Here is a 144,179-nt window from a genome sequence, read left to right on the forward strand (position 1 = left end):
GAACTGCAAAAAAACAAGACGCGGAACAATTGTTATGGGTAAGTATTCATTGATATGTTCCCGCGTGACTCGATCAACAAATACGTATCACACGGATCAAGATTTTGAGGGGCTTATCGTCAGACGGCAACAGATAAGATATATGGCGAACGGAAAAAACACTATGTACACACCTAGCGTTATCTAAAACAAAACGGAATCTTTGAAATGGTAGGGAGAAAAAAGAACCAGTCGGCCTTCAGAATCATTAAAGTGACGACGACATTTACTTTTCTGGCCATAAAAGTTAAAAAAAAATCGTCAATGGTCGGATCCTGATTCTCCACAAGAGGACCTGCTAATGGTAAGCCCTTGTCTAAACTCTTTCATCAGTTCACTTGACTTTGCCTATCTGGTAACACATCCTCCTGCCCGTTGATGGTTGCCTAAGCCACACAGAAATTTTATTTCCTATTTTAATGGCAATCGGATATTCCTTTATCAGGACTTAATCCATGAGCAGCAAATATTATATTCATATTATTCATAGCTCATATTATTTCATATATAAGTTTACCAGAAGTAACAATTTTAATAACGTAGATTCCACCTCAACTAATACGTAACGATGTATATGAAATTATTCTATTGATAATATTTTACGAAATTTAAAGATATTTCGGTGGCCTTGCGTTATCGTGAATGCAACGAATCTGGGGCGCTAAAATGACGCAATTCATAGCCATTATACATATATATTTTTTGGATTATAGTTCATGACACTATGTAATTTTGCATTCGACAGAGCGAATTCCGAATGGCCGAGTTTGGATCTGCACGACAATATGGAAATGGGGCGGTTGAAGAAAGGCCGCCGTACGCGGGTGAGTTTCAGTTGAAGTGATGGCATATTGTATGCAGCTATGTATGTATATGGATAGCGCCGGCTAAAGTAGTTAGAACGCAGGGGCAGATCCAGGATTTTTTCTGGGGAGGACACAAGGGTCTGACAGGCAAACGATCTTCTCATACTTGAGATGAAAAACAAGATACAAAAATTACCGAAAGAAATATTTTATTTGTTTTACCTTGGAAGTTATCTATATGAAATCAAATGATTGAGACTCCGTAATAAACAAAATAAAACGAACGTAATGATAACAGTATAAAAATTTTTGTCTATCTTTTAATCGTCTGGGGGGGGGTAATCAGTAAATGAACGAGACTGAATAGAAAAAGTACGAAAAGTCAGTATTGAACTAATTCGAAGCCAATAAGTGAATCGTCCCAAGGGCGTACCTAGGATCATAACTAGGGGGGGCAAGCCATGACAGAGATAATGACGGTAAAAACGTCGAAACTAGTTGACAGCTAATAAAAAAAAGTTTGTGGAATAGTACTGGGTTTTGTTTCACCATGAATAATTTTATTTTAGTTACATATCTTATACTAATACATATCATTTTTCGTGGGTTTAAAGAAAATTTGTTGAGTACTTTCGTTTCAATGCAGTACTGATTTTGCTTAAAGACTTTAACGATTTTTGCTTCTAGGGGTGGCAAGCCAAGTTGTGACATTTTAGCATGGAAAAAGTGAATGAAACCTAGATTTTAAGAAAATTATAACACCGCTTTAGTAGTGTATGAGATTATTTCCTTGAAAAAATAGTTTTATTTTAACAAAATCAACTGATTTGGGCGTTACTTGGTGGAACGATGAAATTTTCATGGGGAAACAAAACCCAGTACTATTCCACAAACTTTTTATTATTAGCTGTCAACTAGTTTCGACGTTTATACCGCCATTATCAAGACTAACAGACGTTTATATTATACGTTAATACCGTCATTATCAAGACTAACGGCCGTTAGTCTTGATAATGACGGTAAAAACGTCGAAACTAGTTGACAGCTAATAAAAAAAAGTTTGTGGAATAGTACTGGGTTTTGTTTCACCATGAATAATTTTATTTTAGTTACATATCTTATACTAATACATATCATTTTTCGTGGGTTTAAAGAAAATTTGTTGAGTACTTTCGTTTCAATGCAGTACTGATTTTGCTTAAAGACTTTAACGATTTTTGCTTCTAGGGGGCGGGCAGCTGCCCCTCGCTGGGTACGCCCATGAATTTGGTCTCTTCTTAAAAATGGTAGAACGCTTCGGTAAAAGTGACAAGAATTTGATGAAACTTTGGTCACATATTCTTCGAGAGGCGCACTATTGATAATCCAAAGAAAAACAGATTATCATGTGCAGTTTTTGAAATATATGACGGTAACATTAGGATAATTTAGCATGGGCTCTTATGGAGAAATACGGTTTTTTCGAGCGAGCGAAGCTGTCTGTAACAAGAATTTGCTGGGACGGCACTCATTAGAAGCAAAATTTGAGAGACAAATGTAAATATGTACGGAAAAGTATAAGTCAATGATAAAATAAGATAGATATTTGCGAAAAACTGCCTGAAACTGGCAATAGGTGGCTGGGAATCTCTGATAACCGCTATCGGGCGCCAAAAGAAGGCAAACCATGTCAAAAATTACAGCTAAAGATGGCAGGAAGCTAACCGAGCGACCTGAGGTTCAGAGTGGATGGGCGGAATTTGTGGACGATCCTTTTGACAGCAGGAACAGGCCGGAAAGATTGCATTTATGGGAGGAAAGTGCAGTGGAGGAGGATAATTTTGGGCCGGTAATCTTAGATGCGGACATCGATAGAGCCCTAATTGATATGAAGGATATATAATAACAGTTTATAATAGAAAGCGTAACACAATACGGCAATATGAGTATAGATATATATTCTCCCTTTGTCATCGAAGAAAAAGAATTAAAAACTAAAATAATAAAAAGAATTTTAGTTTTGATTTTTCAAACCCATTTCCATTGGAGGCTATAGATTTTCGAACTTTTCGGGTAACCCCTTCCCCTACCCACGGTACTAACGGTAAGATGTCCCCGTCCAGGCCAAACATTTATGGCCATCCTAGCCAACAAAGAAAGGTAAAATTAATCTCATGAGAAAACCTAGCATCGCCGGAGTCGAAGGATATTAAAGTCAGTGGCCCGAGCCCCCTCAAAAATTCGTTATGGGTGTGAGGAAAAAATGTGCCAGGCTTTTAGATTTTCCCCGGAGTGTCCAGATATCGAGATTCGAGTTATCAGGGTTCTAATGTTGATCATATGACTCTTCTAAAATGCTTTAAAAACTTAAAACTCACTACTTAGAAAATTTCCCGGGGCAAGATCCCCGGTTTGGGACCCCCCAATATTTTTTGTAAGTCGGCTTCCCTGATTAAAGTCAAGAGGAAAGGGAATGAGGAACGTGTGAATTTTGCATTAAATCACAACATGGTAAACATAGACCGAAAATTCGAGACTTTTCACCTCTATACTGATTATATAAGACCGATCCCAGAAATGGGAAGACCAAAGAATGATGCATAAAATTCTTGACTACGAGATGAAATTTACGGACATGCGTATTCCGTTGTTGAAAATGGGGTGGTTAGTAACTGGTTACCCCGGGACTGAAATCGCAGTTCATTAAAAAAATTTGGAAGATGGATGGGAAAGATAAGTTACCGGTAAAAATCTTCCTCATTCAGCCGTTGTGCCATAACTTTAAAACGAAAAGAACACTACGTTGCCGCCCAATTTTCATGAATCGGTCACGTGATTAGAATTCCGGTACATTGACTTAATCAGGATTGTATCGCTCATTGAGGTGAACCGCAGACAAGAGTGTGGACAACAAAGAACGCCCCGAGATCGACGGAAGGAGAGAATGGCGCGATCCGCTCGGCAGGAGCACGTCGTGACGTCATCAACTTATCTGCGACAGGGTTGAGGACATCGATTTCTCGCCGCGAATAGCTAGAGAAGTTGGCGGCGGATTAAAAAAAAATCGAAAAATACAGGCGTATTTATTTTTAAACCTATGCCACAATAAAAAAAATGAAACCTGGCGAGCGAAATGATTGAAGAACAATTCCCGGATGTTTACGCTTTCGAGGTAGGGTGGACATTCAATTTGTTTTTCACTACCCAATACCCATTTGTATTCTTGTATTCGTTACTGATTAGGTAGCGGATAAAAATTTTTGAGGAGGTAAGAGAGGGGACTGGAAATAAGGCTTAAGTCATTTGCGCTTTGGGCAAACTTTCCTTCATGCCTCACCATAGCCACTCCACTGAGGTCCTCTATCAGCAAACAAATCCACAACTAATTTTAAACTTTGTCACAACTTTAACTTTAAACACTAGCACTCACCAATCATTGCAAATTGTCTATGCTTCAAGGAATTCCCTCCCCCCCAAAATTCAATGTCCTTGATAGCCTCCATTTTCATTATTCACCAAATTACCTCAATGGCTAAAGGTTATTCATTTAAAGTAAAAACCATTTATAATGCACCCAACTAAACTGCAGTTTCAGATATGTGGTGGGTCTCGTCATGTCCCCAAAAGTCATAATATTATGATAGCTACTTTTTGGGGCCTTTTTAGCAAAATTGGTCCCATCAACTGCCACGCCAAAAGAAAATTTCAGATTATTTCAGTCACTCCTGTAGAAATAGATGGCAGATGTAACCTCAAATAACTAAATAACATTTTCAAATAGACGAATGGCAATGGTCAATTTTATCCTCATTTGAAAAAGGCCAAATTGGCGCCCATACGATACAACTCCACGTGACGTCCCAGGGACCTAGTTTCTATACGAGTAGATAGGAGTTTTACGTTGTCTGAGATTACCAATGCATGCATGAGGCACAGAGCTGAGGGAAACATCTCTTAATAATCACACATTAAAAATACCTAAGTTCGGAAAGTTTCCTTCGTTTGATAGGGAAATAATAATCCTTATTTAAGCCAAGCGCTACCAGCTAGCAGGGTACTCAGCTACCTGCTAGCAGCCTGAGTCGTATCAGCACTCATGCCTCGCCCCAAGGTCACCTCACACGCCGACATCTGGAACCAGAAATATGTCCCACGGACTTTTCCCATCATTCCTACTTAGCCGTCGCGTTTTTGCGCGCTTGAAATATTTCACTTTTTGTTTAATCACGAAAAATAGATATCGTCATTCGAAAATCTAAGAGCGTGAAATGCGTACTCCAGAAGTAATAATCTTCCGATTTAGGCAATAAAAAAATAATAGAAAACCACCCTATTGTATTATGTAAACAAATTTGAGGTAAAATTTATCATGAGATGTATTTTCTTTGTTTCTCAAAGGTTTCTCATTGCACAGGTATAAACTCCACCCTACGAGACCAGCATTGTAAAAGGATTTTACTGTATCTACTAGCTTTCCTCTTATTTTACAAATTAATTTTAATGAAATGAAATTGTTACAAAACTTTAAACTAAGCAAAATTTAGCATGTAAATTCAAAGAATTGTTTGGCGGGGGAAGTGTTCCAAATTGTAAAATTGCTTCATCTATTTCAGAGATATCATCAGGCACATGTGCAGTTATTAATACTCAGCCAACCTACAATCCACAAGGTACATAGCATAATCTTTCATCATTTACTTTTTAAGGATATTTTTTGCATTTACAATGTAAAATATCATGCAGATTTGACTTTCAGGACACCCAAGGAGTAGACCCATAATACCGGTAGCAATAGGTAAGATTATCCATTAAATAATACTGTAATCAACTCATAAAAAATATTCATATAAGCTTTAGGAAAATATCAGGAATTAAGGTTTTGGTACGAATGCAGTAAACGAAAAATTCTCATATCTTCGGTATTAAAACTAATTTCGTACTTAGGACTTTTTATTATCATATTAGAAAGTTTCATTCTGATCAACACTTTTTCTCTTAAGCAACTAAAGTAGAGAGATGTTATAAAAATATCAAAATAAAAACCAGCTGTTGAAAAACTAACCATAGCAATGATCAGATTTCTATCTTAAATGATTTAAAAAATTCGATCCTCATTACAACAATGACATTAAGAGATGCCTCAACTGATAAGCACCAGTATTTAATTGAAATAATTTTTTCTATAACATAGAAAATTCCCAAAAAATATCTCCCTTTCTAACACTGCTAATCAGCTGAAATGATAATTGAAAATTCAATTTTACAGTTGGAAACCAACAGCCACAAAATCAGCCAGAATTTCAACGAGCTGGGATTGATGTGCTTGGAATTGCTGATGAAATTTATGTGCAGCAGACTGTAGAACTTCTTGACTGTAAGTTTTACCTTATTTCAATATACATAATCATAAATATGGTAAACAGGGAAGTTAAAAATGTCAAAAATTGGTAATATGCCTTTAAAGTCCTGCTTTTTGAGGACCTCCAAAAATATTTTGATTTTTGGCTTCTGTTAGGAATTTGATTTTGACTAATGGCCTCATGTATTTACAAAGCATACATATGTATCAGCAGAGGTGGATCCAGACAGGGGCTAAGGGGAGCAATTGGCTTCCCATGGGGTATCCAATTTGCACTAGATAAGATGGTAATTTTGTACAGACCCTCACTACTGCTAGGAGGTTACTCCCCCTTGTCCCTATCCTGGATCCGCCCCTGTGTATCAAAAAAGGAGCTTCGCTTGATAGCATGATGTCGAGCACAGTGCAATCCTCCAGCGATAGCACACATCAAAAATTCAAATTGTTTGATAACAGTCATGGCCTCTGCATCCTCTAAAGCATTTCCCTTTCCTTGTCCACTATGTTAAGTATCTCCTCTTTTGTTAATCTCCCCAACCATCTAAACTTCTCCAATCTCCTCCACGCCCACACATTTCTCGCTGCTGAGCTTTAAGCCATGAGTGAGTCCCCCAAGTTGCGGATTGTGGGTCAACCTCTAGATATAGAGGTTAAGCCAGTGGCATAGCCACAAGGGTTACAAAGCCTTTAAAAGGGATGCCAAAAATCATGCCTGGACTCCTCTTTGCCCTGGGGTGTCATCCATGCCTCCTCGAAGAGCACCGAAGTCCCCGGTAAACCCCCCATTTCAAAATCCTGGCTACACTATTGAGGTTAGCTATGATATATGTGAGTAAACTTGTTGAATAATTAGTCATGGACAAAAAGCGATGGCATTCTGTGGTGGTATGGGTGTATCTCTGGCCATCTAAATGATATATTAAACCTGTGAAAATGCCTTGACTTGGCAATGGGAGGCCACCAACTACCTATTATGCCTAACATCACCTGGGGGAGAAGGTAGCAGCTCTTCTTCATATGAGTGACGGTGGAGACTACTCAACTTATGTTCACCCCTTTCAGAGCACTAACATAGTTGGCCTCAAGGCACTTGCTGTCTAGGAGGCATTGGCATAACCACGGGGGGGTTACAACCCCCCCTTGAGCCTTTAAAAGAAGCACCAATAACGCCTCTTAGCCCTGGGGTGTTTTCCATACACCCTGAAATCTCCAGTAAAACCCCTCCCCCATTTCAAAATCCTGGATACGCCACTGCTAGGAGGCAATGATGCAAGTTGTAATGTATATAGGTGGGCATAATTAAAGACAATACAGATGGATGAACAAGCAATAGATGCAAGGGAAGGGGCAGTTTGTCTTTAGAGTAAATGAATTTTGTTAATTGAATGCAGATCATGTCTTGTGATTTGACACCAACTTATCCTTCCATGTACCCTTTAAACCCAACTGACAAATTAATCAATGGATATTTATGTACTGAACTAACATGAAACATTTTTCTCAACCAAAGAGCAAGCCAGCCTCAGTGGTGGCGGGGTAAAGTCCTTGTCTTCCGAACCTGAGGTCGTGGGTTCGAGTCCCGCCTGGGTAGGTTGCACCAATCCAGGGCATGGGTTTTCATGTACAATTAAATGTTATGAAAACCCTGATGCAATGGCCAAATAGTGCTGTTTTTGGTGGTGTGGCAATAAATAAAAAAATAAAAATAAAAAGCCATGAAAGCAAATTATATTACGGAATAGATTTTTGAAATCTAAACTTTTCCTCTCAATGATATCATCATTTGAAAAAAAAATTCTACATTTGTTTCCAGTGGTGGCAGCTGTTGAATCAGAGAACCGATATTTGATTAAAGTCCCAAGAGGAGATACCATTTTTGAAGTTGCTGAAAAATCATCTGGATGCCAAAGGGCTGTAATTGGAGCAGCTCGTTCCTTTGTACTAATGATATTTGACAGAAGTCGAAATGAAGTTCTGAGAATATACAGAATGGCTGCATGCACATGCTGTTTCATGTACTGCTGCTGTCTTCAGGTAGTTAAGTACTCGGACGTTGTGCCTCGAAATTTAAAAAAATGAAATATCAAATGAAAGAAATGTTAGCTAGAGGGTTTTGCCATCTGAACTTTCAGGCTAACTGTTTTAACTTATGGGAATGATTCTAGATTTTCAATGATTGTGCATTGAGTCATTTAATCCCTACGCCTAAAGGTCTGACTCATTCAGTGATTCAACCTTAAGGTTGGTTTGGCAAGGTAAGGGTAGAGCTCTTCCAGAATTAAGCCACAGGCATGTTAACACATCAGGGTAGGGGACCGAATTCCTTTCCCTACGGCACCTCTCACTATAAGGATTTTGTTTGGGGTGCCTGAAGACTTCAATGAGGATTTGATCCCAGGATTCCTCAGTCAGTAGCCAGAAGCTCAACCAACTGGTCTACCATGCTCCCCTATGCTCTACCTAATACACAACAGAATATTGGCTAACTTAAACTTCATATCATTGCAGTTATCCTTTAACTAAGAGAAAAATTCAACAGTAAATACTAATTAACGTCCCTTATTTTGTATGTATACATGTGTATGTTACCAATCATTGTGTGTCTTTCAAACAGATGCAAACCTTATACATCAGCACCACTCTGTATATTTCAGAATGTTGAGGTCTACTCTCCACATTCCAATCTTTTGGGATCTATTAGACAAGAATGGAGTATGTTAATCCCAACTTTTAGCGTCAGAAATGCAGCTGGTGACCGTATCTACAGGATTGAAGGCCCAAGTACATTTATGTTTTGTGTCAACATGGAAGATAACTTTAAGGTAATGAACTAAAATTATTTTTTCCTGACACAGAGTTAATTAAATTTATCTTTGGAAAAATAAGAGCAAAGGTTTGCACAAAAAAATGCAGTATGAAAAATTCAATCATGAATAAATTGCAAGATTTTCCAATGCATGTATGTAGCAGACTTGCATGGTAGCTGCAGTATCAGAAGCAGTAATTTTCTCAGGGTCAAGACAGTGCTTAATATTTTCTTCATCCCTAAATAAAAAACTGACAGATAACAAAGTTAAGCATGTCCAAACAAACTGCAGGGAATAAGGTTATTTTTCAAAGGGTAACTATTTTGATTTGAAACCAATGATTTTTAAAGAATGGACCATTGAATATTTTGAATTTGACGTGCACTCATGGTATCATGATGCACATACCATATGGTGATTTCATATAAGCAGCAGTTGAGTAGGATGGAACATAGATTAGTTAGTTGCCATGAGAATAAATGTTTATACGTAAGTTATATGTGAAACTACAATGAGTTCGCATATTTACTTGAGCCTACCAGATCCTGAAGAACCATGCCAATTGATATAGTGACATGAATCAGATTATTACAGACAGGGCCAGCTCAAGGCATAATTCTTACCGAGGCAAACTGCTGTTGTGTCGTCTCCTCACTGAGGGGTCCGGGCTGTTTGGGCATTTGATTGAACCCCTAGCATGGCGTACCCAATGAGGGGCAGGAGGGGGCAGCTACCCCCCCTAGAAGCAAAAATTGCAATAGTCTATAAGCAAAATCAGTACTGAATTGAAATGAAAGTATTCAACAAATTTTCTTTAAACCCACAAAAAATGATATGTATTAGTATAAGATATGTAACTAAAATAAAACTATTTTTTCAAATATCACAACTTGGCTTGCCCCCCCCTAGTTATGATCCTGGGTTAGCCCTTGCCTCCGAGCCACATTGTCCTGGGTTCCATGGTCGATATCACAGACAAAGTAATAACATATATACCCCTATCATTTTAAATTCTTTCACTCGTTGGGCAAAAAATCCACAGGGAAAAAATCATTTGCATTGACCAGGATTCGAATCCGTATCCGCCGAGTTCCAGTCGATTGCTTTAGCCAGTTAAGCTACCGAGATGTCATTCCTCCCTATGGATATTTGTGGACTCTACCGGACGAAGTGGTATGGACTGCTGAGCACATGATGCCGCAAGCAGTCCGAATCGTGCGCACAGCACCACAGCCAGAGAGCGAGGTCTGAACATAGAACACATCGAGTTGTTCGCTCTTGATTAGTTTTAAGCATACCAGGACTAGCCAAGGTGATAACTATACCGTAGTCACCTACAATGTATAAAAAAAACATCACTCACTCAGTACTTCATCTCAAATTTTTGCTTTGGTTGCTCAGCCCATCCCAGTCAATGCCACAGGTATGCACATTCATGGGTGGGGGCCAGTTACTCTCCTGGGTCACATATCGCTCCAAGGATTTTTGCTGGGTCGACCGGAGGATACTCCTGGAATTTGAAAACAGAACCCTTTTATAAAATATTTCGTGCATTTTTACATATCTGCCATTAAGCCAGAAAATGCCAAATTTGAGTGCGTGTCCGCAAAGAAAATATTCCAATGCCCACGCAGCATTGCGGAAAGATCAGCAGAAGGCCGCTCCCGACCCCTCCCCCCTCGCTTCACCCCCTCCCACACCCTGAATACTGCTTCATCCTGTGTGTACTGCTAGGAGGGCACTCATCTTTGATAATATAAATCGGCAGATGGTAGAAGGTAAAAAAAAGAATGCGTAGTGAAGCAACTTGTCCCTTTTTTGGCACCTCGTCGGCATTAAACAAATCGATGTTACCAACTTTTAGAGAAGTGATGAAATATTTCTGTATTGTTCGCAATATTTTTAGATCCGAGAATGCTAGGAAGTAGCCTACGGTCAATGAAGAGGCCAGTCAAGTGGCTAGAAGGGTATGCGAACTTTGGAGATGCACTTCTCTTTCGATAATTCGGTTCTTCAACTAACACCACATGTTCCTCTCTAAACTTGGATTGATAAGTCCCCTTACCTTTTTTCACCAGTATAAGAGTATAACACATTAGTACATATATTCCATCAAAATGGAGCCCTTTGATGTCACTCTTCGATTCCTCTCTTTTTGTTTTCACAGCAATTGTACACGGTACATCAAGAATTTACAAAGTTAAATAAGGTGGAAACAACTTTTGCGAAATAAATAAGGTTTATCTATGAAATCATCTTGGACATTATACAGATAGTATGGAGAGCAGACTAGGCATGTGTGATTATGAATTCCTTACTGTGAGACCATTCAGCTAACACTCAAACATTTTTTCCTAGATCATGTCCTGTGATGGTACACGCATAGTTGGTTCTATATCTAACATATGGAATGATGTGCAAGCCCAACACAATTTACATGTGGTATTTCCACGAGATGAGGGCACTCAAATGAAAGCTGTGCTACTGGGAGCAGCATTTTTATTGGTGAGTTTTCATTGCGAAATAAATCACATAGTAATGTGTATTGTATTTTGCACTCCGTGTGGTTCCACCAACTGAAGCCTGAACACTTGATGTATATTTGTAAGTTTTCAATTTCTTCCTCTACAAAGCCGAAATAAACCCAAGAGATAATTAATAACAAGGAACACATAATGTGATTAAATTGTGGGGACAAATTTCAACTAACTTGAAAAAATGTTCAAAAGGCTTAAACGAATGATAGGGCTTCAGTCACCAATAGCTCCAGTCCCACCTATAATCTTAATTTCAATTTTATAATTTCCAAAGAGAAAGCAATACTTCATACTTTCACGGGTAATCACAAATTAATTTTTCCATGGATGGGTCAAATTCAGGTACCCAGGGTTACAAATTTTATAATTCAAATCCAGGTATTTTACAAGAATCTAGTGAATCTTTGAATTCTTGATCCATATCTTTTTTACTCCGTTAAATATAATATAATTTTTAAAACGTATAGTTACCCAAAATTGTAATCTCATTAACATAGCACAAGTGTCCATGCTGCCAGACTTGCTGCAGAAACTGTAGACATCATTAAAGCTCAATGTTATTCTTCTTTCTTTGGCAAATATCACATATTTTTCAAATTTACTAATGAATATCCAGATGTGCCATAGACTTCCTCAGACAAGGCACATAAATAGGAGGGGAGGCTCTGGGAGCTTCAGCCACCCCTCTGAAATTTTTTGCAACATCGAAGTGAGACCCACTGAGGAGACCACTCACTCAAGGGCATCTATCTACTGACACTACATTTTTTGATGAAGTTACACTTCATAATATCTGCCCATAATGAAAGATGAATTTAACTTGCAGCATTATGCAAACAAAAGATACTGCTGACATATTGAAAGGTATGGTTTTCTGGTATGAGGAAATTTCACAGCTAAATACGCAACCCGCATACCTACCTTGAACCCCCTTAAACAAATTTCTGGCTACGGGTTTGCCTCAGACAATAAATGGTTTTGTAACTAAACTAACTTTTAAAACTATTGATAGAGATACACCATATTCTAGTACAGAGGAGGGATTGAGCCCTTTGCAAACAGGAGGATCAAGCTGGAACACTTGCACAACATGCTACTCTCTTTATGACGGATAAAGAGACTGGGAAAGATAGATTGCTAGACTATCATTGAATATGAAGCAGAAGGTTACCAAACTTACTTTGAAAATACATAAACATGTTTTAGGCGTAGAGAATAGAACTAGACCCACAAAAGAGAGGTCTTCCTGGTCAGTTTGTCAATTGAAATTTAGTCACCTGAATTTTTTCAATCATTATTAAGGAATGACAGTAATAATACAAGTAATGAAATCATAGAGAACAGTGATTTCAAATTACACTAGGTCACAGCCTGAAATATGAGGACGAAAGTAAGCTTAATTCGTGCTGTTCTACAAAAATTTATTTTACAACCTGGGATTTAATTTACAATCTGCAAGGCAAGAATTGAAAAGGGTGGTAATTAGGATGCATGTGGTAATTTATTCATTCATTAGGATTATTAGCAGACATACTTTTTATCACAGGAACCTTTGCAAAAATAAATCATCCACAATAAATAAATCTGATTCCTGTTTTTTATATAATGCTCCTGTAATCACTTCCATCAAACCAATCTTTCATAATAACACAAAAATATCTAATCTTACAAATGGGCAACATTTCCATTTGGGGCCTACTGCATTATTACTGATCATGATTCCTTGAAACAGAGAATATCATATGGTTACATCATATGCATTTTCTTTTCCAGCAATATATGTTTTTCGAAAGATCTAAGAGAGCATCCAGAATAAGGCTGAATAGATTTACACAATGAGTAACTTCAGAAATCGTTTGAAGTTCCTCATTTTGAGTTCCAGCTCACCTATTCCATGTATACGTACCATTTTCTTATGCACAAATGTTGTGTGAATGTATTAGGAAAAACTCATATATATTTTGGAAAATATGTAATTTATTATGAAAACACAATATCTGTCAACACTAATGTAAATAAAAAATCATTTAAAAATGTAATTAACAATCATGTAAATAAAAAACATTTTTTTTAATTGGCTCACAACATACTTCATTCCTAGCACTAAGATCTAGACAGAGATCTGCAGAGGAGATTTTCTGAGTACATGGTAATGTATTTGCATGCATGCCCGTTGAAAAAAGTTGAGGCAGAGGCAAAATTTACTTAAATACGATGAATTAACTAAAAATAGGAGACTTACTTAAGAATGTAACAGTTCCAGATACCATGAATAAATGTAATCTAGCAAATAAGTAGTATCTTTTCATTATTCAATGCCTGCAGTCATTTATTAGTTACAGTATTGACAGTCTCACAGTATGAATTTAATAACTAATCCTTCTTACATGCATGACCAGTGATAATGAGTAAAAATTAACAATGGTGAAAATCATTAGCAGTGATGTATGCAAAACCTATTTGAGTAGACATCATTATCATCAAAAGTCAATAATCTAAAGATTAGTTTGACCAGAATTCATACCAACACATTTAATCCACATTGGCAAAAAATATTTAAAACTTGTAATAAAAATTTCAATAAGGAATACTGTTTTAACAAATATAAAAATAAAATGATGACGTATTTGACATGCTGTATGTTCCCTGAGAGGTGCCGGAATGCCGCTGAAACAAAGCACTATCATTATGAGGGCATGTTTGTCTTTCAGGCCACTCTAGGACCACCTTGTAGTCTTGCGTCACCATATAAAATAAAGGGATGCCCACAATCACTACTGCTTCTCTCTGGTAACAGCCATGAATTGTATGGTCAGCCTACTACAGTCCCAGACAGAAAAACTGTATGCCAAACCTGACCGAGAGCCAAAAATGTTTTAAGTCCTGACTCGACACCAAATTGACAATGCCATTGAGCCATGCCCCTGCTGAGGAGAATAACAAACACTATGAGCTGGCACGAATCCCTTTCCATCACAGCCGGCCAATAAGGGTATTGAAACCCGTTGAGGAAGAAATTTAGATACACAATTTTTATGATGAGGTGCTCTCAGCCTTGCCATTTCTGTCGCTTTTACTACTTCAATATCTATCACCTACGTGCATAGGCACTAAGTTAATTCATGAAACAAATGAATAGCACAGAAATATGCTCGATGTGTATATTGTTAACCAAAGCGATTCTTTAACAGTAAAGCCCAACACATGCAAACACCCCTAATTAACATATGTGTATCGATATACAATTAGTAGCAAAGGCAATTTAGCACTCATTGAAACAGAAGAAATTTCTATTGGAGCGGCCCTCTGACAGTGGTGGATACATATGGGGGTGCTCAGGAGGTGCACACCCCCCCTTACAAGGCTGTCCTCATTGCCGAACCACAATTGTAACTTTTTTACATCATAAGATAGCATTGCCTTGCATCAGTTTATTTTAAATATTTAATCAGTTCAAAATAAAACTATCTTAAACTTTGCATGTAACATGAATATTTTCATTACGATAAAAGTTAAGGTAGCTCAAAAATATGGGACACGGCATTGCAGAGAGTCGCCTCATCTGAAAGTTGCCTGAATTTCATGCGAATGGCAGCCAGCAAAAAGTCGTTTTGTCTGAAAGTGGACTAAATGTAGCATTGTCTGTATTTCACACTGCAGACAGTGCATCGCCGTGCCGTGGACAGCGGCAGGCAAAAAGTCAGCTCGTTTGAAAGTGGCTACATAAATGCTACAATGTTGGCGAGAGGGACAAACTCATGAATCCTTAAATTTACGTGTTACTGAGCAATTATCAAAAGAAAAATAAATGGATGCCATCCAATCAGAAAGCAATACATATATGCAATTTTCATTTTTTTCCACTTTTTGGCCTTGAATACGCTGCAGACCATTTCGGCTTCGGGCCCCAAATTCAAATCCTCACTATCCTTCCGAGCCGGTTCCAAAGTACCGACTTTATGCGATCGGTTCTCGATATCGGTTCCACAGGCCAAGAACCGGCAGTACCGACAAGCGGGTCCCGGAACTGACCCATCTCTAGTATCCATCATACCTTAACTGTGGTGCTCTTGTCTGATGTCTGCAAGTGGAAGGCAGAGTAAAAATTGGGGTTGGGACCATGGACCAAAAAGGCTTGGGAACCTGCCGAGATCCACAAATTATGGAATCTAATCTCCATTACAAAAAAGTATACCACTTCTGCCTGGAACATAACCTCATAAGATCACCCACAAGATTTGAAAGGAAGGACGTAGGAATAATAAACACTACACCAGAACTTAAAACTTAAAAATATTTTTATTCATCTTTTTATTATTCATTCAAAAATGAATGTAGAAATGCAGGGGCATAAAATTAAAAATATGGATGACAGAGAAAATCTGTGACATATAAGTGCAATCACTAAAATCTCTATTGAAATATTGTTAAGAACAACAAAATGGATAATCCTCCAAATACCTAATTGCCACTTAAAAATTTAACATATAATTTTAAACCAGGAAAATGGAGAAGCAAAACTTAACACCACTCACAAATTATGACAATAAATCACAAAAATTAAGCCTTCAAAAATTACAAACTATTTCAAGCTATTAATATGGTCATCAATGAAGGTTGTATTCAACAGGCATGTAAATAATGAATTTTTAGTTTTTCCTCTTGTATAATGTTAAAATATGCCTATTCCAATCTTTTCAAAGATCAGAAAAAAATCCCGGAAAGGGATTGTATACCTGAGTCATCATAGTGCATTTTCCTCAAAAGAGAGAAAGATAAGTCTTTTGCATGATATAAATACCAATTTCCTCATTAGATCATTAAAATATAACTGAAGCCTTGAGTCATGATCTTGAGGAAATATGAAACATATGGTGAAAATAGCCTCACCAAACACTCTTTGGTTCATAGGAAGCCATTTCTTTCACGAAGTGGTATTACAGAATGCTTCTCTTGAAAGTAGTTTGAGCAATGTGCGTTATTGTGGTGTAAAAAATTCCTGGCAATAGTGCTGCCCAACAAAAATATGGGCGTCTTTCTTTAAGTACATTTCTCTATCAATTAACAAGTGCAGAAGTGCCACATCCATAGAAACATAATTTAAAATGGCAGAGAGAGAGCATGAAAAAGATCTTAGAGATAACAGAATAAAAGATTTCCAAAACACATAATAAAATACTGATGTTTCATTCTTACAACAAAACATATGGCGACGTTTACTTTTTCCCTTCGTACTTGTGCTTTTTACCCCCATGCCTTGCCACAAATGCAGCCACATCAAACTTGCGCTTGCATCCATCGTACGTCATACATCTTATTTTGCCAAATATGGGACGCTCTGCCCACCCCTGGTCATGGATTCCACACACAGACCACATACAACCTACAAAATTACGAAAAATGAAACTATTTCAAGCTTTATTCACCAAAAGTTTTTCACATGAATTATTGATATTTGCTCATTTATATAAATGCATGAATTTACGTATCAACCCAAGTTTTGGTAAACATGACAATGATGTGAAATAAGATTAAATAATTGAAGTTTAAGACAAAAAATATAAATTTTTTTTACGTAGTCTGAAAAAATTAATTTAAAAAAATCTTCAACTCTTTCAATTCAGCAAGATCAAAACTCAGTAATAAAATCACACACCCTCCCAAATCATGCTCAAAATCCACACAATAACAAAGTAATCATGAAGCTCATAAGGTATCATTCACATTGGTCAGATTCCACTCACCAAAGTAATTCTAAGGAGGGATGAGTTTCCCATGCATTCTGTTACAAGCAAAAGAAAGGAAGCCCTTCATAGCCTTGGATGAAATTGCAATACATACACCCTTAAACTGAGAAGCATGCCATTCCCACAGTTTGCTGAAGAGTTTTGAAAAGAGGCATGAGTTAGAAATATAAAGTAAAAAATGATTTTTTCTGGAAAAGAACTTAAGACACTTTGAAAAGAAGGAAACACTTTACTTTGGCAATAGATAACTACAAATAGGGTAGTTTCCTTCATCAAAGAAAACGAAAAGCATTGATTGCGATTCGTTACCCACCATTAGTGTATTCATAATACACAAATTATTTGGTTTTTGAAATACCGGTTTAGACGAATGGCAAGGGTCAAATTTTATCCTCATTTGAAAAAGGCCAGATTGGGGCCCATGCGATTCCACTCCACGTGACGTCACAGGGACCTAGTTTCTACACGAGAGGATAGGAGTTATACATCGTCTGAGGTTACCAATGCATGCATGAGGCACAGAGCTCAGGGAAACATGTCTAAATAATCACCTATTAAAACTGGCTAAGGTCGGAAAGTTTTCTTCGTTTGATAAGGTATTAATAACCCTTTTTTAAGCCAAGTGCTACCAGCCAGCAAGGTACTCAGCTACCCGCTAGCATCCTGCGCCCTATCAGCGCTCAGAGCCTCGATCAAGGTCACCTCACGAGGCGGGAGGGGGAACCAGAAATGCGTCGCACGGACTCTTTCCCATCATTCCTACTTACGCGCTAAGCGCACGTTTTCTCGCGCTTGAAATTTTTCACTTTTCATTTAATTGCGAAAAATAGATATCGTCATTTAAAAATCTAAAAGCGTGAAATACGTACTCCAGGAGTAACAATCTTTCGATTTAGGCAATAAAAAAATAATAGGAAACCACCCTATTGTAGGACTAGTCTTCTAAATTGCCTTCTGCTTTCATGCCCTAATACACTTTCATTAAAATTAGCATTAACCCTCAAGGAATAATTATTGTAAGCAGAAGTTACTTCAGCCTAATTTTCAATATTTCATGTTTCCCTCCCTGTTAGTTTGTACAAGTGACCTCACAACTGCAAACACACTCACAGGCTCATAAGCAGGAAAATAAGCACTACAGTGCATCCTACTACAACCAAACCTGTTTACAGCTAACTTCATTGGACAAGGCAAATATTTTGGTACATATATGGAGGTGTCTAAAGCAGGGGCGCGGCTTGGAATTATGGCTGGGGGGGGGGGGGGTTTAGGTGCAACTAATACCGGGGTGTGTGGGGGTATGGACTACCCACCAGGATAAGCGGTAGGTGCGAAATTAATATATTGCGGAATTTTAACCCTTAAACAGCGGAGTTTTTTTTCGGAGTTTTATTTTGTTTTTCCATTAAAAACTGATTGATTACCTCCTAAGGATTCAGATAAACACTTAGTTTTAAAATTCTGTTGATTCGTTCTTGCTAGAGGGGGCGTGCCCATATGGGCACGCTAGCCGTTCCGGCCACCGGTCTGCATTCTGCAGAAGAATCGCTCGAACCATCATAATTCTTATTTTTACTGCGTGATACGCCATATATTTTCGCATTTACCTATAGTACTTCTTTTATTTGGCAATTTGAAGTAATTTCAAGTCATTATACTATATTTTTTTCGGTTTAAACATTTTTTTGGCTGTCCAAAGATCTTAACAGTATATAACACAGATTTGAAAACAGTTATTGAATAAAAAAACATGTTATCGATGAGTTTATTAACAAAATTAGTCCTTTATTACTGGTAGAGTTTTTGAATAGGGGTTTATTAATATTATTAGGGTTTTTTTTTAATAGGGGTTTATAATGGGGGTTATAGGGGAATATTGGGTTTTCAATTGCCGAGTATTATAGTTAGAATTTCATTGAAGGCAAAGACCTGGGCACTTAGCATAGTCTGAGCGCGCGCGGGAAGAATATTCTTCATAAGAACATCGGCGTCTGTGAAACGGGACAAATTGGTTATCCCTGCCATCATACCTTATATCATCAGACTTTCTATGATTAGTTGCACTTGATAGGGAATATTAAAAATAACCACCAGGTCTGGGAAAGGTACATTTTCGTTACAAAAACACTTGTGCAATCTCTCGCCTAAGGTTTACTGCGGTATATTTGAACCAGAATTTTCCATATTGATCCAGGCATTAACAATGACAGCATCAAGGAAATAGCTTCATGTGGACCATCACCATTTTTTCCTCTGATAGCATTCCTGTACCTGTTGATATTTTGATCCGTGAGATCAGTTCCGCCTATCTAAATATTGTATCTAGAGACCACTGCTGGCTGCCTAACTTGTACCATTTTTGAGGTAACACGCGGGAATCTCGTGACCTTTGTGAGTGAGTGTACACATTGGCAAGGTGACTTGACAGTCACTACCGAAAAATCATTCTATCTAACAACAACAATATTCTCTTTTTTCTCCCGTGCGAAAGCATGGGAGGAGCGGGGCCGCTTAGCTAGCTGTTTTTTCGACCTTTGAGTATCCTTTTTCTCACAACTGTTCCAGTAGCCTCACATCCTTGAGATTTTAACTGACTTATAAGAGGAAAGCCAGTAAACCTATTGTCAAAATAAATGGAAAGGATTTATCGCTTGCTCTAGTAAATTGTCCAACATGATAAGCAAATACGAAGAGCATTTACCTACGAATTTATGGTAGTTATTTTTTTCTTCAGCACTCAGTCCCTGCTATATGCTGAAGTCCACCAAGTAATCTTGAGGAGCATTCAAGCACCATATTTTAAAGCCGAAACTTATAGTTTCACCCCGTATGAACTGTTTGCAGCCATGATTGCCAAAATATTTTATCATGGATTCATCATGTTTTAGCTTTCTCATCCTTAACCCTTCCACCATGCACTTTATTGTTGGGTATGTATACCAGTGGTAGAAAATAGCCCTATCATTCTTCATACTGGATAGTTTAGCAAAGTATAACGCAAGCACCATGAATGAAAGTTTTGACTAGCATAAAATGTATTTTTGTACTAAAAATTAATGGAAATATTACAAAAAAATACAGCAAAAAATATTGAAGTCGTTAAAATCGAGTGATATAAGAAAAAAATGAAAGATTGACAACAACTTAGCGTTTTACATCGAAATTATTTGATAACAGACCCAATAATGACGTTTGTAGCGAAGGACACCAGCCAAAAAAGACACCCCCGGCTACCGGCTAGCGTGCCCATATGGGATCACCCAAAAATAAATTCGAATTCCTTGTTTCATACGAAAGATATCACAATGCTGGCAAAAGAAACCGAAGTTGACATCATTCATTATGAGGATAAGATTAAATACTTAGCCGAGTATAAAAAATAAAAAGGAAAAAAATCGCATTTACTGAAGACACTTCGCCATTTTTCCTCTTTTGCCACCTCGAACAGAGTGAGTAAGAAAACCCATCACGCCACAGTCAACTGCTGGTACAAATGCTGGCCGTAAGCACACGAACCGAATAAAGTGATACATTGTAATCATTTTTGGAGAAAACAGCATGCTCTATAATGTTTGGGTCAGAATTTATACGAAATTATTTAGACCACTGCAGCTGTGCCCATATGGGCACGCTAGCCGTTCAAGGGTTAAGATAAATTGTTCAAAATGGTGAGTTTTATGGCTTTCTGAGGAATATTTTATTAATCCTTAGATTATTCAATTAGTAATGTCAATCCAATTAAGTAAAATGGATTAAACTTAAAAATTTCTCTGAGCTCTGAGGGGGGGGTTTTATCCTCCAAAGCCACTGGTCTAAAGTATAGATGTCCACAAACTATTATAGAAAAAAACCTCATTTTTGGATGAATAATAAATATTTTTCAATTAACTCGGCAGACTTTTCCCTCCAGACATCAAAGCCCTATCAGCATTCTGATTATTCAAGGTTAAAGTAAAGAACTTCACAAAAATGAGAGCACTAAGTTCCATTATTGCAGAATTATTGGAAAAATGATGTAAATGCTGTTATATATTGTATTTCACCTAATTCTATAACAACTCAGGTAAAGTGTACTCATGCATCTTGTATCACATAATGTTAAAACTCGACTATTTATATGTTACTTAGTAACCTCACTGTTCTAAAATTTGTTATTAATGTTCCTACAATCACCCCCTTATTATATACCGTATTTGCACGAATCTAAGACGAGGTTTTTTTCCCTCCTAACTCATGCAGAAAAGAGGGTTCGTCTTACAATCGGATGCAAAATTCTCGACGTCAATCGGGTTGCACAATTCTCGACGTCAATCGGGTTGCATAATTTACGTCGGCAAAATCATGGTCACCTGAGTTTGCCACCTGATAGCTATACAACGAAAAATTACCGTCAAAATAGCTGAACAGTAATTTAGCATAATTAATATTGCGTTCAAGAAAAAAAAACATTTTTCATTTTTGGGCAGCAGGCAAAGATTCGGTGTGTGCTCATCAGTCGCCGCGGCGCGCCGGGTTCACTTATGCCTTATTCGCGAGATTGCCTGCTTTACCTTTGGTTCGGCTCCATTCAAGTTATAGCTCGATCAACTCACAAAATGATCGCGTGATTGGTTACAATTTACCTAAATTGTAACGTTAAAGCCTCAATGTCGCGGAATAAACTGCTACAAAGTCGTTGCATTTTTCTCAGAGCATCGGTAAGAAGGCAACATGATTTGCCTCTGATTAGAGAGATCGATTCAGTTGTGATTAACCGTGCCTTTCAGAGTATTACGATGGCAGAGAATATTCATTGCAATGCCGCTTTCAAAAGAAAATTTATACCTTGGAATCCCGATCCATCGTTCCCGCATTGATCATTTCCCGTTGCGTACGCCGAACGCGATAGCATCAGTTCCGAACTTCACCTCGTACGAGTGGTTCCCTACTTTCCAGGGTGGATTGAATTCAAACTACGGAGTGTTTTCCGTGTGGGTATAATAAAGTCAGGTTTCATTTTCACCAGTTTAATTTTATTCGTCTTCGGACCATGGCCCCTGCGAAGAAATATTCCTGTAAGAAATATTACGCGCTAAAATCTAATCATAATTACGCGCCAAAAAGCCTGCGTTTCCTGGGACGTATGCAACCTAGCCAAACATTCCCGCATTCATCGCTTATTCGTATCGTTATTAGGAAAAATATTTTTCCCAAGCGCAGTTCCAAAAAAGGGGGGGTCGTCTTAGAATCGTGTTCGTCTTAGATTCGTGCAAATACGGTATGTGGCAGGTAACAAAAGATCATGATCAGGCTGGGGTGCTATTACACTAAAAATACTGTAATAACCTTTCACAGCTTGTAATCGAGTAGGAATGAGCTAAATTTGGAAATATGACCATAATAAGAGATTGTGACAAATAACTGATAAGGACACTTACTTTTCCATCCTCTTCCTTGGGATAAACTAATCTCCATCCAGTCCCTCAAGAAAACACTTTTTCGGATATTTTCATCAGTTTTTCTCCAAAACCTAACTTTTCGCTTATCGTAAAAGTGTTATGCATACTAAATTAATTTTTAATTTCACACCCCAGAGCAGAGATCACATCATCATACATCAAGTTATAATGAGCACAGCTAACATTTGTTTTCATACTAGTATTCACCAGAGATATGGACATAAAACATTAACTAATTTAAAATAATTAATTCTTTATGCTCTCATGGTTACTGGGTTTCCACAATGTGAATTCATGCCTGATGATGACAGTTTTGCTGGAAATCCCACCTATATCTTCATGTCAGAAGTACTTCTCACTTGATGATACAGGTAGGTTTGCCAGCAAAATTGTTGTCTTCAAACTCTAATAAACATGGTGGAAATCCAGAAACCAATAAAGGATCTACTACTCATTGTGGAAGCCTTTGGATACATTTACTCTTTAAGTAAAACCCCCATTCTGAGTCCACATTAAAAAATTACATCTGTAACTATTTTCTGCACAAGGTGCAAAAATGGTCACATTCACCCATTCATTATAATTGCCGAGCTTGAAAATAAAGAAACTCACATTTTTCCATTTTCTGTTATGCCGCCTACTTCTTGAGCTATTAGCGACACAAAATCAATGGCCTGAAACTTTTGCAGATAAGCTGATATCAAGAGCTCATGCTGAGAGGGTCACTGCTGTCACTGAGAGCAACACCTGTCCTCCTCACATTGACCTCTTGTGGTTCGTTGCGGTTAACACAAGTGGGAGCCTTCCTCAGTAACTAATTATAATCCTTTCCTCAAAAAAAGTTCTCCCAGAATGATAACAGGAACCAGAACTCACCTACTCATGTAAAAAGGGTGGAAATTTTGCATTTTCTTAATTTAAACTTAAGAGAAAATGGCTGATTTTTTCATTGAAACTTATCTTTCCCATCCATTAACCGAATTATTTTCATGATCCCAATTTTGAGTTACCTAAAAACCCCTTTGGTTTGTGGCTGACTGGGTAATGTGGGTGTTGAATGCGGGTGGGACACTGCAGTTGATACTGTTCATGTAAATCCACAATGTTTTTGGAGAAACGAAAGACTGATATGAAAAATATGCACCTACAGCTAGAATGAAAACGAAAGAAATTCTGGGCCTAATTAAAAATATGGGATTTTCAAAACTCAATACACTAAGGATTTTAAGACCCCATCTCTAACATGCAAATGCATTCACCATTATGTACAAGCATGCATGCAAATACAAGGAAAATTAAAGAAAAAAAATAATTTCAAAGAACCTTTTAAATACAGTGGAACTTGGTTAGTACGTTCCTCCTTAGTACGTTTTCCTCCTTAGTACGACGATTTCTCTCGGTCCCGGTACCATTGGAACAAAATACAGGTAAAAGTATTTGGTTAGTACGTTTGAAAAAATTGCGCTTTCCTGGTTAGTACGCTCAATTGCTAGCCGTGACGCAACCCGCAATTCGTTCTCCAGTATCTTCTTAAGGGTCGTAAAGCTCCGAATTCATGATTTAATTTATTATTACTAGCCATTAAAATTCTTGCATTCATTCCACATATCTTTCTTCGACCATGATTTATCCAAATGCATTTCTCAACTGTTATGACGCGATGAATAATAAAATATGGCCATTCATCAGGCATGTCTGACTATGCAAAACAGCAGCCAATGAGAAGCCGCAATTTTCCCCACCCCGAGCTCCTCACCTTCTATTGCCTCTGCAGTGCCCACTGCGCACAAATTTCACGAGTGGACAATTGTTGCTATTGCACGAGTTATCATGATGAAGAAATGAGTCTTATCCAATTCCCACTTTATCTAAAGCAGTACTGCACGACGTCAATGCTACGTGGTACGTGCGTATTTGACTACTGCTGCGGGAGCAGACGATGCTCTGGATCTCCACGCGAAGCTTAGCTTAAAAATACTTGATCTCGGCACGAAAGCAGACGACATTAAACAAATTTTAAAAGTAAATTTCGACTGTATAATATAAAATCTTCTTGTAATTACCTCGTAATCTAATAATCTTGCGTGTTATTATTCGATATATCGATCGCTATAACAATCGATATGGCTTTATTCCAGAAGCGCGAATGTGTACGGCTGTTGCCGTAATTTAAGGTTAATATAATTTTGTCCAATTTTTATGATGTTTAAAAACAACCCGTTGACATACTCAGGGTTGTTTTTATATTCTCCGAGTATGCTGTGACAAAAAAGAAATGACTTAGCTATACTCGTCCTCTTTCTATAAATAAATATGGGATAAATCACGGGAGAAAGACGCCGTTTTCATGTAATTGTCTTCGGGAAATCTATGAAACATTGTGATTTTTTATTCACATGGTATTGTTTTTCAATGTAGCGCCCATTTTCTTTATTTTAAAGGTGAAAAGAGTTCAGGAAGGCGATCCTACGAGAACTACCGATAGTAATTGTAATTGTGACGACTTTTCCACAGATTGCAATTACCCCGACTGCTATTTTTTACTTTCCTCGTTAGCACGTTTTCCTGGTTAGTACGTTCATTTTTTGTGGTCCCTTCAGAAACGTACTAAACAGGTTCCACTGTATATAGAGGCAGTAATAAGAAACATAGTTGGAAATATAACAAGTGAAATGTAAACTCAAGAAAGCATGACAATTACCTAAGGTAATGTTAATCTATGACTTTTTGTTTGAAAAATTATAGATTTACTTCGGCACTTAAATGATCAACTCAAAACTATGACAATTTAGAAATGCACTGGCTACCTTTAACCCTGCCTCTTGGATGAAATGCAATGAATATCAGTCCGAGATAACTCAAGAACCTAATTGGATAAGCATGCAAAAATTTTAAGAAGCAAATTAATTATTACATACCCACATAACCATTAGGATCACGCCCATCAAGACTATACCGATCATTAAGGTATATTGCATCAGCCAGGGCTACTTCTGGGCTTTCAGTCCACTCCAATATTTTTTTGGCCCAGTACATGCGAAGGAAGCCATGCATCTTCCCTTCCTTCACAAGTTGTATCTGAGCTGAATTCCACAAGTCATCATGAGTTTTGGCTTCATCTAGTTGGGCACGAGTATATACGTAGGCCCTTTTATCTTTCCTGCAGGCAATAAAGATAGACAAAAATTTCATTTCAATGTAAAAATTATTGGCACAAATCACAGCCTCACTACAAACACCTGCTCTTATATAAGCTCCATTATTAATAAATACTAAATATGTACATAGTGCAGTTTTCAATTGTCCACTAAAAAAATCACGACTACGACTGGTGGGACCCAAATATTTTGATTTTTTTCTCATTGCAGGCTTTTAAACGTCATGTGAAGTACATAAAGTATTGAATGATTTTGACTTTTGATCACTTTTCTTAATTACAATTTATGGCACGCCCACGACTTTCAGATACATTCCACTCCTGAGAATGTGTATGAAAGCCACAATGAATAAAATTTGGGCAATTGAGTAACATGTTAAATTTTTGGTTATATATCCAAGAAGAAATACATACAGTCCAACAATAGTCCCCAACCATAGAACAATCTTTAGAAACTGAGAGCATTTTAAGGCAGAAAGGCAGGATTTTCAGAATATCAGAATTTTCCTCCAAATCAATACTGGTCCCCCCACCTAAGTGCAAAATTCATCCCATCCCATCACGTAAAGCGCAAAAAACACCCCATCATGAGCCCACAGCATCTCCCCATCCACCTATGTGAAATCTTTGCTCAATCTGTGACAATGCACCCACAAAGTACATCCATATACCAATGCCATTTTCCAAGTCCTGTAGAATTAATTACAACGAGCTTCTCTGCTCATGTTATAGCAGCAAATGTAATCAACTGATTTTGGAGTGACTTGGTGAAACGATGAGATATTCATGGTGAAGCAAAAAGCCAGTACTGTTCCACAAACTTTTATTTGCTGTAGATTAGTTTTGATGGCTATAGCTTAATTATCAAGACAAGCACGGACATGTTTGCCTTGATAATGATGCTATGGCCGTTGAAACTAGTCGACAGAAAATTAAAGTTTGTGGAACAGTAATAGGTTTTTGCTTCACCATGAACAACAAATGTATTTGAGCACCTTTCACTTATCTATTCAACTACTGACGATGTCATCTCCAAAGAATCATAGAGAAATTAGTCATGCAAGCAAGGAAGGTTACCACATCAATGCAGAAAGGATTCAGACAAACATTAGCCAAGGTAAAGATGAACAAACACAATATGAGAAGGTTAGCTCTGACTGTATTCTTTTACAATTATACAGTTCAAGTCTTGCATAAAACTTTAGTATCAGCTGAGGGAATACAGTATCAGGGGCCAAATTAACAATAAGATGAAGAAAAAATCATGAAATGATGACAATTGTTACTAGCAGTATACACATAAAGACTGAGGAAGGAGAAAAAGTACAGTTTCATATTTAATTCTATACCTCAAATCTTCTTCTGTCCCTGATAAAATCTATGAGTAATTAACTTCAGCAAAGCCATTTGTCTCGATAGCATGGCATGAGTGTTAAGCCATTACAACAAATTTTGAGACCAACAAGCTTTTCTTTTTTCTCTACTTAGTTTGAGTATCTTGACTAGCAATGAATATTGTACACTGTAAATTACTCTGAAGAGCTGAGAATATTTGTCCCTTTTATGATGTCTTAATGAGGTTGTCATAATGATTGAGATTGCTACGATATGTCATTGAAGTAATGGTGACTGACTTGAAGTCAAGTTATTGTGTTCAAATTTATTGGAACTTAAAAAAGGAAAAATTTGCAAACAATATCTTTAAACATAAAATTAGGTCAAGGTCATACTTGTGATCCTCCAACGTTTTCTTTGCCCAATCATTTGTCCCTTTTATGCTGTCATAATGAGGATTGTAGAAACAGAAGTTATCAGAGAGTTCCCTGCGAATCACTGCCTCCTCAACAAATGCATCAACACTGTCTGCATACTTTGAACGGTTTTTCTTCACTTCCAAGATACACCTTTGAACAGAGATGTGACCTACGAAGAAATAAAATTTAAGGAATAAAGAGATGATGAAGAAAGGAATAAATTATGAGGGAGAGAGGAATAAGAGCACAAAATTTCATAAAATTTACTGATACAAACATATTAGCAGCAATGGCCTCAATGAATCACAGATGAATCACTGAGCCATTCTAAAACTCTGATTTCACATTTAACCTATTTTTTTCCAACATCAATATACTGATAGAAACCCAAGGTGAGATTTTAAATACAGTAAAACCTCTATGTAGTGAACCTCTTTACATCATAAACGTCCATACTTCATACCACCCCTGCGGTCCTGTATGATTTACATGTAAATTTATAGGCAAACCTCTTTGTAGTGAACCTCTTCATATCATAAATCCTCCATACTTCATACCAAGGATACACCCCCGAGACGGCCTAACTCCCTCCGAAAATTGCACCGAGACAACAAGAGACCATTAATGCAGCCGCGATTACGAGCACGGAATGACATTTTCAGCAATAAATGTTTCATTCTTTTTTTTCTTATATACCTTATTATGCAGTAATTTTCACGTTAATCATTTGTTGTGGCCATTTTGTTCCATATGAGAGCATACCTAATAGTAAATAAGAAAAAAGGCATCCAACTATCCCAATCATTTAAGTGACTGTTGAATTGAGAGAGATCACATCATTTTCTCTCGAATCATGGTAAAAATCTTGCGATAGCGCTCGCTTTCTGTATTTATCAAATAATAAATATACGTTCACTGATGCATGCATGTGTTTAAACACATAAATATAATGGTTTAAAAGACAGTAGTGCCTTCCATTTCCAGAGGATATGAAAAAATGGTGCCTATCACTAAAACCTCTCTTTTAGTGAACCTCCATACATCAAATTGCCCAAATTTTGGTCCCCTCCATTTCGATGTAAAGAGGTTCTACTGTATTCAGATTTAATATTTGGATCAGAATAATGAAAATCAAATTTAATTTACACTTATTCACTTGAATCTTAATAAAGAAATGCTTTTATCTCAATAGCCATCTGTAAGCTGGGGGCCAAATTCCTTCTTGGCCACCAAATCAGGTCTCTCACTGATATCCTCATCACTACTACCAAATGCCAGAGTAGATCAATTAGTAACCAACTAAATTTTCTTTATGCCTTATTTACTGTTCTTGGACTCGGCACCAACTCAAAATATGGATCAAAGTTTAAACTAAAGCTGGTTTTTTTTTGTATCAGGAGTACTACACAAAAATTAATTCTTAATAGGCAATTGACATCCACATACTAACCCTCAAGCCACGTCAATAAGCGCGTGGCAGGGGATGTTGGGGCACCAGCTGTTGAAAAATAAAAAGGAGCTATAACAAAGTTCCACTTATATTTACTGAAGTCTTTTATAGGTTAGGGAAGAAACAAATTCCCATACCTATCTGCTCGGCAAAATATATCTCTTAACCCTCTTAGTGCTATCCTTCTTCTGGGGCACTGGTGAGAAATGCGGAGGGAATTTTCATATAATGAAGCGACTAGGAAAAAAAATACAAAGCTATTTTATTACATATCCATAAGCGGTTTTATTATTATTAAGGTTAAACTGGTTAATATAGACAAAATGTTTTTCGTTTACTGAAATAAAATATGTATATCAATGTAATAAGTTTTAGCAAATTAAATATGTACTACATAAGAGCCGATATATTGGCCCACCGCACTAAAAGGGTTAATTAATTGTTTCTGTTGGATCTGGAAGCACAGTGGGGTTTTAATAAGATGCTCTCTGTGTCTCTCTGAAAGATACCAATTCTCAATTGCTACAGCAGCCTAAGCCTGGTGTGCAGCCTCTGAGTCTCTAGTGGCTCCCAGCCTAATTCCTTTAACATCTGCATAATGCTTTCAGTACGCCTAGAGCAGAATTTGACAAATTGCACATCTTTCCTTTGTATTTTATTAAGTCTAAGTTTTCATAGTGTTGCCGGACAAGAGCGAAGTACCACCTCTCTTTTATTTATTCATCCAAAAATATTCCCTTAACATACTTGACGAATCCTAGCTCCTTCAGGGCTCTACCACAAATACTTCTAAAATGTGTTCCCCACATCACTACAACCTTGAGTTTTAAGATAAGCAAAGGCAACTTAACACAGGAAGAAAAACGTACAACAAGAAATTGACTCATACATGTACGATACACGATTCAAAACAATTAGAAAATGAGAACAAAACACATAAATTACTCACACACTTTGAGATTAATTAGCTCTTAAAATTCACAAAGGCAAACAGCATGAATGAAGCTTAAAAGAAGGTTTAAGAATGCATTTCAATGACCTATAACGATAGTTTTCTGGGCTATTAGGTCACTTTTGGTGTCAAGGGGAATATCATTTTAAAAATTGAATGACCATTAGTATCTGACTGAGAAATTAATTTTTCGACTCGATGCATTGTCCTTACCAAAGTGGAACCATGGAGAGAGATTACTCAGGGCATTAACAGTGGGATCATTCCTTTTACTGCCAAAGACTTTCAGTCTTTTGGAAATGAATGACTGAAGCATTTCAAGACCCGCACGAGTGCCTGGTTTGGCCCACTTGACTTCGTCCACACTCCTGTCGACCTCCAGAGACTTCTCTGCTTCATCCCAGTCCACTGGCTGGTCACCAGAAATCATGAAATCAGAAAATGTATTTACGTCATAAACTCACAGGCAGGTATACAGGGTCCACCAGTGAAAACAGATGATTGTAGGTGGTCTTGGGACAGAGTTGGGAAGTAGTGGGGGGAGGGGGGAAGTAGTGGGGAGAAATGATACTGATGCGTTACCAATAGGGTAGTTTCCTATTTTTTTTTATAGACTAAATCAAAAGATTATTACTCCTGGAGTACATAATTCACGTTTATAGATTTTTAAATGACGATATCTATTTTTTGCGATTTAATAAAAATAGAAAATTTTCAAGCATGGGAAAAACGCGATGGCTAAGTAAGGATGCTGGAAAAGACCGTGTGATGTCATTCTGGTTCCCCCTGCCGCTATGTGAGGCCACTTTGGTGCGAGGCACAGGTGCAAGGCTATAAGCACTGCCACGATGCAGGCTGCAAGCAGATAGCGCTTGGCTTAAATAAGGATTATTAATGTCCTATCAAACAAAGGAAACTTTCCAACCTTAGGCAATTTTAAAAGGTGATTATTAAGAGATGTTTGTTTCCCTGAGATCTGTGCCTCATGCATGCATTGCAAATCTCAGACGATGCATAACTCCCGACTACTCATATTGCGTCTGGGTCCCTGTGACGTCACATGGAGTGGCATTGCATGGCCGCCAATCTGGCCTTTTTCAAATGAGGTTAAAATTGACCATTTACATTCATCTAAACTGGGATTTCTAAAACCAAATATGTAGTTTGTACATTATAAATACACTGATGGTGGGTAACGAATCTAAATCAATGCCTTTCGCTTTCTCTGATGAAGGAAACTACCCTATTGCACAGTCTGCCTTTAAGTTGCGATGAATCGTTGTGCTGGCGAGCATTGCGGCTTAACGTGCAAACCATTTTATCAGAATGGTGGAAACTTTGTGCAAACGAGACAAGTTTTCCGTCATTTTAAAATTCTGCATGACCAGTCTGTTCAGAAGGTTTTCCAAACCGATCCACACAGAACCATCCAAGTTCTCAAATAAAGAGTTGCAGACAAGATAGCGGCAATACCCATCCACATACTACAAGAGGTTATGCAAAATTTCCAGGCCAGGCAGCAAGAATGCCTTATCTGCGATGGTGAACATTTAATGGACTTATTGCTAAGAAAATAATTTTTCTCGTTTTTTTATTCAAATGGCTGTTTATGTAAATTCAGTTAACTATAAAGAAAAAATTAAAACAGCTTTTTTTCAACAACCAATTACTTTATTTAATAATCCTGTTTCATTGGCGGACCCTGCACATATATGGAGGCCATTCATTTGTATACATACTCAGTGATTTAACCCACAGGTTGTTTTGGATAGGTGAGTCTAGAGTCGAGTTCATCCAAGACTTAGCTGGACTGAATGAGTGGAATTCACAAGCGTGTCTGAGTGGATGAAATTTCCAAAGCCTCTAGCTTAGGCTGGGGGAGATCTACCTTCACCAATCCCAACAAACCTTAGGGTTAAAGCAATGAGAGAGAAAAATTGCAAGAATGAATATGGATAGTGATGGATCAGTTGAATAGAGGAAGTTTGGCACAGCATGATCATTCATTGATAAGCAAAAATTTTAGCACGACTAAATAGTATGAAATTTTCACACTTCCATTTCTGTCCAGTTAATACTAAAACTTGGATCTAAACTAAACATCACCAATCATCCTATTATAACTAAGCTTAACGGCATAGTTCATTTATAATTATTTACTGTGAATGAATTCTTACCTCTGCTTTTACTTTAACAGGAACTGGATGTTTTATCACGGGTGGAAACTGAGTTAAATAATCAGGCAGCTGTTTCGTGATCTTCCCTCTAATAGTTCTTGCAGCATATTCCAGTTTATTAGAAGCTTCCCAGACAGGCACAATATTATGAGCATCAACCTACAGAATTCAAAGAAAAGAATATGAACACCTACTGATCGTAAAGAAAAATTGCACATGCAGTTTTACCGTAAGTAGAACAGGTGATATTTAGAGTATTAAAAAAGGTAACCATATCATTTGATTAATTAATAAAAAAATGTACACAAGAGTGGACAAATGAATAGCTTACCTGACAAAGAGGCACGTCTGATGGAAGACACTTTTTGACTGCTTCAACCCATGACTTAGGAACTCTAAGTGGACTGAAATCACACACGACAGCTCCAATTGAATGCTTCTTTACAAAATTAGGCAACACAGACGCAGCCTCTCCCAGGAGAAGATGAAACTGAATATCCAGAGCTTTCAATTCTGTTTCCACTTCACGCAACCCTAGAAGAAAAATAAAGGTGCAAAAATACATCCATGATTCCAAGCATTCATGACCTTTGCATGAATTCATTCTTCAAGGGGCGAAAATATGCATGTTTTTATCGCTCATGCAATACAAGAAAAAATCTCAGTTTGATGATAAAAACAACAAGGATTAGAGAAAAAATTGAAATACATTCTCAGTGGAAAACAGATTCTTAAAAAAGTCATATTCCTCAAGATGAGAGGTAATATCAAGTCGGAAAATAAGAATTTTCTCTTAAAAATACCCTTCTGCTGTCCATTGGACTTAGAAGTGACAATGTTCAGAAACAGTCTCACTGATGGGAATATTTGTCCTACGAGGAACAAACTGTAAAAGCCGACAAATTATTGCCTTGCTTAACTCAAGAATTTTAGATGATTTAAATGTAATGGAGGAATCCAGTGTGACAATGGAAGGCTTTTAGATACTAGATTTATTTAGTAAAAGCATTACAGCTTAAGTTTAGCCACATGAAATGCAAAAGTAACACTTTTTTTTTAATCTTCAAGAACTAAGAATATGAGGCTTAATGTAAAGGTACATACATGGCTATTAACTTGAGCACAGAGAAAACTTTAATGTTTAACATGATAAGGAATTCTGGAGTCTCCTTCTCCATGCACATAAACCATTCTGGTAGATTACCTGCTCTGTAAAATAATTAGTCAACTACAGGGGAGGGAGGTCTGTAGAGATGTGAATCACTTTGTAGGGCAAGGGTGCCCAGTCAATCAAAGCTGAACAATTCATACATAATTCCCAGTTTTCCAGGGAAATTATACAAAATTCCACGGGAGTTGATTCCAGGATAATCATACATGATTACTACGATAGACGAGAATTTAAAAAAATCCAAAATTACTTGAATACTTTTCCAGCACTGGCTTCTTCAATTCACTGTTAGGACTACTCCCTTTCAATCTATCTAAAAATCCTTTTCTTTTCCTTCCCCTCCCTCGTTTACCCAACATTCTACCCTCTAACACCATTTTCAACATCCCCTCCCCGCTAAGTACTCCCCCCACCCATAACTTCTGTCTCCTCCGTATCTCATCTAAAAACCTCTCCTCTCCTCGCCAACCACATCCAGCACTTCGTCGTTCCTTTTCCATTCCATCAATTTCACCTTCTCCATTCTTCTTCATACCCAAATCTTGAATGCCTCCAATCTTCTCTCATCTTCTTTCCTCAATGTCCACGTTTCCGCACTGTGGAGAGCTACACTCCAGATCAAACCCTTCACTAACCTTTTCTTTAAACTCTTACATAATGATCCTCTCAGAAGCAAAATTTAAAAAAATTATTTAATGCAATCCACCGCACTGCTTTAACCTCATCAGTAGATGTTGACGTCACCTGTCAATCTATTCTTCGTGTTTTAGAATTTTACTTGAGTCATGAGTGCTAGACATTTTGATTCTGTTGTCTTGTCTGACATTCCACTTTTCGATGCAGCTGTAAAAATTCCACTAAGATATTTACTGTAATTAAAATTACGACTAACACATTTTAGGTCAGAAAATTGGTGTTTAATTGACAAAATTTTATGTGAAATAATTTTGAAATAAAACAATTTGAAATTCCCAGTTGGAGCAAAAATTCATGCATAATTCCTGGGACTAAAAATTCATCAACAATACCTGATTTTTCTGATCGCTAGACACCCTCAGGGCTATAGTATTGCAGTATGCACTTGAAGGAGGTTACTGCAGGATAAATTTACTTCATAGCATTACACAGATATAGAGGTTAAATATTACCTGTTCTACTTCAGGTAATACTGAATTTGCAATTTTTGTTGACCTTTTTTACCGGAGGAAAACGGCAAAAAATGCAATAACTCTAAAATGTTTAGGAAAGGTTTTTCAGCATCACCTAATAATATCTGAGTACGCCCTAAGTATTCTTGAAGCCTTTCCTCACCACTCATACCTGCATGACCACTCAAAATCATAAAAATTAATGAAAGTGCCTATAAAGGTCTCGAGCAACATTTTAGAATGCTGCGTCACTGGTCAGAAAGAAAACCCCTGCGATTGCCAGGAGAAATTTCCTTTTCAGAGACCCTAGTTCAAATACTATGTGATTTTACTATCATGAAACCTCTAAAAATCCTGCTGAAAACCTCTTAAGGTTTTCATTGAGGTTAACAAAATCTCTTCACTTTCTAAATAAAAAATTTCAGAAACCTCTTGACATCTAAGCACTTTCGAAGGGTAGCAGTGAGACGACCAAATAAGGCTATAGATAATTACTTACCTCCAAGGAGAAACTTGTAGTGACGAATAGTGGCCTCAAGGAATTTTGGAACAAGGCAGAAGCAGACATGGAGACCAACTTTATTTTTCAATGCCAGCTTTTGGGCAAATAGCATTGCCCAATTATCTAGAAGAAAAAATTTCAAGGATTTTAGCGAAAAAAAACTTTTGGGCATACTTCTTAAAACCGTTTGCTAATTATTAACCCTAAATTACTAACCTTGGACCCTCATGTCTCTTGACATCCAATAAACGATTCCTTGAGAATTGTCCGGCACATCACCAACTTTTGTCAGTACTTTCACGCGTTTCTTATTAAATTTAAAGTCAGTTATTGAAGACGCTACCTGTGGTAAATAATAATTTAGTTTGCAGCAAATCATTGAGTAACATTCAAGTTTTATGTGTCGTTTACCACTGAAAACTATGTAAAAATAAGAACACAATACCTGCGCCCGATCCTTTTCCAACTTCTTCCAAATATTTTCTTCCGGCTCATAGGTGCTAGAACTAGATCCGCCGCTTAAAAAATGTTCTATCTTGGACTTCTTGGCCGGTGGTGGTTTCGCCATGATTTAATTCTATATAAATATATTATAAAATTAACTTAATAAAAATATGATTAGACATGTGAATCCATATTCATTTAAATGAAAAACAAATCATCATTTTAATTCCCGAAATGCAATACGAAATATATCATACATGCACATCAACAAGATTCGTCGAAATGTTCAATGAAACTGAAGCGCATTGACTCAACAGAAAATGGTGTTGCATCATAAAGAGTTACGGCTAAAACCACCACTTTTCCAATTCCAAACATGAGCTCTTAGAACGAGGTCAGGCCAATTATGTCCCACATATTCCCAATCGGATTTTGAATGATAAGTTCGTCCAACACGATAAATTACAAATGTACGAGGTAATTACCTGAATGCTCTCTATGCCGGTTATGTAACCACTATTATCACCGCTCTGACTCCAAGTAATAGTTAAATCTCAAAAATATTTTTGAGAACCAACGAAGTGTTTACAAACACTTCCCTGGCGGCACCGGCGGGAATATAAATCGATCTATCACAATAATCTACGATTTCATTGAATCGAAACATTCGAAGCCGATCGACTTCGTTTCGGATTCGCGATGTCACGTGATCGTGCCTCAATATGAAATTTTGGGCGGGTTAACGTGAATTAGTTTTACTCGTTATTCCTTCAGGCATTTGTTAAAACTTGTAGCTATGTGTAGGTATGAAATACTTTTCTCTATTCAGTTTGCACCTTCCTGAAAACGTTACTTACGATTCCTATGCATAAATAGCAATGCTCCCAACAAACCCAGCAGCCAGCCAGCACCTGGAAATGCAGTTCTCAGAGTATTGGATTATTTGATCGTTAATTCTGGTGAGTCGGTGTCATTTGGCTGAATTCTTATTTTATTCTATAGTTTATGATTTTTTAGAGGAATTGCCCAAAGTATCATCTTATTATCTTCAAATAAAAGAGTATTACAACAATATTTTAATGTAACCTTCAAGTGATTATTGAAATATTTTCTTGCGTATTTCATTAAGAGTGTGGAATTTTGAACTGTTTACGTCTTTTACGTCTAATTTACCTTGATAAGATATCTAAAGGTTATGAAGGATGTGCATAAGGAATGCTTGTTCATGGCACTAAAATCATTTGCAATGTTGCTAATGGATTTTTAAGGAGCTTGTTGGTAACTGACAACTTTTCCTGCTGTTATGTAGGCTACATGCCATATGCATGGCTGCCATTATCTTTAGGAATTCCACAACCATCACGCATGACTATGTGGATATACCTTATAAGGTTAAGTTTGTAATACATGTATGCGTATTACACCAATATGTCGCACTGGACATAGGAGGGTTCAATGAGGAAGAAGCGGTTGGTGTTATTTTTAATTGATTTAGTAAAACTGTAAGTTGCCAGGCGCTCTCGTCCTCGTCATCCGCGGGAGTATAAGGAAAGTCACACAGAAGAAGGGAGAAGTCACATGTCGGAGAAAGCACACTTTATTCTTCCTTTGTTTTAATACACACAACGACTGCCCCGCGAGCTGTCGTCTCCCTCCGTTAAGCGTTTTCTGTTCTTCTTTTGTATGCGTAGTTGGTGGTGAGGGAATCTTGGGAGCCGAAAGGAAAGGAGTTATCGCTGAGTTTGGATGGGAAAGGAAATGAGGTAAGGAAGACGACAGCCGCCTCTTACAAAACAATCAAGAGTACGGGAAATATTACACAAGATTCTGGCACACTTACAATGTCAGCCGTGAGGGCTGGGTCGGTCAGGATGGCCGTCGGTCTACGCTGGGTAGCGGTGATACAGGCGAGCTAATGAATGAAGGAGGAGACACTGACTAGAGCACTGGTCTGCTGTCAGTCTGCGCTGGGTTGCGGTGACTCGGGTGAGCCGATCCTGAGGGGATACTTGGTCTTACCAGTCGGTCGTCGGTCTGCACTGAGTAATGGACACAGGCGAATCGATCTGGTTGAATCTAAGGCCCTGATTGAGTGGTACTAATCAAGGGATTCGTGGAGTTTTTATACCCTGATAGTAGGTGCCGATCACCCCAGCAGACAGTAGGTCGGCTGTGCCAATGCAACAGAGTATGTCCCTCGCAATATATCTTAAGCTGCCCTCAGGTGGCATGGCAGCAATTTCCTCGTGACGATAGGTTTAGATAAATGATTGGGGAGCATCCATGCTAATGGTGTAAGGTGTTATCAGTGAGGTGTATTTCTGTTGAATCTTTTGTCATTTTCTTTTTATTTATTGTCAAGATAATATCGGTAGAAAGAACCTGTAAAAACCCTAGATTTATGCAACCTGTAGCACAACAATACTGCAGTATAATGGCGATATAGCCCCTTATGCAGTGGGGTAGCCAGGAATTACGTTCAGGGGTCCAAAACCAGGGAAGGAAATTTTTGAAAAACAGGGTACTAACGTAAGTAGTGAGTTTTGAACTAATTTTGACAATTTTCATTATTGAAAAAAGAAAATCATTTCTCAAAGAAATATTTTGCAAATTCATGATTTTTCAATATTTTGTTTTATTTTATGAAGGAAAGTAATTGTGTTTTTATATTTTGGGGGGGAGGGGTGGGGGGGTCCGGACCTCCTCAGACCTCCCCCTTGCTATGCCTTTGCCCTTACGCACTCTTTCTTGAGTCTAGTATCGGAATAGAAGGGTCTCCATAAATGCGAATGATGTTATATTTCAGGATTGTCGATTTTTGAGTAGCATAAATGTTTTGATAGTACTTTCTCACCAAAATTATGGTCGACTGAGGAAAAAACCCCATGTATCTCTGAAAATTTCATTTTGAATCGCATTTCAATAGGAGAGCTGATTTTATTTTCCTTCGCTACAAAGAATCTTCATCTTGTCTCATTCGAGGTAGCGAACCTGATAAATGCATTTTATTGTATTTTGACGAAGATACCTCTTCATGCATTATAAGCAGGGTTGATATAAATAATGATTTTTTTCAAAAAAATCATTTTTGTTAATTTTTTTGATTTAAATCGGATTTTATTGATTTAAATGAGATTTTTATGATTCTCCATTCATCAAAAAATCAGTTATTTGCAAAACTAACTATTTGGGCAGCATATTGGAGAATGATCGTTTGCAGAAAAAATAAGAGGCAACATACTCTAAACTTAATACAACATTTAGTCAATCAGGGGAGAGAACTATGGAAATGCCAATGGTATCAAATTAAAAATTACACCAGCATAATATAAAATTGCCATTGGAAGTATCCAATGTGCTATATTATGCGGTTCTAAAGCATACAAAGTTTATAAAAATTCTGTAATTGCAACTTTGTATGGTACCTACGCTTAGAAGTCATCAGAAAACAATTTTTTTTCAATGGATACACTAGTATTCTAGCCAAAGCCAAAAGTATTCCTACAGTATAATTTCTATTTAAGAGCCACCATTGTGCTGATGACTGTCGATTCATTGTATTAATTAAGAAATAAAAATCAAAATTAGGTATACATACACTTACAGCTTCCTTTTCTTGACTCTTTAAAAATCAAACATATAGATCACATTATGATTTAAATCACCTGATTTTTAAAATAAAAATCAAGTGATTTAAATAGTGATTTAAATCAAAGTGATTTAAATCAATCAACTCTGATTATAAGGAAAATAAAATATGGATTCACTTGTACAAAATATTATATTTGTTGCAACTTAGGGAATTACAATGCTTTGCCCTTAATGCTCACATAAAAACACAGTTAACAGGTAAAGGTACACTCTGACTAAAATTTAAAATCACAAAGCACATTACAGACAGTCAAGCATAAAATTAAAGAGAACTAAAAAACTATGGTAAACAATAAAATTTATCACTTTTGAAGAGGGCCCAAATTAAGCACATATAGTGTGTGAAATTTTTCACTGGCAACCCATGTTCCCATTTATCCCCGAATCACTTGAAAAGCGGTTAATCTCATGGGAAAAAATCATACACTGAATTAATTTCAAGAGGTTAATTTTCATCTCTGAGCATGAAACATTACTACATATTTACTTAAAAATATACTGCTAATTCCTCCCCTAACCGTCTTTCAAATATTCCATAATCACAAATACATTAGCCATTGATTAACGATTCCAATGATAAACTCCCTCTATCTAGACCAGTGAATAATTCACAATTACCCACCACATAAGTTTTTGACAATAACCTGGAATTGGTGCCAACCAACAATTATTTCTCATGCTTGTTATATTAATCATTAAGTAAGTATTGAATTATAAATCCCATGAAAATATTTTTACGAACTTTTGAAATGGCATCTTCCTCTAAAAGAAATCGTTGGTTGTTAGACATGTGTGCTGTTTCTTACAAATTTTTCCAGGATCATTCATTAATATTAACTTTTGTAGCCAATTAGATATGGCTGGGATATTATCTGTAAAGGTAATGATGGATTTTTTTACAAGAACGTACCTATGTGTTAAACTTAAACTGGAAAAATTCCCTGAGCCTTAATTGTTGGTGGCACCTTTTATTAAAATTATTGACAAAACCTTAATTAAAGAAATATAAACCGAAATGTCTAACAAATATTCACATTAACATATTTGTCAAATTTTTAATTTTTCCCATGCAATTATTTGATTATAAGTATGTAAAATGCAACTGATCTCCTCAGCCCAAGCAGAAACTATGACTGTGGACTAGATTTTGGCATTTTCACCCATTGGAACCCAAAAAAGGCTACTAAAGGCTCGTGGAGAAAGTGACCAAAACAGTAATATCCGTTTTTCTATCAGTTGTCTGAAAAAGTAGATACATAATTCTCTGAAGCCATACTCATATTTCTCACATCAGCATATTCACATGTCTAAGAGAAGGGGCAATTAAACTTGAGATGACAATGGAATTATATGTATCGTAGTCAATTTTAACAGCAAATTAAAAAAGAATTATTCTAACACGAGTCACATTTTACTTACAAAATTCATTCATGTTTTACACTAAAGTTGTTTTCTAAAGAACTACCTTGCTCAATAATCTTAGAAATTGCCATTAGCTATAGTTATAAAAACATTTGAATAGAGAGTTGAATTTTTGTACAAAATACTTTTTAAGCAGAGTGTCTTTGTCTGATCAGGATATAAAACCTTAACAAGTAGGGCCCAGGAGTGAGCTCCATGCAGATGAAAAAATTTATTTTTCATGTATATTTAAGTTTCTCCAAAGCAATTAGCTAATTTCCATCCCATAATTTTAGCACCATTACCACGTGGTATGGCAAATATACGCTGGAGTTTACACAAGATTTTAGTCAAAGCCCTCTCTAAGCGTAGTATGGTATTTTTATATCCTCTAAGTACACAAACTTCTAGCATTGAAAATACCGTGTAATGGCTAAACACGCAAAGCCGTATCTGAAGACTTTTAATATCATATTTTTTATTTTCTCCTACCAATGTTCCCTTGAGAAATGAAAGAAATAAATCTAATCCTTCTTAACAAATCTAATAATTGTCCGAAAATTAGAAGAGAGAGGCTTCTATACATGAATAAGGATCTCTAAACTTATCTCACTAAAAATAAGCATGGTATGAATTACAATTTAAGTACCATAATTCCCTGCTTTCCTCTAAAAAATTAACATCCAAATCTAACACACCTAAAATGACATAACATCTTTCAACAATAAAAGCTTGTTCATGTACAACTGTCTTAAGTACCTACATTCATGTGACACATTTATGAAAACAAAATTGTTCAGAGATTCATAAATGGATTAATATTTGTAATTCCCAGTCATTTTTGTTCGATGCAACTCATTTGTCTTCACTTGGCACAAATCTATTTTGAAACCACCATGATCAATGTAAGCAGAAACCAATCATTTGGCATTCACACAAGCAAGCATAAAGAAAATTTTTAAATCTTTGTGGTTCATTTAAAATATCTGTCATGTAATCCATAATTATGAAAACAATGCCAAAAAATTGGAGAGTGCTCATTCCAAATGTTTTCATTTTCTCAAATGAAAGTTGCATTCAATTTCGCGAAAGAAAAATAAACTTTGAATAGATTTTAATGTTATAGGAGTCACATATATTAAATGGTTTGAGAGAATTCTAAAGGATCTGACAATTTTCTTCAAGACAAAAAGCTCTTTCTCAGCCAATACCAAAGAAGTTAAACTACTAGCGCCAATGTGAAACTTCATTTCAGGATAAACTGCCTTTATTGTCATCACACTTTTACTTTCGTTGCCCACTTATTTGAATTTAACTTAACTGAAAGAAACATATGGGTTATGATTTCACTCACTCAAATAGGGTACATATGTTGGCCCCATCATTTAGAAGATTGACTTTGGAGGGGTAATATTTTTCCTCTGCACTATCAGGATCTCATATTAATCAGAAATAGCAAACAGTATCGATAGGAAAATAAAACTATTGTAAATGCCTTTAAATTTTGGTTTTGATCTGAACATTTTTTCCATACACAAATGTTCAAGGCTATAAAATACTATCTACAACTTTTTAAACCACACTTATGTACTTGTTTATACTTCAAAATAATATAAAAAAATTGCTTTGGAGTTAAAGATTTGCATTAAATTTAACCTATACATACATGCATTCATACAAAAAGAGTGTTACCAAATTATGTGTGATACCAAAGAGAGAAAAACAGTATTTTTTAGTATCAGTAGCAAAATGTGTGCTGAACTTTGAAAATTTCAATCATTCAAATGATGAATTTGTTGGTTAAATTTTGTATCAACTACATATTAATTTGTTTCCTCCCTCTTATCAATTTTCTCTATATGAGGTCAGAGCAACATTCGATGAAAGATCAACATATTTGACTGAAGATTAACTGTGAAAGATACTCATTGGTAATTTGGCGTAGGTATATATACATACACCCATTCCGGACATACTACAAAATTCGGGAATTAAGTCTGTTGATAGTGAAAGTCATTGTGACTGTGCTTTGGATACTGAATAAGTTATTTTGATTGGCTCTAAGGGTTTAAGTGCAGTCATTATAAATTGTAAATTAACGTAACCTAACTGCTTAAATGAGCAACATTTTTTTTGACTCTTGAGATGTGAAGACTAGAATATCAAACAGTATTGCCTCAATATGTATTCGGCATGCACTGTTTGGCTGCTTTTGTTGGCTTCTTGTTAATGGTGGCGTACACATAGCTTTTTAATGTAAAGTTAGCATATGCAATTTGTATTACTTTGCACATCCCTCTGGATTGAGTTTACTTACATATATATTTGTGGAAGAAATCACATGATTAACTTGAGAAGGGCTTATTGTTAAGTTTCATGAATGGGATTTAGGATGGAAGAATATTTGTAAAGTTTCTTACACTTTTGCATTGAGAAGATGTTTCCTAACAGTGAACCTTAAGAGAAGAAAAGTATATTCATTAGCAGAGAACAAATTGGCTGATTTTTTTTATGAAAGATTAGGTATCTAAATACATAACTTATTATCTGGAGTTGTCGATTCTCCTCCAGAATTCAAAAACTCGACTCCCTTGAGAATGTGAGAAACTATTAGAGAGGCTTCTTGTAATTGGGCATGAATACTAACCATGGTAAAGCCATTCCCTTCTCCTTTGTTCAAGAACTACATGAGTATGACCTTTGATTTCACAATTATAATACAATAATATTCCTACGTCTAACAATTACCTTATATAATACTTCAATAAATCACAACATAATGAATGCACTGCTGATTTTTTCCAATTCAACAGTTTTTGCATAATATATGTATGAGGCATCCAATTCAAGCATTTCTCACTCTACTTCAGTAGACGCCCTCGCATCTTTGGTTACAACTACAAACCAGGCTTCTTTCCTAGAATCCATATCTGCAACTTTTTTAAAAAATCAAGCTGCTGGAATGCTGACTTCTGTACACACATTATGCATGTCAAGTCTTGGATTATGCCACCAAAAGCAAAACATAGCTTAATTAGTTTAAATCTTCTTCCTGAATTGCTCACCAAGGTTTTCAGTGAAAACCTGGAAGTGTTAACCTTTCGAGAAAGCTTTGCAGTCTTTAGAAGGGAAAACATCTCTGGCACTTTTCACAGATTCACTTTAGTTTTTGAATTCACACAGCTGAATTTTTGACAAAAGTTGTCCTTGAAGTGGCATTCTTGAAGTCAAAATCTACGGCTGTATCCCTCTTCACACTGAAAGGCAAAAGAATTTTGAAATGATATCAGTCAAATGTTTCTATATGCTATCAAATTATTAATTTAGTGGTACTAAAAAGAATAGAGAAGTGGTGAAATATTAGGCTTGTTGGACTGAATGAATAAATCTGTTGGGAAGCCTCTTCTGACACTAGGAATTATCTTTGTGAAATGGAAGTATGCGAAAGTACCTGTTGCTGAGCAGGTAAATGTGTTAGCTGTTATGTGTTTCAGGCCTCAATATATAAGTTCATGGTTTTACGGAGTTACACCCAAAGCAAAGATATTTCAGAGGTGCTCCTATGATCGTTTTACATAAATGTAAATGATATTGTTTGTTTTACTTTTCATCACACCTTTGATTAAGAATTACCCAATACACTCTCCATATTGCATATGTTTACCCCTCTCATACTTATTTCTCAATAAAAAAATTTCTGCTTTAATTAAAAAGCTTGTATTACAAAGAACTTATTAGCTTCCCTACCATCTTATGAATTCATGCGATAATTTTGGTTCTTTTAAAAAGAATTAATTCCATTATGATGTCAACCTATGCAACACCAATGCATAAATGCAAAATAATTCAAAAGCTGAGATAAATAAAGGAGTAACCTAGGAAATATAGAAGTTGAAACAACATACAGCCAAGTGCTAAGATAGAGATTGAATACAGAATTGTTTTAAAGACTTTTGAAACAGGTCCATTCTTATTGATTACCTCAGTAAAAACCACTATGAATTGAAGATGAATTTTAAAATTACTTTTATAAACAACTAGCAAGTTACTTCATGGACAAAAATTACACTAAGGCAAAATAAATTTGAGTACTGTAAGAGGTGGCCGACATGTTCCTTCTGTCACACCATTACTCCTTATCCAACACACTAAGCAAACCTAAACCTCCCCACACACACAGTACTTCCTGCAGGCCACCTTAAGTGCTCGCATGCCCAAAAGTACTTTGGCATGCATGTATAAGTAAGCAGAAAAGTACTTTGGATGCGAGCACACGAGGTCATGCAAGCCAATGGGGAGAAAGATTTCTCGCAGACTGTAAGGGAGAGAAGGGGTACGATGCCATGAAAGGGATCAGTGAATGTCCAACCTATTGACAATCAACATGTATTGTGTTTGATACGAATATAGTGATATGTAAAGCAATTGGTGCTATGATATAACGTTCCCTTCCCTTCTATGAGAAGCCCACCACCCACTACGAGGTCTTACAGTATCCTAATTTAAGCCCTAAAAGCCCTTAGTGAAGGTAAAACAATTTTTAACGAAAAGAAAATTGTATCATGTTTTAGTGTATTTTTGGGTTACTCCATGAAGGCTCACTGCTGACTGGTCTAAGGTTATTCCCCAAAAATTTCCATGAGGGTTTTCCAATTCATAGTAGCCGCTAGAACTAGACACAGCAAAAATTTGAAAGTCTGTCCAGCATGAGCAAAAATATTCAACTTAATACACAGTGGTCTGAATGATTATTTTGCCGAAAGGGATGTAAATTCTTCATGTACAGGAAAAATCAAATTTCAGGCCTGTCATGGCCTATGGAACTGTGGAAGTCCACTGTCTTCGGTCAAAAGGTTCATTCATAAGGTATTATCATCCTGAAAGTATGCAGCACGTATAATACATACGCAATGTATGGATGCATGCATTCAGGGAGTCCAGAGTGTTTTCGAAAGACAGGAGTCAAAGATTTGGTCTAACCTTACATAGTAAAAGATTTTAAGTTTGATCAAATTCAAGGATTAGAGATAAAAATTCACCCATGGTTCACCCATTATGCAAAATAGTGAATTGGATTTGAGATTCAGATCAACTTGATTGTAACGATTCATGATGTAGGACTCATTGAACACAAGAAAGATGCAGATGCAGGGGCAGATCCAGGATTTCTTCCTGTGGGGGGGGGAGGGTGAAGGCTCAAGCAAAGCAAGGCCGTATCCAGGATTTTTTTCTGGGGAGGGCACAAGGATACCTCATAATACAAAACGAGCGCAATGATAATGGGACCATATTAAAAATCTTGCATATTTTTTAAGGGTCTGGGGGGGCAAGTGCCCCCCCCCCCCAGATCCGCCTATCTGCAGATGTAATGACTCTGAGGAGGAAGAGAGGAATACATGGAATTGGGGTTTCAGAAAAAAAAAGATGAAGTAAATGATGTAGGTTAAGATGTAGAGATTCACAAACTGTAGATTAGAACAATCTCCTGCTGTAAAGGCTGTTTTACACGGTACACGGAATTGCGCAGGTTAGAGCTACATTCATTTCTAAAATGGCGTGGAATTGCGTGAATGCATGAACGAAATTAGAACAGGGGCTATTTTGCCGTCTCGCATCCACGCATTCTCGCATGTGTTCTAGCAATTCACCGCTTCACAGGACGCAATTTTTATTGCGCCTTCGCACGTATGTCAGATTGCGCAATTCCGTGTACAGTGTAAAACGGCCTTAACAAATCTCCTGTTTTTTTAAATATGTACGTATTTGCAAATATAATTGCATGATGTAATAGTATGGAACACAACTTACTTTTCTGTTGGAATGAGGGGCGCTTCTGTCCTTTGCATCTCTTCATCATGAACACTATATTTGTTGCTGTTGATGGTCTTCAGCGGCTCCTGCTCTCTACTACTTGAAAATGTAAAAATAATAAATATTACTCCACATAAATCCCAAAAAGATAGATCAAAAGGACATGATCTACAAAGCATGTAAAATATTGACCACTACTTTTAACAAAAAAGTGCTAAATTATTTTTTTGGGCATTACTGTGGCTTTACACACCCTACTAATGAGATTTATTCAACAAGAGACATCTGGTAAAGCTGAGGGTTCAACAGGACTTTTTAAAAAATTACTTCAGAATATTTACTTTTATGATGCAAATGCATTACACCAACATGATATTTCCAATTCAATGAAAATTGAAAGATATGATTGACATGCATCTTAACAGAATGGCTTTATTGCAGAAAGCTGGATATCATACAGAAACAAGAAATGACTACACAGGTGCATACCAAGAGTTAAAATATTTTAAGTGATCACATTGAACTTCTATTGACACAACCATGCATTTACATGTGGCCTATGGTCGTTTATTGATTATATTTCATTCATGCCTCAGGAAAAGGCATGTATATATTATGTTTTAACTGTGTAGGGCACTGGTGTTAGCAGTTGACTGCATGAATGTGTCCATGATTTGTCAACTCTTTCATTTCACCCTGAAGTCATTACAGAATCTTGTAACAAAACTTCTTATTAACAAATACACTGAAACTCCATCACACTAACTACAAAATATTCTGCACTTCAAATAGAAGTCTTGACTACAAGAAATGGGATTGGGAACTTAATTTAGAAAAGATAGTTGAATGATATGAAAAAGCTGCTGGGAAAAATTAAGAAATAGACAGCACCAAAGGTAGCTCGAGAAAGAATACTGTTGAAGATTCTCTCCATCTATTTTCTAACTTGAACTCTCCTGCTTATAATCGGAAAGGAAATCAGACTTATGAGTTAGACTAAAAAATATCTTCATGTCCTTGCCGTGAGCTAGTAATTAAATCTTCTTTTCCTCTTCTGCCTTTCTCAGGTAAAACTGCTTACATTGACAAAGAATCAGCATTTAAATATTCTTCTGGACCACTACTAAGGTGAAACAATCTAAAAGTCTCCTGGACATAATATTTAAGAGAAAGTATCAGATACAAGAGGAATGAAAGGTTTTGATTGGGTCAGGTAGGATAGTTGATTAGACAGAGTGTCAGGTGACCAGTAAAACTGGGAATTATGCATGCGTGAATAATTAGTCCCTAGAATAACACATGAATTATTCATGAAGTTTTGCTCAAATCTGGAATTTCATTTCTATTATTTGAAATTCAAAATATTTTTTATTCGAAATTCATTTTGCATAATTTTTTTTTACTTGTTCAACGTTGATTTTGTGGCCTAAAATGTGTTTATTGTAATTTTAAGTGCTGTAGCTTAGTACGAGGGTTGTACCAAAAGTAAGGTTCCCAATGAGCTACAATGTTGAGGGAAGGTGCTAGGCTAAATCCCACAACAGTGCCGTGCGCAGTGGTTCCCCTACTCTTGAGTCCGCCTGTCCGCAATTCACTATGTCGCTCATTATTGGCTTCGCAACCATCAACAATGGAAGGGTTGATCCCCGTTCCCGCAAAGTGTTAGGTTCTAGTAGTGATCCCATTTTTCCACGCAAGGAAGTTACTGCCATTGGAGATTCATCGGCAACTAACTGAAGTTTATGGTGAAAAGTGCATATCCGTTCAGCACGCCTGCAAATGGTGACATTTTTAGGTAGGTCTTTTGCTGAGGGTCGCACGGAAGTTCACAATGAAGAATGGAGTGGAAACTTCCCGTTGCACAATTGAAAGAACTTTAACAGAAATGTTGGGTTATCGCAATATGTGAAGTTGCTGGGTCCCCCGGATGCTGACTGATGGACACAAGGAGCAACGACTTGACTGTGCTTGCAAATTTCTTCAACAATGTGAGGGGGGAGGCAACAAGCAGTTGTTAGATTCTATCGTCACGGGAGATGAAACATGAGTGTTCCATTACACCCCCGAAACAAAACACTAAGGTGTCATATGCTTCAAGAGCGATGATGAAGTCCGAGCAGAGCAGCTTCCTCAACGGGTTGGCAGGAGACTTCTTCAACTCAGGGATACAAAAGCTTTAAGAAAATTTTAAGCTTTTCAGTAATGTGAAAATTATTAACATTAACGAAGTTTTCTATTTTAAAAAAATATGGGAACCTTACTTTTGGTACAACCCTCGTAGAACTTTTACAGCTGCATTGAAACGTGAAATGTAAGACAAGAAAACATAATCAAAATGTCTAGCACGCTTGACTCTAGTAAGGTTAATTAACATGAAGGAATAGAATGCCAGGGAATGTGAAAATCTACTAACGAGGTCAAAGCAGCTTATTGACTTGCATTGAATAAATATAAATGAAGTCTTATAAATACTGAATTCAAGGAACATCAACCAAAAATGTATAGAAAATAAAAGAATTTATTGACATTCCTTAAAAAAATACCTTCAAAGACCAGAACCTAAACCTACCCTGAGCATGGATAGACCACTGTCTTGCCTCTTTGTGCTGGGGCACAGCTAGGAATTAAGGCTAGGAGGGGTTATAGGTGCAACTAACATTGTGGTGTCTGATGGTATGGATGGCTGGGTAAGTGGGTGGTGCAAGGTCCCTCCCCAGAAAAATGATAGGATAAATAATGAGTTTTACGATTTTCTAAGGGATATTTTATAAATCCTTACACTATTCTGTAAGTAATATCAATGCAATTAAGTAAAATGGATTTAACTTAAAATTTCTCTGAGCTCCAGGGGGGAGGGGGGGTTATCCCCCTAACCCCCTCACTGCACCACTGTCTCTGTGATTCCTGTGAACTACAAAAGAGGCACCATGAGCCATTTTTTAATATGAAAAGCAGGAAAATCAGTATGGATATCCAAGTGCTGGAACAAGTAAATAGTGGAAATATGTTCAATGAGAATGGGATTGAAGTTTGTTCCATGAAAGAAAAAATTATAATCAGGGTCCAGAGATCAAGAGTTAGCAAGGGTGCTGTTGTCAGTGGCAGGATTCAAAATAAATGCAGGCAGCAGTCCTAGCATAAAGAAAATTTCCAATAGTTATGAAGGAAAAGAATAAATGGTGATGAGGGTTGAAAGAATGGACAAAGTAAAAGACCAAAAACTCATGTATCAAAAGATATTTATCTGAAATTCTTTTCTATCTCATCTGGCCAAATATGATGGTTTAGGGAAGATGATAGCTGTTCATCAAAGAAATACAAGTACTTTACTCTCTATGAGTCTTTAATTTTGCCCTAAGATAATATGGTTGGCCAATAGTTTCTTGCTGAGCTGAATATATTCATTGATGTTGTGTTTTTTTTTAGGAAAGAGTACACTTTGACTGTTCTCAGTTGACATTACATACTTGAATTACTCAAATGATTTTCTCTGTATGCACTGGTGTTATTCCATCAAATACAATAACGGCCAATAACATTTCTATACTAATTTGAATACAAAATTTTCCACTTATGAGAAGAAAAGTTGGGTCAGCAAACAATCCTTCTGTCTTAAAAGACCAACAAATCACAGATCAACTCCACTACTTCATGGAGTTAGCTAAATGTGTATATGCATTTTATATGATCAGCAAACATGACTGTATCTGTGAGATGTTTATGTGGAATCATAAAAGTTTTCATTCAGTTGGATATTTAGATCGCACACAGCCAGAATCACAATTCCATTAATATCATGCATAATATGGGGTATTTACAGTGATACAATCAAAAGCTTTGGTGAAGAAGCAATCACACAGTCGAACTGCATGCATAAAACACTCAAGCTGGGGATTAGATAGTAGTAAAATTAATAGTCATTATCACTAGTATCCATTGAATGCAAGGAATTTCTCAAGATTAGTTTTTTTACTCAGGGCAGGGATACAGATCCTTCCTTTATCAAGTCTTTGCTTGTGCATAGATGCTAGAGAATTCCCACAGAGTATGCTGCACCAATTTTTCATGAAGTGAAAATGTCACTTCTGAATGAAAATTCTTTTCCCTTGTCACATTAGATTATGGAGTGGATACTAGCATATCAAACTAAAATTACCTAACTTTCCAGGCAATTATCACAGTTTTCCATATTTTTTATAGAATATATTTCATAGAACATTCAACTTTAAAGATGATAGTACATGATACTTTCCCATAAAAGATTAACTCTTAAACAATTTAAGTAGTATTATAGAATGAAATTTTCTGTCACGAAATAATGAGTACATAATGAGAAAACATGTGCTTCAGTCATGTGTTATTTAACACTTCTAAGCCCAAGCCGGAGTATACCTCAAGATGTATAAATATTTCCTGCCAGGAACCCAAGCCAAAGTAGGGCTCGGGCAGTCGCATTTGATTCCGTGGAAAAATATTCTGTACATTTTTCTCGGACTTGAACTATCATCTTCTTTAGCCATCTGATCTTCTTTTATGGAAGGTGCTGCCATTTAACAGCTCCAAAATGCACTAGATTTTATGAAACAACTATCAAAAACACTAGGTTTCACACACAACCCACATTTGAAAATACCACGGGCTTCAAAGTGTTTAAAAATTTTGCCTTTGTACAATGTATTCATTTACAAAAGTAGCATTAGGGTCCACAGAATATGAATACCTAATTCAGCCTTTATGGTTTTAGTTAAAAACTTTTTTTCTCCTGACTGAAGTATCACTTTTGTGTAACTAATGTGATTTGACTTGAATTAAATCATTCATATGTAATAACTCGACTAGTACTTTGTTGATTCACTTAAGTTTCCTTTCAATCAACATTCTTATTGATAACCAACATTACATCTGTTTTTTGTCAATGTTACATTAATTTTGGCATTGAGCAATGATTTTCCAATGCTACAATAGGTATCACCATGAGAGCCAGTAAAAAGTAGACACATGTGTATTATCAAATGTAATTTACCGAAAGTAATACAGCAAGGAAAGACTATTTCTTGGCTATCAGTTGAATTGCAATTATTAAAAGATCATAATTCAAGGAAAAAAACTGTAGACTAACCAGTAGCATACCCTCATGGAGTAACCCATAAGTGCACGTAATAAGTGAAAATTTCTCATGGGAAAAAATCATTTGCTATAACCAGGATTTGAACCGTAATCTCCTAAATTCACCCTGTGTTCTACCATTTAAACTAAAAGACATAGGTGCTCTTCCTATGCAGACTTACAAAACTCCCCGTAGGATGAGGTTTTGGAAGTTCATGTGATAGAACACATGGTGCGCATTAGTGAGATGTGAGTTCGAATCCATCTCAGGACAATTTTTCCACCATGGAATTTTTGCACATTGTAGAACTTATTATTATTAGAAAACATTTATTAAAAGGGTCTATACTTCACTTCTCAGACTAATCTCCTTAATTCTTCCTCCTCCTGCCTTCATCACTCACTCACGCAAAATGTCTGACTTCAATAAAAGAGGCAATTATTAAAAAATGCATACATATTTCATGAGCTTAAAATGCCATGAAAGTTATGATCAAGCTGTTCAAGGTTGGCAAATGTATCTATGCAGTCTCACTCCTCTATCAACCAAGTTTGAGCATTGAATAATCTCTCCTACACACTCTCTTTGTTCATGATGACTCAACTTTCTTCAATACTTTCAGAGGAGGTCGAAAGGTTTGGCAATTGCCATTTAATACAAAAATGAATGGAGATATTAAATGAGTGAATAATTAAACTTTTCTTCCTCAACAATAAGATGCATACCTTTTCTGCCCAATATATTGGCTCATTTTTTTACTAAAAATACGGGCTTTACCAGCATCAAATTGGTGTAACTCACTTTACAGGAATTCTTTAGCTTCTTGATTAATTATTTTTCAGAAGGTGTAATTGAAATTTCCATACAATGATAGCAATCCCTAGTCAATCTGTTAGGAAAATCATGGTGAGCATGTGATTATGGCTTACAAAGATTAATACAATGCCACACAATGGGAATCACCAGACAAATTAGAGAAAAGACTTATTAATTATCTAGAATAACTTAAAGACACTGAATGTTTTATAGCTAAACAGTCACTCACATACCTATAAGATTTCACTATATTTACTTGGGGCTATAATCCTTTAATGGGCATGACATGAAACAGGAAAAAATAAAATGTAAGAATTAATTTTACAGTAGCTGGACCATTTATCCAAGGGCCATTACACATTTTGATTAGTTTTTTGTTAAAACATTTATATTTACTGGAGCAACTAAAGGGATATTCTTACCATTCATTTTTTATGTCTTGTTCTTTGGGTTCTTTCTTATTTTTCAGGCAGATCATGGCGAGCAAACCTGCAAAAACACAAACAATGAGATGGATAGATTTAAATAATACAAGTCATGCGCATATTTCTCTGACTTTTGCTGTCTCAACTCACCAGCTCTGTTCACCACACAGCAAGACATATCAATAATTATAAGAACAATCACAAGAGCTGCCACAACAATTCCAATAATTATTCCACTGCTCAAAGCTGTACTTTCTTCTTTCATGTAAGGATCTGAAGCTGAAAACAGAAACAAATGGAATCAAGTAAATACACACATAAAACATATCTGATTTCAACTACAGCTGTTTGGTGCACATAGCTAAAACTAAGACAACAATTGGTAGTACAAAAAGAGCATAAATTCTTGAGATGGAATTAAATCAATAACATTAAAAGCTTAAACCAAATATATAAAAATTCTGATGTTGATGTGCATTAAAATGATATTAACAATGACAGCGTCATAGTCAAAACACACAAATCAGAATGAACAAAAATGCTCTCGTAAAATAATAAAAGACTAATAATATATCTAGAATATTTGTGTTCCAATGAAAACAAATCCTGTGACACAAATTTAAAATAAATAACTGATCCAGGCAGACACTAGAGACACATACCATCCTCCATGCACTTTTGAAGTGAAAAGTTTGAAATCACATCTAGAGCGGTATAAAAATATACTTATATTTTTTAAAACTTCAGCGAACATAATTTATATCATCTGCCTAATGCCTACATAATATCTTTAACAAAAGTTCACTGTAATGGATAGTTCAAAAAAATGAGCAGATTTTATAGTGAACTGCAATCTAATAAAGGGTTGCATTATCTTGCATTCAAAGCATATTTTCATCCAAATCAGTATGACTCACCTCCGTATATGTCAGCCAAGCATTTTAAGAGACATTAACTGAATTCTTTTTAAGAGCCAGAGGATAATTAGGACCATCTTAAAGCATTAGCTATCCCAATCACTTATTAATTACACAGTTTAATAGCTCACATATCACAAGACACTGAGCCAATCAGGTATTGGCAGTATTTTATAAAATAGTATTTGCCTTTTGTAGCATCAATTTCAAATTATGATGGCTATATTTAAGTTTATAATCTAATGCCATATAATTATGCTGAATAATCACTACTCCAAAAAAGACTTTTATGTCTCTCATAATTTTCAATATTATCATATTAATTCCTAGATTAAGCGTAAGATAGACCCATGGTATTGAAATATGATAATGCTATAATAATAATGGAATGGAATACAAATATGAGCATGATAAAATAAAGAAATAATTCATTTCATTAGATGATGGATCAAGGATTCGACTTAAACTTCATTTTTGGCCAGGTAGGTAGAACAGAATTCAGTAACAGTTGAGGACAAGAATATGCCTCCCCTAAGCTGATAATTTTTTCAATGAAAAATTACCTAAGATAAAAAAATAATAAGTACATTATCGCATGAATTAAGCCTACTTTGGTTTGGCACCAGGTTAGGATTTTTATAGCCAATGTTTAGAAAAATATTGACCATAAAATTCCAAATCTCGCATCATATACGAGAAGATTTAAATCATGTCATTCACTAGGAAAGCCTAAAATTTTTTATCACATGGATATCACGTGAAAATGTATTTATTAAAAAACAACAAATTCTACACAGGAGTGATCTGGCAACACTGGGTTCCACACTTTCCGTCATCTGAAAGTGAATTTGGGTACCCTTGTTTTATCATTGGCCAATTAAACCAAAGTGCCAAAGTTGACATAGGCTCCAAATAGGTACTCCCAATGCAGCTTTTGGCCAGGGCCTAACCGCTAAGGGGGAACTAACACTCACCAGCCAACATGGCCGAACCATCAAGTACTTTGGTAACTATATATTCTAATTACATCACATGATTAAATTTAATTATATGCTGTTTCCCTTGCACGAAAAATTTAAAAAACAATGGAGACTACCTAACACAAAAATGATGGAGTGAGCATTATCTGCTATTGCAATGTTCATTTTGATTGCTTGCCGGATATCAGTTTTTTTTCTTTTCCAGTTGTATATTTTTCAAATTATTTTTGCATAATTGCCTATTATCGAATTGTTTATGAGCTGATTACAATTCCCTAAGTAGCTCTGACGAATTTCTTTGTGGTGTTTACGTTGGAAGAAAAAATTTGAAATACATAGATAACAGTTCTTGTTTTCTCTCTTAAATAACGTAATATTAACAGTGTGAGGCTTGAAATTGTAGCAGTTATTCATAAAAACTTGAAGCACTTGAAGCACCTACTTGTTTTGAATCACTGTGTTATAATTAGGCACAACACTTGCTTGGAAATGGATTCAAATTAGTAGGGAGATGACCACTCATTGAATTAACTCATGAATGAAAGAGATTGCAGCAAAATCTGTTTTTAAAAACCTTGCACTATTACATTCCATTTTCAGGTGTACATCTGCATGCTTAATATTTAATTCAACGTTTCGTTCCTCCTGCTGGGAATGTCGGCAGGAGACTGAAGATGTAAACATTTTTCTCTCGTACCATTGGAAAACTGGTCCATTGTCGTCAAGGGTTTAAAAAAAGTAAATAAAAATAAAATAAAATGAAAACGATTTCTTTAAAACGTCAACTATAAAAACGGAGGAACATCCTAGTCTTTTTCATTCATGATTCAGTGCAAATCTCACCAGAAATAAACTTACAGCTATTCCGTGATTCACGTTCAGAAACAGGATATACAAACAAGAAATATGGCGAAACTATTGGAAGGGTTGTGAAAAATTTTGAGTCATAAAAAGGTTTACGTCTTTCAAAACATTTGTAATCCACAAGCTTCAGGTCGATAAAGGGATATTTTCATCCAAATAGTAAATTTTTGGGGCTCATAAAAGTGAAAATAAAAAAGGATGGATTGGATATATTCAAGAACTATCCAGGGTACAGTATATTTCACACCATCCTCTTCCCCTTTTCCATTCCCTCACACTGTTCCCTTAATACCTCGTTATCCTTTTCACATAAGTTGTCCATTCATTCCTGCAACGCTGTGATGGGTTTTTCAGTGGCACATAAATGTAAATATTTCAAAGACAGAAAGATTACTGATTATATAGACCCATAATTTTTTACGAGATTACTAAATCTAATGACTAAAGATAAAAGCATTTAGGTATAACTATAATTATGTGTGAATACATGAGGTGCATTCATTTGGCATTATAGAGGCTATAGATGGTGCATTGTAAATAAACCTAAGGATATACTCTACATCTGTAACAATTGAAGTATTCTTTTTACGAGCTTAACTTACAGGGGGTGACATATTTTACTCAGTGGCCACATCTAATTGTAAATAGCTATGTGGTAAACAATTTATTCTAGAAGATGGCTGATAGGTCAGGCCATCTAGGAACACAATGCAATTTTAATCCGTTTTTATTGATACTAAGCTAATGAATATGGTGCAGATTAACTGAGAACTAAATGCAACAAACAACTAGCAAATTAATGAAAAAGTCAAGCAAAAAAAAATGGGTAGTGAAAGCTACAGCAAAATTATCACTATCAATACTTAAGTAACAAGAACAGTTAGCTACAAGTACAACTAACATAAAGTAGGTAATTATGAAGTATATTTACCTACATCAATGACTCCACTTCAGTTAACAAATAGTTTGGCTGCATTCAAAATCTCAAATTGTTAAGAAGAAAGAACAACCTGCATTACGGAATCACACAAACACAGAAGCACTCTCGTAAACAAGAAATATGGTAAGCAACTTTCATTCAGGTCACTTACACAACACATACTCTCCCACAATCACAAACTACTGACACACAAGGTTGAATATTAAGTCTATGACCCAAAATTAATTATTAGCATTTTTCACACATGAAGCATATTCAGTAAGACTCAAAGTTAATGACAAATATAGTAGAAATCACAAATACAAAAGCAATCTGAAAATGTATGTCTTCAATGTTACAAAAGAATGTGCTGACTGGATCTTTTTGAGTGAGTCCAAAAAAAAAAACAGGTCATGAAAACAGGTTCACAAAAATATATGAGTGGTAAGGTGAAATAAATAACTACACCAAAACTTCTTTAATATCTGTATTTCTTAAAATCGATCTGTACATTTTGCTGGACTCAGCCATATATATTCAGGTCTTCTTTATACATTGTTAACACGATGACCTTTAAAAAGGTCACAACAAACACTAAAGATATCTTCTTCATTGCGGAGCAAAGTTTGGGACGCCAGCATAACAGAAAACGTTATGACATAATTGCACAATGTTTTTTTTTTCTGGAAAAGTTACTCAAGCATAGAACACAAATTTCACTGTTTTTTCTTTAATTTTGTAGCTTGCTTGATGTTTTCACATGAATCGAAACATGTCAAGTTTATGGATTCCCACTACAAGACAAAACTACAGTTCACAAACTTTGACTACTAAAATCTACATAATAGAGCTACAACAATGGACTACCCAAGACTTCAGTTTAGCAATTCTGTCATGCTGGTGTCACAGGGAAGGCCAACAAATGGAAGCTCAACTCTACTGAGTCTCTACTGACTGAGGCTAAGAAAAGTAACAGAAATTGCAGTTTTTCACAGAGGACAACAGCAAAAACAAATGGCAGAATTTAATTTCCATTTCTTGAAGAAAATTGTATAAAATTTTTAACTTCTTACCAATAAAAACGGATTTAAAAAATTTGTATTGATCAAGTAAAATATTTTACACTTATGTCCTACAGGACCAATTGTAATTTTGATAGCTCCTAGCAGAACAGAATTGCACTAAATTATGTAGGAATTTGAGGTGCAACCACTGCAAAATAAATTATTAGCATTTTTGTTTAAGCTTGCATGCTGACGAGCACTACAATGACATACATGTAATTAACATGCCAATGACACCTCTTTAAAGAAAGGGCAGAAATAATTACAAATATACACCACATTCAGTTCATCAAAAGTATTTTTTAAAAAGATATAATATCAGCTGTAACAGCAACTATATCGTAAAAGCAAGATTTAATTCATTTGAGAATAAATGAGGAGTAATATTCTCTCGCTTGATGCAATGGCATTTGTAGTCTCAGAGTAAAGTAATTTTTTGGGCCCTTAAAAAATAACAAGTTTTCTTTCTGAAATTTTCTGGATGGAAAATTATATTTGTATTCCTCTTCACAAGGAAATGAAAAGAATGTTCCCTTGCTGTATTAAAATTAAAATTTAACACTTAAAATTATGATTTGTAACGAGAAAACCACCAATGCCATTGTTAGTCGTAAATTTGGAATGAAATGCTCAACAAATTAAATGCTCAGTTTAATTCCATTCCATGTTTTTTTTTTTAAACTAGGACAAGTCATTTTATTAGTTTTTTTTTTATCTTCAGGAAGATGTACCATAAATTTTACGTAACCTGTTGCAACCCATATCCACAAAATTCTTTAGAACATCTATGTAAAGTTCTACATATCCATTCACCCAAACATCCATTCAGACCACCCATCCACTTTTTTCACTGACTAGATGGTCATCTTATGTGTCTTCATCTTTATGACTGTTAGATACAGCACTTGACAAGTACAACAGAGTTTTTTTTTAATATCCTGAGAGTAGGGAATACCTTAATCCATTACAACAATTAACCCAAAACCATGACATATGCACTCTCTCATCAATTGAACACTACATAATTATTTGGTTTTGGCCTTTAACAGTAGTTTTTACAAGAAGAATCTCACTCTGCCCGGCAGTGATTTCTTACTATGTATCCTCATTCATTACCCTATATTGCGGAGTAAAAGTCAATTTGGGCAAGTAACCAAACTTAAATTTTTCTTCTAAAACTGATAATTTTGCACCACATACATTTCAGTTTACTGATTCTTTGCATGAATAATTTAGATTCAAATCTAGGATCTCATCATTACCATTCAATCACATTTTTCTCATTATCTTTAATAATTGTAAAAAGATGAAAATGCATGTATCTTAAGGCCGTGGACACAGTTTGGATGACTCATCTTTCACGTCAAAATGACTGATGATTTATTTGAAATATATCTAAAAGAAACATTTTGTCACCACAGTTAAAACATCGAATTACGATTAAAATCAAAACATCACCTTAAACCATAAGGGTTTCGCTCACCAACCACACACTTAGTACTGCTTTTTAAGACACATTTTTTTATTAAAGGTAAACCAGCTACCCTTTCTATTTTTTTTGTCATAACTTTTAGCTGAAAGATCAACTTATATGCCGCAATATACAGTACTCAAATTTCTACCTCACATGAGCTGAAATGTTTTAGAAGTAAATTTCAAATTTTTATCAACTTGATGGAATAACAGGGTTAGTAACCAATGTAGTTTTCTCTCTTAACCCCTAAGATTAAAAAAAAAAACATTAAAACATGTTCCACAATAATTATTATGATAAAAAAAAATTATATCCAGAAAAAGGCATACATGTTTTCTTTAAAAAGAGACTCCTGATAGTGAAAATGCATGGGAGAAGAAATTTAATCGAGCCATCTAGCTACTCCTGGCACAGAACAATACAGCTTCTTTTTTTTCTTCTACACTGTGAAATATAGCACGTGGGGACAAACCCCAAATTGTCATGCTCCAATCCTATGGAAGCACCATTTCCCAATCGTGCACCCCCTTCTCCCGACACTTTTCAACACACTCGCTCTCTCTCCCTCTCTCCACTTCAATGACCATTGGAAAAGTACAAACCCTTCACAGTTTTTAAAATGTGCATCCGCTCCCCCATTCCGTTTAACACACATTAATTTTTCAAGCCCGTCGCCATCAGATAGGCAAAACACCATTTTGGTCCCACAGATCCCTAACTCAGGCATACAACACCCTAGGGCGTGGGGGGTCAGCCTCGTTAAATAACTTCTTTTGGCACAAATTTACCAAAAAAAGACTCCACAATATTTAAAAATCAGCTTTTTTTTATTGTTTAAGTTTGACAGGAAAAAGGGGAATATCTTTTGTTTGGATCTTTTTCGAGTGGAATGGAAGAGGACTTGTGAGCTATGTTGGAAGGACAACAACTATTTTTAATTGCCACTGATGCTGCCTGAATATAACGTGACTAAAATTATGCTAAGGAGGGAGATTATACCAGCTGTGGCTGCAGAGGAGGAGGATGCCACTTGATCACCATAAAAAATACCTGTGTTGGAGGTGGGATCTAGAAAAGGAAAAGAGGAGAAGGAATAAAATTAGACAAATGGAAAATAAAACTGGAATGAACAAATGTTATTTCCAAGAATCTCTAAATTGTATTTTTGATAGGTCCACAGAGGATACAACTTGATTTGGCCAAAACTTTCTGCTTAAAGGATGACTGAGTTACCAAACCCCACTCTTGCTTGACAGCTCAACCCTATAAATAAGTTAATTGACAACTAAACCCCTTCAAAAATAAACTACTCATCCACCCTCACAATAAACTTACTTTTCGAGGCTACAACTTGGAGCCTGTTCCACTCTTCCTCCCTTTCTATATATTTTTAATTGATTTCTGCTCTAGTATTTACAGTTTGTACTTAATTAATACAGTGGCGTAATTAGGACTATTTTTTTGGAGGGGATGGGGCAACCTGGGTGTGTGACCCACCTCTCAGGCAACGGGAGAAGTTTTGGAAAATAATGCCTGGAAATACATTGTACATACATTATTTTGGCACTTACAATTAAACTTTAAGCAGATGCAGTAATTATTTATGTCAAAAGTACACTATATTTTAAATGTTTTTTTATTTCTCCGAGGCTTTGGGCAGGCATCTATCCACTCTTCCCCCTCCTCCCCCCCCCCCCCCCATAGTTACACCACTGCATTTATACATAGCACACATTTGATGAGCACCCATGAACGTTTAAAGGACAAACTACTCCACTCATTATGTTGCCAAAGAAAGGATTTAGGAATTACAAAGGTTGTCTGATAATTCAGAATTTGCCATCTTTTGTCTGAAATATTTTCTGCATAATTCATCCTTCCATTCCTGATCAAAAATAAATTACAGGACTGAAATTGGACAATAAATAAGTTACTGTTTCCATAGAGATGATATGGAACAAGTAGGAACTGATATTGATGCAGAAAATTTAGAGTTGGTGTAGGGCCATCTATTTTTCCAATAATGAGTATAAATACTTCTTTTGATGTAGCACAGATATAATTTTACAATTGTTTTAAAGAATACTAAGCTTTTGGGTGAAATTCCCTAGTTTGGTCTTGAAACCTTAAGATCAGGAACTACAGTTACAGATGAGACCACACCCATTTCCCATCTGAGATTACTTGGGAACTGGTCAGGCTGTTTACATAGCTTTGAATGTGAGGAAACAATGAAAGAAAAAATCTGAAATAGCCTATACCCCACTAAATTTTACTCCATTAGTTAACGAAACCATCTAGGCTGAATAGTCATCACTACAATGACTAATTAGGTGTTCAGTCTGGTAGAATACTTTAGAAGCATCCTCTGTTCCCCATCAAAAATCCAATGTCTACACTAGCAGTACATAGCAACATTAAGTAAGCATACATAAACTGAGTGTGAACTACATATTTAGCATTGGTAAGCATTTAATGGATTATACTTTGCTGGGGTATACTGAAGATTACTGTGAGATTAAAACCCTTTTTCTGCCAGTGGGTTGATCAATTAAACTTGACAAAGAGGAGTTTATCATGGGAAATTAAATTGAACTCCAATATTATTTGTAAAATAAAATGTATAATTTGCAAAAGCTGAACTTGACAAAAATATCACTTCAAGACCTTAAATAAATTGAGCTCTAATGAATACTTACAAAATCTACCCATTACGATCACTCAGCAGAAGAAAATTACTGATAATATTAGGAACAAGTTGTGGGAAAATGGCAAATTACCCCCTCTAAGAATTTGCTGGTAGTTAAAGGGTAAATAATCTCAGTTATTGAAAATTACCATATCTTTAAGCACAACTTAATCTCAAGCAATTCTAAAATCAAGGAGTGTAATATATTTTGTTAGTTTATACTTTAACACATGATAATGAAGGCACAATTATAAAATAATTCTGCAGACCCGACCAGCATGCTGAACTCTTATTAAAGTATTTTTAGCTCCTACATTGAGTGAATAGTTAGTTCAATGATATTACCAAATCGAAAACCTATCCTCAGTAAGAGAGACATATAAATGGACCACAATAGGCATGATTTAGTTTTAAGTTGCTCTACATAACTCATGAGCAATTTAATAGATTAAATCAAAAGTGGGCCTGATTTTATACTCATAGGCATAAATTAATTTTATTTTAAACATTTAGCATGAGCTGTACTCTGTAGCAATAAGTAATAATTTGAGATGCTTATTGAATTCTGCAGGGTCCCATCTAGGTTAGAGTAACATAGGCAATGGCCTGGCACCTCTACATTAACTGGGAAGGAAGTGACCACGAACAGTGGCACAGTGAGGAGGGGTCTTGGGGGTGAAAACCCCCCCCCCAGGCTCATAGAAATTTTTAAGTTAAATCTATTTTACTTAATTGGATAAATATTGCTTATAGAATAGCATGAGGATTAATAAAATATCCCTCAAAAGGCCATAAAAATCACCATTTTGAACCATTTATCTTAAATTTTTTCCAGCGGAGGGTCTGCGCACCTCCCGCGTACCCTGGAGGGTATGCAATACCCCAAGCCCCCCAGTATTAGTTGAATTAGTCTGAAACCCCCCCCCCCCCCCCTAGCCTTAATTCCTAGCTGCGCCCCTGACCACGATGATGATATGCATCTACTAAGAAAAAATGAATATCATCTTTAAAACCCTACATGTACTTGAATACTTCAAGTTAAATATTGCTGTCCATGAAGTTTCATTAGAATACTGTAGACCCTTGATAATATGAAGTCACTGGGACTGAAACAACAAGTATTGAAAATTTCAAGAATTTTTAACAAGTCAAACAAAACTATTGGTTTCATTTTTCTAAACTCATATTAATTTAGGTTATTGTTTTGAACGTTTCTGGATGTTATCCGTGAAAGTATTCTTCAATAAATGCTTTATGCAGTAGATTTTAAGACATTAAATAATGTTAAGTTTGTATTACACCTTTTATCAAGTCAAACTTATAGGTTAATATATTAAAAATCCCTGTGTTGTTAGAATTCCAGAGTAATTTCAAAGTGTAAGAAAATCATGCATAGTCCTTTTTTGTATAATAATAGAAATTTCAGGACTTATGGCCAGAAACTGAAAATAAATATTGGCACAAAAAAGTTCAATTCTCTTATAAAAAAAGTTAGCATTCTGGAGATGAAATTTTTTTAAGTCCTGAGTTGACGCTGAGGTGACAACTTCACCGAGCCCTGCCCAGACTAATGTCAGCTTTTATGAATTCCATCAGATTCTCATAGAGATGTTGTATCGATAAATATAACTTATGTTCAAGAGAAATAAACACAGGGATGGAAAAAAATCAAGGCTAAAAATTGCAGCAGGAATAATGATTTCATTATGACTTTTGTCCTGGTTTCATCATTTTAATTAATGTGACTTCCGGAGCTATTGTAGAATTTTTTAGACTAAATATTAATGTTGGAAATTCAAGAACCAGTAGTAATAAAATAAATTTATTAGTTAGTAAACATAAAAGTGTAGAATATACCACTAGGATTTTTCAAAATATAATTTGAGATAAAAATGGAAAAATGTGATTATAATACAGTAATTGTAATCTACAACAAATTAAAGTGTATAGAAGGAGGTAGATAATATTGCAGAAGTGGGTACTACCTTTTCCAAGATATCCGACTGTAATCTGTAGACATTTGTGCCTCATTATGTCCTTAAACCTTTATATGTACGCCTAAATAAACTCATTAAAATTGTTATCCATTACTGGTGGAGAAAAAAATACGTTTCTGCATCACAGAAGTTAGGAGCAAATCAGAGTTGACCTAGGGAAGGTATTGGTCCCCATAACCTGGATGTGCTAATGTCATACACTGGTTGCTTAGTTTTGGGTGATCTAGACCCTCACCCATCTAAACAGCTAAATGTATAAATAATTCATTGGTGGTAAGCCATACACTATTTAAGGAAACAATGTGAGACAATTTGGACATAGGATCTCTTTTCTCAAACCCCAGAGTCACTCTGTAAGTCCTTGTATTTTGCTCATGCATCTAAATTTAAGAGTTGAGACAATTTTCAATGGTGATATGGTGGTACTTCTTTAAGTATTGTTGGCCCTATTACTAAAGAGAACACTTATAATAGAGATGCGGTTTTGGGTAAGGTCCTTCTAACTGAAGGAATTCCATCCAAAGCCTCAAATCATTAAAACATAATGGAAAGATCAAATTCCCTCGACAGTTGGTTAAGTTTGTCAATCAAATTTAATTGAAAACTTTGGGCACTTACCCCTTGCTGTCTTCACAATTATTTGTCCAGGAGTGCTGTATCCAATTCCGTTGTGTGCTCGCAGCTCTATCTTGTAGTGAGTGTTGGCTTGAAGATTTCGCAATTCGTGGGCGGTGTGGTCGTGAGACTTCAGTTCAATAGTGTCGCACTTGTCCGATTCCTTCCAGCCTTCACTTGTTTTCTTTGCCTGATGTTAAATAATGATTGAAACACCCATTTTAAGGGTTTGTCAATTAAGGATGATTATGGAACTAGAATTCAGGAATTGCAATTTTTCACAAGAACAGGTTTGCACCACTGAATGCAAAGCATGATCGCCACTTTATTTGCAAACACGGTAATTATTTTTCAAAGCTCTGGTTTAATCATTTCAGTGGCCATTCTTGCATCTTAATATTCAGTTTAACTAATAAAAAGAGAGGATTGAATTGACTGAGAAATGCAGTTAAATAGCAGTATTTATGTGAAGTGTTGCTGTTATCGAGAATTGCAGTCACGTCCCAATAGCTTTGATAACAACCTATTCATGAACATAAATTTTACTCACGGGACAAAATTTGATGTCATATTTGTCAATTGGTTCTCCATTATCAGCAGGGATTTTCCACCGCAGTTCAAAGCGGTTTACATATGGAGACATGACCACTTCGCTCTCAGGGCCAGGATGACTGCCAAGGATGCCACTGCTCAGGATCTTTGGCTCCTCTGGATTCGATCTCTTTGGCATTGTGTGATGCTCATCGGCTGACCACTCACCAAGCCCCACATCATTTTTTGCCGCAAATCGGAAATTGTACGAGGTTTGTGGTTCTAATCCCTCCAGTATATAGGGAGAATCTGAGGATGAAGAAAGAATCAATGGAGTTTCCAAGTATTTTCCACAATGGAGCTAAGGGTGAGGATGTCGTTTTCAATGCTATCTGAGCAAGCAAATTTCAGGTCAGTGCCCAAATATCACCCGGGTTTTTTTCACGAGGATTTCAGTGGCAGAAATTAAAAGGAAAAAAAAATTCTTTGATGGTATGTACAAACCTAACCATTTTGTAAAAAAACATTGACTGAAGATACCCACACAGAAAATTAACATCTATTGGATATGTAATAGATATCTACATATAGATAAATAGTTATCTAATAGATATCTACTGTAGATATCTATTACATATATCATTGTCAAAACAGCAGCATGTCTAATAGATATCTATGGTAGATGTCTATTAGATATCCAATGGTAGATAACTATCTGGTATCTGTGTAAGGTATCAATAAGGTATCTGTGTCAGGTGGTGGGGGGTGGGAAAGACCTGACACCTGAAACAGAGGAAACACCTGACACAGATACCTATATAAAAGAATTTAAATTCCCAGCTCTTCAGAATCCCTTGAGAAAGCGACCAGCATCGGTCGGGAAACGTTGGGGCCACCCAAGAATTGACACGGCGACAAAGCCCAAAAGTTTTATTCATAATATTTTATTATCATCAAATTTATAGTAAAGTCAACCAAGTTTAGAAAGTTTACCTAGAGTGAGGTAAAATAAAAAAGGATGATCAACCTACCAATAAACCAAGTCTTGTTCCTTGCCTCATTCCAAGTCTTCCTCTCTTCCTTATACTGAACTGCATAGGCCCTTACAGGCAAACCACCATTTTCCCTTGGTCCAATGAATGAAAATGTGATTGTTGTGGCTGAACGAGAAAATAAAACATCACTATTACCCATCAATTAATGGAAAAAATCAATCTAGGTATTGCTTACTATTCACATACACCAGTATATGATTGGTATTGGTATAATTATTTTTCGACTTTAAAATTAATATTTAAGTTTCCAAATTTCCCCATCATCCAACTCCTACCTAGATTAAAATATTTGAATTTTCTACTTCAAAATTTATATTTGATAACAAAGCTAAGGTTTGCCTCAGGAGAGGATATTGATATGTAATTATCACTTGCAAAATATAGAAAATAAAATGCAGTTTTTATGTCTTTAAGGCAAAGAATATTGACTTTCAAGTCTGAGAACATTTATGAAGACTTTTCACATGCCTGTTATGACTTCCAATTTAGCTTGCAATACTTCTGAAGGCCTATGTGCTTCTCTCAGTTGAATTTCATGTTCAGCATCACCATGAACATTTGTGGCTCGGCAAACATATATTCCATAATACCTTTGGTCGTAGGGAGTTACCTTGAAAAAGTAAAATAAAATGAGAATGATGCTGTATTTCTCACAGTAAAGCAGAAGTTGCAAAAGAAAATCCACTGTAAAAAATATTGTCTTTCAAAGATATATGGTTCTAGATTCATTCCTCATTTTTTCCATGGGAAAAAAAAACAATTCAACCATGAGAGGAATTAAAGCTTCAATTACTCCAAACACTAAAATGTAATTCATTCTTCCAACACTAAAAAGGAGCTTTCCCATTATTATTAATTTCCCCATAATTTGTTCAATAGTTTTTATTAACTGATTGAAAGGATTACTTACAGTCTTTTTGTATTTTTCAATCCTATGCCAATATGAGAAGAATGAGGAAAAATATTCTACACTACTAAAGGGAAGAATGATCGCAGGCTTTCCCGGCATATCGAATCGTGGAAGGTTATTTGGGCATTCCAACGGGTCAGATTCTCCAACTCCATCTTGGCCGATGTTTTGATGAACGGGTTGTCCATTGTCATCAAGGCATGTTGAATCTCGGAAATCACCCTCCTTACATACGGATGATGGCGGTATCAACTGGGGCAGGAGTTACGTGATTGGAGGAGGATTTCCCGCCTTTTATCCCATTCCTCAAGAATGCTCCTCAGCACCTGTTACCATGAGGCACTGAGTGTGTAGACTCACGTTTCATGGTAGCGTTCAGTCGAGACTATATGCCACCATGAACCGTGACACTGACTACACAGTGCCCTGCCTCAGTTGATACCGCTGTCATCCATATATTAGGAGGACAATTTCCAAGATTCGACATGCCCTGATGACGATGGACAATTCGTTCATCGAAACATCGGCTGAGTTGGAGTTGGAGAACCTGACCCGGTGGAATGCCGGAATAACCCTCCAACACTTATAAAGGGCTTTGCAATAAGAAATCAATGAGTTGAATCATTTATGGAATGAGATATGGGCATAGTGCTTTGATTACTCGTAATAAGAATTAGGGATTAGTGAAATCCAAGCGAGATTACCAGTGGCGGCTCGTGCGTCAAATGCTAGGGGGGGCGCACTCCACAAAAAATAGTCCGACGAAAAATACGACCAAAAAGAACAAGGTGCCAGGACACAGAATTGGGACAATTTTTCCCTATATTTCCCTTAAAAAAACGAGCACTGTTGATTAATTCAAAATTGTCTTCTTGAATGTACACACAGCACTAAGAAACTTCTTAATCGGCAATTACGCACAATTAACTCCTCGAAAATGATGTCTGAACTCATTTCACTCCGTTCTTTCCGAGAGTCTTGCCGTTACTATAAGGACGACTCGAGGGAGATAGAAGTCGTGGTCCACTAATGCTGATTCAGCTGAGGGACGAATTTAAGGTCAGCAAAGGCATTCAAGCAAACAAAGGACGTCACGGACCATCTCCTTGAGTCTAAGATTCATATGTGGTAAACACACGAGACGCCAACGGGTCGCATTTGGAATAACCGTGTCTTCGAAATCATTGCCATGATATAATAGAAAATAAGTTCTAGATCGTAAAAGAAGACGACTCGACTGAGCCACAGATGGGAGCTGTAAGGATTTCCGCACTGATATGAACTCTTCGAGGCCACTTAAATCAGACCCAAGTGGGCATTTTCCGTCAGACAGCTACCACTCTGCCGCTGAGGAATTAGGTGAACATGAACTAATACAACAAGGACGGCTAGAAAAATGATGAACCTACGCACAAAAGGTGCATTGTACGCGGCACTTCATGACATTAATTGAATGACTCTATTTAAATTCGCGCTTAACGATTTAAATCATATTTAATCCTTCACCCTATCACGCACGCAACTATTTCTTAAATTATAAATCAGTGGGGAATGTTAACTGATTTTTCCTAATACTGCAGGTCTTTTGATAAATTTATCTGAAAAATAGGTACCGCATTTCTAATCATCGGGAAGATATGAATACATTGTTAAGGCCTAAATATTATAATATTAGTTTCCCCAAGGTTCTTGAAATTCGTAATCATAACAGAACTGTGTCAAATACTCGAGAATAGTTTTCCTTCGTCGGCCTTTAACTGGTTGGATTTTATGTGTTCCGGAATTCAAATACCAAAAAACGCAAGCATAATCGGATAATTTATTTACTGTAGCAATACCTACCAGTAATTAAAAATTAAAATCGTATAACTACACCCAGTACAGTGACCATTCTGAGTCCGTAGGTCCCTTTTCTGTGGCAGCACCAAGTAGACGCCAGATTATACGCCCGCCGGCCTGCGCAGCGATGTCAACTCACTCGTCGCTCTGCGCATTTTCGGACGACGTCCCAAGACTTCCATAAGACACAACGTTAGACGCGTCATAGCACCAGCGGCCCCCACCACTACCACTCTCCATATAACTGCATGGGGATGGATTGGGACGTTCTGGCCAGCGCCCCACGGCTACAAATACGAACTTCTCGCGCTATTTCTTTTCGTGTTTTTCCAACACTTTCGATGTATGGGACTGAAAAAACGCTTTGATTAATCAGATGTATAATTATAAATTAATGGATACTTATTTTTTTTACTTTTTCAAATATTTGGGAGGGGCGGCGTCCGAGAGTCCTTATGGGCAAACCGCCACTGGAGATTACATTTGAAAGTTATGATGGTCTGTTTAAAACGTAATCACTACATGCAATCATAATTCAGGAAGAAATGCACTCACAACATTTTTGTAAAAACCTTGAGATTTGACAGTCCTTAAATAAGATTTTACTGGTTAAACTTTACAGCTATGTTAAAATACCAATATATACTTCAGGAGAAAAATATCCTTACAGTGAGAGTGCTCTCCGGTCCATTTCCGATTTTAAGCATATTCTGATCATTCTCAACGTTTCTTCCATTTAACCACCATGTTATTGTGGCGTTTGGAATGGATTCAGCCAGGCAGGTCAGGTTGACAGGATTGTTATGCCACGACCACACCTGCTTCATGGGTGAGCTAGCAAAAGATGGGGAAAATTCCACTGTGACATGTCCGATCCGCTGATCTTCACCACCCTTGTTCTGCGCTACACACCAATACAAGCCATCATCTGAGCGTATCGCATTCTGCACGACAAAATTTGCTCCGGCGGTCACTTCCTCTCCTTCGATGAACTTGTCCGCATCTGTGATTGCCACTGGCTCAACGTACACATGGTCGTCATCAGGCTGGCCACCAGCGACGAATCTAGTTTGGGAGCCATATCTCTTGAAATGGATGACGGGAGGTGGCATTCCTGATGCACGACAAGTGAGCATCCCTGACTTTCCGGTTGCCATTGATGCATTGGCCAGCGACAACACACGAGGAGGAACAATCACAGACAATTGAGCACTCTGCTCAATTTTTCCAGCAGCATTTTCGGCCACACATTTAAGCTCGCCTTCATCTTCTCGGTGGACTGATAATATATTTAGAACTCCAGTATTCTTGTCTACAGAGAATCGTCCAGCAGTAGATGGATTTGTTGGGTTAGATAGGTCCTCTTTGGTAGAAGATTTAATCCACGAGTAAATTGGAGGAGGCTTACCAACAGCAAGACAAGTCATAGATGTTGCTTTTCCTTCTACAGCTTCCAAAGTCTGTAAAGGCTCTTGAAATCTAGGTGGAACATGAACCTGAAAAGGACAAATTATATTTTTAGCTTATGATGATCATCAATTAAATCGAAAATGAAGCTTGTACGTGGTGGAATGGCTCCAAATATAAGCAATAAAAGTAGGTAAAGGAAGTAACAAAGAGTGTTTTATTGCGAATTAGATCAGGAAGGCAATATTAAATGGGCATGTAGGATGAGAATAGTATTGTTTGACTTAAAATAAAAAATTCATTATTCAACATAGGGATGAAAACTTTGGTCTACATTCTACCATTCAGTCATAAACTCAATTGATAGTTTTCTTCCAGTCATATTTATTATATTTCTCCCCTCCCACCAAATTTTGTTTTAGTTTCTGCCTTGATTAACGCATCTGAATTAGCAGGGATAATCTTGAATATGTATTACAATTAAGTGCATGGACAATTACCTCCACCCTTATGCTTCTGTCGTTTAGTTCTCCTGATTTTATTACAATAGCTCTGCAGTTGTAAACACCATCATCCATCTCAGTAACATTCTTAATAAGAAGGCCATCGGTCTCAACGACATAGTGATGATCTAAGAAAGAGAATAAAATCACATTAAAGTAGTGAAGTTCAGCATATTATGACTATTGGGATTGAAAATAACTATTTCAGGAATTCATAAAGCATGATTAAGTACAGGAATAAGGGTACTGTTACTTACCAGTTTGTATCATTTCTGAGTTTTTGTACCAATCAACAATGGGTGCTGGATTTGCCTTAACTAGGCATTTAACCTTGAATGGTGCACCTAGAATAGGATATTGCTCCTCTGGTGCATCGACAAATGTGATTGCCTCTGTAAAATACAGAACAAAGATAAGGTTTACGTTAAAATTTGATTAAACATGAAAAAATCTAATGAGTCTTTTCAAAATTAATGAGATTCATTCACAAATATTAACCCTTTCGCTGCTGTTCAATCTCCGAAAACCTTCTCCTCACATGCAGCGAAAATGTTAAAATGCCTTTCGTGTGACCATGGAGCAGGTACTACCAGGATGGGCGTGGCACACCCTCTGAAGGGTCGCTAATCCGGGACCCTATCCTCGACGAACTCATCCACGCAACTTCCCGAAAAGTGACCGCTCTGACTTCATTTTGAAAATCTATCAATCAATCCGATCATCAAAAAATGATTGTTTTCATCGCACTCCTGCCGATCAAGCAATCAAGTACGTCTTTGAACCGTGTTTCTGCGATTAAAAATAACGATTTTGCTAACTTTGCAAAATGACGTGGCTGCGGACCACCGGAAAATGGCCATTTTATCAAAGTTAACATAATTGTTGTTTTTCATCGCAGAAACACGATTCAAATACGTACTTGATAGCTTGATTGGCAGGAGTGCGATGAAAACAAACATTTTGTGATGGTCGGATTGATTGATTGATTTTCATATTGCAGTCAGAGCGGTCACTTTCCGGAGGTAGGGCCCCCGCTGGTAGAGCCGATGAGACGGTCCTGCGTGGCTGAGTTCGTCGAGGATAGGGTCCCGGATTAGTGGGTCCCTTCGAAGTGCTTTGGCAAAAGTGCTGACCGCATGTCAGGGAGGAAGAAAAAGTACGTCCACCGCAGTCTGCTGTGCGGACGTACTAGGTACATCCACAGCAGTGAAAGGGTTAAACCAACCATTCAACACTTATATTTAAAGGAAGAAGTAAAAGAACAAGATTTTAAGTAAATGACCCATGAGATTTACTGTCGAAGAATATTTATGAAGGCTCCTTGGGTTTCCAAACAGATTCAGGCTCCATTTCTTCCAGCTTTTTCGATAATAACTCACTCTCCCTTTTTCAATTCAACCAGTAAGTACAGAGAATGGGACATTGTCAAAAACAAGGAGAGGAATGTAATTTAGGATGAATAGCCTTGAAGCATAAGGATATGTAATTTATTATTATTTATTTTATTATTATTTATTTGATTATTAATTTTATTTGTCCAGAAGATCATATATTACAGTGAGCCACAGAACATAGATATAGGACACGTCATGAATGTTAAATGAATCATAAAAATGTAACATACTGAACAGTAGATGTAACACTAAACAATTGAACACAATATAATAATAAGTGACATTCACATTCATTTATACATATTTTTAGGGATCAATATAGAACTCTTGGATGCTGTAGTAAGATTTGTTTACAAAATATCTTTTTAGGTCAGCTTTAAATCTGTTCATTGAGGAGATGCTCCTAAGTTTGGGGGGGAGTGAATTATATATTTTTGAGCCTATAGCTATGGGGCTTGTGTAGGAAAGTTTTCGTCTGTGGAGGGTTATGTGGATGGATGTATGTGATCTAGTTTGGTGATTATGTATATCCTGATTTAGCTTTAGTCTATGAAGGTTGAGTTTAACTAGTACACATAGTTTAAATATATAGAGACAAGGAAGCGTGAGAATTCCCAGCTTAACAAACAGTGATGATTCTCTTCTAGGTATACCCAAAATGGTTCTGAGTGCCCTCTTCTGCAGGAGAAAAGGTTTTGTTTAGGAGAGTAATTTTTGACCCCCAGAATTCAATGGCATAATTAACTATACTTAAGAAGTTACAGTGATACAGGGTCATTAGTCCTTTATGGGATAGTGAGTTGGTAAGTAATCTCAGACTATATAGGACTGTAGATAATTTAAGTAATTAAATGTTACATAAATACATAAATAAATTTAATTAAATGTTACACAAGCATGTGCAATGACTGAGTTTTTAAAGTATTTGAAAGCGAGTCGAATTTGATTAAATTTCCGAGATAAAAAGACCCACGCCCTGATCCACTGCCAACTTCTTGAGTTATTTTTAGCAAGATATTGGAGTTGCTAAAGCCCTTCATTGGACAACAAAATTACTGATATCAAACTTTTTTTCCATCCAATTACCTTTGGCACTATACAGAATTCCCTTTTCCTCACCCTTTGGCATACAAATGAGGTGCTCGAATGACATCACATGCTTTTTAAACATGTGGCAACTTTTGCAACTTTATGTTAATTTAAGAGTGAGTGAGTGATTTCAGAAGAATTTTATTTTCTTGGAAGGTATATTTCTCATAAAGAATTCATGAACCATGAATTTGAGTCAGAGTAAAAAAACTCCATTCAAATTTTAAAGCATATCCCAATAGGAAACTGTCAACCATTTGTGAAATTGTTTCGGGCTTGATTTTGTGGAAGTTATTTGATATATCCATTATAAAAGAACGCAAATGATAATTTCCACAATTTTAATTCAAAACTCAACAACCGACCATGGTATCAACCAATTGTATCTTTTTCAAGGTGATACAACCAGCACTCTCTCAGTATTTATACCCAGGCCAAGATAGGAGGGGGAGGCAAAAGGGATTTGAGTGAGGGGGTGAGAGGGGGAACAGTTTAGGTGAACAAATGAATGAAGGCTGATACCAGATACCAGTAGACATACAACAAGAGGAGCATGAGTGAAGGTTAGGGTTTAGACGTCATGGGGATGCTTAACTTTAACAAAGGTGAGTCAGTACAAAATAAAACATCATTACCAAGTCCATCCAGGCTAATGTCAATTTCGAATTTCTCCATAAAATCTAATTTAAGCCCTTGGTGATTAATACATTATACTTCTTATATTAATTATTATTATTATATTAATTATTATTATTATATTAATAATATATTATACTACAATATTGACAAAGGGCTTAAATTAGATTTTATGGAAAAATTTGAAATTGCCAATAATGTGATGGAATTTGCAATGATGTTTTATTTAATGTACTCACTCACCTTTGTTTACGTTAAGCATCCCCATGACATCAAAACACTGACCTTCACTCACGCCCCACTTGTTGTATGCTTTCTGTTATCGGCTTTCATTCATTTATTCTCCCAAACTGTTTCCTCTCCGACTTCCCTCACACCAATTCCATGTACCCCCACCTCCTACCTTGGCCTGGGTATAAATTACTGTGAGAGTGCTGGTTGCATCACCGTGACAATGAGACAATGCGTTGAAACAATGGTAGGTTGTTGAGTTTTGAAGTAAAAGTGTGAAAATTACCATTTGTGTTCTTTTATAATGGATATATCGGTATACATAACAGAAAGGGAGTCATTTTTATTTATTCTGAAAAAATCACATTCTTTAATGGTATGCATGACCTCTGGGCACCAAGGAGGACTACACATGTGTACATGAATCAGTTTTTTATATCATGGGTAATCAATATAATTATACAAAATTTTTTTATGTTAATCACCTCGAAATATTATTAAATGCTTAGTTTCTTATCAGTACATACCAATTGTTTCTATCCTCACGATTTTCCTCAATGTATCGGTGTTTGCATAAATGGCTTCACATGTGTAATTCCCAGCTTCAGTTTCAGTAAGGGATTTGATGAACAGAGCAAGGTCGCCTCCTGGCATAATTTCTGTGTACATCCTCCTCTTTAACTCACTGCAGAATAAAGATACATCACAATGATGAGTGACCACAGCAGTAGGAATGATATTAAGTTTTCGAACACAAAGTTAATGAGCATCCTAACACAAACAGGAATTTTCAACAAAAAATATCATTTCCAGAGATATCATTATTGACTTATTTGAGAAAGAAAAATGTTTCAAATACAACAGTGGTGACTAACAATCACTTTTGGACAAAACATAAAAAGAGCTCTGGTCACTAAGATTTTTAACTGCTTGGAGAGTGTTAGTAGCCTCTGAACGATTTTGAATGCGGCTATTGGATCTGATTCCTCATTATTATGAATTCTGAAAAATTTTAATTAAACAATTATAGGAAATTAAATGTCGCTTATCCAAAGGACACAATTATAATGCTCTCAAATTTCACCCAGCTACAAGAAGATTCTTTTGCATCCATTAAGACAATTGGTTCCATTTCACACATTCAATATTGGGCTATTGCAAGCAAACAACTTTTTGGATTAACTTTCAATATTAAAAAATTAATGGTTTATAAAAGATTTAATTCCCATGTCAATATTCCTAAACATCTAACATGTATAAGACATTTATCACATGAGATACTATTAATTCTTCTAAATTCACAGGTGAGTACTGAAATACAATTGACGCTACACATAAGGTTTATGACTGATTTCTGGCTTTTGACTACTTATACAACTTATCTTTTCATGCCAAAAGCAGAAATCACCTCATGTGAAAGATTAACCAAAACTGAAGTGATTAAATGTCTTGGCCTGATTTTTAAAACGAAGGAATACATTTATATATTAATAATTAATAACCTGCACTGGTGTTCATAAATTACATGAGGCACTTTTATGATACAAGTAGCAACACTGTTCATTCCGTATTTTACTGTCATGATATGCCTGCCAAATTTGCAAAATATGTTGGCAAGGACATTGAAGTTGAAAGGATAACTTTAAAAACTATTCATTCTCATCATGAACATGCATTAAACCTAAAATGAGAGGATAAAACACACAGATGCTAAGTTATTACTACTCATTCACGCTATAATGAAATCAAGCTATTAAAATATTTACAAATAATATACCACTAACATGGTGCATAAAAATTTTAGTATGTGCCATGTTCAAATGAATATGGTTTGATTCTCATTATTATGCCATACTACAGAAATATTATTCATTATGTATTTGGAAGATATCATTTTGAGGATAGGGCTAACATTGATAATTTTTCATAGGAAATTCAGAAAACCATTTCCAGTGGTATGCAAGATATAAAAAGTCCTGAAAATAGATATAAGATTTTGTCCTGCATGGGAACAATCATTTGATTCTCAGAGTTCAAAAGTTTCAAATTGATTATGTTTGCATCTTAATATAAGTACAACCACTACATATGGCAACAGGTCATACCATGAAATTTCCTGGCTTGTGTCTAGCATTCTAAAAGTCATACATATAAATATTACATAGGTATCTAATTAACACCAATAAAACATTTAACATCAATATGTATAGAGCTATACCTAAAATACCTATGCTTTGAATACCTTAGCTAGACATATTAAGTAAGTACTAAGGAAATATGTACACTTATATGCACTATTAATGCTACATGCGATAACAACAAGTAAAACATAGGCACATTTGCTGAAAAATGAGCAATTATTCATGGCAATGTTCATATGATAGTTAAAGGCCCTCAGGTTTTTTGAAGCAAAATATTTCTACAACTCCCTAATTTCTACAACAGTCAATACGCTTACATGTCATCATTACATAAGGAAGTACAAAAAGAAGATTCCTATAAAGATTCATAAAATAATTAACCTAAAGAATGGATGAGTAATCATATACATAAATGATATAGATGTTGATGAATTATAACAAAGATTAATGCAATTCAACATGAGATTGAGAGAAGAGCTGATGAGTGGAGTTGACAATTAATGGATTTCCAGCAGTGATGATTTTGCCATGATGTCACTGATTTCCAGATTAGAAATGGACTGTCGTAAATAGGTTTGAATGGTTTATGTACTATACATTTCGTAACCAAGTTGTGAGCCATTGCACAAACTCTTATTTTTACAAATACCAGAATTCATGTCATACTGTACTCAGTTCCTTAATTCATACTAATTAATTGACTTACTTTGAATTTTTTGAATACCTTAGGAATGATAAAATCTCATGAAACTCTAATGGCCTATACATCATATTTGTTAATCCAGGGAGAATTCACTCTGTGATGAAATCTTTTTTGTGATTCAGAAGTTCTACTGATGTATTATTTCTGCTAGAGTTTTACTATGACTGAAATAATGAAGGAATCACTATCCCTGGAACAATTGGAAGTTAGGTATTCTTTTATAAAGGTTTAAGAAAGGCATATTTATAAGAAAATACTGCATGCAGCGATTTACTGAGGTCTTAGCCTTATAATTAACTAGGTATTTGTATTTCATATGGTTACAATGCCTACAAGATTCATTGATAGGAAGAAGATTCTGCCTTGGAATATGCACTTTCATGTTTAATAATGTCTTTCTCAACCATCTAATTCCTAACAACTTGTTTCTTCCCATACTTCCACTTGTGTTACTTTATACACTCCATTGGTACACATTTATAAAGTTTTAATATATGCTCACTCTGCTATATAATGTATGTTTAGCAAATGGAATTGCATTGCTTATTACACATTATGGAACTTAACAATTAGGCTATGGCCATATGCCAAAAGAGAGTAACAATACATTTAAATTTGGGTGAGCTATCTTTTTTTTTGTACGCTCTTTGCCCACTCTGCAATTTGGTTTTTTCCATTGTCGTAGAAGTCCATTAACTTAGCTATAAATAGTAATGGGTTTAGCTAAGACTAGCACTGATAAAAAAAGAAATCAATCTCATAAAAGCTAATTGTTTTTTTTAGGGACATTCACTAATTCCAATTTTTAGGGACATATAAGCAGTAAAAATAATTGAAGTCATAAAATTCAATAAATATTATAAAGAACTTTTGAGATTACCATTTGGTTAATTTTCTTAAGTGTCTAGATTATTTCCTATAATCATTCCCCAACATGAATAATTCATTAAGTATATAAAAGCATGTTTATTTAATCAGAATTCTATAATTGGCAAACCTCTCTCAAAAATTTGAATGACAGAGGGCCACAAATGATATATATGCACTCATAACCAAAACTGAACTTACCTATTATTGTTCAAGTTTTAATTACATCTTTAAAATTCTTAAATGAAAAAAATTAAAATCAGATACATGCAAATAGCATTTTTAAAGGTTCATCACATTTGTTTCTTCAGCTTTAAAAATGAAAAACCTTCATCATTTAAAAAATTTATACACCTAAACATCGATCAACTAAGAAAATGAGCAACTATCAGTGAAGTATATCTTCTCCATGCCCAACTAATAGATAATCCATAGATGCAGGAACAGATGATGAAAGGATGACTGCATGTCAATATAATGCACATCAAAAGCACATAATACAAAATTATGAAGGCGATAATAATGTGATGGCTGGCAATGATTACGTGGTGATTGCACATAATTTAACAGAGAAATAAAGTTTGAATGATGGCGTGAAAAAAACATGTATCACAGAAGTGATGATAATGATGTTTGAATGAAATAATAAATATGCAATTATGATTGGACTAATTTTTAAAATTCATCTTCCTACAAAATCAAAAACATCAATTTCTTGCACGAATTCTAGCTCAATGGTAGCTTCAATCCAAAACTCCCAAGCCAATGTTACCTTGAGTCCTGTCCTTCACTTGAAGCAGTGACAAAAGAATAAGAAAAGGTCAGACAAGCCTCCAACAAAAGAAAATTCTCTAAAAAAAGAAATTTTCTCTTGAGGTGACAGAGGAAGAAATGACATATCACATGTTATAAAAATATATCTAAACACAGATTAACAGTGAAAGTCATTTTGGAAGAAAGATAAGATGAAGCTCATTTTCTGGACAACGCTGAACAAATTATGCACTGAATATCTACAATTCAATTGTGTTTTACATATACCTCATTCATATCTCCATCCTAAGTTACTGCAAAATGAGGAATAACACGTTTATGATAATACATCACCAAAAATCTGTCAACCCCAAAATTTGATATACTTAACACTTCAAAAATAAAATCATTATGTGTTCTCATGTAAAAAAAAGGATAAGACACTTGAAACTCACTTCATCCTCCAGTGAAAAATTGGAAGATATGAGAAACATAGAGGGTTCAGATGTATGAAGCTATATTTCTTAAATCAGCAAAAAAAGTTTTATGGAAAATATTCATAGATCACTTAATTTGAGCCCGATGTTATACCAAGCGGATACATAGATGAAAGAAGGAAGGAGAAAGATAAGAAATACATGAAAGATTCAAGATATTGCTATGGAATGGAATAGAAAAAAATCAGAGGGAGTTAGATATAGCATGAAATGGGACGATTCTGGAAAAGATGAGTGAGAAAAGATGATTAATTGGAAAAGCAAGATAGAGAAAGACCACATGAATGAAAAAATGCTAAGAAAAGATATCTTTCCGAAGAGAATATTAAAAGGAAAGATCGATCGTAAGAGAAAGAGAGAAGATGCAACAAGCTATTACTATTAGTGAGAGCTGGTATGATGAGCAGAAGCTATGAAGTGAATAAGGGATTGCAGCACAGAATTGAGGAGCAAAGAAGAAGCAGTTCATGTGAAACCTGTCAGAGGATAGTTCACCACTGAGGTACATTTAAGTAACTCAAGAATACTCGATAGGCTAAAAGACAACAATTATCCACAAGAAATTTTACCCTCATGTTCGATAATGCATAGTAATTACACCTTCGCAATGATAGAAAAATTATTTAAGGTTTGATTATCAACCTTTAAAAATAAGGAAATAACAAATAACATGAATCAATTTCATCATTCTTCTGAATCTTTGAATCACCTTTTAACCTATTATTTTATTTCACATCAATGACTGTCCCAAAAATAATATGTTCCATGCAGTGACAGATTAAGGGACCCCTGTAATTTCTAGAAAGCGAAAAAGATGAGATTTTTTATGATGGCTCTCCAATGAAAGTTTTTACTTCACCAGCTCAACAAACAATGGTTAAAAATAATCAATGAGAATCGAAAAAGCCACTAGCCTAAGTATATCAGACCTCAAATGTATTAGGCAATGAGGTACTACATTTCACCAATGTGCTGAGCTAAATTATGAATTCCACCACCGTAACAATGACCTTAGCCCACTTTGGCTCCAAATCAGCCACTCATGCAAATAGCAATTGCATAGTTTACTTGATTATTTTGTGTGAGTACGACTAAAGCAAATATGTGAATTTAATTCAGGTTTATTATTTTAATGAATTGTTTTTACTAATATGTACGTGTTGGTCAGAAAAAGAAATAGAAAATTTCTTGTTTACTGGAATAATATTGCATGGGAAACAATCCCCAATGTAAAGACAAGATAGTTCCTTGAATTTTTCTTTAAGTTGGACTTCTTACGTATAAAGATATGCATCTCAAATTTTATTTCATATCAAGTAGATGCTACAGCCACTTCCACACTGGCTACCTCTCTACACTTTACTATTATGCTTAAAGACTTTTTTTCAAATTTATTTAACCAATATTCACTTGGAATAAATTTTTGACAGAAAGCCATCCTAAAAACTGACATATAGCAATGATATGAATTATCTTGCAAAACTTCACGAACTCATAAGTAACTACCATAAGCTAAGTCATCCATAACATATGAATTTCTTGTGGATTATATGCCTTTTCATGGAGAACCAACATGTTTACTTTTCAAATATTTATGAATTTTTATTATTGAAAATTCACAAGAGCCTTCATTATGCAGAGTTTACAATGGAATGTAAACCCTATTGAAAGTTGATTAAAATATTAGGTGTTCTCCATTGCTATAGTATCACTTCAAGGGCTTAAATTATGTTGAGTATCAGGGATATATATATATATATTCAGCACTGAGGATAGCGGATCAATCCGCTGAAACGTCTGAACGTTTTTTTGTGAGTGTCCCCTTTTTTACGTGTGTCTATGTTTTTATTAGTACAATTTTTGTTCGTTCGCCTCGATCGGCCATATACTTATATTATCGCTTAGTGCGCTTTCATCAAGATTTTATATATATATATATATACACCAATCGCTGATATCCCAAAAAATTGATTCTATGGGTTCATGGCTGTCAAAAGCTGCTGCAATTAATACATCAACTTTAGATATTTATCTTGAAGTTTGCTGAAGAAAATAAGTTCAATTAGAAGAGATATTAAAATAAATACGTTAATATTATGTATACATATGTATGTATAATTCATGGAATATGATGGCATTAAGGTGTACTAAAAATACAGAGATATGCAAATATGTCAAGATCTTTAATGCCAACCATTAAAAACCCTCCAAGAAATGTAAATACATAATTAGTAATGGTATCCTAAGGCATGAGATTTCTGAGCACTTCACATTCTCAAGCCAGAGGGCTAACGCACTTATATGCTGTAAGTGAAAATTGAAAAGATAAATGCTTGCATAAAACTCTTACATGTGATTAATGGAATTAAAATTCTGTACTGACGCTATGGAAACTAAATATTGTTCAAATTTAAAGTAATCATTCATCTCTGAATATATATCATAGACCAAGGTTATACAGAAGTAAACTACTCAATAAAATAATAGCTATGGAATAATATGTTTTAGTTTAGTCCCTTGGGGAAAATATGATTATTTAAATATGAGACAAATATTAAAGAACATAAATCATTTAATACTAGTTTAATACTATTATTAATTTAACCTCTGGCTATGAACTAAACATGGAGATTTCCTTACAAAAAACTCCTTCAGATCTCATTCTCTGTCCCAGATGATTAAAATTACAAAATATAACACTAAATGCCATGCTATTTATTGAACCTCATTTCATGTTACCCTTAGGCCAAACTCATCCAAACTATCTTTGAATCCCAAGGAAAAACTAAAAACTACCCTGAATACTCCTGAGATGTTGCAATTAATGAACACTTCATTGAGAATGACCACATAAAGCAAGTTTCAAATTAGATCTCTCCCTCTATCAGCCACCCTGACCTGAACCAAACAGAGCTATTTCAAGCCTAGAAAAAGATTTACATTTCAATTGGATGATGTCTTAGCAATAGGAAAAAATCGTTATATTTTAGCAAGATTTCTTAATAGACCTTACATAAGAAGCAAATGAAAAATTTGTCCCAAGGAATCAATGGAGCTTGCGTATTGAAGATTTTAGACAGCTCCTATAGCTTAAACGTCAGCTTTCAGCTAATGATGATTCTATAAAAGAAAATGGCTTGGATACCAACCTGTCATGTTCGACAGTCCTTCCATTCGGGTCGATCCACTTCAAATCTTGAATCAACTCGATGTTTTCGACATCAGCTCTGCAGGTGAGAAGAGCACTCTTTCCTAATGCTTTCGTTTGGACAGGTTGCGATGGAAAGATCAACAGATGCGGCGTAGGCTCCCCACTGTCTGGTACTCCAAGAGTACCTGTGAATAAAATTCCACATTCAATAAGTTTTCTCACAAACACCTGGTAACACAAGCTATGCCGTGAAATAACAACTAATACTGAGGCTTAGGGTTGTTAAAAATACAATAAAGGGAGGAGTTAAGTAGGAAAGTGAGAGGACGATAACACGGTTCATTGACAAAATAAAAGGGATTATGCGTAAGGGGGTATCCACAAATTACGTGAGGCGTTTAGGAGGGCCGTGGGATCAAGTCTCATGTAAGGGTGTTTTCAGTTACCAAGGACATTGGGCGTATGTAAAAATATTGTTAGTCCAGTCTCAGATAGAACAGGGTACACAGAGACGACGAGAAGTGTACCTTGAGCTTCTATGCTTTTGGGGTGGAGATTTTCCCTCACCACATGGGTCAGGTTATCCCAATAGGAGGGAACACTCAAAATTAAAAATTGGTTTTCGCTATTTATAACCAAAAAGATATGATTGAAAAACACACACGCCAAATTTTAGAGCTCAAAGTCGATTTTTAACCGAGATAAGTAGCTTTGAAAGTCCGCTAGGAGCTTCGGCCACGCCCACGGCGCGAAACGTATTTCTATTGGCTGACGCCGCGTGACGTGTGAACCTCATGAATGTCGCGAGAGTAACGCTTGAAGAAGCCGTAAACACACTGCGTTCGTGGAAATAGTGGTCAAAAGTTTATCGTCATGGCGAAACACAATGTTAATTTTGTTCTGGGAGATACCAGAAGTGTACTGACATTATTAACACGGACTCTGGACAATTTTTCGTCTAAAAAAGAATCATTTCTTTGAAATGAAACTTCTCACGATGAAATGTTTACACTTTTGAAAGAGACAGTAATCATGGCAATTATCGTGGATGTTTGTTTTTTGTGGACTTACCATCATAAAACCATTTAATTATTACTGGTTTTTAGTTTCCGGATGTAAATTGTGAAATAAATGAACAAATGTGCTATAGCTACAGCTGTTTTCTTGCCCTCTGAAGGGAGGGAATTCGGGGTTCTCTCCGTTACTTTTAGGATTAGCATTCACATTTCGTTGGAACAGAATTTTTTAAAGCAGAGGTCTCGCTTTGGTCCACTTATGTTCCCGATAAATGTTCAAGTCAGTTTCCTTCTATGAAAAATGGTAAACAATTGTCATCAAAATGAAAGAGTAACTCAGAGATGGGGATTTTGACATGAAAATATCCGTAAGTTCACTTATATTTACATCAGAATTACACGTACAGTCACTTTCAAAAGTTTTAGGACAAAGTTTGTGGCACCACTTCTGCTTCTCAAGGAAATTTAGTATCCTATACTCCTTTCGTAGTTATCTGCTGCACTCCGCTGACATTCCGCTTGTGATTATATACATGCACACAAAGGGACAAATTATATTATACTGCAAATTTATCATTCCCCTTCTATTTACGTAGGGTGTAATGATTATTTCGTGAGCATTTACTGCTTACTTGCACCGGTTTTTACCCTTAGTGGTTAAAGTAATTATTAAATGATTTTTGACATGTAATGGATTCGCCGCGGCGCGGCGGTGGCCTAGTGAGCAATGCTTTGAGCTCGGGTAGTGAAGATTGAGGGGTCGGGACTGTCTCTCATAATTTTTTTAGCTTCTTTTCCTACTTATTAATAGGTTTTTTATAATCGTAATTTCGCTGTATTTGATATTATGCTTTTATTATTGCCGATGTGAAGTTTTAAAATTAAGAGTAAAATGGTGGACAAAATCCTGGCGTTAGCGTATAGTTTGAAGCCTGGCGAAAGGAGTCACTCATTATATTTTATTGTTTGACAATTATTCTGTTTAGATTGATGATAGTTCAAACTATTTGATAGTATTCATCCAATAAGTATTTGCCTCCGATTTCTCTGTTTTTTTTGTAAGATTTTCAAGGTTATCTGTGTTTATTATTTACTATTTCTTCTTCTATTTAAAGACCTGGCGGCACCGGGAGTCAAATGTGCTTATTTCTGCTCATTGTGAGTAATTCGATATCGCAGTGTTCCTGGAGTACAAATTTGAGATTATCATGTATTAGTTTGTACTATTTGTCACATCACCGGGTTAGCGTCGAAGACTCTTTCCGTTGCAGTGGTTGCCTTTTAATGCGTAAGATAGAAACAAAGAGTGAAAACCAGTGCAAATATGCAGTAAATGCACACGAAATAATCATTATATCCAACATAAATTGAAGCAGAATGATATATTTGCAATTAAAAATTAAAATTCCCCGATGAGTGCGTATATATTTAAGCACATACGAAATTTTTGCGATGTGCGCTCAAAGACAACAAAAGGAGTAATGGAAACTAAATCTCTTTAAGAAGCAGAAGTGATTTACATTAAAATGACCCTCACACATTCTATAACAGCCTATTTCTGAAGGAATATGCAGTCTCCGTGCAGCGTCGCACCACCGCCTTCCCCGGTCTGGGTCGTTTGGCACCACAAAAAATACTTTTCTGGCGTTTAACGAGAGGTAAATTTACATCTCGGCATACAACAATATACATAAGGTTTCCTCCCACGCATTTAAAATTCTCCGTTTTATATAGTATTTACTTATACTCGAAATAACGTATACGACAATGCACTCCTTATGCAAGCAATGCAGACATCATGAGGTTCACACGTCATCAACATGGCGTCGCCCGAGAAATACGTTTTTGGCGCGGAATTCAAGTTGAAACTTCAAACTGCTCTAGGGGCGAAATTATTCTGCGCTCAATGGTAAAATTTGGTGAGAGCCTTTCTTACACCCATTGCTATATAAATCAGATAAAATATTTGGTAGTGTAATCCCTTCTATTGTTTGCTCACGGAATATACAACCTGGGAGTTATACAACTTAGCATTGCACATGAGAAATGCTGGTTGCATACAACGTCACCGGTATATCTAAAGGCCGTTTTACACGGTACACGGAATTGCGCAGGTTAGAGCTGCATTAATTTCTAAAATGGCGTGGAATTGCGCGAATGCATGAACGAAATTAGAACAGGGGCTATTTTGCCGTCTCGCATCCACGCATTCTCGCATGTGTTCTAGCAATTCACCGCTTTACACGACGCAATTTTGATTGCGCCTTCACACGTACGTCAGACAGCGCAATTCCGTGTACCGTGTAAAACGGCCTTAAGAAAAATGGGCATTAGGTGCGAAATATGCTTTGAGTACCTCGGATATTTCCACCCATAATCTCTCCTTATAGTAGAATATAGAGAACTGAGTTTTCTTCAGCCCACGCTGCATCCGCATGATCCCCTGGTATAATATGAACAGTTCCTTTTGCCCAATACGTCCATCATTCAGGCGTTCATACATTATGATTAAAATACTTGGCAATTCTACCTCTAATGAAATTCGTATACCTGTTACTCTGAAAAATTTCAGAAAATTTCCAGGTTTCTCCGAATCATTACATAACTGTTCTCTCGTATTTTGTGAGTAGTTTCCACGTCTCGGTCAGCTTTGAGTTTTTTTCTTTTTTCTCATTCAAGTATGTACGTTCCCTCCATCATCATCATCATTCGTCAACAATCCTAAGATTGTTTTGACGCAGCTCTCCATCCTTCTCTCTGATCCGCAAGCCTTTTCATGAAGACGTATTTCTTCTCCTTTACATCCTTGTCCTATGCAATTCATTTTCGGGGCCATATGCAAAAGTTCGGGGCCATCTCTTGCCCATCTTCCCTTCCACCTGTCCTTCTACGATAGTCTTCAACAGGACATCAAGCCTCAAAATGTGCCCAACTAAGTAGTCCCGTCTTCTGCTCAAGGTTTTTAGGAGACTTCTCTTTTCTCCCACTCTTCTCAGCACTTCCTCGTCACTTACACGGTCGATCCATTTTATCTTCATCATTCTTCGGTATCACCATGCATTTCGAATGATTCCACTCTTGACTTCTCCGCTGCTGTCAACGTCCAAGCCTCGTTTCCATAGAGAAATATGCTCCATGTGTAGCATCTGATGAATAGTTTCCTTACTTCTTATGCTTGAATTCTCAGCTGTAATAAGATTCCTTTTTTTAGTTAGCTCTCTTCGCCTCCGCTATTCTACTGCCTATTTCATTCTTGCTTCGTCCATCGTTGGTAATTTGGCTTCCCATGTAAGAAAGCTCTTTCACCTCTTCAAGCTTATGCTTCCCTATATTAAGGCTTGTCTTAGCTTCCTCTTTTTAGCTGTATGCTAATATCTTCGTCTTTTTGTGCTCTATGTTCCGTTATGGATTCAAAATATCTCCATTTTCCACCCATTTGAGAGCCAACTTTATTTATGACTGTAATATAAGCACATATCATGATGCGAGACTGGCGAAGGGGCAATAACACGCTCAGAATTCCATACTAATGAAGTTGCTTGCTACGCACTCTGTTACTTCCTCCTTCGGGCGAAACTCCTGTCTTTTTCAAAAATCCATCTCGCTCCACTTTTCTTTCTCTTCGAAGCAGACAGAAGGAGAGAGTCTTTATCAACAGCCGTCTCTCTCGGAAGGCCAATCAAATGCAGTTAACGAACAAAACTTTTCTCGTTTCCTTTTTCCCGAGATACTTTATCTTTGCACAACTCGCACATCGATCGCCACGCTAATAGATATTTCATCGTTATGGACCTTTGAGAACGACAGGCCTGCGTTATTTCCCTTTTCCCAAAACAATGGAAGCATTAGTCACCGCAACACGGCCTCTTAAAACATACTTTTCCAGCGGTTTCCGACTATGGAACTGTTTTTTCAATATACTGCACCTAGATGTGACTCTGGTGATAGCTGCCCAACAGGAAAACGGCGTTGTAAATACTTGTAGGCCTAAGATTGTGAAAATAAAGGAAAAATAAAGTATACAGCTACCGACGCATGAAAATGCCCGTGTGTATTTTCTTCCTTGAATCCCAATAGGGTTAGAATAATCGGTTCACCATGTGTCCTTTCAGATAGCTCTTATTCAGTTCCTGTCTCAGATCAAAAGATTGATTTCTTATTATTCACCAACTTATTCATTCCTTGGGTAGCCTTTCTCGTATTGGCAATCACCTTCATATTACTTCGAGGCTATTACAACCATATCCCAGGTGAAAATGACATGAAGAATCGAAATCATGGTCGGTAGTGGAGTTATATATTAAAGTGTGAAAATTACCATTTTTGTTTATATTTTATCATGGACTTAATGAATATATTCATGAAACCTACTCGGGTATAATGCAGAGAGCGACTACATATTTCAACCCCATTGGTTGTGAGTTAGGAAGTACTTTATTGTTTATAATTTTCAACTAATGAGACGATGGCAGAGCGAAAAAGACATATTTTTGCGCCATAACTTATGTTTCCTTTCACCTACAAAATTCTTATCGTGAATCACGATTCCATACTACTACTTCGGCTGAATGTGGCGAGGTAACTTGCAGCGTGTCGAAGGATCTCGCTAACTATCTGGACACCGTGAGGAAAAGGCAAAAGGACGGATTGGATTCAATGGGCGAATGAGTTTAGTGAGAGAGAAAGGGAGGAGAAATGTGAAAGAAAGCCGGCAGAAACAAGAGCAGGATGCCTTGAAAGAAAAAAAAAGAAATCGCGCGCGCGCGATTTGGTTCAAATATCACCACTCTCTACGCGTGCCCATGCATAATATCCTTTCGGGCCTGAAATGGCGAGATAAAAGTGGTACGCTTCCGGAGGAGGTGTTGCGCGGGTGAAAAGGTGGAGATTGTTTTTTTCTTTTGCGGGGGAAAAACACAGAAAAGACCCCGGGGAAGGTTCGTGAGGGTAAAAGGAATGGGAGGAGGGAATAGAAGGATTGGGGCAAGGGTAACATGTCCAAAGAGGAGAGGTTGAGACGTCTTTTTGGAAATTCACGGCAAAAAATGTATTTACTCTGGCGTAACGGACTCTTTCGCTTATATACGATACATTTCGGCGTTTTTCAATTCAACGGTTCCATTGAAGGAAAGGCCTTTTTTTTCTTTGGCGGAAACCTTTTCATCGATGAAAAGGCGAGTGAAAAATTCTGACTGAGTGGCATGGCACAGAGAATAATTCGTTTCCATCCTCACGAAAGAAGTTATGACAGGCCAACGAAATGGAGATTTTTAGGCTTTATTAATAGAGTCATAAATTGCTATACCGATGTTGTTATCAAATATTTTCCACCGGGTACGATAAGTTAACACGGAGCATTTTGCTGATCACCCTGGGCTGCACATGCTCCCTGAATTAAACTTCCCTCTTTAATTAACAAAAAGTTTTTCCTTTCATTGTAATTATAAATCCTTTTGTCTTCCTCTGCATTTCCAAAAGTAAAATAAAGTGAAGGGCCAAAGATAGCATTGATTTAGGCACCTCAAAAGTTCGACATAAGTCATAGATGGCGTTTACTGATTCACGTACTATCTGTTACCTATTAACTTGCTAGGAGAACTCAATGAATGTTGGCAAGGGAATCGGTTTATTTAAAACCTACCTCGAAAGCTAAAATTTATTAACGCGCCTAAATGCATAACTATAACTAATCACGTCAGATTTTGCAGCAACAAAAACAATACGGAAGAGACGAATTTCGCACGAATTTAACTTGACGAAAGATGCATCTGCAAGAGGATCCTTCAGGAAAAAAAATTGTATGACCACCCTTACCCTACAACCACCCCTTCATGAGACAAACTTCGTCGTCGTCCTCCACCCTAGGCAAACTTTGGGCAAGACCACTCGCGCATACTCCCAAACAAATACATGTACTGCAAACACATGCACAGAGATGTATTTTTCCCCACTCCTCTCCTAAGTCTCGCCAACCACCTCACCCTCTCAGATTCACCCTCCCCCTTCTCCGACTCTCAATCCCACTTTAGCATGGACGATATCCAATCTCCACCGCGCCTGCTGTTATTCCCACGGATTTCCAATAACAGATAACTTCCCCTCTCTGGGTCCTAGGCGTACCGCTTATATTTCACCTCCCCTCCCCCCGTCTGCCTCTCTCGTCCCTTTCCTCCACCCTTCGGTATACACGAAAAAAAGTGCCTCCCTTTCCTTCGTCCCTCTCCAATCTCCGCGCTGGTGCCCCTCCAACAGTTCTCTCAACCTTCAGTCCACCAATTTGACCTCCTCAACGCACGGTGCGGGGGCTTGAAAAAACATTTGTAATAAAATTCTAAACCCGTTTCTTTTCCTGTCTTCTCTCCCCAACTGTTTCACTTCCATGTTCCTTCCTTTATTCTAGAATCCGTCCCCTATCTTAAAGCCCCGTTCACAAGAACTTAAGTTTTATTTTTTGGACGAATAGTGCAGCTTACATTTATTATTCATTATGGTCGCTCGCGGAATTTTAGCAGCTAATCTTCTTATTTATATTGTAGTCAGTTGATGAAGTACAATTAAAGGATTATATTTTGAATATTAATGAAAGTGAATTACATCTACATGGTGTAACTTGACGCCATTGTATCCACCATAGAACGATGATTGAATATTCCGCCAATTACAACTAATACCATATGTAAATCGTGAGATTGATTTAAAATAACCTTTTATAATTCATATGAGGGTCATTAGGCATCACTAACTTCTTTACAACTCGCCAATTGTGAGACAAATCAGCGTTTTTCTCTACGAAAGACAGTTCAAAGTCAAGCTTAGCTGTTTTTAAGTTTTTAAGAACCAGTGGACGCTATCCTCAACTCTATAATTACGCCAAGATAAGTCAAGTTAAATTGTTGAGGAGGTTCACGAGAAGTCTCGAGCAATTTCCCTTTAGAGGACAAAATCACCACCTCTCAACCGGTCTTTTTTCTGACGCATTACTGTTCTAAAACTAAAACCATCACGTTGAAAATTTCATAGAATAAGAAATAGACCCTTGTGAGAATTTAACTGTGCCTTAAATGTGAGACTTTTAAACTCAATATTTTTTGGACATCATCTTAATAGTGGTTGTCCCATTCCGTCTCGGCTGTGCTGCCCAAAATTTCCAACTACCTGATCTGGCACCCACTCGCGGTGAAATTAAACCTCTAAAATCTACTACTTTAGAATAAGTTTACATGGAGGATTTTATTAAAGAATGACCCAGTCTTGTCCCTCTCCCAAATAGAACTTTCGCCTTCAATCAATAATAATGCCTATCGCTCTATCTATAAATGCTATTTTCTTCCTCCTCCCCCTCTATCTCAACCATCTATCTTCTCCACATCTCCTGTAGAGGGCAATTTTCGAAAATTGCCGTTTAATATCCCAACACAATTCTGCAACAGAAATCTTTTCATTGCAATTCAACGAATATCGCTCTGAAACCTTATACTATCCACGGAGACATGGGTTGGTGGAGTTCAAAAACTCTATCGAAGAAAATAATTTGAATTCATTCCATCTAAAGACCGAGAAGTATCTTGGCGGTTAGTTCCAAATCATTCGACTTAAAAAAAACCGTAGAGAACTTAATACCTACGCCGGTAAGGAGGCCGAATTTCGGTATCTTCCGAGAAATTCTGGAGTGGTAGAGAAGTCTTCGTGGAAAGGACGGAGAACGAAAATATCCTGAAGGGGGGTTAGTAGATTCTAGTCAGCGGAATAGTTTTTTCTTTCATACACAAGATATTTTCCAGCGTTTCTCAATTCTTATCATGGCGGCGAAAAAAGTAAAGTCAGTAAAGTTAGAGCAGAGATTGGTTCTTAATCTTTGCATGAAAATGGTATTAAAAACTGCGTTTTTAAATAAATGCACGGAATAAAATATATGAACGTATTTTTCTAGATTCCATCGCGAACGCCATCAACACAAAAAAACTCTAAATATGCGTTCGTTTTTTTCATTATTCAGGTTTAAAAACAAAAATAGATTCAGAATAGATAACTATTTTCCTACAAGTTTATTACATTATGTACAAGTACATTATAATTTAGCTATACTTACAGCTATATATTATATTTTAAGGTTAGAAACTTCGTGAAATATGTTGATAAACAGAAAATGAAACGATAATTTTAAGCCTGTTTTTCAATAAAATAAACTCAGCAATGAATATCATCTTGTATTCACCACATAGATCCATCACTTACATAGCATTGGAAATGAAAAATCATACATTTTTTATGCTTATGGTGAAAAATTAGAGAGCAACAACGCATCAACATTCAGCTACGAAGAGAGATACTTTCAAGGAATGCAGCGATGCTTTTCTCCAAGACAGTGTACCTCTTTCAGTCGAAGGAATGGAATGAATATCTTTCCCCAGTCGTCGTCGCAGACTCCGGGGGGAGAAACGAGAATCGCGGAGAGGTATATATTGTATGTAACTTTGAAATTCGAAGCGGGCGTTATTGCACTCGTTCAAGCCGGTCCGCGATCGGCTCAGATTCCCGTAGATGTTTCAATATAACGGAAAACTACGGTGTGCCGATGCTTTTAGAGCCTGGGGGGGGGGGGGGGGGGGGGTTCTACCTACTATACTACTTCAAGTGAGAGTGAAATGTGAATGATTTTAAATCCGTTTGGAAGCACCTAGTTTTGGCGTGTGAGCTATCATACTGTTGTTTTATATTCATGCCACACTCTAAAATTCATGCGGAAGTCACAGATATAGATATTTGTCGGGCAATGTATTTACCTCACCACATCTAGCTCATGCGTAACCTTGCCGATGCTTACCTTTGATGTAAATTACTACACGAACACAATACTAGATCACCAAAAATATTCCGAGGAGAATTTATTTGCAAACGTAACGACATTGCGACCATGGGAATGAATCAAAAATTTAGAATGGATCGAGGCAAGATTATTATTGAAGTAATTTACCGGTAAATCAATTTTTTCGCCCAGAAAACATTTCGGTTACGAGACCTAGAGCCAAACGAAATTTACTACGGAGCTTCTTCTAAAAACCTCAATTGGAAGGAATGATATTTAGTTTCTTTAATGTTAATGGAAGCTCGTGATGTACTTCTCCATCACTTCAGATGCCAAAACTGCCAGAAAAGGAACTTCAAAAGGAATGAAAGGGAGTTACAAATTTTGCTCTCGGCTTACGAGAACCGCCCATATGTTCCCTCTCTCTTCCTCTCTCTCCCAAGCACTTCAAAGAGCAACTTTCACGCGGGGAAGTACCTAAAAAAAAAGAGAGCCCAGAACAAAATGAATAATAGAGGAGATAAATATTTAACGCTTCAAAAGAGCTAAAAGAAAGTCGGGCCCATCGGTATGGAAAAAATGAAGCGTAAAGAAGTCGACAGATGAACGGAGAGGCACTGCGTATGTATGAATGTGTGAAGAGATGAAGACCGCCAAGATGAAAAAATACATTTTTTTGGAAGTTCCAAGGTAAAACGAAGTACAGCGAGACCTGTCATAAGCGGCCAACGATGGGTAAAAAGAAAAGTAGCCGCTAAAGGAGATGATGGCCTTTGAATAGAGGTAGAACATGTATGGTTAAGGCTTGCGATAAACACTGGCTGTAGGCTACTAAGAGGCAGTCGTTGAAGGTAATCGTACCCTCTAGGAAGCAGGATAAACCTGGAGATAAATGTATACCACTTACTGGGCGCTCCGTGTAAGATATTTTTTCCAAGAAACGACGAAGGCAATTCTCAAACGATATTCCAAAGCGTTTCGTCTAGATAAATGCTGGTGGCTGCTCACTAAAAGAGAGGGAATTTACTCTATTTATCAAAGAAATGCGTGTGCTTCAGTGGCAAATTGGCCACACATGTAGGCACCGTTTTCCCTGTAAATGTCTTCATACTTAGGAAAACCTTTTTACGTCAAATATTCGGACACTTAAGAATTTTGCTGCATTCTACGGCCTAATTTAAGCAACTTCGACATAAATAAGTCACTTTAACGTCAAAAATGATACGCAGAATAGCTTAGGGCTAAAAATATTAAAAATAAAGAACCTACCGACGGGATGTTCAAGGGGTATTTCAATAGGAGTACACCACAATGGATGAAAAATATTTTAAATGAGCCTCTCAAATCAGAACTGGAAGTTAACGTATTGTAGCCAATGCCTTTTGAATAAACGTTACTAGCTATAGTTCACTCATGGAAACCAGTTTTGCTGGTGAGATGCTACGGCGAAAGGCACATACTTACCAGGAGCAGGAAACAGAACAAATCATTTATCGGATACTGGCGTAGTAATTGTGGTGCTACCGAAGAATGATGTGGATAAAATGGATTGACCGTGTGAGTAACCATGAAGTGCTAAGGAGAGTAGGAGAAAAGAGAAGCCTCCTAAAAACATTAAGCAGAAGAAGGGACAACTTAGTTGGCCACATTTTGAGGCACGATGGTCTGATGAAGACAATCGTTGAAGGACAAGTGGAAGGGAAAAAGGGCAAGGGACAGCCCCGAATGAGTTATATCGGACAGGTTATAAAGGATGTAAAAGAGAATAAATATGTAGCTGTGAAGAGATTAGCGGATAGGAGAGAGAAATGGAGAGCTGCGTCAAACCATTCTTAGGATTGTTGACTAATGATGATGATGATGATGATGGCGTAGTAATAATGGACACACAAAGGAATAGACACCATCAACACGAAATAAACTCTCGAGATCGGGCACGCGAAAATTTGCAGCCGGAATAATGTCGCACCCCAATAATTAACCCCGATCTTTAAGCGGAAACACGAACCTCTTCCGTCCACCACTCTCTGGCGGTGGGCGGGATTCGGGCAACGGATGGAAAACGGGGCTGCAAACACTGCGGGATCCATACCAATTAGAAGGAGAAGAGCGTGTCCCAGCACTGGGCAAGCAGTTAAAATTCATGTCCACGCGGCCGAATAGAGAGAAAGAGAGAACGGGGAAGGTCAGTGCGGGAAGAGGTGTCCACCTCTCGCTCCAGGGTCAACAAAGACGGACACCACGGAGAGGGCACCACAATATATTGTCCCCAGGGTGCTGGGAACGCTCATTTGTTTTCGGAAAGGATAAACGTTATTTTAAACGACAACGGTATGTGCATATCTTTTCACGCTTAACATAATTATTTTATACTATTCCAGAAGATGGGCATTTTTGTCTATCTAATGAGAGCAGACAACAGCACCACCATTAAGGCCGTTTTACACGGTACACGGATTCTTAAGCAAGTGAATTGTAATTCGAGTAGGAAACTCGCTCAAATGTATTATTCAATGGTTATCTTACCGCACGAATTGAAGTTTTTACTGAAGTTTTCTTTTGGGTAAGGACGGGAGTTGTTCTTTGAAATTTAGCTCGCTCTACTTTAAAGAGTATTTAAAGTTTAGTTATATCCGAAATTAAGCTCCAATCAATTTAATGAATCAATTCAATCCTACGCACCATAAATGACGAGATTCTTTGTCTAATGTTACTAGTTTTGGTATGCTCCGCCCCTCTGTGCAGAAATTTCAATGTAGTAATTAGTCAATCTTACTTAACAATGAGCATGAAATAGAAATAGCCTGTAAAGGCCGTTTTACACGGGGCACGGAATTGCGCAGGTTAGAGCTGCATTAATTTCTAAAATGGCGTGGAATTGCGCGAATGCATGAAGGAAATTAGAACAGGGGCTATTTTGCCGTCTCGCATCCACGCATTCTCGCATGTGTTCTAGCAATTCACCGCTTTACACGACGCAATTTTGATTGCGCCTTCACACGTACGTCAGACTGCGCAATTCCGTGTACCGTGTAAAATGGCCTTTAGAACATCACCCATGGAAACTTAGCCCGGGCACAACATTGCTAGGTTGATCTCAGGGGAACCGATGTGCAAATGAATTTGGAGGATCAATATGGAGAGATTATAAAGGATGAAGGTAATGCGAAAAACCGAATTAGAAGGAAGAATGTTGGACAACCAAGGAAAGGAGAGGAAGAGATGGGGTATACAAGTAGAGTGAAAGGGAATAAGCCAAATAGTGCACTGGAGCGAGTAGTTCCAACTATAGAGGGGAGCAGATCACTCGTAAAAAAATGCTTCATCTACCTAAACCGGTGGCAGCTCAGAAAAGCACATACCGATGGCTAAGTTCTAACAACACGTATCTCAAAAATAGCAACTTTTCAGGAGAGCAAATAAACGAATTATTTTTTGAATTGCATAGTTTTAATTGAAATTAAAAACCAAAAACCTTAATTGAAATTAAAAGCCAAAAATACATAAAACTGAAAAAGAAGTATACATTTGCAAACAAAGAGTTGTTTTTTTTGCTGGGATTTTATTTTTTACTAACAGTATTAGCATTGTTAACTCAGACCGGCCAAATTTTGAGATACGTGTTGTTAGAACTTAGTCATCGATACGCTGCTTCTTATTTACTATTGGAGTTTGATAAGATTGCCTTTCAAAGATATAAATATTTAAGGGCATACTTGCCTTCAAAGGACTTGCAGCAAACCAAGTGAAGAATATACATCTACAACAAGAAATCAGAGTTTAAACAAAACCATATATGACGACTTAAGTTGGCCGTGTTGACTGGTTATTTGGGGGAATAAAAACGAAATAACGAGAGAAAGATATTCCCGAAAAATGCTAAAAAGGGAACCGGACATTTTCTCAGAGAATATTAACATTATCCAGGAGAAATTACGCCAGACAATATGCAAAATTGTTCCCAAAAACAATCTTTAAGGGTCATTCCAACCAAATTTGACCTAGTGATTGCCCCTTGCGCCACCGATTTCGACCAAATTTAGCAAATCGTCTTGATTTGATAAGAAAGCGAAAACTATGTATACCCCTCGGACGTAAGAGTACATCAAATAGGAAATGATTTATCTATTCTTAGCGGAGGGGTGAGTTTGTTGAAGATCTATTCATATTAAATAATTTACCTACCCAGAGAAGCATAAATGATTATTGTTGCGGTTAGGTTGAAATTTTCGAAGCGATTGTTTATCAATGCTATACTATCTACTTTACGACGTGCTTCCTTTCAAAGAATACATATGAGTCAATGATAGAGAAAAATATATACATTTACTCCTTGATATCAAAGATTTTTTTTGCAAATGTATACTTATGTTGACTGCTTGGATGGTTATTTGAAAAAAAACAAGACCTTACGGAGAGAAAAACATTTCCGAAAAATGCTAGGACCGACAGCGAAGCCCGAATTTTCTCATAATCAGAGAATATTATTGTCTTCCAGGAAATTATGCCGAACTATATGGAAATTGTTCCACAAGAAGCCCAGAAATCTATAAATAAAACTGTATCCCAGATTTGGAGGGCTTCTTCCACGGAAAAGCATTCGTAAAGAAACTTCTTAAAGGGTACGTCAGATGTGTCTTTCAGAGTATCGCGTCGCAGATTCGGATTTCGTGTGCGGGTAAGCACTCAGAAAAGGAGAGCGATTATTGGTTTAACGGCATGTGTCCGCGAAGGAAAAGGCGAAGCCACGGGACCTACCTAGGCTACGTAACATGAGGAAAGCCGATTCGTTCAGCATTCTTTGTTAACGGTCTTTTTCATTAACCGTTAGTTAACGGTTAATAACATTAAATTGGTTATGGTAAGTTTGTTTATATTGAGTAAAAATCAATTTCCATACAATTTTGAGTGAAAATTAATTTTCTCAAAGATATTACGTTGACATTGTTGCAACTGTTCACGTGCCTGGCAGACGTTTCGGAGGCGATGTAGCACTCCATCTTCTGGGCACACTCAAGCTATCAACTCAGCTAGATACGTGAACGATATGAATTGAAACAATTCGGCGCGGCTTCATCCCGAAGACCGAGGTAGTGCAATTAGTAATTTTAACCGTCTACCTTTTAGAATTTATATTTTTTTTGAGCTTTTAAATTAAAAATAATGTTTCGAGTTATCTTGATAATATACGAATCATCGCTGAGAGAAATGGTTTAACCTTTGGCCTTGGTTTTCGTTTATTGAGGAGCCATGCTTTTGTCCGCATGTACTCCAGGATTACAGGATATACAGGAATAAACAGCGAGCTTCGCAAAATTGCACGGACATATAATTAGAGTTTAGTGGATTTAGAACTGTTTCGATCGATCGCTATGTATGGATTGGGTTAGCAACAGGAAGATCCAATAAGAGAAGAAGGGGACATGCGGGTCACTATTACCAGAGAGGAGAAAATTACTCCAGAAAAGGATCCAGTGAATCTACATACTACCCCGCAAGTCGCCAAAAAGGCGCGTGGCAGGGAGTGCTAGGAACCAGCCCTTTACACATAAAAAGGAAATGCGAAATTACGATGAGCATTTACTAAAGTCCTTTATAGTTCGGTGGAAAAACGAATTCCTATATCTATCCGTTCGGCTAAATATCTCTCTTAATTTATCGCTTCTGTCAGACCAGAAAATATAGTGGGACTCTAATATTATGTTATTAGCTCTACTCAGCCATCGAAACGTTGAAACATTTAACCAAAACTCACACCCGGTGGGAAACCCGATAATTATTCCTTCAGACTATATGCCGGGAAAAACTCAAAAACTCATCTACCTTTCTTTCTTTAAAATGAAGATTGAAGGGTTTCGGTAATAGTCCCAGCATAGCAGTGCTATGAATGAAACAAAGAGAAAACGAATCGGTGAATAGCGTCGATCGGGGCGCAGAGTCTCCCTGTAGAAGTCTTGGCTGAATCCGAATACGTTGAATGCAACAGTCGGAGCGCAGACATTAAGGGGGGAACTGTAATCGGCAAACAGAACTTCTGCGAAAGAGGTCAGCCACAGAGCTTCAGCGTCGAACCCCCCAAGTCATACCCAAGAACGGGATAGGGAATGGAATCCGGAATAGAGCAAAGGAGACGCCGAACCCCTTCCTTTCCATCCGTCCCCTTTAACTCGAATCTATGCTAATGGTGCCCTTATATTTTACGCTATAATTAAAATCCGTTTTTGACTAAAAAAAAAATAGCAAGAATTTTATTCCGTATACTATTTTATATCTCATTTAAAAAAGGTGTCGATTAAACGATAAACGCCGCCAATTATGCCGACATAAATTCATCTCCATACCATTTACATGAATAAAAATCTATTATAAGCACCATATTTTCCAGGACAAAGTATTTCCCTGAAAATTTCATGTTTTACACATCTTCCCATTCCATAAAAGGTAAATTCAATCGTAATATTTTAAGTAAATATTTTTCCAAATATTAGAGGCAACTGAGGCACCGTGTAACTAACGTTATTTATATATTTTTATCTACCTGTAACAGCTCAGAGGCCTTTATAACAGGGAATTCACAACATCCAGCAACGAGGGACAATCTCAATCACCCATGTCCTGGATAGGGGCAACCTACCCAGGCGGAACTCGAACCCGCGACCTTTGGTGTGACAGTCAAAGGCTTTACCCCGCCGCCACAAAGGCCGGTAATGTTATCTGTCTTCAATGCAAGAATTTACGGGCCAAAAACTCATAAAATTATAGAATTCCTTTGAGTTAAATCTGTGAGCGTGTGAGAGTGACCTTGGAGGGATACGAACCCCGTTTCTTCTTACGAGGCGGTACAAACAAGGGCACGATCCTCACTCTGGATCCTTCCTCCGAATTTAGAGCGAGCTCTGCCCTCACCGACCCAACTTACATTCGGAATTAGATTAGATGATGCGGTGGGGGATCAGCTCCCAGGGCACTTAGACCTGTAGGTCCATTGTGCTAACCACCGATAACTGATCACCCATAGAGGCCTATGTCCTTAGCGAAGGGCAAGAGGTCCCAAATGGGAAGATCTCTTACCTCCTTGGGCTCTATAAAAGGTGAGCCCAGGCGTCTATATCGAGTCCTCATGATTGCGGGGCACTCGCATATTAAAGGGGTGGTTGTTTCCTCTCCCATCTCACACCATCTACACCTATCTGAGTCTGTTACCCCCAGCAGGTGCATATGTTTCATTACATGATAGTGGCCCGAAGACAGGCCTACTACCGTTCGCAATTGCCTTCTATTCATAAGGAGAAGTCTTCTCTCGAGTCTAGGAGAGAGCTCTCCTATAAGGGTTTTAGCCTGACATAACCCCGGTGTTTCTCGCCAGATCTTTGAGTGTTGGTATGATCCCCACCCTCTGATTGCAGCCATCCCCATTGAGGGTGCAACTGGCACCATTGGTTCTACTTATTTATTTATTTACTATCAAATTCCCCGTAAACAGCACATGATGGCCTTTTACAACGAGGATTTCCAATATTAACAAATTAAAACACAAACATCCATGCCCTGGATAGGAATCACCTACCCAGGCGGGATTAGAACCCACGACCTATGGTTTGGCAGGCGAGAACTTTACCCCACCGCCACCGAGGCCGGCAATGGAGAACATGCATGAAACTTGTTCATCATGCTACTAAGTCTCCTTGAATAGACAATTTTCTCAAGAGTCTAAATATATAAGTCAAAAACTCTTCTTGTATTTCACAAACGTCATTCAATACTAATTAAAAGTGCTCGTAAATCGCTTCAAGTCACGTGACCTGGAACGCCTTCTGACGTCATCGGACGGTACACCATTCACTTCGCTAAGACGGTAGAGCCTTGAGTGTAAGATATCGAAGTAAAAATAGCAATTATTTTCGCCAAATTTGCCTTTGAGCCCCTGTATAGACCGATTTTCTATCCACTTTCCCATTCTGTCATCAATGAAACCGCACCGTGACGTCACGCTCCGATTACGTCGTGTTTTCGAGCACCCGATTAAGATTATTTTTTAAAGACTCATAACTCAGCAAAAAAAAACATCATTCATCGGCCATATTATCGGCGAGTACATTTGAGGTAGGGACCTTCTGATTATAGTTCTTTAAAAAATTGTGCATGTTCCCCATTCTGGGCACATTCGGGCTTAATCAGTGAGTGAGCGGGTGGGCGGGAGCGACCTTGAGAGGATACGAACCCAGATTCATCCCACCGCAGCACCTTCTGACCCCGCAACACTTCCTTCACTCCTTCAACCCCCGTTCCTGCCCGTCCTCTTCCACCCACACTCCACACCCCCACCCTTTGGCACCAATCGATACATAAACGGGGGGAGGGCAGGGTGAGAGGGGCCGGGTCCCTTCTGGCCCGGCAGCCGGGCGCCACCCTTCGCGACGCAGCCGTCCGCAGACGCCACCATGGGCCCTCTCCCCACCCCACCCCACCTCCACAGGCCTTAATCTCGCACCCATCCCCAGGGAAGGATCCCTGCCGGTAGTCGGCATGAAGAGGAAAAGTTATTCTTGAGAAGTATGGACCGGGAAAGGAAGTATACTAATACAGTACTCTTATAAATGAATATCTCTACCCATCCTTTTCCCCTATTCTGGCGTCCGTTTTAAAATTCATCAAGTAACTAGGTGACAATGTAATGAGATAAACAAATCATAATTTGCGCCTGAAGATAATGATGATGCATTGAAACCCGGGTCGCGCTCTGATAAAAAATAAGTGGCATAAGTAATTGTCTGATATCCAGGAAAACTTAGAAGTATACTTTGTTTTTTCATTTATTCCCATACCACCGAAAACAGAACACATTGGCCTATTACATACATGTTTAGCAAGTTAACAATCATATGTGCTCGAACAACGCCATTTTATCACCTAACTGAATTTCATCGACTGACCGTCACAAAAAAGGATTTAGATCAACATTATTTATAAACTGAATTTGAAAATCTGCGTTTTTAACTGGCTCCTAAGGCCTGAATGAACGAAAAAATGCATAATTTGGCCATGTTGATGACTTCAGCTCGGTTTGCATGTAGTTTTCTTAGAACAACCTGGGAAATCCTAGCCTCGAAACAGTTTCATGCTCTCCGAAACCAAATTATTTATGTAAGAGAGATATTTTACGTTTAAAAGACAGTAACGGGAAATTCTTCGATTACCGATTTCAAGAATTTAACTCAGCGTACTGTCAAATAATTTTATGGATCTGTTCTTAATAAATATGAAAATATATCAGGTAATCACCAGTTATATACGTCGTTATTATTATTATAGTATTCTACCATGGAGTTTATACTTCTTTAGTACTCCATTCCTTGGAGTATTAAAGAAGTAATCTGGGAGCCTCCCTTTCCTTCCAGCACTGCCTTCTTCAATTCACTGTAAGGCCTAGTCCCTTTCAATATATCTGAAATTCCTATACTAAGTACTCCCTCCATCCATACATTCTGTCTCCTACGTATCATATATGTCGTAAGAGCCATCATATTTTAATGAGGAAATCGATATCCTTTCACGAATAACATCAATAGGATGAGGTTGCAGACAAGGAAATGAAAAAAAATGTTTCCTTTAGTGTCTGAAATCATATTATTAAAGGTATTCCGCTGGTGACGGTAGATGAAGAATTTTAAGAATCACTCTAGCCTTTCCCCTATTCCTTAATTGAACTTCCTTTTTCAAGACTGCTCCCTTTCATTCAACCAATTAATTCTATTCTCATCCTCACGCTCACCAACTTACCCAAAATTCTTCCTTCTAATTCGGTTAGAAAGTAACTTGAAGTAGATAGATCTGGCCCATTAACGAGAGCAAGCACTTTAACGATGTGTTTTAATTGCTGATGAAGGCACCTCTGCCTGATTTCTTACTTATACATTACGGAGGCACGACTACACAACACCTACGCAGGAAAAACAAGGTATGTTGAGCCCCCTATATACGATATTTTACGCGATTAAAATATTTTTACAAATAAAAGCGAAAATAACATAAAAGAAAGTAAGTATTCACTGCAGAATGCTTTCGATTAATTTTTTTTACGATACGTGGAGCTAGAGAGTTGGTTGGGGAAAAAATTAGATCCTCAGAGCATACTGCATGTCAGCAATAGAAAACGCATTCAGAGATTGTGCTGTTACAATCATGAGCTAACTTTTCCAAAGCATCGGTAAATCGGATAAAAGTCTTTCAATTCAAATCTATTCCTATTGCAGTGGCATTCAAGTGAGCGGTATATGTCAGAAGAGTCAGCTTCCTATGGCGGCAATTCTAATCTATACCCCATGCCGCCGCGTCTACCGGTGACATATACTCTACGGTAATAATTTATTTTTTAGACTAGAGGGTAGGTCATCTAGCGGGGTTATCAAAGATTTAATTGAACGTAGCCTCCGAGGAAATCCGCAATGCGAAATTTACAAGAAAGTAAGCTTAGAAGCGTTAACGCCGGACAATAGCGTCATAATTCCCAAAACGCGGGCTCCAGAGAAAGAAAAAATATCAAATATTATTAGTACTGCCAATAAAATTCTCCCGCTGAGTATACAAAAGCCTAGAAAAGAACCAACCGAAACTCTAACTACAAAATATGACATTAACCTTGTTGTAGTTAATTGCCGTAGTGTAAAAAACAAGCGCGCCGAAATCGAGCATATTTTTCAGGACGCAGACGTGGTCATGGGGACAGAGAGCTGGCTTACGGAAGATATAAGCGACAGCGAAGTTTTTCCTCCAGAATATAAAATTTACAGATGCGATCGACGCAATAGAACAGGTGGCGGAGTTTTTATTGCAGTTAAATCCCATTTACAAAGCGCCGCCCACGAAATAATTGACAACGAAATTGAAAGCGTATGGTGTACAATCAAACAACGAAACAAAAGGAGTATTCATGTTTGCTCTTTTTATAGACTGCCGAACTCCGAAGTCGATATTATGTACCTTCTAGAAAATCAAATATCCGCATTTACTCAAAGAGACAGTAAAGGTGTAATAGTAATCGGGGGAGATTTTAATCTTCCATCCATAAACTGGGATACTTACACTGTAAAACCGAATTCAAGGAATAAAGAAATCAGCGAGGTATTACTCAACATACTTGCAAATCACTCTCTCGCCCAAGTAGTTGACAAACCTACGAGAGGAAACAAGCTATTAGACCTTTTAGTAGTAAGCCATCCTAAGTTGATAAAACAAGTCGATATTATTGACGGTATAAGCGACCACAGAGTAATCTTTGCGACGTTAAAAGTTGATGTGGTGTCAGCCGTAAAACCAAAACGCAATATTTACCTATTCGATAAATGTAACTTTACTAAATTTGGCGAGATGCTTAATGACTCCTACAAAAAATTCGTTGTTACATCAAAGGACCAAAGAACAGATGTAATATGGACACGTTTCTTAGAAATTCTGCGCCAAGGAATCAACGAACATATTCCGCAAAAACTGAAATGTGATAATAAGGAACCTCGCTGGTACAATAACGATGTCAGAAGAGAACTTAGGAAACAGAGAAAACTATACAACTTGTACAGAAAGTCCATCACGTCTCGTAATAAATCGAAGGAACTTGAAGCTAAAGAAAGTTACGCTGCTCAACGCTCAATAACCAAGAAATCAATGCGAACTGCAATGCGAAAGTTTAAGAAAAAAGTACTTGGTGAATTACTCGAAGAAAATCCGAAATCCTTTTGGTCGTACGCGAGAGAGCTTCAGGGAAAACATTCAACCGTAGATTCGTTATTTGATAAAGATGGTAAACTTGTCACCGAAAATATTGGCAAAGCTAACACTTTAAATGCCCACTTCGAAAGTGTATACACTACTGACGATACTCAATTCAATGTAGACATCCCATATACTGAGGATTTGATGGAAGAAATATCTATAAAACGTGATGGGATAACTAAACAACTACAATCGATTAAGAATAGTAAATCTCCGGGTCCGGAGGGAATACCCGCGCGTGTCCTCAAAGAGTTAGCTCCACAGATCGCGCCTTACTTAGAGATCATATTCAAGAAGTCACTCTCTGAAGGGAAGTTACCGCCCGACTGGAAAATTGCAAGCGTTACACCCATTTTCAAAAAGGGAAACAGAAATGACCCAGGCAACTACCGGCCAATTTCACTAACATCAATTATAGGCAAGATACTTGAACATATCGCTGTTAGTAATATCATGACTTTCTTGGACAGACGTAACTTCCTCCATGACTGTCAGCACGGATTCCGAAAAAATAGATCCTGCGAAACACAGCTCGCGCTCTTTCTTCACGACGTTATAAAATCTGGTGAATCGAAAAGACAAGTTGACGCACTATTTCTAGATTTTAAGAAAGCTTTCGACACTGTACCTCACAACAAACTTTTATACAAATTACAGTCATGCGGATTAAACGAAACAGTTGTAAACTGGATACGCGACTTTCTCAGAGATCGTAAACAAAGAGTAGTTCTTGACGGAATTAGCTCTGATGTTGTAAAAGTTACATCAGATGTTCCACAAGGAAGCGTAATCGGCCCCCTGTTGTTCATTATATACATTAATGATCTCTGCTCCCGCATTAGCAGTAAAATACGTTTATTTGCTGACGACGCTGTCATCTATCGCGAAATTAGTGATCACTCTGACTCTGAAATTCTATCATCGGACTTAAACAACGTTCATTTGTGGAGTCAAGAGTGGGGACTCGAACTCAATCTGAGCAAATGCATGGCGGTACATTTCTTGCGGAATTCATCCAACACTAACAATGTTTATGCAGTGGATGGCATTAACATAAAGGCAACAGACGAAGTGAAGTACCTGGGAGTTACGATAACCTCGAACCTCACGTGGGGAACACATATAAAGAATATTTGCGGCATAGCCCTGAAGAAATTAGGATTCGTCAAGCGTATTGTGGGAAGATTTTCGGATGAGAAAGTAAAAGAAAGGTGCTATTTCGCTCTCGTCCGACCGCACCTTGAATATGCAGCGAGTGTATGGGATCCAGTGCAGAAAGACTAATCCGCGAACTGAATAAGATACAAAGGAAGGCTGCGCGTTTCGTCAAAAACCGCTACGGGCGTACAGACAGTGTTACCCAGATGTTAAGCGAATTAGGCTGGGAGCCGTTGGAGACTCGGAGGCTGCGTGCTAGGCTTAGATTGCTTGAACAATTAAGAATGGATATCTTTAAGAGCGACACAGAGAACATAATCTTAGAGCCACACTATATTTCCAGGTCCGACAGAAGCGATAAATTAAGAGAGATTTTTTGCCGAACGGATAGATATGGGAATTCGTTTTTCCCCCGAACAATAAAGGACTTTAATAAACGCTTATCCCAACCTCGTTAGAGCACTTCTTTTTTTTATAGCTGTAAACGGCTGGTGTCCTAACACCCCCTGCCACACGCCTTTTAGGCGGCTTGCAGGGTATTATGTAGATGTAGATGTAGATGTAGATAACTTCGTCAGCTTAAAGTCACGAGGTTCAGTGGTCTCTGAATTTAAACGACGAAACATTTAAACTAAGGTACTTTGATCGATTTGGTGAAACTTTTCAATCATGTCTCGGCGAATGAAACAAAAGGGAAAAAGTGGAAAATTAACTCTTTTAACTAGCAAAAAATAAAATCTTGTTAAAAAAGAAAGACAAAAAATGTAACTCGTGTTTAGCGTAAAGGAGAACAGTAAACATATAGTAGAAACAAAGAGGAAAAAGGTAATTCGATAAGAATTCGACTGTATCATTTAATCACTAAAAAAAATTCTATTGAAGAAACCTTATTGGTGCACTTCTGGTGGCTAAACTTTTTCTGATATTTTTTCTCTTTTTTCGCTTTCACAAGTCGTCTTCTCACGAATTACTATTAAAATCACAATACATATCCTTCAAATATGTTTCTATATTTCTTTCTCCTTCCCTTTGCTGCTCGAGTTCCTCTTTCTACTTCATCTCGAAACGTTTCTACAAAACATTATTCTACTCCATTGAGATCTCAAACGAGAAAAACCTCTCCTACGCCTCATACCACCTCTCATTCTCATTTTCAGTGAAAATAACACGAGCTTCACACAACAATACGCGTTTCAGCGGGGTGTTCACCTTCTCTGGTTTCCTCGGCCGGAGCGATTCCTATGGCTACGCGCTTCATTCATGTCTCACCACCCAAGGTGAATGTATATTAAAGATATTTGAGGACACCGAATATTCCATCCTGTTTTCCCCTAAGTCGCAATTTTCTCTCCGAAAGCTTACATCATGGTAATTAAAGAAATGGACGGAGCATATTAATGGAGTAACCACTTCGAAAGTGTGTTCCCAGTGTTGATGACGGCTATATTATCCACCTCCAACTAATTTATACTTATTTACTTTATTACTAATTTATACTTCCCAGAGAGACAATTACCTAACATTCACTTAACAAAATTATGGTTTTTCTGCTCTTTCACGCAGCATTGCATGTGACTCAAATCGCTAACTTATAATCGCGGCGTAATTCACTTTGGAGTATTTTATCATTGAAATTAGTAGTGATTATGACACGAAAATGAGATTAGCTACCATTTTCTGACAGCGTGGACAGTAGCGATCATCATTCCATTGTTTTTGAGTTCGGTATTCAAACCACAGCTAAGAATCCCATTGGATAAAGTAACAGCATCAGCGAAGTTGAGGTTCCTTTATTTCTAATGGAGAACTATACGGCCACAGCTTCGCTACTCCTCGGATAGAGTTACGGCGTCAGCGACGTAATGCCTCATTCACATTACGATTGTTCCAGCGATTGTCGGAACTATCGTGCATTCACACGACGATTGTTAAAACCTGTGCTGTCCTCTAGTGGTGACATCTGAAGTGAACGAGAAATTGACGGTTTGCAAAGCTGTTGAGATATGCAAGGTCAAGATATTACTGTGTTCAACGTATATTTATCGAATAATTTTTATTCCGCCTACATTCTTTCTTCCTAGGACAAATCCATGAAAAATATAGAGCGACGAGAGCTACACGAACTTTTCGTCTTTCTCTTGTCACTTCCTCTTCCGGTTTCCCAGCGACTAACCATCGTAAAGTGGCAACGTTCGGAACTACGTGAACTATTGTCAGGACATGCATTCACACGGCTAGTTCGGACAACTATCGTTAGGACGATCGCTCCGACAATCGTAATGTGAACGAGGCATAACGGAAAAGAAGCAAAACAGCAGCGTCCCAGCGCCCGTTCCGTAAATCCCGTATCCTTTTCCCCCGACTCGGCTGCAGGGGAGGAGGAGGGGCGGTGGTAACCCTTGGCTCTCCGAACCCTCGTTCAGCCATTCGCCTCACCCCTTCCCACAAAAAAACACCCACCCACCGCAATCTATCGGTCTGCCTTACCCCGTTTGTTTTTTCTACTTCTTCCTCCCCCGGCAAAACCCGCTTGCGCCTCCTCCCAGTCATCTGTTTACTCTCCCTTCTTCCTAACCTCCCGCCGCTCTCCAATATCAGTTGTTTTCTGTTTCGTCGCCACAAATTGCCGAGCATTACGTCCGCCATGCCTTTCCCTTCCCACTCCTCGATATTTGCTCAGTCATCTAGGGCTCAGAGCCCCAAATTTCGCCCGGCGACGCTGAAATTGTTCCGAGAGGCGACACGGAGAGAGGATCTAGATCAATGAATATAATTATTCCGACGGTCCGTTGTGAAATGCACGTTAAAGAGTTATGCCGGGAGCAGTGGCGCCGACTCAATGGGGCCTGAGGGGGCCCGAGCCCCCTCAAAAATTCGTTATGGGTGTGAGGAAAAAATGTGTCAGGCTTGTCGATTTTCCCCGGAGCGTCCAGATATGGAGATTCGAGTTATCAGGGTTCTAATGTTGATCATATGACTCTTCTAAAATGCTTAAAAAACTTAAAACTCGCTACTTATAAAATTTCCCAGGGCAAGATACCCGGCCCCCCTCCCCAATATGTTTTGTAAGTCGGCATCCCTGGCCGGGAGTACGGAAAGGTCATTTACGCCGAGGGAGAAATCCGACATGAAAATATCACCCGATGTTGTACAATATCTAACTGGAAATAGGGAGATTCGGGTTCGAATCCAAGTTAAGCCAAATGGTTTATTTTTCACATCGAATTTCATCTTTGGTGTAATCACTTTGCACCGGTGGGCTTGTCAGCGTTACTTGTTTGTTGCGCAGTACTTTTGAAATGGTCATCAGACGCGCGATAAAAAGACAAAGCACGGGACGGTGACGACATGGGGTGGAACATAACCGATAAGCCATTAAAGAATACAATTTATCACTTGATTTAATTAAAGTACAACTAGATTAGACGTCACAATGCGAAAAAGAACAAAACCGATGAAAATAAAAAAAAACTCAGAAGCTTTAGTACTTTTCTACACTTAAATCAAACTTGCACCACAATAAACACAAACTAACAGCGTAATAAAGTGGAGGAGAACTGTCACAGGCTGAGGCAAAAACCATCAAAATTAGCAGTTATCGATCACTATCAATCGTAAAGCAAACTACCAATAATATACAGGAGCAGAATTCGAGCAAAGAGGCGATTGAAAAATCTTTTATTTTACGATTCAGGAAAATAAAAATGCTGAAGCTTTTGTAATTTTCCACACTCAAATCAAACTTTCACCACAATAAACACAAACTAACAACACTTAAGTGGCGGACAACTGTCGCTGGCTCACCCAAAAACCATTGTAAAAGGCAGTTATCGATATCTTTCAATCGTGATGTAGACTATCAATAATAAATAGAAGATGGTAAATAAATACGAGCAAAGAGGTGATTAACAAATCTATCCATAAAATGTCGGAAATAAAATCCAATCTATTAATAATACTCGGGTTCAAATCAGATCGGAAGAGGGCGCATCACTGACTTGACTTGAGTCTGTCAGACTTGATCTCGTTTTCATTAGACTTGATGTTGTCCAAAAAAGATTTCACCTGATTACGATATGACGTGATCGGTTCGAATCAGCTCTGATTTGTTTCCTCAGAACGCCGCTCTAAAACTGTATTTAATTCTAATCAGCACTCGACAATGTAGACCAGAAATAACGGTTCTGTAATTTGGCTGAACGAAAAAAATACTGGAGATACGTACTTTGCCAAACCTACTGTTGATATATATGTTAACTGAAGGTGTTCTAATACCTACCGCCACAATCCGTTTAAATCAGTTCACGGTAGTACGTGGATATTGATAAAGAAAATTCCCGAAGTTCCAAGTAGCCCAGGGCAAAGATCCGGTTCGTTTACCCAGAATGTGTGGTATTTACACGCCTGATGCTTACTCTGGAATGAGAACTACCTTAACCTATTCTTATCAACTTCCGAGTTCGATGAATGAATGAATGGATATAGTATCCCAGAGGTGGGTCATGAGGATGAGGTTAACAATTCCCTTCCCGAATCAAAAAAATTATATTCTCTGGTTAGATTTAAAAAAATTAAAACTGAACTAAATTTGAACAAAACGCACCGAATTTCTCGAAAGTAGAGGAATAACTACGAACTGAATTGAAAAAAATCACAAATAACGATTGAAACCACTACTTACAAAAGGAGACATATGCGTACCGATGCTAAATTGACGTTACTTGAGTCCAAAAAATAAGTAGATTTGCCGATAATGACTCCAACAACTTGCTGAAAACTCAGAAAGAATGGAAGCTCGCTACCATATTTTTATTTGAAAGGGCCATACTATTTTTACGCTACAAACAGAAAAAAGGCGGCACCAAATGATTCAGATAATTTAATTAAAAGTCTAACCGGGATTTACATCATTGAGACCACTCATATTGCGTCCATTACCTATAGATGGTGGAGAAAAACTTAGAACATTTTAGTTTCGACCCACACACCGAATACGAAGTATGATTGAATGAAGTAGAGGTTCGGCCTGAAGCCACTAGATGCATGGGGCACTCATATTTTTACCTCTAACAGGAGAATGGTGAACGCAAAATGGCCATTGAATTGTTAAGCTCAATAAACTAGCATCTGTACGCGTATGTCAAACGTAATGGGTTGAAACTATTCCCTATTATGTACCTCCACTCAACTTCTGGGATCGAAACTTAACTATGAGCAGCGGAGATTCGTTTAATTTAGTTTCGCTCCTGAGAGTAAAGCTTCGTACCGGGTCGAAACTAAACCTATGCCTCGTATTTTCGTTTCCCTTCGTTTCGTTTCGCATCCCATTTCCGTTTCGTTTCACTTGCCATCCCTGGTTAAAATTTCACGACATGATTTTTCTCCACCCTTTAGAATGAAAACGCTTCTCTGTTTGGGATCGTCTCTGCGCTGCTGGCTAGACCCCGCTCACTTCCCTACCCACCCACGAACATCCCCAAAATGGACCAAACTCCCTCCCTCCCTCTCTCTAGGGTCTCCGTATTCACGCACAAACCCCTTCCCACCGTCCCCTTTCCTCTTCCATAATGCCCCTCCGAAATGCGAACCGTGGCGCTGCCTTTCTCTCCGCGCTCGATAAAGCGTAAACCCTTTTCCCCGTGCTCTCGATATGTCCGATAATTAACTCTTAACGCGTAAATTACGCTCGAAAACGATCACTTTCCTCGGACGCTGAAAAATCGCGCGGAGAGGGGCGGATTCCGGAAGGCACTTTTTTTCCGAGGGGAATCCGTTGGCGCGGTGAAAGTGAATTTTCAGCGGGGAGGAGGAGACAGTGTGTTTGAGAGCCCGTTGAAACGAGGCGATGCCCGGCGGGGAAAATGAGAGGACTGACCCGATTCTTCTTTCCGATTAGTCTTTGGAATGCTGAAAGAAGTCGATCGATGACGAGGAGCATAATTCGCAGGGAAATTTTTCATTAACTCTGGATTTGAAATCCAGATCGGGTTCATTAATAATTAAATAGATCCGGCTAGTTTGCATTCTGATTCGGCTGGCCTCTTTATTAATATTACTATTGTTATTAAAATTTTCTACCGATTAAGGTAGGTTTCCAAGTAGTTTTAAAGAAATATTCTGGCAGTCTCCCATCTCTTCATGGGCTCCCCTCTTAAATTCGCAATAAGGCCAACTCCCTTTCATTCTATCTTAAATTCTTATTTTTTCCTTCCTCTCCCTCGTTTACCCAGCATTCTACACCAACACAGCGCCAAAAATCCACTCCCCGCTAAGTACTCGCTCCTTTCGCACCTTCTGTCTCCTAGATATCTCATCTAAAAGCTGCCTCTCCTCACCCACCATATCAAGGACTTCATCGTTCCTCCCCTACCTCTCCGTCCTCCTCATCTTTTCATTCTTCTCCATGCCAACATCTCGAACGCCAGGGCAATATATCTTTTAAAACATTTTCCATGTTATATATATATATTACTAACCTGCTTCGTGAAATTATGAGTAGCTGTCATGGGCAAAAATTGCCCTGAATCGCGAATCGAACCTTTGACTTTCTGGCCCACTGCGCAGGCAATTGCGTTATCCAGGTTCCTTGTGAAAACGAAAGCCAGAGATCCATGGTTCGTTTCCCAGTGCATGAGACTTATTTCCTATAGAAATTATAGACAAACACACTCCAATAAATCTCATTTTCCGACCTGATACGAATCTTAAAAGCAGATTCAGAGTGGGAAACGACAGTGACTCACAAAATTGGTACAGTGCATCCCATAAAAATCTAACTCAACCGTAAATTAGCTTTAATTACAAAAAAAAAAGTGTTCAGTACCAACTAACGCTTTTATGACACAAGAATATGAATGACCCCGGCTCGAACGGTATTTTTGGTGGCACATCACTCGTTTAAAATCGTCACTCCGCAATTATTGAAGCATGTTAAGCATAACTTTGTCAAAATTTTCGAGCATCTTCACATTTGAAAATTTTACTTCGGTATTTACCACTCGGAATTTACTTCTCCGAAGTAACTGTTCTATATTTGACGTAGAAAATATGTTGACAAAGGTATACTATATATATCCCGAAAATTTTTAATGGAAAACCTAAATTTCGAACAAGTAATACGCAGCTTAAAAAGACAAAAATAGGACCAGTCGAGAGAAGAAGCTACGCCATCTAAACAAACATAATCCTTACACATTTTCCTGAATTCTATGACAGAATATGAGCATCGATTGTTCTAAGTGAACATGCTGCATTAGCTGTGATCGAAAGAGAGAAATAATAAACTTCATAGAAGATGCTACTATAGATAGCAATGAAATTCAAAAATTCGTAGCCGATTCAAATCAGATGAATAAGTGATATATGCGTGTCATTACAGAATAGATCTTGATCTGGTTTTGGTCAGACCTGATTAACTCCAATCAGGCCCGAATTCTATCTGATTAGCCCTAAAAGGCTTAATCAAGCGATTACGTATGAGCAATGAATAGCCGAAGAATAAATTTTACTATGGAAAGCGAATGACAACAATAAAATATGCAGTCGGAATTAAAAAATACAACTTAATTCGCCACCCTTTGGACAAGCACGAAAATAGTCCCCCATTCGGAAACCTCAACTCTATAAATTTTCCTCTCATTCGACTATCTTACTTCTTTCGCTACAAATCCCTTCCGCTCCGCAATCTTTCTTCCCAACTTCTAAATAAGAGAAGAGAATAAAGGATACAAAAGGCTTCTTAAAATAAGCAACCACTAGAGACCTACAAAAATACTCATCCTATCGCAGTGGCGTAGCCAGGATTTTGATATTGGGGGGTTCACCGGAGATCTCGGAGTGTAAGGAAGGCCCCCCACCCCAGGGCAAATGGGGGTCCGCCCCTGGAAGATTTTGGGATTTTTGATGCTGAAAACGTGATTTTTAGGACTCAACAGCAGTTATTTTGTCTGGAAGCGTTAAAAAGTGTTAGATATTTTTTATTCCATAAATTCGTTATCTTTTTTTTGTAACCCGGAAACCCTCCCTCCATTTGGCTAAGACACTGTTCTGTCGGGTAGTACGCACGTAAGCCCTCGATGCTTACATTCATCTAATTCACTAACGTAAAAAGCCTTTGCGATAACTACGTTTCTTCTCCACGAATCGTGCCATAAATTTGTTCATTGTTTTTATATCCCCCACTTAACTCCCACCCGAAAACTCCACGGTGTTTTTCTGCGAAGATTTCCACCACAACAGAGAATCCCACGGGAAAATTTCTCACAATCGAAGGTCGTTTCGCAACGAACATAGCTTAATAATGTGATCGACCATCTTTTTTAAATAGCAAGTACTGATGTTACATACCGGAGAAGTTCTTAAAACTCATTGTGAATGCTCTGGGTATTCATCCAGGCCATTATAAAAGATAGCGAATTTATGGAATAAAAAATATCTAACACTTTTTAACTGCACTTGCAATGCATACGTTAGGCATCGAATGGGAATTGAAAATTTAGAACCTTCCAGAAGTTACAAATACCGAGAAAACGCATCTCGATTTTCCTGAGATTTCTATTAATTTCCACAACCTTACTGTATAATATGCGGAGAATCGTGTAGCTTATGAAAGACGGCTATCATACTGCAACGCAAATATACTTAATAATTTTGGTTTTATAGTATAAGTAACATTTTGTAACATAGAGTTAATACTTTTGGGTGGACAGTAAAAGTAACATTTGCGCAGCATCAAGGCGTTCCGTTTTTGCGCCGCACAAATCGTTAGCAAAATTAATAATAAAAATAAAATCAGATAAAGTCGGACACACTATAAGGCTACAACAAAATACATACTGACGCGTCTAAACTCAACCTCAAGCTTTTTTTGCTCGAAGTCACCACAGATTCTTCTTCATGGAGGAGAAACATGCGAATAGTTTATCAATAATTAATGAATAATAACTGGCGGATGGACTTAAGTTTAAGCTGTCGCGTATCGCGAAATATTTCAAAAGAAGAAATTTACCACGTTCTCAGTAGAACCTAATTATCTCTAGCGGATAATTAAAAGTTTGAGTACATTTGAACTAAACATTTGACCACCTCCATCTCAAACAAATGCTTAAAATGCACATTCAAAGTGGCGAACATGTAAGTTACGTTCACATAAGCCTTGAATCAGCACGGTGATGAAATTTCTTATTTTTAGCAGGTCGCATGACGTAGAGGAGAGAGACTCGGAAAGTGCACCTCATTGATCGACCTCATTAAAAAGAAAAAAAAAATTAAACGAGACGAAAGTACATCGCGGAAAAAGAGTGAGCAGCAATAACCCCAATTTTCTTGTCCATAGACGCGCGACATTCCCGGGTGAGATAAAAATAAAGGACCACGTGCCGAGAGATTTCCGTCGGCGTTAACCTTCACCTTGAACTTAAGAAGCTTCGCGAACCCTTTGACCTCTACACGGTGCTCCACGTCTACTACGAACGCTGCTATACGCTCGTGCTACAAAAAATAATTCCCATATCCCACGGCGTTTGTATTTCAGTCATTTTTAAAAACCCGAATCCGTCACTCGAATTCTGTTGGAGAATCGTTCTGTCCATCCATTTTTTTTTACCATTTTCTGGGACAGAATTCTGGTCCCGCGGATGGAAAATTGTTTTTTTTTTCCTCTTCGAAAATCAAAGCGATCCGGGTCGGAGTCGTCCGAATATTCGTACGGCAGCGGATCACGGAACGATGCGACCCCGTGACCTTCCTTCGCTTCGGGCGATGCCGAGACAGCGATGGGATTCATGCTGCAATATATTTTTTTATTTTCCTTTTGGGCCGTATCAAAAGGTCATGAGCAAACGTTGGAAGCTACAAACATATGGGAGATGAAACGATTCATTTAAGTTTCACAGTTACAAGCGTTGTTTTGGAATGCGTTTCTCTCCAACAACGGGGAGTAGACCCTTTAAAAAAAAACGGAGCTAGTAGTTATTTTAAATACGGGTTTGAAGCCAGTTTTAGGGTCGATACACACTAGTATCATCGGATCTCTTCAAAGAGGCGTCTCTTTGTTGTACCATGAGTGCAGTAATGAAATAATGGGATATGACATTGGCAGGAGTCCAGGTAAATTAAAATATTCAAGCATACAAGGACATAATTTAATCCTATTCCATTTATCATAATCTGATGAAGAGAGAAAAAATATTTACTATCACTAGAAATAATTTTTTTCTGTTCTTAAAAGCGTATTCGTGCAAAACCTAACATCCATAACCACACAAGTACTGCGATACGGAGTTAAACTTCGTTGAACACACATTTAAAAGGGTACAAATAAAAATATCTTCGAAAATATGCAGTAAATTTTAGTACCCTTAAAGAATTTTAAAGTTTCCGTATTCGTATGAATTGAAGAGATTAGCATTCAACGAACTACAAAAGTTAATCATTTAAGCCCGCTGCAATATATAATTACGTCAAGGAAATGGGTCACTTCTAGGTGTGACGAAAGAAATTAATAGGTACATTGATAATGGAGAGACAGATGAAAACAATAAAATTTTTTCCTTTTTACTTCTGTAACGCTAAGCTTTGCTCCTTTCTTTAATTTTAACTTTTAACTCATAGCTCAGGAGAGTTATTCGGAGAAAATATGTCGGAGGAATGAAATATTTCCATTTTTTTTTACTTACTGACTTATGAAAACCTGAGCTAATCACACATCTAGCTAAAACGAAAATGCTTTACAGAGCCTAGATATGCATATAAGTTTCTTCAAACATGGGATCTCATCCTCTACGTCAATACCTATGAAAAAAATATTTTTCTTCTTTATAAGTTTTTTTCCATGCTCCACTTAAAATATTACTGAAGGTTCCCGGACTGATTTGCCCTTTGGCAAATTTACTCTTTCATCATCCGAACTCTTATGCTCCCATCAAAGCAAATCAAATGCTTATTTTTCATTAAGTTAGTAACACAAATACTCAAAAAGAACCTTTGCGTTAAGAATTTGATTATAATAATATACTGCGGAATGAGAGAAAATTTTACTTCTGATAAGAGCATGGAAGTCAAGTGTTTTAATTATTAGATTACTTGGCTTATAAAAAAGCATGGATCGAAATTTCCAAGTTCCTGACGTCAAAACTAAACCGATTTCAAAACGTAAATGCTATCGGTCATGCATGTAATATTCAATAAATTTTACTTTCATTAATAGTGGCACTCATAATATTTAATTTGATTACGATAAAGCGATTATAAAAAAGCAAGAATAAACAATTTTCGGAGTCATTGGATACTTGGACAACAATAACACACTGCGGAATGAGAGGAATTTTACTTCTGATTAGAACATGGAAGTCATGTTTTTCAATCATTAGATTACTTGGTTTATAAAAAAGCATGGATCGAAATTTCCGAGTTCCTGACGTCAAAACTAAACCGATTTCAAAACGTAAATGCTACCGGTCATGCATGTAATATTCAATAAATTTTAGTTTCATTAATACTGGCACTAATAATATTTAATTTGATTACGATAAATCGATTATAAAAAAGCAAGAGTAAAAATTTTTCGGAGTCATTAGCGTCAAAATACCGCCATGAGAAAGAATTAAAAAAAAAAACCCGAACCCTTCCTGAGTACGCCCCAATTCTCCCAATATCCTTCCGACAGGTTATTGACGCTAAAAAGCCTCCAGACAATGGCGTGACTTCAAAAACAAGAGAAGGACATCAAAAAATCCACCGTTCATGCCAGAGGAAACCGCGCGACCGGAGTCAGAACCCTTGGCAGCACTGTACTACGTAAAATCGAATTGAAAGTCGAGGATGGGGGGAGAGGGATTTATTCTGGGGAGAATCCCACCCTTCTTTTCTTTCCATTTTTGTTTAAATAAATGTCCCCGGACCATTTTGAAAGGCTAAAAGTGGCTCTCCTCGGAGCAAGATAAATATGCGAAGAGCATAAAGTGGCTCAGGCATCCATTTCGCCTTCTCCCTCAACCCATTCCTCTCTGATCTCCTCCCATAACCTCGTGATTCCCTCGCTCCGCACAAAAAGGGTTCGGGTCCCCCGTCCCTCCGCCATTTTTTTTCCTTCCCACAATACCCTCCCCGTGTACCCTTAAACCACATCCCGTCGGAGCCGGGATGTTCCCTCAGCCCACGTCAATCCCTTGGAGAAACCCTCTCTCGCTAAGACCCCCCCACGATGCCCTAACCCCCTCGCCAGATTTTTATTTCAGATATTTTTCTAACCTCTCGGTGGATTTTCCTTTCTCGTCCGCCCGAGATGGCAAACCTTACTACCGACGTCGCTCCGGTATCGAGTTTGGTGACGCATTCGGGTACCGCCGATTATGTATGTACTTTCATGGTGAATTGAGTTTCGCAGAGCGGGTGATACAGTCTTGAGTAAATATTGAAAGCTAGGACGGAAACGGTTTTGCAGCGCACATGATATGAGTAAGTCATCGAGTTTGTTTTTCATTCAGATCGTTCGTAACTGTGGAGCTGCAATGGGTGGATGGAGTTTCGGCCTCTCCGCGTTAATGCCACCATAGTCATTCGAGAGTACCGGCAAACATTGGTTTCACCTACGCTTGAAACATTTTAATTTCCTAACTATTAACGCTTCGATAAAATTCAAGTATTTTTAATTATTTTAAACCGATATTTATCCTAAACGGTTTTTTTTAACTAGAAAAATTGTTGTTTGCCACCTCGATTTTTCGTTTCCACAAAATTTCAATTATTTCATTTCTTAATCGTTAGCGGTTCCATTAGTAATACCGTCCATTATTTTTAAGACGATATTTTTCCTTAATTGTCGTTTTTAACTAGAAAAATATAGCTTGTCATGCCGATTTTTTTAATTATCCACAAAATTTCAACTGAATTTGTGTACTGTGGATGAAAGTAAATTGAAAACCGACGATGAAAAAGGCAAGGGAGAAGAGTAAAACCCGCTCTGAAGGAATTTGTGACGTCAGCAACTCATCTGCAAAAATGTAAGGCAGTCGATTATTCGCCGCGCAATGCTCGAGAGGAATACGACAGACCGAAAAAACAGGAAAATCCAAGTCTCTGCGACTCTTTCACATGTGACAATGAAAATTTTTTTTGAAGAACGAGACCACTCTGCACTGTGAACTGGGCATTGAACTTCAATGAAGATGGGGATTTCACGGCTGCTAAAATGCTTCACTGCCAACTTTTCAAGTGTCCGTAGTATCCGATGACATGGACGCATGTGCCGTGAAAATTACGGAATCCGTACATTCATGAGGATAAAGCAACGCGCGACGCCACCGCATGAATGCGAAGCCACCAAATTACGTCGCGGCGCCGACAGTTGAGCCGGATCAAATTCACTTCGCAGGGTCACGTTCGAAACCGAACATCGATTGGCGATCCGGCGAATGCCATCCGACGGAAGACAAATAACCTTGGTGCGTAGCCAGAACGCGGGAGGCGAGTTAACACTGGATTGTACGATACAATTTTGGACGAGCGACAAGGGGAAGATTGATTATAGCCACGGTTCATGATAAGCAGCCTCTACACTAAGTCGATCCAGAAATGATCATTCGAAGATAGACGATTTGCAGGGCTGAACGTGAAGGCCTCACGTTGGATTGGAATGCCGAATCAGTTCGTACGATTTCGAATCCAGAGCTTTATCTGATTAGTCTCTCGTGTCGTCACACGCCTCGCATTTCGAAACAGCCCCACATCACGTAGCAGGGGAGAGGAACTTCAACTAAAAGCTGGCAAGAGGAAAACACAGGAATTCGAGAAATTGGGTCCTTCATATCATACCACAAACGTGAAATAATTGATGTGGTGTACCGTGTACATGTTAGCTTTAGGAAACTGCTTAGTAATGGAATTAAAGAGCAGATTTTTATTCAAGTATTCTACCGATTAAGGTAGGTTTTCATTGAGCGCTTAAGAAGAATTCCGGGAGCCTCCCTTTCCATCATGCACTTCCATCTTCAATTCACAATAATGCCATCTCCCTTTCATTCGATCTAAATATCCCATTATTTTCCTTCCCCTTCCTCGTTTACCTAACATTCTTCCCTCTAACACTCTTTTCAATATCCCCACTAAGTTCTCGCTCCATCCAAACCTTCTGTCTCCTCCGTATCTCATCTATAACCTGCCTCTCCTCACTCCTCCAGCATTTCGTCGTTCCTCCTCCTATCCGGCCACTTCACCTATACTTAGTAATACCACATTTAAAAAAACAAATTTACAACACGGGTTTCATCTGTCAACTGATCATGTCGGTCCGCGACGGAACCTAGGTTATGAAATGAAATTTGCATAAGGGAACACTCAGCACTTTTGCGTCGCCAGCGTTGACGAATACTACAACCGAATCACGGGTCCTCACATTGGATGGCTGCGTTTAATTTTGCCGCACCGTTGAGTCCGACAATCACGTTATCTAGCCAGTTACCGAAAAATAAATATAAATGGCGCATATACATCGTTGTAGGCTTTAATGCTGTTTGTGTGACGAGGAATTTTAAAGTAATGTTTTGACATTATCAAAGGAGCAGTTGATTACAAAAGTATGCAAATTTATGCAGACATTATTATTTTTTTCGATTTTTTATTTTCAATATATTTTCTTAATCAAACTGATATTTTGTTTCCAACTCACCAGTCTAATCAAGAGGCCACTAGTAGACAGACCACCCGGCGTTGCTCGGTAAGGATAATATCCAGAGATGTGGGAAACTTAGAACTTGGAATTCATTGTCACATGGCAGGATTTTTAGGCAAAGGAATGATGATGGTATAAATATGTAACAACAGCCAAAGCAAATAAAATGATTTCTGTTGACTGTGCCCGGGATCAGGTTATACCCCGCTCCATAGCATTAATCGCTCTGTGTGTCCGTACTTGCGTAGGCCAAAAATATCGCATACCCCAGTAAAAAGGTTTGCACCAAGAGGATTAATAAGTGTTTTCCCTTTTCCCTTTAAGCGTGTCGAGAGGCTTGCCTACTAGAGAGGATGTCCAACCATAGAAGTTGTATGACGTGATTTAACAAACGGCAATGAGAAAATGACGCAATGGACGCGTCGGACACAAGCAGAAGCTGCACTAAGGGCTTTGGGAGCATGAGATGGGCCTACATGCTAACTTTGGTTGAAATCCGTGTGGCCGTATGGAAATGCACAGCGGACATACAAACAGATATCCTCTTTTATATATTTGAAATTGAAATTTATTCCTTGTATAATATACGGAGCTTGAGTAATGCAATTTTTTTTACATAAAATTTATTATATTATCTACTAACTACCTCATATTTTATGAATATGAGGTAGTTGAAGGAAGCGAAGCAAATCATTGCCAATCACGAGGGTACGCGACCGACTGTCGCGATGCGCAGTTCACGGCGACGCGTCAAGAGGGAGTCGGGCACTCGTCGGGCACGGTCGTCGTCGCGAGCGAAGCGACCTCTCCCACGGGACGCTTAGACGCACGGCTCGGAGTGATGGGGCGCGTGACGGGGGCTCATCCCTCGAGAGGTGGTTGGCCGTACCTTGAAACCGCCGCTGTGACACGAAGGGACTCGCGGAGGATTGGGATGCGGGAAATCAGATCGACCGATTTCACGCGCCGTGGGATTTCAACTGATCGACGCCACTCGAACGCGTCAACGTGCCTTGCGTGACGGGAACCTTGGGAAAGGCTGACGAAGGGCACTTCTCAGCAAAATAACTAAAAAAAAGAAAACTCCTGCTCGACTGGTCCTCTTTCGCGATGAATTTTACAAGTAAAGATGGGGAGAGCAGGTGAAATTCGCAAAATGCTCCATTTACACCTACCTTAAATGATAGAATATCTTTAATAACAATTATACACATGAGGAGGTAGGTTCGCGATTGCGAGATTTAAAAAAAATTCGCATACGTTATCAATCTAGCATAAAAAAAAGCTCATCACTTTTGAAAACAAAGTTTTAAGAAGAATATTCGGTCCGATGTAGGAAGGAGAAAGATGGAGAATTAGGAAGAACAAAGAGTTGAGAGACCTACACAAAGGAGCTGATATCGTGGGAAGAATTAAAAGCAAGAGAATAAGATGGCTGGACCACCTCCATAGAGGAAGTGAGGATACAATGCTGAAACAAGTTCTGGAAGGCAAACCCGAAGGCAGAAGACCGGTAGGAAGACCAAGAATGCGCTGGGACGATGAAGTTAAGAAGTACTTGAGAAAGATGGGAGCCCAGCTGGATATGGCAGTCGACCGGAGAATATGGAGGCGCCTAGTTGGTGAGGCCAAAGATCTTCTAGGTTTCGAATGGCTACAGAAGTAAGTATCAATAGAATAGTTTTTCATCATAGATGACATCCAATCCGAAGTTAAAAAGCAACGTGAGGATGTAGATATGTGTAGATGTAGATCATTGAATCATTACACCTATGAAGTAACGCCTTTTTTAATATTCTAGCCGACCATAGCAAATTTATGATGCGACAACAAAAAAAATTGACAGCAAAAATAACATCATATTTGGAGACGAGGGCGGGGAGGAGGCTGGAGTGAGTGAAGTAAGTGGATAAAGTGAAGAATAAGGAGGAGGTGCTGGAAAGGGTTGGGGAGGAAAGGACATCATTGAGAACTATACAAAAGAGAAAGGGGAATTGGATCGGACCCTCTAGATTTAACCCTTAGAGTGCCGGGAAGTGCAATCGTGCTCCTCCTATCTGTTGCGAAAAGTGCTAGGGGCGTGATAGCGCTCATCCTGCAATTCCATTCTTTAAATTATAAAAATTAATTCATAATACCAAAAATTCGCCAAATAATATATTAAAGAGGAGAAACCACGTATAATAAAGATTTCCTAAAGTTTTTGAATATACACCGTTAGTTGTTTTTGACATCTAATTTTTTTCCTAACCTACAGCAAAAATCCAGAAATGGCATTAGTACTCACAAAACAAAAATCTTATCGGCTAGAATCAGAGTTTGTTCTCTACAATTTGGGATGGACTCCGGCAAGGAAAAATTTTCCTTGTAAAATGAAAACTGGAAACTCGCACTTTCAGTATCATTTCTGAGATTTTTTTTCGTTATAACGGACACCCCATCTTGCTTATACTCAGGGTGAAGGCGACGGTATAAGAGGAAGTTTCAAAACTCGCGTATAAGTACCAAAAAAGCCAAAATCTAGCTAACCAAATGCTTGAATCCGAGCTTTTTTTTCCGCCCCTTTAATCATTTTGGGATGAATTCCTGGAGGGTTAAATTTTTTTTCTCCGGAAGAACGCACTCCATTCCTGAAAATCCCCAGAGAAGCTTTTTTCTCACCCTCAAATCCTAAAGCTGGACCACAGCATCCAACTCCTCCGACGCGTTCCCCGCAATCCCTTCTCACTTCGCCACCCTCTCCTCACCTCCTCGCGTATCGGAAAGACGGAGAAGATATAAAAGTTGAGAGAAAGAATGGCTTAAACCCTCGTCCGACTCCCTTTGGGGGAATTCGGATTCCTGCACACGGTCAGCTCGGAGAGAGAGAGAGAGAGGTCTGACTAGCCCCCGACTTCCGAAAAACCTTTGAGAAAGAGGGAAGCCCCTCGATTCGAGCGGGGGAGGACAACCTCCGTGACCCCTGAGGGGCAACGCCCAGGACACAAGGGGTGGAAGTGTCACCCTTAACACCTCCAAGGGTGCGACCCCAAAGACGTTGAGATTTATACAAAAAATAAGAAGGTTTACGACCCCCAAATGCCGACGCTTTGGTCCAAGGGAGGGAAGTCACCTTCTTAAAGTGGAGGCGGATTTTCAATAAAAAAAAGAACTCTCTGTACAACTATTTCTCTCCTACTGATTACATTTCTAGATAGAGGTAGATGCCCAATAGAATTACGAAAACAATTGGCAAATACCTTGCTGGTTCCACATATGGACTATTGTTCTCTTGCTTTTTCTGACCTAAGTGGTGAATTATATCAGAAGTTACAAATATTGTTAAATTCTATGATTATATATTTGATATAAATATTCGGGAGCATGTCACTCCTTACTACGCAAAGTTGCAGTGGTTGAAACCCCAATAGAAAACTAAATTCCTGCTATATGTGTTTGTATATAAAATCTTGTCATCCAAACACCTGATTATCTTTATAAAATAATTATATGTCACCGGAGTGAAACTTGAAGAATAGTAAGAGCTAGAAGACAATTTAAAATTCCAAATTGCCGAACTACGGTGTACCAATTGTCAAACCTAAACTCTGCCATAAGAATATGGAATGAAATACCGAACGACATTGTTAACTATAACACTGTAAATCAATTCAAAATGAAATTGTTTGCTTATTTACTTGAAAACTATAATTTTAATTAAAATACTGTAATACAATATATAATTAATACTGTAAAAGTGTACTTTCACAATTGGTTTGTTGTTCACTGCTGAGACTTATTTGTAAAATGTGATATGTTCCATAGGACAAGGTCCTAGAACTATAAATTTATTATTATTATTCTGATGAGTATATCGTTTAAATAACACTCATGAATTAACCCAAAGATTGGCGAATGTAAAGATGTCCCAGGAGTCGAAGTAAGGGGACCAGTGTCTTTCCGTTGACCACTTCGTACAGAGAGAATTTTTCATTTGGAGATGTCAGAAAGTTTCTCAGCGACATTGAACCCGGGACCCTTCGATGACAGACGCATCTCCCTACCCACAACGCCACATCTTTTGTCGTTATCCATAGCCAGCCTTTACCCTTTCGCAGATAAGTTGAGGCAAGCGAGTCCTGTCGATTTTCGTTTCGTTTCACTTGCGATTCCTGTTTTAAAGCGGGGGTTAAAGTTAAATATATTAGACAAAAAATATCGTAGCACAATCACGAACATCCATACCATGGACCGGGACAATCTACTCAGGCGAGACTAGAACTTGCGATTTTCGGTTGGCAGGCGAGGACTATACCCCGCCGCCACCGAAGTCAGCAAGTATTAACTCATGAAAACTGGGTGGCAACTTTCGCGTACTTTTTACTTTAAAATTACGACGGGTTGAAAGAATGGACTTTTTGTAAGTCGCAACGGAAATTTCCTTCCGTCAACCGAAATATTTTAATGAGTTGCGATATTGGGTCTGAATGAAAGAGCCCAATCTTTTTCTTCCCTACGATGGATTTACGCCAGTGGTCCCATTGAAGCCTTAAAAGTTGCGAAGTAAAAATGGGTAGTAATCTGGGATAGGGATGGGGTTCATAGGTGGCAAGTCATATTCTTAAAACAAGGAACAGAAACAAAACATCTCTACAAAAAAAATTTCTCTCGCTTCTTCTCTCTTTTCGTCCCATTTCTAATTTTCATTATTATCACAGTCCTTGGACTGGTTTAACGAATACATCGATTTCCTACATGATGTAATTCAATTTCCTCCTTCTGGGTGTCAACATGTTCTGAAGGGGGACAAAAAGGGCCCGGGATTTATAGACAGAGAAATTACCTCTGAGCTACCACTACATTTGAGTTTAGAGGTGAATGAGATTTTTGAATAAGTTCATCAGATTCAGGCGTTATATGGTTACATATTTAAATAAAAGATGGTAGCACTTTCCACAATATTTTCATGAGTCTCACATATGTACATCACCTTTATACCTTTGAGAAAGGAGTGGGGGATGATTTCACATGTTTGAAGAAGGGGTGGGAAGAGGTTGGAGATTTTGAAGTTGGAGGGATGAAAAGTAAATTTCCAGGACTTTTGCAATCCCTGCGGATGTATCTTCCTATTAAATAGTAATTGATGTTTATTATTACGTTCATCGTCCCAATCCTGGGACTCGCTTACAATAACTCACCAATCATTAACACCCTACTAGGAATTAAAATAACACGGGAGAAATGACATATGATATGAAATGAATCCGGAGAGACCTTTTCGGTGAATTAAGTTTCCAAATCACTCAAAAATCGAATAGAGTAATTCCCGATTGAAACTGGCTCGATACAAATTATACGCGGTAGCAAGACTGCTATTGAAGTTTAATGTAACAATATGAAAATTAACAGAAGAGTATTCAAACATAAAATTTGCCGAATCTAAAGGCTAACGATAGGATAAAAACTCATTAAAGAAACGTTTCAATGAAAGACAATTTATCCCCCTTCACTTGCGTTCCCCTCTTGTGATGCTCACCACCGAAGGGGTGACAAAAAGTCGATGGTGGAGGAAATAATTGGCAAGTGAGGGTAGTCGAGCGAGAGGAATTTGGAGAGGCAAAGGGTGGATGAAAGGGGAAGTGTGGAGTTCAGAAGGGCGCAAAAAACGCCGCACTCGAGGCGTGATATTAGGGTGATGGTACGAAAAAAATTGGCAAACAAAAAAAACCTACGAGCAGCTTTAAAATCGAATCATTCTTTCATTTTTCGGGCGGATCAGCGGCGTTATGAGAGCACTTTTCTCCTCTATTCCATTTAATACTCTTTTAACTCCGTGAGAATGGATATGATATTATTAGATCGTATACTTCAGTCTAAGGTTTAAAAATATGATGTCTGGAGATCACCGTAGAAATCGTTTAGGTCTAAATCTATAAATTTAAATCAAGCAAAAAATATTCAGTTTAGAATGAAATGAGCACAAAAACACTACACTAAACCTTTGAGTATCTGATAGCTACTCAAGCAAATTAGTTCTTAAAGGAAAATGTATAACGGTGAAACTTTCTTGTGCTTCCACAAGTCCTACCTTGTGGGGAGATATAATATATATTATAATCGTTTACTCATTAAGATTCAAGGCACACCATATGATCAAATATATATCCTTGATAAATAAATGGGGATACCGGCACGGCAACCTGAAGCAGAAAATACCATTAAAATCCTCCGTAATATCATCAAATTATTCAACGTGCTGAAGCTCGAAAATTTAAGCATTTTACAAAATATAAAAGAATGGAATAAAAAAATTGCGAAGACTTGCTTGACCAAGAAGGATGGTGGTAGGTAATGCAGGCACAGTGACTTCAATTTCAACTGGCAGCAGCTACCTGTTTTTAATGTGGGAAGCAAACCAACCTGGAAAAGAAAAGAGAAGCATTAATTGTAGATTTCATATCCATGAACATCGACCGATCATTAAAAAAGTGAAATTTATTTTTTTATGACCTTAGTTCTATACATTGCTTAGGTACTATCTATTTAAAAAGGAAATAAATAAATTAAATACATAAAAATAACATAACGAATGACAAGCTCATAATTCCGAAAAGCTTTAATTTCTTTGACTCCTGAAGATAATTTCCCAATCATTTCACAGATCGATTGGTATCCATTTTTTATGGTCGTCACAAAGGTTAACGAGAAGTAAAAACAGTAAAAAAAACTATCGAATGGAAATTAGATTTAAAGATTTAATTTAAATGTATTTTTTACCATATTTCTCCCAATAATAATTTTTAATGAAGGTTTGTAGACGCTTGAAGAAACTTTCCCGATAATTTCATTCACCGATTGGTATCCATTTTAAACGATCATCACTAAAGTAACGAGGGATAATGACTGTAAAATAACTATTAAACAGGAAAAAATACAAAAACTATCAATTAGGAAAATAATTCCTAAGGTAAATAATTCCTACTTGTCATTATTTTGAAAAAAAGTTCGACCACTGGACATCTATTTAATTTCATCGTATTTCTACCGAATTTCTCTCAATAATAATTTTTTGCGAATGAGAAATAAAAGTGAAGATGAAAGGGTTCTTTGTTCGCGGGAAAACAAAGAGGAGATTTCCGAAAGCAATACTGATCAAACTTTCATTCCCCAATGCTTTGCCAAAACAGTCATTATTGTTCTGCTGGATAAATCAGCCATTGTGTTAAAATACGAAGGAAATTGCCAAATAAATACGTGATTTGAAGACAAAGAAACCGACTGATACCAGAGAGAGTTAGTTAACAGAGAACAGACCTCGTACAAATGATGGATGCGACGATGAGGATTAATACAATAGTGATGCAAACGTGAAACGTTTCTTTGAAGTTCCGATGGGATGGAGATGTAATTAAAAGCCGAACAGCAAAATATGAATTAAGCATGATGTGCACGAGCGAATATTTCTTTTGGTTTTAAAAAATTAAATTTCGAAATCACAGAATTTTTAAAAACATCCTTTGAGTTAGAGCCAACTGCATTACACGTTTGAAGTGCGGGAAGCATGAATTGTTGTATATCAGGGGTTCGCGCTGCGCACCCGATGGAAGGCAAAGAATGGGAGGCAGCTGTAGCGCGACGGTAGGACGACCTATGAACTCAAGTTAAGCTTTATGGGGGGAGTGTAAGAGAATTAGTTCGAGCAGCCGGTAGCTTTCAGATCACGGCTGGTTATGAAAGCACATGATATTACCTTGCTCCTCTGTGGCAAAGGGGTTTCATATTTGAGCTTTCGGATCACGAAGCTTCAAATAATACTAAATCACAATAACGTAAAAAGGAAGTCTATAATAATTGAAGCGCAAGAGTTTAACGAGAGATTCGTCAATATCAAAGCCTAAATTATCCGTGTCTTTATTCTGCAAAATATATTGTGATTATGATTCATCCAGCGTCATAAATCATTACACACGTCGCTCAGGTCGTGACGCTACAAGGAACATCTTAAACTCAGAAAAATAATAAATCATGTATCCCAAATAAATTAACTAAGGCTACTTAGAACTATTCAACACACAATATTTGAGCAGAAATTTTTAAAATCTAACAAAATAATATTCCTCACATGAACGATGGATTGATTAGTGTTTTGCGACACGAGAAATGCTTTCATATTGTAAAAGCCACAGTTAACATATGTTTACATTTTATTCTATGCTTTTTATCCTTTACATTAGCGACAGGAAAATTAAAACTAAATTCGATGAGCTCAAGGCACTATTAATGCATAGAAGTTTTTATATAATATTTTCATTAAATAAGTTTTTCCAATGAGAATGAAACCGAAAATTGAAACCTTTTGTGAGCATACTCGAAAACACCTTTATTTGCCTTCATTCTTACCGGTAGTCTGAAAATTCCCCTGTATTGCATTCAAAACAAAAACATGGGAGTGGGGGAAATATGATAAACCGGAAAACCAAGGTTTGGAACAATGACGGATGTGCATGGATCTTCGTAGACTTTGAAGCACAGAGAGTGATTTTACTCGAAAGTAATCTCCAAGTGTATGGTCTGTATTATTTTTCTATTCTCACAGTTCTCGCGAGAGGGGAAAGGATTTATTTTTTCTTCTGCCTTGAGGTATGACGCATGGAGATTAAAGAATTGCTCTGTGGGTTTCGATCGATGGCACACTGCGGCAGCTCATGTGCACATGTGGTCGGGCGTAATGTGGCCACTCTCTACGCACAGAATATCACATTCAAAAGCTCTCTCGCTGATTGCCATTCAAAAATTCAATAGTTCCATTACTTTTGATACTGCCGCAGAGAGCACGAGACTAAATATTAAATTATTTATTCACGGGTGAGGTAGATTGAAAATAGAAATTTTCATCTCTCGGGCATTCAAGACTATCGAGATTAAGGACAACAATGTCCAATTATAGGAAACGTTAGTATCACCCGTGTCATTCTGAATAAATTGAACGATAGCCATTTTGAAAAGATAAAAAACCTTACAGTCATTTTGCAGTCGAGTAAAATTTTCGTTTAAAGGAGGAAAAAATTCTATAATTCTACAATTATTTCCTCTCACTTGAGACTAATTGCTTTAAACGTATGAACGTTGGGAAATACTATTTAAAATAATTGTAAAATCGTTATTAAATAATCGCTGAAAAACCGTTTTTATTTTTTTATGATGGCCAATCATTTCATATCCTCAACAAATTTGCTCAAAATACCGAGAGGAGCCATTAAAACTGTCAATTCAATATTTTCCCAATTGTCAAGGGCACCTCTGCTATAAGCACTTACCAACGAGTATAAGGCAGTGGATAAAAAATATCAAGCAATTAAGAATCAAAAAGTAGGGTTGACCCTCGAGTAACTTTCAAAAAACGGGGTATTTTACGAAATAAATTGGGGCGAATACAAATTTATAGCAGTAAGAATTCCGGCACCTTTTCAACTTCAAATTCCTTTGATAATAACAAAAATTTCGCAGTCTGTATATAAAAGCCTGTAGTTTCGCAGAACGTTAAATACTCTCCGCTCAAAAATATCCACTTTAGGAGAAATGAATAAAGTGACCTCAGGCAGGAAAATTCGCCGTTCTGGGAAGGAAAAACGCAGTCCTCAAACTTTATTCACACAGTGCTCCAGATTAATCATTGATACATACTTAGGTTCTTTTCTATTGTGAGATGTGATTAACTTGTTTTAAGTATTTGAGCGCTAGTGTTTAGAAGTCATTACATACATTACACACCTACTCAACGTTTACATTGAGAAAGCCATTAATGAAATCAAAGAAAAGGAATTGGGAGTGAATATCCATGGAGATAAAATTAGCATGCTAAGATTTGCCGATGACATAGCCGTTATAGCAGAAACAGAGAAGGATTTGAAAAATATTCTGGCTAATATGGGTAGGGTAATGAGTAGATATCAACTGAAAATAAGCACGAAGAAAACTAAGATCTTAGTATGCAGCAGAAGAGAAGAAGCCAAGACCAACATTAAAATAGGGAGGCAAAAACTGATAGAGGTGGATGAATTCTGTTATTTGGGAAGCAAGATAACTAGTGACGGGAGAAGCAAGAAAGAAATTATCAGCAGAATAGCCCAGGCGAAGAGAGCATTCCACCAAAAGGAGACCTGCTTACAGCGGGAAACTTAAATATGGAAGTAAAGAAACAATTTATAAGAACCTACATCTGGAGTATGCTCCTATACGGAAGTGAGGCATGGACAATGACCGCAGCGGAGAAAGCAAGGATAGAGGCCTTTGAAATGTGGTGCTACAGAAGAATGATGAAAATCAAATGGATTGACCGAGTTAGTAACGAGGAAGTGCTAAGAAGGGTAGGAGAGAAGAGAAGCCTCATGAAAACCTTAATAAGAAGACGGAACAACCTTATAGGCCACATCTTGAGACATGATGGCCTGATGAAGACAATCGTCGAAGGGCAAGTGGAAGGCAAGAATGGAAAAGGAAGACCTCGGACAAAATATATGGAACAAGTTAAGAGAGATGTGAAAGAGAAGAAATACGTAGGTGTGAAAAGATTAGCTGATAGGAGAACTGAGTGGAGAGCTGCGTCAAGCCAATCCTAGGATTGTTGACCAGTGATGATGATGATACATACCTACCTCTCAAAAAAGTTGAATTTCAACACAGGTAATGGCATACCCAGATAGCACAAAGTAAGAGAGTTATCCGAGGAAACGAGAAAAATAAATCCGAAAATTTAAAGTTATAACTAATAAAAATACGAGAACCCAGAATTTAACATAGCTAACCAATGCTCTAAAACATCTAAACACTTTACTTACATAAAAAATAAAAATAAACCTTTTCACGACAATGTGACGAAACGACAGTTTTATTTTAAACGAAAGTAAATCATATCTATGCGTCTTGAATATAAAAAGATGTTTTTTAATTAATGCAGTCACTAACGTTTAAAACTAGCAATTCAACTATGTTTATGGCAATTTTATTATCATAACAGGCATTTTTATTATCATAATAGATAACAAATTATTTTAAAAAACTGCTTGCCATAAAAAATTATTTTAAGAGCATCCACAGAAGTTTAAGACTTAATTAAATACTGCTTTTATTCTTGCACACATTTTCACTCAACTATTCAAAGCTTGGCATTTAGCAAGTTCATTCATGATCTAGGTTTATTAATCAATAAGAGCGCAAAAAGTAAATTAATTTCATTCCCTCTGAAAAAACTACTGCTTTTCTCATCCACCCTCCCGAACGACGTAAAATTTCATCTCGCCAAGCTTTCTCGAGTTAAAACACTTGCTACGGCCTTGCATGAAAGCTATATGTATAAATTCCAGTGACCTTATTCAAAATTTACCATTACAACAAACATAAACATTTTACATATGACAGCGCATTTAGTCGTCCAATGATGAATCGTCCATTGTAATATTCGTGCCATAATCAAAGATTACTGCTTCAGCCACCTTCATAATGAGTGAAACAAAAGAATGAGTACGAATGTATTCACCCTTCGTCGTTCCCATCTATGCCCCATTTGACGCATTCCTCCATCTGCGCCGGACCCCTCCTTCGCGAGTGGTATTATTTCCTTCGTTCATTCTGCCTCAACAGTTCCCCCAGTGTGTGTCGCAGCCCCTGGGGCAACACGGGGCCCTGGATACTGCACGCCAACTCTTCTCCAAAAAATATGAAGAAAATAATAATAAAGACGTCGTCTGGGTGGAAGGAAACGGTTCGCAACTGTCTTATTCCGCTCCTTTCACGGCTCAGACTACGGGGTGGCGGGTGAAATACGGCGGAAGGGTGGGAAGCTTGTGTCAGAGCAGAGCAGTGGGTCGAGAGAGAAAAGCAGGGATTGCTCGAGAGACAAATATCATCCAACTCGATCAGTGCTCGTCATCAGGCATGTTAAAAATACTAGGGTGGGAATCTTTGGAAAGTAGGAGAAAAAGAAACCTACTCTGCGGTATGTATAAAATATACAAAGGGGATAAAGCATGGAGGGAATTAAGCAATGAAGTGGGAAAACCTAATTTCATTGGTAGGAACGATCATAAGGTCAAAATCAAATGCCGGGCGCAGAGGACGAATGTTAAAAAAATTTCATACCTGAATAAAACAATTGAAGATTGGAACAGATTGCCTGCAGAGTTATTTGAGCCCTTTCCTAATAATGTAAAAATATTTAAGAAAAAGCTGAAAAAGTATTTAATGTTTTAGAAATTTTAATTAAATTTTAAAATTTGTACAACTGTCTAGTTGATATGTGACTTTGTGGGGATGTTGTGTTTTTATTTTTTGTATATACATGTTACCACCTGGCCAGTTGCCAAATTGTAACTTATGCAATAATAATAATAATAATAAAAGAAACTAGCACTTAAATCGCATTTAAGTCATTTCCGTCCCGAAAACTTTCTTCTTGCAATTGCAAAAATATTAAGGTACGTTGCTCCTATAATAGTATTTAGTAATAAATTAAATATTTTAGTGATGAATCAACTTGTTTCTCCAGAATGACCCGTTGGGGTATAGCTCCACTGGGTGGTAACGAGGTCAGAATCTAATGTTGTTCAATTTCTCCGAGTGATCTCGATAGAAAGGATGAATCTTTGGAGAAATATATTTATGGCTGAATGAAAATTGAAGTTATCTATAAATTATACTTCATGTTTACTCTCATGATGATTTCATGTAATTTACGGACAGTAGGCATCCATATTGAATTTTCGTTTTTCATCCGTGTCTTTCCATCAGTCGGCTTTTTCGACCGGATTCAAAAATAAATTAATAAGTGGGTAAAGTTATTGAAAGCATCAACAATATATTTGTAGCAATTCGACAGCAAAAAGGAGTCCGCGTTTTCTTCAAGAGCCCCATAAGCTCAGAATGGGAGGATGCAGCCATTTGTCTACGGTGGGCGGAAAGGGGTTTAAAACAATGAAATGACCAGTACTGAGTAGAATACAGTCAAAAAAAGGCGTAGGTAAAAGAACACATATTCAATATAATTTTCAGTGGCCGGGTCACCTTCCCGGAAGTAGATGTAACAGTTGAAAAAGGTTCAAATCTGAGGGAGTGTAAGTACTTGACAGTAAATAGATGAGGTCACGTAATAGGTAAGTAGACCAACCTATTTCCAAACTTATTCCTACTTCCCCGGAAGGCGGCAAAACTAACGAATATTAATATCAGGATACGTTTTTTATAATAAATTACATTTTTTAATGCGTTCTACCAAACCAGGCGCCTGTGATTTTCTGTGATTGTGATCTCTCCGAGGATGGGTTTCGATATACATTTACACTTTGAGAAATTAGTAACCAGAATGCAGGAAAGAGAAATTTTAATAAATAATTAATTAGTGCCCTTAAAATTCATACTCTTAGTAAATTTAATTGAAGAGATAATGCTACAAAGCTGAGGTAAACACACTGAATTCTTCGTTGTAAGCCCAACCTAACTGTGGCATACGTTAGCCTGATGTTGTATTAAAAATAAGCTAAGTATTTCATAAAGAGATGAATAGAGATCCACTACTTCATCAGAATTTGAAGTTGATTCCCCATATTTACGGTTAAAAAAAATAATAAACTAAAATACCAATTTAAACTAGAAAACTGTTTGGTTCCATTGAACACCTATTTACATTCGATAGCAAAGGCACTTAAAATAATAAAATAATCCAAAAAGACCTTACATTTGAGAATGTTTGATGCTAAATATAGACGAGTGTTTCATGATAAATGTTTGCAACTATGCTATTTATAAGTTGAGCTTCTCTTTGATGAGTACATATTGCATCGCATTTATAATCGTGGTGATTTTATCTAGGAAAAAGATATATACCCGCTCAATATCCCAAACCACGAGTTCCTCTGGCATTCTGTACACGAAAGTTTAACCGCCTACTTTTATAAAGAGATGCATCAAAGAGGCTGGACTCTAGAAATAAAGAAGTTATAGCGACGAGAATGCAAGAGGAAGGGATGGAACTCGACAAGAAAGTAGAGCTCCACAAAAAGAAAAAAAATACCGCGAGGGATCCTTTTTTTATACCTCTGATTCTTCCCCGAAATCCGGACCGATGACGTCAAAGAGCACTGAGATAGGAGTGAGAAACATTAGGCACGTGGTGAAAGCCTTGAAAGAATAAATAAAAAAACAAACGCGGGCGAAAAAGCGTGCGGATGGGAGTGATAATAAAATAAAAAAGGTTTTCGACGCGGGATAAAGTTTTACTGGGAATGCTTTAATACTTAGTTTTATTTCTGCGCTTTAACTCTCCCAGAGAGCAACGGGCTCTTTCTGCGTCATCTTAATGCCCTAACCTCACCTCAGTGCTGCACCCAACTTTTTCAAACGAGTGCTTCGGCCTGAGGTCCTTCTTCCGCGTCTTCTGGGAAACAAAACCGAAAAATAAGAATTCAAACTCCCACTTCTTCCTTTTTGCATCGACTGGATACGCTTTTTAAAAATCTCCGCCCCCCACTCCACTGTTTACACTGTTCCAAAACGTGCACTTAAAAGCTCAAGAGACGTATCCTCTCAATGCCTCGACGATTCCGAAGTAAATAACGTAGGCAAACTTGTAATATAAAATGCATAGCAGAAAACCACTACTGCCGTTAAACTGCTGTTTAAACTATGCTGTTCTAGCCTTTTAGAATGTTTAATATTTAATATGTTATATAATGAAGTTAAATTTTCAACCCTTATCCGACTAAAATCAAATGATATGCTCTAATGATGAGCAAATTACACTGGAAAACGTTGACAAACTTACAATTTAAATTCATAGCAAAACCACTACTGCAACTAAACTGCTGTACACACCCTGCTGTTAACTAGCCGTTTGGACTGTTTTATATTTATTATTCCTTTCTATAATGAAGGTAAGTTTCAACCCAACTGAAATCAATGGATATTCTCCAATAATAATCCACTGCTCCAATAATTTTTGCTGGAGTAACGAATACTCATAGTTGTCAATTCAATGGGATTCATACTCAACCGGTCTGATTTCCTGAGGCGGTACTGCCGCCTGGATAGTCTGCCCCCATCCAGGGCACGACTATGCGTGATCGTCTATTATTAAGTATTGTTCAAATTCGAGATGCAAAAGGCATTATTGTGCTCTTTTCGGGGGTAATTTAGAATAATAAATGTCAGAAATAAGGTAAATTAAATCATTTTTCATTTTATGGAGGACTAAAATTTCATTATTTGGAGGAATTTTTAAATAAAAGCTACTCGATAGAGCGTGTGATGTAGTGGTATAACATATGCACCGAATTCAACAGTCTGATACTGCATAGAATTAAATAAAATATTACTTCAGTAAAACGTCGTAGAGAAATATTCATATTTGAGAAAATTGTATTCATTCAAACTTCCAACACTAACCCGAAAATTTGAAAGTGAGAGTTAATGTTTTAAATAAGTACTGTGGCGCTACATCAAACAAATTACAACCGACCGAGCAAACTTCACTTAAAAAAACGTCCACGAGATGAAGTTCATGAGTATCCAGTCGTTAACGAGTTTCACACATTCATCTTAATCATCTTGTAAAAATTTGCTCGTTTAGATATTTGGATGGCATTTTAAAGGCATTGGTCCAAATTTGAGGCTTACTCTAGGCCGAAAAATAACAAAAACACTCACGAGTTTGAGTTGAGACGGAGTAAATATTTCACCGCTATAAACACGATTGAATCCACTGCTCCAGGAGACGTTCCATTTGAGTGAAAATAGATCACCGAGTAAGAGGCGAAGAAAAGAAAAAGGCACGGGAAAACTTCATGCGAGCAGTCAGAATTCGATACCTCCGACAGGAAAGTGGATCGTAGAAGAGATTTATCGCATTTCAAAGTTACAACCTCTCCTTTCCGATCTCATATATACGCATCCACGAACCGTAGCAAGTTGTATCCTTGAATAAAACATTTCTATGCATCGCAAGGTTCAATAAATATTTTTCCGTCCTTCCAAAGGCAGATAAAAAGAGGATCTATAGTTTTTTTTAACCTGATGAAATTCAATCGGGAAGGGTTCAATAATACATGGGCGAGAAAATTATGGTTTGTACTTATTAATATATAGAATATAATCAGAAAAGAGCTTTACTTTTGTTTTACAAAGACATTGAAAATTTTCTTATTTTACAGTAGTTTAGACAAGCACCGAGGTTAAAATTTCATATTGGAGAAACTGGAAAATGTTAACAAGTGCCACTATAGCACTCTAGTACATATCCTGAGAACTTCAAAATGATTTCTGTATAAGATAGGTTTTCATTTTCATATACGAGCTGAAGAGTTGCAATGAAGCGTCATTCTGATAGAGAAACTGAATTTCCATGATTACCACCTAATTTACGAGTGCCCATTCGACTGCATTCCGCCCCGAAGAGCTCGCCGTTCATTGCTCGAGACGGGGAAAGAGATTAGGTCCTGCCGTCACCCACCGCCGCAAAATGTGCAGCCCCGAGAAAAAAAGGCGACCCACTGCAGTTCTCAGAAGAGTTTATTGCCTAACCTGATATTGAAGATGTAAGCCGAGCTCACGGATTCAGCGACAGGAGGAATTTGTTTCAAGCCTCAAGGAAGGAGTGATGGAGAAGGAAGCTAGACAGGTGAAGACACGAGATTCGACAAAGTGACGAGAAATAAGCGTATGAAGTAGAACGCTCTACCTCACACACATTTAACGTAAAGGATAAAAATTCCACTATCTCTTTTACAGAACAGATGAGACAGAAGGTTTGGATGGAGCGAGTACTAAGCGGGGAGGGGATGTAGAAAACGGTTATAGAGGGTAGAATGTTAGGAGCACGAGGGAGGGGAAGGAATAGAACAGGATTTTTAAATAGATTGAAAGGGATTAGGCCTTATTGTGAAATGACGAAGGCAGTGCTGGAAGGAAAGGGAGGATTCCAGAATTCTGCTCAAGTACTCCAAGGAAACCTACCTTAATCTGTAGAACACTTTAATAAAAATAATAATAATCATTAGTGGGAGATAAACGTTTAAAAGCGTTGTTGGGTTTTCGGCTGCACAGTGACACTGTCCAAAAATAGAATAAACATTCACAACATGAAAGTAACGAAAATTATAGAAAAAATATAATGTAACATTTACGCGACAAGATTATGAACTAAGATTTTTGTACATTATTTCTCATGATATGACTTCCTTATTTTTAGTACATTTTCTCTTTGGTTTGGTTTGCTTTGATTAAATAAATCAATTGTCTCACTGTAACCCGTGTCCCAATGTGCCCCAGTCTCCACAAGACTTTATTAATCCCAGACAATTTAAATGGTACAACCTTACTGGCTCCATTACTCACGTGTTTTTATCAAGGTGAATATAACAACAACTTTCGTAAGAAGAGTGTTAACCTACTGAAGCATACAAAGGGTACTAGCGAGAAAGTATGCTCTTGCAGGAATTCATCCCGAGTTCTTCACGGGGTCAGGGTTTCCATGACCGACTTTTCAATGCTCAACTCGTGCATCGTATTCGAGCAACGGAATACCAGTCATGGGTAACCTGATCCGGTAGAGAACCTGAGAAAGTTTCATGAAATCTGTTTCCTGGCAAAGAATACAACCCCATTTCAGGGATTAATTTGATTATAACGCGATAATATTGATACTCGTCAGAGTAAACAAAAAAAATCAAGTTAAATTTTTATTTAACCATGAACTCGAGATGATTACCTATATAAAGTAAACTTACGTACCAATGAATATATCTGACATAGGCTCTTCATAGAAGGCCTTTATGTTTACAAAGGAAGTAATTTAATCGTGACAATAATTACGCATCCTTTATTTTGTACGAAGGGTAGGATCTGGTATATTGAACTACAAATTTGAATAGGAATAGTTTTATAACCGTTCCTAACGTAGAAACACCATCACAGAGAAACAACTACACACTAGTTTTGGAATTTTAACGAGGATATTGCCAACAATATTGACGGAGTCAGGCGACAATTATGCATGTAGACTAGCATATTCAATAATTTTTACTTGGAACGTAGGTTTCCGCGGCGACGGTTTGATCTCTGCATTTCTTCAGGGTTTTCTTCCGCGTCAGCTGGTTTGTAGACAAGAGTTTGGCTGGCTATCCTGCCAGCGTCTTCAGGTCAAAGGTGTCGGCTGTTGGCTTCTGCCTCGCTTAAATACCGTAGGCTGAATGGGAGGACTTGTTGATAATTTACTAATAACATATATTTTCACACGGATGATGGTCCCTCTTTCCTATCGTCCCTCTAGTTCCTTAATGATGGAGCACTTGAGCATACAGTACATCAAGATGGCTCCTACACTCTCCACTTACTTCATTTCACTGACTTAGGTAGATTTTTGTACACATATCGACCTTTCGCAATGTCAGTGATGTAGTCGAAATCTAAGGTCAGCTGAGTAAAATAACAGGTAAGGACACAAGTCTTTTTTATCAGGTATGGTGTTTATTTGTCGCACAGTTCACTGGGGTAAAAATTTATTTCACAGAAAAGCTTCGATTGTCTAGAGTTTGCAAACAATGGAATTGGAGAATCCCGGGGTGAGGACGCTTCTGCACTAAAAAAATAAAACAAACGCAGAAGGGAAAGGTGGAAGTTTCGAAAAGGAAGGAGTTGAAAAAAAGATATAAGAATTGGTTTTTAGAAGTTTTTCGTCCCACCCACGCTCTCTCGAGTTCCCAACTTCGAGAGACACACTGGGTGGCACTGTTTACGTTTACGTCGTCAATAAATTACGTTTCTTCTTTGTTTCACGGCCTTCGCTAACAAGACGCGACCCCATCCGTCTCCGTCTGCGAGCGGCGGTGAATCCCGTGACGTTTACAGAGGCAGCTGGCCCATGAAAAAATTGTTCCACATCGAAGTGAAAGGTTAGAAACGCTGGTAAGAAAAAAATGAAGTAATGATGCTCTAGAGAGAGCTGTTCGGTTGGATGATAATCCACTACGTAAAAAACAGCGGCCTGGCGCTGTAGTGGGTGACGCTTCTAGACATATTAACTGAATGAAACAAGGAACAAATGTTTGGATTCTCCGAAGAAATGCACAGAAACTCATAATTGAAATGAAAGGCAGTGGCACTTTTCCAGAATAATTTAATTCGTACGGCGCGCTTCGGCTCAAATAGTCATGACTTGTGCCAGTGTTGTAACACACTGGCACGAGTCTGGCACAGTCTGGTGCTTGTCAAGCGATTTGTGGGAAGATTTTCGGATGAGAAAGTGAAAGAAAGGTGCTATTTCGCTCTCGTCCGACCGCGCCTTGAATATGCAGCGAGCGTATGGGATCCGGTGCAGAAAGACTTAATCCGCGAACTGAATAAAATACAAAGGAAGGCTGCGCGTTTCGTCAAAAACTGCGACGGGCGTATAGACAACGTTACCCAGATGTTAAGCGAATGAGGCTGGGAGCAGCTGGAGACTCGGAGGCTGCGCGCTAGCCTTAGATTGCTTGAACAATTGAGAATGGATATCTTTAAGAGCGACACAGAGAACATAATATTAGAGCCACACTAAATTTCCAGGTCCGATAGAAGCGATAAATAAAGAGAGATGTTTCGCCGAACGGATAGATAAGGGAATTCGTTTTTCCCCCGAACCATAAAGGACTTTAATAAACGCTAGTCCCAACCTCGTTAGTACTTTATTTTTTAATCTGTAAACGGCTGGTGTCCTAATGCCCCCTGCCACACGCCTTTTAGGCGGCTTGCGGGGTATTATGTCGATGTAGATGTAGAAGACTGGTACAAGTCTTGTACCTGCCTTGTACCAGACTCGTCGTGTGAATTGAATTATTGTGGAAAAGTGCAACAGCCTTTCATTTCAATACGCCGAACCTCCACTATTTAACGTCTGAATCAGTTGAACTTAGCAACTCATAAGTTTACACGAAGATAGATGTTAAAATAAATATAGCTCCTCTTCCATCACCCACATCAGGCAAGTGCCCTCACATGGCTTAGAAAAAACAATCAATTTTTCACGCGAAAGATACCAACCATGTGTTAATGGCAGTAATCAAAGGTAAAAGGGAATTAAATTAATGAGAATGACTGATGGGCAATTCACTTTGCGTGACAGCTAAAGTAGTTCTTAAATAAGTAATGTGATAACAAGAGAGAAATGGTGTTTTTTTTTCCTTTTAAATTATACAAATGTATTAGCTGGATCTAACTTAATTAAATTGGTATCGTTTACTCCCGACACAGTTTCTCTGCATAAAAGATAAAATGGACGGCAAAAAAGAACTCTGGGTGAGGTGGGCAGTTTCACAATGATTAAATCAATAGAGACTTCAAAAAGTGATCATTATACTTCAAATGGATCCTGTTAAAAATGGTACCAAAACAAACGAGGTTTGATAAATGGCTTATTATCATTTATCAATTATCATATGAAAGTATACCGGGACTAGCCAGGGATCGAGGGATCCGGGTTCGAATCCCGGTCAAGGCGAATGATTTTTCCTCTGTGGATTTTTCGCACTATCAATTATCATTATAATTTCCCTTATATTTTCGTATTTAAGGACATATTTAAAGTTCTAGAATGACGTTATCACCCCAAAAACAGGGCTCCTGACCAAGAGATAGATTAAAAAGTAAACTTTGCTCTATCCCACACAGTAATTTATTTTAAAAAAATTTTAAAATGACCTGAAAAGATCGAAACTTGTTGGGGTTAAATAAATAAATTACAGTGTAGAATAAAACGAAGTTTAACTATTAATCCATCTTGTTACGATTCCACTTAGTGTAATCGCAAACCATTGATTTATCCTAATCACAAATATTGAAACCAAAATCCAAGGAATAATGAAAACAACTAGAAAAAAAATCATTATATTGCAAGAAAAACTCCCCATGGCCCTCACTGGTCGTACAACAAAGAATATTTAACCTCAAGTGACGTTAATAATTGCTTTGAAATATAAAAGTAGGAATCACCCCGTAACTAGTCAATAAAACAGTGTAAAGGTCTCACTTACACTATTCCTAATAGTACTGCCGCGTCATGACCATCGTTCCTCTGTTTCGAGCGTTCTCCGCCAGGTGGTGTCTCCCTTGCCTGGAATCGCGGATACCCTTCTCATTTTATCTATTTTGGCTCTTCCCCTTCAACTTCATTCTACACATTCACCTAAGGGATTCCCTGTCCACACTCTCATATAAAGAAGCCCTGACGGGAAAGAGAGAGAGCCCGAGGGAGCTTAACCGTAGCTCACACCTCATCAAATACTCATTGAAAGTGACTACATCACACTTTCCTCGCAAACAGAAACCTTATGAAGATTGACGGGTCGAAGGAAGAAGGGCGACATGCTAACACTATCCGCTAGATAGATACATACGCTCCTCTGCGCACACACCTCTCCTATGAGCTAAATCCACGTCGCTTCTCGTTCGATCAAGCCGTAGATTAGTCTACACGTCATCCTCAGAGCAGCTACGTTTCGCGGCGCGAATTCTCGGAACGGCTTCGAAACACAAATTTCGCGAAGCGCTCATTTTTTTTTCATTTATTGCGTAGAGAGAGATTTTTTTCTTCATCGTCGCCCTGCGGCATGGAAATGATTTAAAACGCAGCCACCATTTCGGAGGGCGCGCCGATGAGAGTGCACTCCAGAAAGCTTTTACCAGAGAATACTCAGAAATGAATGCACGCGGGAATTTGAGTGAATTTTAAGGTAGCGTACTGTAGGTAACAGCGACCCTCTTTAACCAGGAAAAACATTAACCTAAGCAAGAGCGAGAAGCAGTCTACGAGCATTAGCGATGAAAGGCATTGTTGCAAATGATGGAAATATTTTTGTTGTCCTGGAGGACGCGGTTCGCATCCCGAGGAAACAGGTTTCAACGTCATACCTCCGCAAGGGCATTAGAATATCAAGTTCAGTAACCCGTTATTCGCGAAAGGGGTGAAGCCTAGTACCGAATATAGACGCGCTTTTCCTGTGTAATATATGCGAAGCTTTAAAGATATTACACACGGGTCGGAACTGACGCTACTGCAATCGATTCAATGTAGCGAAACTGATGAAGATGGCAAAAACAGCCGCCAAACCATTTGATGTACCTAACGCTACCTAGAGGTAACAAAGGAAATGACAAGGAACTATGAATCCCATAAACACCTATACAGATAGCCGACTATGTAGATAAGCCGACTTCTGCCGATTTTTCACAGATGAAATTTCTTTCCCCTTTATCCTTCCCTAAGCTTCCCATAAAAACATATGACTTTAGATGCCCTTATCTTGGTTCAGAATAATTTAGGTAACGCGTACTTCAGAGCTAGATACGCATCCTAGATAAACGCTTACTCTAAGTAATATCACCTACAAGTTTAACCGCTCTGTTGTCTAGACAAACGGGTTTCATAAACGGTGCACCAAATTTTCGCCAGGATAGCAGATAGAAGCTCTTCCACCGGAATTCTCCCATGAATTCTTCCCCCATAACATTTACGAACGCCATTTTCTCCAAACTCATCCTGAGGGGGCGGTCCAACATTTGACTTCCCAACATTTCCGTCACAAAATGAAGAACTGTTTCCAGAGGCTTTCCGAGTGGGGAGGGTAGAAGTGGGAGGGAGAGGCAAGTGGCCATTAGAGCACTCGAGAAGCCGAGCTCTTAGAATTAAAAAGACCGCATCCTTTCGGTACGCGAAGGAGGATTACGTTTCCTCAGACGCTAAACACACAAGAGGAAAGAGGGAGGGGGAGACAGGGATACAGAGAAACTCGAGGAAACAATTGAAACGCGGCTCGACCACCGGATCCTTGTTTCGATTGATCGAACGGAATGCTTGGAGTTTAGCGAGCGCAATGACATCTCCCCGCAAAAAAATAGAAAATAAGTAAAAAATAATGGGGAATAAATTTTACAATGCGTGTATATGCATCCTTTCCATCGTCTATATTCATGCCTTGACTATCTGAAAAATATGCTTCAAGATTTAGTAATTTAAGGCGTAATTAATCGCAAGCCTGTGCGCCAAGAAAATACACAACCGATCAAAAGTTTTTGATCACCTATCACAACTATGGATTTGTGGTTAAAACAGAGGTTTGGGTTTAAATAATCTATCATATCCCCGAGTAATGTGGGGAACTGAAAAATATGATTTGGCCAAGTCGGCCACCAGACTTAAATTGAACTGTTACGGGGTGAACTTGACAGGGAGGTCCAAAAACTGAGGTCATATAATAATGAAGAGCTATGGAATAATTTACAGAGCTGTTGGACGGCAATATCTGCACAAACACTACAAAAACTTACTTCCAGAAAACCAAGAGTTTGTGCAGCTATTCTCAGGGCAAAGGGTGGATATTTAGAAAAGCCTAAAATATAAACCATTTGGATTGTACTTAGTGATACCGGAAATCTATAATTTGTTGGTCTATTTAGTATTTATGATGTGTTTGAACATTGAAATAAAGATCTAGTTTTGTGCATAGGTGACCGAAAACTTTCGACTGGTATTGTAGTATTCGTCGTTGGCAGGTCCAAGAAGTAAAACACACAAGAGGAGATAGAAAGGAAGAGTAAAAGAGAAGGATAAAAAGAAAGAAACGACAAATGAAACACGGGTCGATTCCCAGACCCTCTTCTCCGATTGACCGAGAGGAACGCTGTGAGGTGAGCAAGTACAACGGCAGCTCTACCACTTCCTGGTTCTGCCTGTCAGGCAAACGAAGGAGGCAGATATGCGCGGGATGGGGGTCGTTCGCAGAATATTTCTCGGAACTTCTAAGTCCTTCACTGCCGCATTACTAGGGTTTTCAACGAATAAGCGATTGTTTCCAGGAATGGCCACTTTTGAGAGTAGCCGTCTAAGAGGGATTACGTAAAAAAGGATTAACGCTAAAACTCAATACCTGCAGCTCGAAGCCATTAACTAACAGATAATTAAGACGCTTTTTATATTTTCGCCGCGAAGGCAAAAATATGACTAGAAAATCATCCAGAGTAAGTATTAAACTATGTCAAAGGAAATGACTAACCCATTAGTTTCAGTTCCTTAACTAATTGAAAACTTTGCTCCAAGAAATGTACTCAAGAATAATAATCTCACGCGCGAGCATCAAGAAAATATAGACTCAGCTCTTTAAAAAATGTAATAATAGATTTTTTGGAGAGAGGGATTTCCAATGATGGGCGAAGCTCACTCGTTAGAATTGGATTTAAATTATTATTCTTTGCACATAAACACCCAGTATGATCCATGGTATTAAGATCCTTATTTTTTTGGGTTTATCCGTGTCACAAATTAAAATTCCAACAGTTTCGTCCCCGCTGTTGGAGACTTCATCAGGGCGATCGCATTGAATGGGATCGCCCTGATGAAGTCTTCAGCAGCGGGGACTGTTGGAATTTTAATTTGTGACACGGGTAAACCCAAAAAATAAGGATCTTAAAACCCAGTATGAGTTTGTAGCATCAAGAAACAAATTCTATGATACAGAGTGATATTATAAATTTTGATTTGGATAAGAATATCATGAGCATAAGCAGTCACAAAAGCAATAAAATATGGAAACATATGGAGAAAATTGTAAAAAATCTATACTTCTCCCTCTCTCCATTGGCTACCTATTTACCGTCAGTGAAAACAAAGTTTCTTCACTCATCTTTATAATGAGAAATTTATGAGAAAAAACTCTGAGAACATCATATTGGGCCAACATGGGCAAACGAAAGCATGGCAGGAAGCCTAAAGAAGGATTTAATAAGTTTTTCGTTCAGTATACGGTTAAAAGTGAATGTTTTTCCTCGATGTAAATTCCCTAGTTCAAGTACTCATGTGAACCG

General features: G+C 37.5%; 3 protein-coding genes across 4 annotated transcripts; 1 reads left to right on the top strand and 2 right to left on the bottom strand.

Annotated features, from left to right (window-relative positions):
- Positions 1-297: 297 nt before the first annotated feature.
- Positions 298-13,564, top strand: LOC124153977 (phospholipid scramblase 1-like). Its single transcript, XM_046527431.1, has 9 exons — positions 298-343; positions 785-863; positions 5,438-5,494; positions 5,581-5,619; positions 6,091-6,198; positions 7,997-8,217; positions 8,838-9,005; positions 11,349-11,495; positions 13,301-13,564. The coding sequence occupies exons 1-9, from the start codon at positions 341-343 to the stop codon at positions 13,364-13,366; spliced, it is 888 nt and encodes a 295-aa protein (XP_046383387.1). The 5' UTR covers positions 298-340; the 3' UTR covers positions 13,367-13,564.
- Positions 13,565-15,811: 2,247 nt separating this feature from the next.
- Positions 15,812-36,093, bottom strand: LOC124153978 (deoxyribodipyrimidine photo-lyase). Of its 2 annotated transcripts, none has more exons than XM_046527433.1 (10): positions 35,953-36,093; positions 35,469-35,600; positions 35,240-35,366; positions 35,021-35,146; positions 32,534-32,736; positions 32,203-32,361; positions 30,239-30,437; positions 27,600-27,792; positions 25,631-25,872; positions 15,812-16,910 (listed from the first exon to the last, which is right to left on the bottom strand). In XM_046527433.1, exons 2-10 carry the CDS (start codon positions 35,589-35,591, stop codon positions 16,744-16,746), a joined length of 1,539 nt encoding a protein of 512 aa, XP_046383389.1. In that variant the 5' UTR covers positions 35,592-35,600; positions 35,953-36,093; the 3' UTR covers positions 15,812-16,743. The 2 variants fall into 2 exon arrangements, with proteins under 2 accessions (XP_046383389.1, XP_046383390.1); XM_046527434.1 differs by lacking the exon at positions 35,953-36,093 and adding an exon at positions 35,725-35,817.
- A 3,136-nt stretch (positions 36,094-39,229) lies between these two features.
- Positions 39,230-100,169, bottom strand: LOC124153181 (fasciclin-2). Its single transcript, XM_046526283.1, has 16 exons — positions 100,037-100,169; positions 81,903-82,089; positions 78,276-78,293; positions 74,320-74,477; positions 70,700-70,834; positions 70,440-70,570; positions 69,201-70,028; positions 66,252-66,393; positions 65,760-65,888; positions 64,748-65,037; positions 64,201-64,387; positions 59,947-59,964; positions 52,829-52,957; positions 52,676-52,742; positions 46,328-46,429; positions 39,230-43,776 (listed from the first exon to the last, which is right to left on the bottom strand). Exons 1-16 carry the CDS (start codon positions 100,167-100,169, stop codon positions 43,695-43,697), a joined length of 2,736 nt encoding a protein of 911 aa, XP_046382239.1. The 3' UTR covers positions 39,230-43,694.
- Between the last annotated feature and the right edge of the window lie 44,010 nt (positions 100,170-144,179).

Source organism: Ischnura elegans, chromosome 2, assembly GCF_921293095.1.
Source record: "Ischnura elegans chromosome 2, ioIscEleg1.1, whole genome shotgun sequence".
NCBI classification, from domain to species: domain Eukaryota; kingdom Metazoa; phylum Arthropoda; class Insecta; order Odonata; family Coenagrionidae; genus Ischnura; species Ischnura elegans.

What these genes read in the sequence shown, in the direction of transcription:
- LOC124153977 (XM_046527431.1), top strand. An exon ending in GCCAACCTACAATCCACAAG is followed by an intron (nt 5,495 to 5,580) that starts GTACATAGCATA and finishes TTTGACTTTCAG; the next exon opens with GACACCCAAGGAGTAGACCC. An exon ending in ACATGGAAGATAACTTTAAG is followed by an intron (nt 9,006 to 11,348) that starts GTAATGAACTAA and finishes ATTTTTTCCTAG; the next exon opens with ATCATGTCCTGTGATGGTAC.
- LOC124153978 (XM_046527433.1), bottom strand. Translation starts at nt 35,591, where the DNA reads ATGGCGAAACCACCACCGGCCAAGAAGTCCAAGATAGAACATTTTTTA. An exon ending in CAGACGTGCCTCTTTGTCAG is followed by an intron (nt 32,362 to 32,533) that starts GTAAGCTATTCA and finishes TGAATTCTGTAG; the next exon opens with GTTGATGCTCATAATATTGT. An exon ending in CTGTTAAAGTAAAAGCAGAG is followed by an intron (nt 30,438 to 32,202) that starts GTAAGAATTCAT and finishes TCTGGTGACCAG; the next exon opens with CCAGTGGACTGGGATGAAGC.
- LOC124153181 (XM_046526283.1), bottom strand. Translation starts at nt 100,169, where the DNA reads ATGGTGGCGTCTGCGGACGGCTGCGTCGCGAAGGGTGGCGCCCGGCTG. An exon ending in CGTGAGGATAGAAACAATTG is followed by an intron (nt 70,835 to 74,319) that starts GTATGTACTGAT and finishes TGTATTTTACAG; the next exon opens with AGGCAATCACATTTGTCGAT. An exon ending in ACAGAAGCATAAGGGTGGAG is followed by an intron (nt 70,029 to 70,439) that starts GTAATTGTCCAT and finishes TGTCCTTTTCAG; the next exon opens with GTTCATGTTCCACCTAGATT.